This window comes from Ixodes scapularis, unplaced genomic scaffold (genome assembly GCF_016920785.2).
Source record: "Ixodes scapularis isolate PalLabHiFi unplaced genomic scaffold, ASM1692078v2 PGA_scaffold4__175_contigs__length_147842914, whole genome shotgun sequence".
In the NCBI taxonomy this organism is placed as follows: Eukaryota; Metazoa; Arthropoda; class Arachnida; order Ixodida; family Ixodidae; genus Ixodes; species Ixodes scapularis.
In genome coordinates, this window is record NW_024609879.1 from 41388108 (window position 1) to 41532286 (window position 144179).

Sequence of the window (144179 nt, forward strand, 5' to 3'; positions counted from 1 at the left end):
TACCGTGTAACCTAATAGAACAGACTTACGCTTTCACCCAGCTTAACTTGAAGACGTAGCTAACGCTAGCTACAACGTCGTCTCTATTTGTGTATGATGCTTTGGCGCCCCTAGTAGCAAATTAGTGAAGTAGGCGCAACGACGACAAAGTAACACATTGGGTTGGCATTTCCAGTATAAAGAAGGCTATGTTCACGCGCACCTCTCAATGTTAGGACCCAACACTGTCCTTCGGAAAAGCTTGCAAGCACTGCGGCATTCGTGGTTCATTCATCGAGAAGGCCAACACTTATATTGCGCTATGAAACCCTTGGAAATTTTTTTTTTATTCTTTGCATCCCTTCGCACAGCAGTAAGGTATTATGGCTCATGCAATATCACGCTAAAGACCCCAGGCTAACGGTCGTACTGCATTGGATCGCCCTTTGCCATCGCTTACGTCGTGGTGCAATAGTTAGTTACCGAGCCAATCGTGCTTCATATGGTGTAAAGGGACCATGTCGAAATGTCGAGATTTGACCGCAAATCACAGGGACATCAACCCGATACGAAGTACAGTTGTGCCGTCTTAAGCGTAAAAGAACCGGGATGTATGAATGGGCATAGCTACTTGCCTAGGAATTTAACGGAACGCGTTCAAACGCGACTGAGAAAATAGTCATGCCCACCGTTCACTCTGGAGCATGTGCAAGAACTTTGCCTAGATCCTGGCAGTAGATTTTACATTTCTACGTCAAAGCGAATCAATAAAAGCAAACACGTCAGTGAATCATTTCAATTAGGTGAACTTTTTTTTTTTCAACACAGATACGTGAACATTTATTTTAGGCCATATCGGGCCAAACACGAACAAAAAATGCTGCATATTGTGTTGTAGATACAGTCGAGGGGGCGGGCATCGGTGGATGAGTGGGCTAGCGCATTCTGCATCTGGCGTTCGGACCGCTCGGACGCGGAATGGCTGGCTCCCACGGAGCAGTGATAACGGCCAACTTGGGCCGCGGTTTATCTGTTCTTTCTTCGACGGACGATTATCGTGTTGTTCTTCCACCCCTGCCAGCAGGAATTTTTGCTGTGAACACCGTCTTTCTTCATTGCGACGTGACCGGTCGCCCTTACCGGGTAGACCACTTCAGAGCCGAACTGGAACGCCTTGGCGTGATGAAGGAGATAGCGGCGATTGGCGCCTACCAAATGAACCACCTGTGGATGCTGACACTTCACACCGCAAGAGCCAAACAGAGGTTAGTGGAAGCACGAGAACTATCTGTCAAAGAGAAGAAGTGCTTAGTGCTTGACCCGGACAACTCCGAAGTCCGGTTAAAAGCGCACTGGGTGCCATTCCACGCTCCGGACGAGGCTCTCTTCCGAGCTTTCGAGCGGTACGGGAAGGTTCAGGAGGTCACTCGCGAAACCTGGAGGACGAAAGGCTTTCAGAGTAAACAGTCGTCCACGAGGATGTTGCGCCTTAGCCTGAAGCAGGGCGTCACCACTGATAGCCTGCCTCACCAGCTCAAAGTCTGCGGTGGAGGTGTCCTGGTCATGGTTCCCGGACGCGCACCCCTGTGTTTGCGGTGCAAATCGAGAGGACACATCCAGAAGGATTGCAGGGCACCCTGGTGTCAGCAGTGCCGCAGGGTTGGGCATGCACCTGAAGACTGCGTGCGAACGTACGCCACCGTCACCTGGGATCGTTCAACGGATGATGTGCAAGACCTCGCGATGGACGAGGAGGAAGCAGAGGATACGGCACGGAGCGAATCTCAGCGACCACCGCCCGCTCCACCAACGAGCAAACAGGAGAATTCCGGAACGTCAAGTTCTGCTACCGGTCCCCCCGAGTCCAACGCTGAGCCAGAACCCAAAGCTCAAGAGACAGGCATCCTCAGTGAACCAGTTGGAACACCTGTCAAATTGACTGAACAAGCCGCAGAGACCTCCGACACCCCGCTGAGCAAGGAGCGTCAAGAAGAAACTGAGATCAACACCGACGACCCACCTCTGACTGACGACTTCCCAGCCTTGCAAACCCTCGACCCGTTCTCTCTCAGCCCTTCTCCGGACAGGCCACACAAGGTAGAACAAAAGTGGAAGGGTGGTTTGACCAAGAAAGGACGCTTCAACCCAATGCATCGTATCCCACCCGAAGACCGCCGGCGACAAGACCCAGCGTAGACAGTGACGCCGCCGAAAATCCGAGACGCCAAGAAGCATATACAAAGCGGTGATATTTTTTTTATTCATTTTTCCGCAGTTTATTTCCTCACATTACGCCCCTCAAAATGAAGCAACTTAAGATCGCCACGTTTAACTCAGTCAGTTTAATTTCTAGAATAAGAGAACAGTGGCTTCTAAGTTTGCTTTTGAAAGTAAACGTCGATATAATTTGTCTTCAGGAAAGCAAACTTTCTTCCGAGACACATGTGAATGACATGAATCTTTTTTTCGAAAGATATTATCATTCTTTTCACTCAAGGGCGGTCGGGCACAGCGGCGGCAGCGGAATATTGATAAGAAAAGACAGAGGATTTGTGATCTACCCTGAATGGGAAACAGATAGGAACGGCCGGGTTTGCTCGGTGGAAGTGATTAGGTATTAGGAGTCGGTTAAAATAATATCAGTACACGCCCCCTGCGACGCGGCCGACCGCAAGGCTTTCTTTACCAATCTCCGGAAGTATCTTGACAGTCCTGTAACGACGATTATGGCAGGAGATTTTAACTGTGTTTTAAACACGCAGGACTGCTCACGCAACTTGCAATCAGACTCCAGCCGGTCAGAACTTGATAAACTACTGCGAGACATTGACCTCGTGGATGCGATCGAAGCGTCTCAGGGATCACGTCCTAGCTACACTCATTGGCAAGGCTGCTGCCACGCCCGGCTAGATCGTATTTATATGTCGAGCGAACTCATCAGGGCAGTCACCGCGTACCAGGTGTCTCGGGTGGCCTTCTCTGACCACGCAATGGTTGCGCTGCGGGTAGGAAAGGCGAACAAAACCACAAGAAAACCATTCTGCTGGACCTCTTGGAAGCTTAATGAGAGTCTCCTCGACGACGAGGCCCTCTGTTCTCAGATAAAAAAACACTACATCGGAAGCAGCACAGAAAGGTGATGTTTATGCTGTAGCATGGGAAGAAATTAAAGAAAAGATTAAGCTACTCTGTTATGACCACAGCAAAGCAAAGGCCAGAAAGGCGCGTTAAACAAAGAATGCATTACTACAAGCCTTGCGAACTTTAATCTCCGAAGAAAACAAAACCCCGGGCGTTTTCACCGATGATATACGTGCCTGCAAGGCGCAATTGCTTGGTCTCATGGAGAGTAAATACAGAGGAGCAATGGTTCGCAGCAGGCTCAGAGCGTTAGAAAAAGAAGAAGACCCCTGTAAAATGTTTAAAACAAAGGAAAGAATGCGAGCTGAGCGCAACAGAATAGACTCCCTTCAGGCCGGTGACCAAGTTTTAACAGAACAGAAATATATCGAAGAGGAACTCGTGAGAGAGTTCCGAGAACTATCCACCAGCAAAGACGAAGGGATCAACAGGGCGCTAGATGAATGGGTAAATGCGCTCCCCAAAATTCCTATAAGTATTCAAAAACGCATGATCAAAACAATCACTAAATCTGAGATTGCTAAAGCAATAAAAAAACTACCACCACGGAAATCCCCTGGAGTAGATGGTTTAGGATCAGCGTTCTATAAAAAGTTCGCCGACGTTCTTGTTCCCGTATTATGTTCCGTCTGTGCTGACATTCTCCGGAGGGATCTACTACCACCCTCTATGCGACAGGCACTCACTGTGCTAATTCCGAAAAAAAGCACGAGCTCTAGTGTCTTAACATAAGATAGATTATGGCCTATCAGCCTTCTAACGACGGATTATAAGCTGCTGGCCAGGATACTGGCAAAACGATTGGAGATGGGCCTTAAGTTCGTAGTGGGCGACCATCAGACCTACGGGTTCAAGAAGAGATCTATTACCTCTAACGTTCACACGCTCCCGATTCTTTCAGAAAAGCTGAAGCAACCGGACTCTCCGCAGCAGTGCTGCAGATTGACCTCAGTAAAGCTTTCGACCGGGTATCGCATGCCTTTCTATTCAATCTGCTCGAAGCGTGTGGTGTTGGCAAAAGGATCGCGAAATATATTAAAGTATGCTACAAAGATATATCGACACGATTATTGGTTAATGGGAGCGCAAAAGAAAAAATCTTAGTTCAGGGCTCGGTCAGACAAGGCTACCCCCTCTCGCCTATACTGTTCTCGCTATATTTGGAGCCTGTCTGTAGAAGAATTATAAGCGACACCAGGATTCAGGGCGTCCTTCTTGCCAGGATTGCCACAAAGATGCTAGCATATGCCGATGATGTCACTGTTGTTGCCGCCACCAGATTAGAAATTGTTCTTGCGGTGCAGCACTTTGCTGATTTCTGCGAAGTATCCGGTGCCCAAATGAACCACGCTAAGTCTACAGGCGCATGGCTCGAAAACTAGGACGTGAAACCACAGCGCTTTATTAATATTGATTGGAGCTCTACTCTTACGAATTATCTTGGTGTCAGTTTGGACCCCTATTCGCTTAGTAGTGGTAAAGGGGGCATTCACCTCAACAGTTTGAAGGCAAAAGTGCAAGACTGGCGTGGTCGGAACCTTTCCATTCTAAATCGTGCCTTCGTATGCAACTCAGTATCTTTCTCCACAGTATGGTATGCAGCTCAACTTGTGCCATGTCACGCAAGCGAAATCCATAAAATGCGCAAGCTTCATTTGAAATTCCAGTTTTGAGCGGATGAGGCGCACTAGCATTTTTGTTAACCAAGCCAAAGGAGGGTTTGGTGTTGCAAACCTAGAAATTAAACTCAAAGTTCAGAGGTTTTTATTTTTCCGCGACCAGAGGAACTCTGTTATTGTGCAGTCGTTTGTTAAACTTGGCGGCCGGCTGTTAGCACCATGACTCGTTGTAACCCAGGAAGAAGCTACGTCAGCGACTGTACTGAGGTTTTATAAAAAAATCGCTGCTGCCATCGAATTTTTTGAAGCACGTTTTTGTCGGCAGTAGCTTGGTAAGGTGAAAAGAAAAACCCTGTATTGGGATACAGTCGACACGGTTTTCCACCGCCACTCTATCGCTCCTTTCTGGGAACTGATGTGGAATCCACGGTTTTCGAACGCCTCAGCAGCTACCCCGTTCGCAAAGCCGCAATCGACTTCTTTATTTCTTTTCACACCGAAGTGGTTCCAGTGAAGACGTGGCAGGAAAAGAAAGGCTTCTTTGTTCCGTGGAATTTGAACTGTGTGCTGTGTCCCACGCAGGAAACTCTACAGCATGTTTTTCTTTTTTGCCCGAACGCAGAGTTATTCTGGGCGGAACTACGCTGTAGATTGCAGGTTGAATTGTACATGGATTGGCGCAGCGCGAAGCTCCTTGAGTTTGGCGCAGGCCCTGACAGCAAATGTTTGGAGGTATTGGCACTGCTTGGACTGCACGCAATATGGAAGTCCCGCACAGATCACCTCCTGGTTCTCGAAGAAGGAAAGCCAGCATGGCGCCACTTTGAAGAAGGCTTCATGATTGCGAGTAGCCTCATTGCTGAGGTAGGAAACCCCGAAATAGCTGGATGGGCTGAATTGGAAGCGCGCCTTAAAATGCCCAAAACGTCGCGAAATCGGAGGAGATAAGTGCGGAACTTCGAAGCCACTGTATGAATGTGACTGGGTACACGAACCAGTGTTGTTTAAATGGCCACATCGTGCGCTGCCTTTGCCCAAGTGTATTTTAATCATGTAAGGAACCCTGGTTTTACATAAATAACAAAAAAGCCAAAAGGCAACAAAAAAAAAAGGCTGAGTGGGCTCGTGCATACCCGCTTAGAGCTCGTGGAGCCAAAGCTCGCGCTGCGGAACCCAGGATCCTGGGTTCAATCCCCACTCCTCCCCGTTTCGATATAGATGAGCATAGCATCGTACTAGCATGCCTTCGTGTATCACCACTGCGTGGTGCGCAATAAAGACCCCATGCCTGCGGTTTGCACTGGTGTGGATAAATTTCTTATCTACATCTTCGATACATGTCATCCGTTGATGTACACTAAGTTCTAGGCTGTATGAAGATACGTAAACCCCAATTTTTGTTTTCTCTCATGCATTCGACGCTTCACGTGAACATCTTACTTCGTCTGCAGTAGCAGGCACTTGCCGTGAGCATGTGTTTCTTTACCTGCTACACAAACCACTGAAGCAGCCGATGGAGCAGACGATGTCACAGGCGATTTAGCAGACAATGATGCTCATCCGCCTGCATAAGGGGCACGGTGGGCATGTACTTGTTACGTCCTTTAGAGGAAGAAACGCGCCGGCGTTATCTCCTACGTGGTATTGTAAGAACACAGAGAAAGGGAAAGGACAGATAGAATAAAAAATGATCAATTCCTAACTAATTCACTTTTAAAGAGGAGAAAAAGAAGCCTAAGAAATTAACCACAACGTGAAAGCAAAGGAGAAAATAAAAATTAAGAAGAACAAAAATATAACCTAGGCATGCTTGATTTGAGCTAGACATGAAAGGGAAGAAAAAGCAGTAGAAAAGATAATAAAAACAAAGAAAAGAACTATATATGCACTTTGTTGACTCCAAGCCGGACAAAATGACTCGCCGTTTGCGTTCGCTAAGAAGATCACTTCCTTTGCACTCGGCTTCAGAGAGGGATGGCTCATGCATTGCTGTCCCATTTTATTTATTTTAGAGGCCTCAAGATATATCGAATAGTCCCATTTTGACATTTCCCGAGTCTAGTTGTGTCACAAAAGGTAGATGTGCAGTGGCAGAATAGATAGTGAGTATAGGCAGGTGTTCTATGGTGGAGTGAAGAAAAAAAAATGTTCCGAAAGCTGGTTCTTGATGCATCTTTCAGCCTGTTATATATAGCAACCGCCGCAAGCTAGGGAGATGTTATAAACTACCCCTTCCATGCAGGAAACAAACTTGTTATTCTGTTTAATGAGGCGTGCGGATCTTGAACATTTGGCGAATACGGAGCAAACTTTTGCACGTATCTTACCTAACTTTTGGGGAGCAGATATCTCTATTGGGCATCATACGATGTTGGCTGCTTGTTTGAAATTGTGAGACAGTGTAAGCAGTTACGGGACTATCAATGGGCGCTTTTTTGTAAGTTTTTTTTTATGATGATATACCCTTTAACTTTCTTCACCAAGGACCCCATAACCTCTAAGAGCTGCCTGGTGTAAAGCAGATACCTCAAAGTGTTCAAACCGAGATTTACAACATTTCTTAACACCACGATTACAGGACTTCGCCGGGAATGAGCCAAGAATGAAGGTGGCAGTGCCCCTTTTGACAAGCTTGAAATAAGAGGATGCTTCAGACAGTAAGCCTTTCTTTGGCCGGAGAGAAAATGGCAGGTATAGGTGATTAGCTTGAGCTAATCCCCAGAGATAAAAAAATTGCAGGGTCTCATAAGTAGAGGGCGCAACCCTCGTGTGTGAGATGACCGCAGGAAAACCTGAGCCGCCACAGGGCGGTGTGGAATGTTTTTTTTTTTTTTTTTTAAATAAATTGCTGTCTGGTTCTGGGCACGAAGGTTTCTACATTGTGTCAAAAACTAAGCTCGCATTCTCTGTTTCCACTAGCACTGCGGTCACTACAGAGTAGCTCTTAAGCCACCTGCTGCTTTCCCGCATAGCCTACAGCCTCAACTGCGCCGTCTGCCTTCATGCTTCTCGCCGTTATGTCTAACGAAGTAGGTTTCGCCCTCACAGGAACCGTTTTCGTCCAAACTGCATTGTGCGCTCGTCCGTCGACCGTCTTTCGAACGCCGTGTTTCTGCTCGCCGCCGCCCTGCTCGCTGTCATGCCTAACGAGGAAGGAGACGGCGCCAAGCATTCATGGCCGGAACTTTCACTGGATCAAGCGGTCCGCTTCGACTTCGAGAACACTGATTACTGGCCGACGTGGCGGAGCCTTATCAAAGAATGTGCTTTTTCTTCCGGTCCTCGACAGGCGTCGGGAGAAAATCAGGTCCACACAATTCTGTATTGCATGGGCCGGAAGCTCGTCCTCTTCTTGCGACGTTCGGCCTGGGCGACGCTCGTAATGACTACAGGGTGGTCGTTGAGAGGTTTACGGCCCATTTCGTCCAACTTCTCAACGAGGTGCCGGAGTCGGCGCAGCTTCACGGGCGCGACCAGCATCCGGGCGAGACGGTGAAGAGCTACTATGCGGAACTCTGCAAGCTCTGCGAAAAATGCCACTACCTGTCACCCGAGATTGTGGGCCCCTCTTCGACGACCGCGTCATTGTAGGCTTACGTGAAGCTCGCTTTGCCGACGAGGTCTGCACCACCCCGAAGTTGACCCTCAAAGCTCGCAGGCTCGCAGGCTCGCAGCTCGCAGGCCACGACACACAGTCTCGACCGGCGAGCCTCGATGCTGCCAAGTCTCGGAAGCTACAAGCAGGACGCGTCAATCACTGCTCAGATTCGCGACAAGCGCAGCCCAAGCTCTAGCTTGTGCAAATACTGCAGCCGCGCTTCGCACCTCGTTGTGTAACCACTGCAAGAAAGAAGGTCATTTTGCAGTCGTCTGCTGTTCCCGGAAGAAATGATCGATCCAGGTGGCAGAGATGGGACTGTAGACAGTTCGCAACTCGGACCAAGGCAAGTTCGGGAAAGTCACTGTCAACGACTTCGCGGAAGTGTTCAAGGTTGACTTGAGAGGCGAAGTTTCAGCTGCCTCGACCACTTTCCCAAACTTGCAGAGGTCTCTCAATAAAGTGGACAAGATTCTCTTCGGGCCAGGGCAGCGGACACCCAATGTTCTCGGGTCCTTCATGGCCACTTGGCTGTGTGGAGGCAAGTCAAATCAGCAAATACAGTAGGTAGTAAAATCCCTCCCGTTCCTTTTTTTGGAGGCCTTCCAGCCATTCAGGGACTTAAAGTTGTCAAGTTCGAGAAAGTTCCATCCATTCAGGCACTTAAAGTTCCATCCATTCAGGCACTTAAAGTTGTCAAGTTCGCCTACAGAGTCTCATCGGAAGAAAACGACCTCCCTGACGTCAAAGTCTATTCCCAGACTCGTGACAGAGTGTTCAATAGCCTCGGATCTCTCACTCAAGAATATAAGACCCGCCTCCAGCCAGACGTTGTTCCATTTTTTCGTAGCGTGGCAAGGCGCCTCCCCATCCCGTTGCGAGAAGTCGCCCGCAATGAACTGCAGAAAATAGAACAAGAAGGTGTCATCCACGTCATCCGCCGACTTGACTCGTCAACGCCATCGTGCGCCGGTCTGGTGTTCGTCCCCAAAGCCACTGGGGGCCGAAGCATGTCAGTGGACATTACGAAGTTCGTTCGGGTGGTCCTGCGTAAACGCCACGTCGTTCACACGGTCGACCAGGACCTTGGTCTGCTGGGAGATGTAGCGGTGTTTTTCAAGTTGGACACTAAATCAGGCTTCTACAAGGAGGAACAATCGGAAGAGCTTACCACGTTTATCACACCTTTCGGACTCTACTCCTTCCGTCGCATGCCCTTCGTAAGGTCCACTGACACCTCGGCGCTGGAATTTTTCCAGAAGCAGATGTCCAGGATTTCGGAAGGCCTGGAAGGCACTGCGTGCCTGATAGACGACATACTCGTCTTCGGACGCACTCTCAAAGAGCACGACTCCCGCCTGCAGCAAGTCCTGATGCGACGATCCCGGGCAGGCATCACCTTGAGCGAGACGAAGTGCTGCCACCGCCAGAACGAAGTTTCCTTCTCGGGTATGCATCTTGCTGACCTAAGCAAGCTCCAAGCGATCAAGGATATGAGCGTGCCTTCTTGTCATGGCGAACCACCTCTGGCGCTTCCTTCTGCGTGCGTCGGACGTTGCAGCTCTCATCAGAGAGGGTCTCGGCAAGAATGCTGCGTGGAACTGGTTTCCCGAACAAAAAACAGCGTTTACCCAGCTGAAGCTGATGCTCGTCTCTGACCGCTCTATAGAGAAGTATCATCTGGAATACCCAACAGTCGTCTCAGCGGATGAAAGTTCGTTCGGGTGAGGGGGGTCCTCCTCCTAACTCAGCCTACCGGCGGCAGAAGAACCGGTTCTTTCAGGTCGCGGTTCCTTACACCGACTGAGCTATTATATAGCCAAAGGGAGAAGGAAGCTTTGGCAGGTGTATTGCAATTCAGCGGTTCGACGTGCTCCTCCGTGGGTTGTTCTTCGACGTTGAGACAGATCACCTGCCAGTGGTTTCACTGTTTGGTTTGGACTTGGAGGTGGTACCTTCACGTATCCAGCGCCTTCGACTGAAGGTGATTCGGTACCAGTTCATGATGTCGTACGTCCCTGGGAAGCTTCTTGCAACAACGGACTCCTTGCATCGCGTCCCACGGAACCTTCCGATCTGTCTCGTCCTCTAGACACGATCGAAGTGTTTGCTGCGAAAGTTCTCCAGAGGTCATCAGAAGCCGCGTCCCTACAGCTGGAGGACCTTCGAACTGCTCAAGCAAACGACGGGGATTGTCGCGCGCTAATCTCGATGTGCCGCAACGGGTTACCTCCGCAGTCGAGGTTACCGCTTCACCTGGCGAAGTATGCAAGTATGTTGGTCAAACTTTCAGTTTGTGATGGTTTACTGCTGAAAGGCTCTCGCATCCTGACACAAACAGCACAGCGTGCGACAGCTCTGGCTTTGTTTTATGAAGGTCACCAACGCTTTAACCGATGCAAAGTTCGGGCCCGGGAATCGGTATGGTGGCCACCAAGTATCAAGGCTGACATAGCAGCACTTCTGGCACAATGTTTACAGAGCACGTCGTTCCGAGACAATCCAGCGCACCAACTTCGGAGCACGCATCTTCAAAGTCTTTCGGCAAACTTTCTGGTCGCTGACTTGTTCCACCCGAACCGACAGACTTGCGTTCTCGTGGTTGACTATTATTTCAGTTACCTGGAAGTGGTCTCCCTCAACTCTGAAACGGATGGGCATGTGATCGAAATACTTAAGAGCATTTTCGCTCGTCACGGCATCCCATTTACTCTACGTTCAGACTACAGACCACCCTTCAGTCTCACGAGTTTGCTCGGTTCATGGCATCTGAGGGAATCGCACACCAGAGAAGCAGCCCCCCATCCTACATTTCAATCGGAAGGTGGATTGCAAGGTGCGCATAGTGAAGAACTTGCTACGCAAGGCGCATAATCTGAGCCTGGTTTTGCTTTACTTTTGGGATACCCCCGAACCCTCAGGTTTCAATCCGACACAATTGTTGATAGGGCGTCGACTCCGCACTCGACTTCCCAAGGAGGGGAGCTTGCTGGTGCCAAGTAGCAAACCGCAGGAGGAGGTGGCCACCAGGAAGGCGAAGCTCAAGCGTCGGCAAGCTACTGACTTTGATAGCAGCCATCAGGTTAGAAACGTTTTGCCACTCGTAGACGGTTCCCGCGTCTGGTTCCGTCCAGAACGCGTACAGGCTACTGTCCTCAGTGCAGCGCGAGGTCCCAGGTCGTACATGGTGGCAACTGATGAATGATCGATCTGGCAGCGCAACCGGAGAAACTTGGTGACAATTAGGAAAGGCCATGAAGACGTAACCGCAAGAGAAGAGGCGCAAGAGAAGAGGACCAACTAGCCCAACTCTCGACATTAACCCAATGACTGGCTTCTTCTGAAGAGACGACGGCACCTGCAGCGCAGGAATGGGCTTCACCTCAACAACCACCTGAACCTGCATCTCATGGATGGGCTCAACCTCAACAGCCACCTTCGCTGCAAGTCATAACATCGGGCGCAACGAACCCGACTCTGGTTCCGCTCCTGTACAAAGAACCAGGTGTCGCAGACGGGTGGTGTGTTCCTGGAGGTTGAACCTTTAGTGCGGTGCATTGTGTTTTTTCGGTGCAGCATATTCTCGGGGGGGGGGGGGGGGGGGAGGTTGGGGGTAGAGATGTAAAATTTCCGGAAATTTTGAAGGCCGGAAAAAAACGACGAAAAAAAGAAGTTTTTTTCCGGAAATTTTGGAAACATTCGAAAAATATTCTCAACAGCTATAATTCAGTAATGATTCGAAATATATCGACGGAGGTCAACAACCGCAAGATATTTCCGCCAGTTTAACGGTGAACTATTATATTATATCACCTCTTTTAACGTTTGCGACAACTTTTGTCAATTTAGCTGAGCTTTGACTACTCATCTGGCAACAACCGATAGCACATACGCAGTTCTTCGTTCCCGCCGGTGCCGTTCGCGCTCTCGACGGGCAGTCGGAGGAGCCATATCACTTTAGCTTTCCCAGCCCCTTAGTGAAAGTTCTGAGCATCTTACTCTGGTGTGGACACTTGCCGTGGACCGTGGAGTTGTCAAAACTGTGTGCTGTGCGCCGTGGAGAGGTCAGCCAGGGCAGCTATAACGCTTTAGCTTGAACAGCGCCGTTTCCGAAACCTCGCGCGCATCGTTCTCGCGAGAACGATGCGCGCGAGGTTTCGGAAACGGCGCTGTTCAAAGTCCATACCCGCGGGTATGGACTTTCGCCGTGGATTCGTGAAAACTGTGCGCCGTTCGCTATGGTGAGGCCGCGCTCCAACGTTTGGAGGAACTTTGACGTGCTAAACAGTGGTAAGGGGCCAGCGGTGTGCAGATTTTGTTGTGCCAAATGGGAATTTCCCAACGCAACTCGCTTGCGGCAGCACATCGAAAGGTGCTCGAAGTGCCCCCCGGACATCAGGTCTGCAGCATCGGACGACCCGACAAGATCAGAGTCTGGGGCATGTCGGTCCAGGAGCCCATCTGTGGAAGTTTTACGGTCAGAGCGTGCACCTGTGGAAAATGAAAGCACAAGCTCTCAAAATGAGGCCGACAGGTATGTCAAGCAGCGAACTTCTATAGAAGCGTTCGTTGACAGAATGACGCAAGGGTGTCAAAGCAAGCTTGATGAGGCGCTGGCTCGAGCGATATATGCCAGTGGAACGCCTTTATCAGTTACGGAAAACAGATACTGGCGAGAAGCGTTCAAGCTCCTCAGGCCCGCATTCGTGCCGCCTTCCAGGCATTCTTTAGGTGGACGACTCTTGGAGGCCGAGTATGCCCGAGTGATGACGCAGGTGGAAGAGAAAGTCAACGCCGCTCTGTGCGTCACTGTACTCACGGACAGCTGGACCAATGTACGGGGCGAGAGCATCTTGAACTTTGTGTTGGCTACACCGAAGCCTATTTTCTACAGCGCCGTGGAGACGGAAGATCACAGGCACGCAGGAGACTACATCGCGGGAGAGATTGTGAAGGTTGTGGAGAAAATTGGAACCGACAAGGTTTTCGCTCTTGTTACCGACAATGCAAGCAACCTGAAGGCCGCGTGGACAATCGTCAGTCTGCGCTACCCTAGCATCACTACTCTTGGATGCTGTACTCATGGACTAAACTTGTTGCTGTCGGACATGCTCAAACTGGTGACATTGCAAGAAGTTTGCAAGAGGTCCAAGACTGTAATCAAGTATGTCAGAAACTCTCACGTGGTTGCGGCTCACTTTGCTAAGAGGCAAGAAGAGTGCTATGCTGGAAACCAGACCACATTAAAACTGCCAGCTGAAACTCGCTGGGCGGGCATTTTGATGTCACTAGAAGGCTTACTGAAGAACAAAGAAGCTTTACAGAAAACTGTGATCGCTGCGGAGCTTCAAGTGAGCAGGGAATTAAGATCAACGATATTAGATGAAGACTACTTTTGGCGAGATGTGCAAAGCACCTTCCACGTGTTGCAGCCAGTTGCCCGTGCTATTTCCGAGGCTGAGTCAGACACTGCTGTCCTCTCAGACGTCCATGAGATCCTGTTCAAAGTAACAAGACAAGTCGAAGAGGCCCTTCCAAACTCTGCCTTGACAACGGGCGAAAAGGAAAGAGTAGCAGAAATCCTGCGTGAGCGACGCAACTTTATTTGCCGTCCAGCACATGCTGCCGCAAATTTGCTCGACCCGAAGTTCAAAGGGCGGTGCTTAAGTGACGAAGAGGTATGCCACGCAATGGACTACATCACAGAGACAGCAGAAAGGATGTGTCTCGATGTGGGAAAAGTGTTGTCAAATCTCGCCGAATACCGGGTCCAGTCAGGTGCTTGGTCGAGGAAGGCATTGGAGGACTCGGCGAAGCATGTTCCACCGTCCACGTGGTGGCAAGGGCTGTGTGCCTCTGAGCCCCTGGCACCAATTGCTTGTCGCCTTCTTCAAGTCCCGCCCTCCTCCGCTGCGTGCGAACGAAACTGGTCGAAGTTCAGCGGTGTCCACACCAAAAGTAGGAACCAACTCAAAGGACACAGAGTGCAGAAGTTGGTGTTTGTTCGCTCCAATCTCGAGCTCAGGAGCCCTGATCTGAAATACCACGACGGAGATGACTCAAGCGTGGAGTCAGAGTAGCCCTAACTAACACACTGCTTTGGAACATCCGTCTTAATTTACAAAATATATCTAGTCAACGCGTGCATATCTACCTCATCCAATGTTGGTTTTGAAGTTTGATCCTGTACTCTTTAATGCAGAACTAGTTGTACCCTTAGAAGAGAAAAGGGTCATGACAAAATACATCATGGTTGTTAAACTTCACTCCCCTTTGAATATGATTATTTAACGTGGCATTAAAACATGGCACTACCTTCATGATAGTACATAAATCAATTCATTTCTTCAATGGTTGACATATGCGACTATATTTCGCCACTCTGCTGTTATGTTATTTAAAGCTATGTTCATGCTGGTGCGGTAGTGGAGATCCGGCTGTAAATTAAGAGTCTCGTATATTAATTTATTGACCGAGAAAAACGCCATAGAGGACTTAGAAACACGGCTTCATCACATGCGTACACACTACCAACAAGCCTCGGACAGCACTGTCATTTCTCCTCCGTATAAGGCGTTCACACTGAACAGTAAAGCAACGGTCATTCGGGATGGTTGCTGCATAGTTTTTAGACAACGCAAACGGTGCAACGACGGGGCGAGGCGGCAGACAACCCGAGGTGATTGTGTTTCCTCACTTGCCCCGCCGTCGCGCTGTTTTGTTTTCTTAGGGGCTGAAAGATGAATTATGTTTAGTATAGCGTGATTAAGTTTCCGCCTGCTCTGCCGGCAAAACTCAATTCAGAGGAGCGTGATGGCCATTTTCCCTTTCGATGAGGTCAGCGATATCAATTATAACGTTCGTTGCAGAAATTTGCTTAATAGATTTGTTAATACTTCAAAAACTTGGGTTTCGGTTTTTTTCCCGAATACTATGTCGGGGAAAAAACCAGAAAAAACAGTTTCTTCCAAAATTTCCGGTTTTTTTCCGAGCCCTCGCATCACTAGTTGGGGGTAGTTGTAGAGGTCGCAACCCTCGTGTGTGAGATGGCCGCAGGGAATCCTGTGCCGCCGCTAGGTAGCTGGGTATGTTGCTTTTTTGGAAATAAATATTTATCTGGTTCTGGGAACGAAGGTCTCTACAGCCTACTAGAGCAGGGGCGGCGAGTAATGTTATAACCCAAATTTTAGAAAACAATGATAGGTGCGGGTCAGGTTTAAAAGTTACGTTCGAGCAAAGCAAGGACGGGACCTTGCAATTTATGGATCTCCCTTTGTCAGCCCAAGCCATTCACCTATGCTGGTTCCTTCCGCCCAGGTCAGAGAAAGGCACACTGACTTACACACTCTCATTCTTAGTTTGTCAAAAGGGAAATGGCCGTATCTATTCTAGGTTAAATGGTATGGCAGCACCTGAAAAAACATAAAAACACCCGGTACTGGTCCTGTACCTGCATAAAGTGTCCCACAATTTGAAAGTAGTAGCCAAGGTGAATGATTATAATGCAATTAAATGCAAATGCAATGATATTCAAATAGTGTTCTTTGCGCTTCATCAAAGATTTTCTAAGATATGTGCAAAGGTTGACTTAGTATTTGGTAATCGTTTCCGAACCACATGGCACAAAAAGTACAAGAAAGTGTTTTTTTCCTGCACAGAAGAGGCAGTTTATAGCACCCCCAAGCGTGCGGCGGTTGGTATATAGGACAGACTGAAAGATGCAACAACTGCCGTCTATGAGAACACTTTAATTGTCTTCATATTACAGTATGAGGGCACCTGCCCGCACACTGTCCCTCCAGGCAGTGCTCACCGACCTTTTGTGACACAACTATACTCGGAAAATATCACGATCGGACTACTTAAGAGACATTTGAGGCATTAAAAAAATAAAACAGCCATGTGTGAGCCATGCCTGTCGGACATTGAGTGCGAGGATGGTGGCTTTCTTAGTAAACGCCGACGGCGAGTCATTTTGGCCGGCCTGGAGTCAACAAAGTAAGTCATTAGCCATTTGTCTTCTTATTTCTACCTAATGTTTTTTTTTTGCCTTTCTCTTCTCGCTCAAGTTCACCATACCTAGAATATATTCTCTCTTTTTTTTCCGTTACTTTCACGTGGGTTAATTTCTGAATCTTCTTTTTTCTCATTTAAAAAACGAGTTGATGACCAGCGCTCTGTTGTTCCATTTGTTCTTTATCTTCTCCCGTGTTTGTTTTGTGTGCTGCTTTACTATGGTGGCTGGAAGGGAATGTGAGCTGGGCTGGAGCGAAGGGCTGCACAGAGTTCCGATGAAAATGACCCGCCTGCAGACTGCAGCGCCCTTGCAGTAACGAAAATGTTCATCGCAAAATCAGCGCTGCGGGTAACACGTGTGTTGAAAGAATTCACATAGCTTCTCTATAATATTGACTCATGTTTTTGTAACTATATGAATTGCACCCGATCAACCCGTTAAATGGGTCGTGAGCCTAAATCCAGCGATGAAAATTCTGCAAAAAATTGTTGGGACAATAGGGGCGCTGCAGCCAGCAGGCGAGTTAAGCGGGAATGAAACTTGTGAGAGAGCCTAAATTACTAAATTTCCAACTTATCGAAGGGGGTCACGTGGTGGATGGGCCGTGTTTGTTGTACGAGCTGCAAGGAGGTGACGAACGCGTTGGTCGTCTTCCGGTGTCTCAACATCTCCACCTTTCCTTGTCGCCACTCGAAAAGCAACGTCATGCTCACCTGCGACCAATCTTTCCCGGTGGCGTCCGCCATTAAATTGCAAAATCTGCCTATATTTGTATAGGGACCCTCTCTGCAACCTAAGGTCTCCAAATATTTTCATCGAGTGCCGGGCCCCTCTTTGTCATTGTGCGCACTCGGCGCCCGTCACTCTTTCCCTCGCAGCCACCATAGTTTTACCATGAAGATAAGCGTTTTTCTTTCCTGAAAAATTTTGCGAAATTTTTGTTTTCTTTTTTGCTTTCCAAACAATTACAAAGATGGCTGCCGGCGTCTACGTTAAGTAGATTCTGACACCGAGTAAACCAACTATTTTTTTCTCATATGAGTCTGACTAGTTTAGCGTTCATTCACGTTTCACAGCAAAATCACAACCGATGCTGTTTGCAGTAAACGAGTGCCGTATGTGAACGCCTTCGGAAGCACTGCGCGGGTGGTTGTTTCTGTAGCGGGAATGAGGTAGGCTAGTGCCACTAAATAAGCTACGCTTCGGAGCAACAACTCCTGACCGTATTGATGCTTAAAATCGCGGTTGCAAGTTACCTGAAGCTCTATCTGGAAATAACAGGAAACGCTTTTTGTCCTTTAAAGATGTTCAACCACTTCGCGACAGCGCAAGGAAAGATTACGTGAGCTTCCTAACACCAAATTTAATCCTGAGAAGTCGCAGTTTTGAATAATGACGATAAGCAGTTGCATCTGCTCTGCACAAGCACCAAAATGGCTGCCCCCACAACAGTGTCGAGGAACAGAGTGCCGATACTGTAAGAGCAGGTCATTTAGTGGCTCTACCGTAAACCTGTCAAAGCCACATGAACTATTTAGGTAGACCTGGCTAGATTTGTTCGTTTACGCTGTCTCATGCTGAACGAATGTGTCGGTTCTCGTAAGAGCGGACCCGCTACACTGAGAATTCTGCAATCGTCCTGATTCCGGCAGTAGTCTCAGCACTGCAAGGGTAACCTACGCAGGAAAGAATTCACGGGCCCATTAGCGGCGAGGTGTTTCGGTGGCTCCCTCGTACAGTGACTTTCCTGACGTCATTACCTTGCGAACAACAAGTTCCAAGGTGTTTGTATTAGCATGGCGGAAGCTTGAAATCGTAGCGTTCTTGAACAAACACTCTCAACACCGTCAAAATTGAAGTCCTCACGTTCCTCTTATTTCCGTCCATGAAAACAACTTTGCTGACGTCATAGTAAGCATTTGGCCAATCGTGGAAGGCCGACCACCGCGACGCTTTCGGTCGCGCACGACGCCAATAGACCCTTCCAAAAGTCAGTCTACTCATATTGTGCTGAGCAAAGCCCGACGTTCTAGTGGCGGCACTACTCAGCTTATCAACACCAGAAAAAGCGAACGTCTTCGAAAGCATAGAGCAGAAAGGGGAAAATATGTTTTTCCTTTTACTTCATTTCCGAAACACGAAAAGGAGGTAGTGAGCTACAGTGTTCTGGAGATGTAGTGGCAAGAGCGACGCCCGGTTTTATTGGGCCTCGTGAAGACGGCCAACGTAGATGCAGCGAGTGGCGCTGGAGTTCCGAGCCCTAGGAGAATTTGTGGAAGATGGCAGATGTGCGATGAGCGGAGAAGATGACGAAGCGTTGCGCTTGTACCGAACGTAACACTACAGTGTTGTAGCACCGTAGTACTTTTCTTTTTGTTGTTTTGATGGTGGGGCGTCTTCTGCGTTCCGTTCCAGTCTCGGTCATAAATGCAAGGAAAAAGGCGGAGACACACACTGCTTCGCGTCGTTTCCATACGCGCTTGGCCTTGCACCTTACACAAGGCTGGTCCCCGCATCAGCAACACGGTGACAAAAAACAATACACCAGTTTATTGTTCGTCTCACAATTAAAACGTTGAGAGATTTCTTGAGATCCATTTGTCTATTTTTCTTTGCTATAACAGTATCGCGTGGTTTCTTTCGCCACTATTTAGCCTACAGCACTAGTGATAGCGTTGCTGAACGACCTGTCGGTACTGGGTCCCCATCATGATCTCCATCAAAAACACGCTAATAATAAATGTAGAGGATAGACCACATTCTCAAGGCATTATTGCAAAGGAAAACCTACAATTGTTCACATTAGCAATCGTTCTGCGTCGCGAAAAGCTCCAGTCAAACCACAGTAGTACACGCCGAGCAGCGCCGACGACGAGGCTGACGGGGACACGCAGGGCACGTTCCTAGGACTCAGAACAACAGCCCCACGGTTGCGTCTACGCGCAAAATCTTCACGCAGCAGCCGCCGCTCTTGCCACTACAACTCTCTAGAACGCCGTGGCCGAGCATGATCACCGCCACTAGAGAGACAATATTGGAGCTCTCGGGGAGGCCACAAGGTGACTCTCTTCAAAAAGGTCTATTGGCTGGAAGAAATGAAGTGTTCCCCTCACATCAGGGTTCTCAAGTTAGGTTTCCGTCATTTCGCTTGGGAAGACCTGTACGTAGCTCTCAAGTTTTAGGCAGTGCACCTGGCTTGCTAAAGCGAATATCTTATGGTCGCGTTTAGTGTGTGTCATGACGACTATTCAACTTGCTCCCAAACACTATGCAAGAAAACAGTAAGAAGAGTACATATGAAGGGGCGACATATTTATGTATATTCATGTTCGTTTTTTTTTGTTTTCTTTTCGGACGATTTTTACAGTTTGCATTGGCAGGCACGGAAGACGCTTTTGTTAAACCTTGGCGCGTGTATATAGATCCCTAGAACGCTGTTTTATAGTTGCGTACTGAGAGCGTGTCATAGGGTTTAGGAAAGTCTCTTCACAAGTTCCCCAATTCCTACTGGTGTTCTTGTGAGGTGGAACAGCAGAGGGATGCAGGCGATGGCAGACACGCATGGACCGCATTCATGCCCAGGTTTTACGGGCGTTCCAGGTGGTAGGTTCTAGTAGAAGGTGACGCAGTACGCTACTGCGCGTCTGCCCACGCGACGAGCAAACCTTGTGAGACGGCAGGCTAGACGCACCGGACGTCGCGACAGGACATTAGAGTTGCGAACGTGTTCAGCCGAGAAGCCAAGCCAATCCAATAGTAATGGGTGGGGCCACCGTTTGTGCACATGGCCACCAGTGGGTGGGGAACTCCATCTGAATTGCGCCTAGCGTCGTAAGTATCAGTCTATTTTTTTCATGGCATTTCTTTAGTGTCCGTGTCTTGGAAACCATTAAAATATATTATATATATATATAGTTTTGTTAATTTCTTTTATTTTAGTATCCCTCTATGGGCTTTCCATACGTAGCGTGAGCTTATCCACAAAAGGAGAGGCGCTATCAAGCAGCTCCGGTGCAGCGTCAGACTTGGATACTGCGCAACGGAGGCACACAGCTGGGCACGCGGCGGCGCCAGTGCGTCTGCATCGGCTATGATGTCACTCCTCTGGATAGCGAAGACCGCCGAGGCGAGCGCGGTCTCGACGGAGCCCGCGGTGGCGGCGGAGCCCGCGGGCGGCGACGGCGGCTCCACCCCGCCAGCTGTGCGCCGTGTGACGTCACTGCTCCTCGAGCTCGCGCAGCACGGAGCACGGCCTATTATGCGAGCCACGCGAAACTGCTCAACCTCGGCCAGTGTAGCTCACGCTACAAAAGAAAGGGAACGTTTTGGTGTGCGTGTTCGTTTTCACCGAGGACATTAACCACTCAAACAGACTGACCCTTCTATCCTGAGAAAAGTGGCGCCATTCATTGTTGTGAAAATGCTCGAGACACGAGCCGCGCTCCACTTCTGGGAAGAACATGGCATCTGAAATCTAGCTCAGTGCTACACTTTGTCAGTGCTACGCTGTACCGCCATGATCTTCCCAAGAGCTGCCCGTTCACGTGCCTCGTGAATCAACATAAAGGGGCTTTAAAACAGTACAGCGTAATACGGCTTTTCTTCTCGCTTTCTCTCTCTCGTCTCCTCGCCTTTCTTCTTTTTGGGAGGCCGGGTACTGACAACACCAATGGAAGCCTTGATGAGCCAGAAGGCCGTGCGAGTAGAAACGGCCTGCTCTCCGTCATGAGCACGCTCCAACGTTTCGTGCAACAAGGCTAATGGAGGGTGATTTTCCCCTTTGTTAAAAGGCCCCAAAACAAACCGGAAGTGAAACATAAAAAAAAAATGAAAGCCGTTTACAACTTTTTGTAACGCGGAATTAGAGCGCAGATCTCGAGGAGGGAAGGGTACTCAGGGCCACATGTTCTTGGTGGGGGGGGGGGGGGGGGGGGGGGGGGGTCACGTGACTTCCAGAGAAATTTTTCCGCTATAGATTTAGCGGGGAAATTTTTCCTCTAGATCTAGCGGCGAAATTTTTCCGCTAGATTTAACAGGGAAATTTTCCCGCTTGATTTAACGGGGAAATTTACACATAATGCTCCGCGCGGTTACGCCGACGGCGACGCCGACGCTGCTCAAGCCGCACACGGGCGCCCAAGAGCTGAGCTTTAAAAACACCACTTCTGCCCAGCTAATGCCGTGCACAGCAAAAAGAATGTCCTGCTAGGACAGCCCTTGTGGTACACTTGTGTAACACATGCAGTCTGCCTTTCTTAGGCTAGTGCAGAAACTCAACGATTTAGAAGATTGCACACGAGAGCTTCCCGTGAGAGTCGCAGGTGGCTATCGCGGGCCGCAAACAAGGCGCTAATTGGCTCCAGACATTTCTACTTTGTGCTTCAGACGCTCTCTCGAAAGGTTTCGCCATAGTCATGGTAGTTGAAGTCATTTACGGGATGCAACATCTTTCAAATGAACGCATCGAGGCGTATGATTTGAAGTACGGCATGTCCTTGGTTGATGGCTGATTTCGCTGAACTGCGAAGCAATCAAGATGTCACGACCAGCTTTTTCGATCCATCTTGGCGTGGGCTCACTGATGCCCCCAGAATATACTTTCTATAATAAACCGCAAGGGGGGGGGGGGGGGGGCGGGTTTTCCTGCTAAACTATTCCTCGAGAATAAAAAGAGAACATGCCCCTTTGGTGTCACCTCTTATTTTTTTTAGCAATACGAATGTAAAACCTCTAAGAGATAAAAGCGGGCGCCCGTGTCTTTTTGCTGGAAACGAATAGATTTTGTAGAGAACGCAATCTTACACTTGTAATAAAATACTGTTGGTAGGTTGTTCAGGACTTTGGAAAGCTCGGTGGCGACGGAGAAATTCTGCACAAGCTACTTGTAGAGCGAGCTTCTCGAAATCCAAACTGGGTGAGCACATCCACTTTTGTCTGTATTGTTTCCCTAATTAACTTTAACTTTTTATTCTAACAGTTGAGCACTCTGATGACTGACAAAACGTTTTAGTTTTCAGAAATATCTCTTGCACATTTTTTGAAGTCTAGGCTTCCCATGTCGAGCACGTCACTGGCAATGTGTCTTCCGAAAAACAAATTTCCTTCGAAAGAAAATCAACTCAGGTATATTTCACCTTTTATTATAGCCTAATTTCTCCGCGGCATGCTTAATCCTCAAACTGATAGAATTGTGTATATGCTTTGCAGGCAGGCAGCCGCGCTCGCAGCAGGTGCACTGGATTTGAAGCTTTTAATTGAAAGGTGAGGTACTCCACTACAAGGCAGCTTTATATACCTTTATCTAGTGGAATTTGTGGAGATCGGGTTGCCCTCCCCCGCGCCGAACCTCCGGACCCCAATTTTCGGCAACTCGCACTCGATGCCTCCGACATGCGTCATGCTTCGGGGGACCGGCCATGGCCTCGCGCAGCACAAGGTCCGGCTGGACTACTCCCCTAAGCCGTCTGACGTCACGGGACTGGCTCCCCAGAAGAAAGGACCCAAGGCTTGAAAAGGGGAAGCCGGACAAAAGAAAGGCTCTCTTGGACGGCAGCGCTCTCGAACGGCGGGACACGAAGGATGGTGCAGCGGTGACAAGGAGACGAAGACGCTGGCGCGGGATTTGGCGGGAGACGGACGCAGGCGCGTGGAGTGCGGGCAGTACGTCGAGTGGCGGACTCGACAAACGGACCGGACAGCAACCCTGGACGACGACGTCCCCATGACGCGGTGTGGACGACCACCGCTGAGACTTGGAGAAGCTGCTGTGGCAGCGAACTCTCCCCCGGCCTCGCTGATGACCGTCCCCCGATCCCGAAACCCCCCCGAGGCAATAAGTGAGTGAATAAACCCTTTTGCCGAGAGCGAAGTATTGCTGTGCCATATTCATCCGGACACAGGGTCTGTGAGAATCGGAGTTAGAAGATGTCCGCATAAACTGGCGCGCAACGTGGGGCCTCATTTTTGATCAGGCAGGCATTCCGATTTTCTAACCTGTTTCCGGTTGAATTGGGGCACTGTTTCGCGCTCTTTTTGGGGGTCATCTTCGTTGCGGGAGCGCCGCGCGAAGTTTCGTTGCGGGCACGCCGCACTAAGGTCCTGACATTATCGCCTGCTTGAGGAGGAGGCGCGGACCTTGACCGTTGTCTTTAGGGATTAACCCTTTGTCCCAGCCAGTCAGGAATTTACTTATCTTCCGTTACGAGAAGCGACTTGAGTATTTGCTGTTCAGCGCACGGTTGGGTGCTGGCAGGTTGATCCTGCTATGCAAGAGCGCTATGTGCGTCGAAATTACCGCACCCCTCGAGGCATGTAGCGTCGGGCGTCACCCCACCTAAGCCTCCGGCCGTCCATGTCTGCTGGAAAAGATGCCGGCTCAACGTTTGAGGGATGTGACGCGCCTAACCGCCTTTGCTCGCGAGTCGATGTATTGTTTTGAACCGCTTGTTACCGATCGGACGCGTTAGAGAGGCATCGCTCCGGGTGGAGAACGCACCCATTGCGGGTGGCGGTTGCATGTACTGTGTTTGGAAATTATTGCCGCATTGCATTTTGTCCGGAAGGAGACTAGCGTCTCGGTTTGATCGAATGCTAGCTGCCAGTTGGCCTTGCTTGTGCTGTCGGCGCGGTTTTGAGCGTCGTTAGTTGACAGCGTTTTAAGGTACGGATGCGCTCTTGTGGTTCCGACCAAGATCGCTTTGAACGAGTACCTTGTGGCCAGAGACTACATTTAGGGGCTGAGCCCACTAAATCCGGCCGGGTACGCGATGTCCGGTGCGTGGACATCGGAATCCCGAAAACCACAGAGTTTCCGTTTTCACTTTATCAGTGGCTGTGCGTGTGTAATGAATGCTCCGTGGAGTCCAGTCTGACGCGGTGGGCATCACCCGTGCGTTTCTGGTTGTAGGGTCGTGAGGTTGATCCCGTTTAATTGTGCGCACAGTTGGTTCCGCATCCTCACACCGCCATATCGATGGTTAAGCCTCGCGGCGGGAGTTACTCTTTCATCTAGTTTGCTCCGCCTCCGGAGGAGCGGCGGCTAGCGCGCGCTTTGCGCTGCCGCCGTATACAGTACGGCTCTCGGCCGTGTTTGGGTTCGCCTTGGGACGCGAAGGCGTAGAGAGCGTAATTGGTCGTGCAGAGACCCGGATTAGACATAAATTATAAATTTAGGGGAGACAAGATAGCTAGGTGAGGAAAGAGCTGTTCTCGTGCAGTGAAGACCTGCACGAGGGGAGTGGCGGTCTTGCGATAATGTGACGAGTTGTTCATAGTTTTATCCTGTACAGATGCGCAGTTGGCCCGGGAAAACGTACGGTTCACGTCGGCGGGTGCGTGCCCGGGAAGCCTAGAAATTATGGCAGCGGCATGGCCGTCGGCAGCCTATGACTGTTTTGCGTTGGGTCAGCCCGTCGCTGTACAAACTGCTGCCTTAGCATGAATGGGTAGCGGGTGTTGGAATGCGGCGGTAAACGCGGTAGACACTTCGACGCTGCGGAAACTGTTTATGCAGAGCAAATATAGTTTATTAGCTCGTCCATCTCCAAGACTGGCCGGTTAGATTATTTGGCATTTCGGTATCGCGCTCGTTGCGCGGATGTTGAGAGGTGCGCGTGTGGGAGACTCTTATTGTTCGAACTCTGCCTGTCCTCACAGTCGCAAGAAGACTTTTCAGTCATGCAGCGTGTTGACTTGGCTGGGGGCGAGCTTTGTGCAAACCTACTGCGTTTGTATGTGGACACGTTGCTCGATTCGAGAACGTTGAAGAGTCGCGACACGCGTTGACGGCATACACTTATTGCTCGATCCCGGCCGGCCTTGACATCAGTTGGAAGACTTTTTAGGTATGCGGTGTCGGGGTTCGGCCGGGGGAGAACTCTAACGTGCGTCAATTCGCTTATCACGGTTGTCGAGCCCGTGCGGGGTTCGGTGCGGACCGCCTTTACGCTCTCGTCGCTCCTGTTGGGTGGTTACCTCCGAGCGGTGAAGCGGTAACGTCTGGTACATGCCCAGACGTTACGGCCAAAGCCGTGTAAATAGGCTTTCCAATGAGATCTGCTGTTCGCACGATCTAGGTACTGTTCCCTTTCTACTGGCGTAAGTGGCCGGTACCACGGAACAACGGCCTCTCAGTAAGGTGATTACACCTTCTGATGAAGGTGTGCTGCGTAGCTTGGCTGTAGCGATTTTGTAGCTCGGGTGTCGCGAACGCCGAGTGCATGGGTGCCTGTCTTGGGTAATTGCTACTGTTGCCAGCGTGTTCCTTATAAGTCGAACCTCGCGAACGGGACAGGATTTGTGGCCGTTTCTGTTTTACGGGAGGTTATTGTTAGTTCTTGAGGTTTTGTACGTTCTTCGCGAATGTGTTGGAGATTAATAATGTTGTCAGAGGTGTGCGGTTCTGAGGCTCTGGTAGATTGCTTACTCCTTTAAAAGAATGCGGTTGAGTTTGATAGGAGCAAATGTTGTATAGTGGGCGTATGTACGATTTGAGTATACAATGAATGCTCACGCTTTTTAGTTCAGGAATAGATTTCCTCTTAGGTACCTCTTGAACGTGTAGCGTGACGTTCTTGATAATTGCCTGCCTGTTGGTATTGAAATGAAGAGTTTTGTTTTTATTTTGTGGCATGTCCATAGATCGAAAGATTTTGGTTTCGTCGCGCTGTCTGTATAGCGTGCCGGTATTCGTTTTTGCGCGATTCCCTGTCTGTTACATTGGGGACGGAAGCGAACTTTAAGAGCCGGCGTGTTGTGTGTGCCTGAGCGCCCGTCCGTGTTGTGAGCTGTGGTGCTCCGGGCCAGTTCGTGGACCGTGCTCCGTCGATCACGAGCTTCCCAGTGAATGGACGTTCACCGCTGACCTGCTTGGTTTGATGCCATCATCATCATCGAGGGTGCTCGTCGTCATCAGTGACTATCAGCTGAACGAGTTCCCTGCCTGAGGTCCTGGGGACCACGGAACCCTGGGTCCCCCTGAGTCCGAGCCTTGAGGGGAGGGAGGTGTGAAGATCTGGCTGCCCTCCCCCGCGCCGAACCTCCGGACCCGAATTTCCGGCAACTCGCACTCGATGCCTATGACATGCGTCATGCCTCGGGGGACTGGCCATGGCCTCGCGCAGCACAAGGTCCGGCTGGACCACTCCCCTAAGCCGTCTGACGTCACGGGACTGGCTCCCCAGAAGAAAGGACCCAAGGCTTGAAAAGGGGAAGCCGGACAAAAGAAAGGCTCTCTTGGACGGCAGCGCTCTCGAACGGCGGGACCCGAAGGATGGTGCAGCGGTGACAAGGAGACGAAGACGCTGGCGCGGGATTTGGCGGGAGACGGACGCAGGTGCGAGGAAAGTGCGGGCACTTCGTCGAGTGGCGGACTCGACAAACGGACCGAACAGCGACCGTGGACGACGACGTCCCCGTGACGCGGTGGGGACGACCACCGCTGGGACTTGGAGAAGCTGCTGTGGCAGCGGACTTTCCCCCGGCCTCGCTGATAACCGTCCCCCGATCCCGAAACCCCCCAAGGCAATGAGTGAGTGAATAAACCCTTTTGCCGAGAGGGAAGTATTTCAGTGTCATATTTATCCGGAGACAGGGTCTGTGGGAATCGGAGTTAAAAGATGCCCGCAAATTATAATTATTTGTTGTTACTTAATAAATGTTGGCGCCATCTAGGAGGCGGTGCACAAATAATTCGAGTCAGCCAATGTCCCGTTACTTACTCTGGCCAGGCGTCGGACACAGTGGCGGCGTCAGCGTTAAGCAAGAACTCGGATCTAATCTCAGGCTTTGTGTCCAGGACGTGTGTGTTACCAATGTCGGTAGATGCGGTTTTGAAATTTTTTTATATGTGCAACATCTGATTCCTTCTAATTTATCATATTTCCACGCAGACAACATCTCCCGCCTGATGTCAGCGGAAAAGCTCCTTTGGACATGTCGCAATACCAGCGTATCTTCAGTGTTTACCGCACGCCTGCTATAGCCTGCGACCAACTGGATTTCAATACGCCCCTCGAGAAATCTGGAAAACACGTGGTAGCCATACACAATGGCCAGGTACGTGTGCGCTGAACTTCCATTGGGTGCAATCGATGTCAGGTAATGTGCCGTCTTAATCCTGCAATAAGCCACATATTTCTCTAGAGACCTACCAAGATGATCACTCTGCAAATTTCAAGATGCGCCGTCGGTGAAGGCGAATCTAGGAGTCCAATATATGTATCATCGCTTTAGAAAAAGGTTTTGGTGAAAGTTAAAAAGGATGTTCCTTCGGTTGAGATCCATAAGAAATTATATGCAACGTGCACAGAATAACCGAGGTGGCAGGATGGAACTTTCCAGAGGCACTAGATTAAGACAGCCACGTAGCACCAAATGTGACAGAGATGCGTGTAGCGAAGCGCACTGAAATATATTATTATAAACCTTTACAAGCAGCTGTGAGGGGCTTTAATATAGGTAACGAATCTCACACTAAAGAAAATAAAAACGAAGTAAATAATAACCCTGCTGTGTTCATTAAAAGTGACATATCATAATCATGAATGTCGTTTCACCGATATGCGAGATTCTGCAAAAGTTGGTGGTGATAAAAAACCCATGTTTTTTTTTTTGCCTAACGATCGCGTCGCCAAGGAGAGGTTAAGCGCTTAGATCTATTTCTGTCTCAGCTTTTCGAAATCGGTAACTTCGACGCACTAAGGAGTGAATCAATTCATCATAATGGACACCCATATCTCGCCTTATACATCCTGGCAAAGGAGAAGCAAACTGTTTTAGTTTGCTTCCCCTGTCACTTAATGGTTTCAGGAGATTTTGGATCAGATTATATTACGTATGTGTAACTGCTGCATGTTTGGTGTGTGAGAGCAAAGGACAGGAGAGAATCAGAGAAGACAAAGCCCTAGCTATAGTTTTTGCTGCCTTCAGCAGTTACACCTATGTAATCTAATCTGATCCAAAATATCCTAAAACCATCCAATCACAGGGTGAAGAAATTTCTTCCTTGGCATCCAGGGTTGCGTGTCAAGTGATAACAGCGTCACAACTTAGCGCAAAGCCGCGCTTACGTCAATATCTCAGGGGGCGGGGGAGATTTTGCTCGTGTCCCCGCCTTGGCGTGGGATCTATATGAAAATGGCGGTATTTTATTCGCGTGTCTGGCAACTCTATTCACCTTCCTCAGCGGGATACTGGTGGTGGCATAGGCATAGCGACACCCGTGGCTTGTGATGTTGCGTGTGTCGTCCGAGGCACCCGAAGGAGTTATTGATGTTCATCAATGTCCTGAAGCCGCTCTTCATACTATTGGTTGGGGCTCTACGTTCTTTTTTGTGGCATCCAGCCCTTCAAGAAGCATTTCTGTTCCTTTTTGTGTTGCGCTATATACTTCATGATATGTTGTACCAACTAGCTCACCAGATAATCCTGAAGTATCCAACAGCACTGATACCATAATTGCGTATCGCCGCCTCATGTACGCCTTCATTTTTACACTTTCGGCAACGCGCACCGAGTCGTTTTATCGAAAATGTCACCGCTAAAAGCGCTTGATAACACAGACACCCCCTCGGCTCCCCGTGGTTCGTGTGAATGCTGGAGTCCTGGAGGGAGTCCCGCTTCTTCCGCCGAGCAATGACGTCAGGCACATTCCTCCCTGCAAAGTATCCCCGTGTCAATGCTGCACTACAATTAGCGCCAGGGCGATCGGTGACGGAGTAATAACGAAACGATATTGGTGGCCGAGTCTGTTGGCGCATCGGAGGTCAAAGCACGGGGTACGAAGTTGAAGGCACGTGGTGCATAGATATCTCCTTCCGGTGGCATTTTTAATTTTCAGCGGACCGAAATCTCGGCAATTGAGTTCCAGATATGTGGTCGAGTGTCCTCCATAGCGACGCGCGAAAGACGTCTGTATTGATCCCAACCGTCCAGTGGTCGATGAGCGCTCCACGAATGTCGCTCATCAAGCAAATCGAAATGAATAGAGCAATTTTTCATAAGTTAGACGCCCGCAGGTTGACATTTCACCGATCGAGACATTTAGATGACTGCTTTGGTCATGCAAGCTGCAACATACTGCGACTCCCGAGAGAACATTTCTGCGTTCAAATCTATCGGCTCCTGAGAGCATCGGATCAAGAAACCCGATTCGGGTGCCACATCGTCGACTGAACTTGCCGCACGCTTGCATCAGTTACGCGCAATATCCAAATTGCGTAACATTGGATAACAGCCTCATGGCTCAGTATCGCATCGCGGAGGATTCTCTCTCGTAGGGTTGCAGTATCGCCTGGCGATTTCACCAGTTCACACCACGTCGGTGTAACCCTGCGCACGAGGGTTTGTCTGTTTGATGGCTATTTTGTAATCTCAGGAGTGTAACCATTCCTACAATGGTCCTGAAGAAGGACCAGTAGTATAAATAAATAAATAAAGAGAATACGGCGCAAGATAACCACAGAGACTGCACATGGAGACTTCACAACATAATAGCACCAGACTACGGAGACTGCTGCCCTTCTCCGGCCTTATTTTAACTATATAAAGAAGCTAATGTTCTTGCCAACTGTCTTAGACCAATTTAAGTTTGAATCCGGAGAAACCCAAGACGCTGTACTGGCTTACAGCTGAGATGGAAATTTGAAGTAAACCGAGGGCCGCGTTTCCTGTGCTAAATGTATCACACCCTAAGTGTACACCAGTTTAGTTGAGGAGTAAAACGAAATGAAATCCGGGATTTTTACCTCCATATAAAGATAAGCACCGCAGAATGCTAAAATTTCGTGTGAATGAGCGACTCTATAGGTGGTGATAAAATGAGCAAGCTAAAAAAAAAATAACGACAGAACGTTACATATATAAGAAAAACTATAGCCCAAAACGAAATCGGTTCTATCAACCAATGTCCACCCATGCCTAATAGTGGTCAAACAAATGAATGACAATGCGAGCGCAGTTGGTATTTATTTCAGTGAAACGATCTGGTCAGCGAGGAAGACGTTTAGTTTTATTTCTGCTCAGCTGTGTGATTCACTAAAATAGGTTGTACTGACGACCAGAATGCTATTTATATATTTTACTCCTAACAAATAAACCTCTGAGCAAAAACAAATCCTTACATCTGTTTTATTCTTCATCCGATCTACGACATGTTAGAAAAAAAACAAGAAAACTTTGCATCTTGTACTATTTGTCAGCGTTAATTTACACCGATTTGAAGAGTTTGGGTGAAGCATAGTTTACAAATGCGGGCCGTAAAAAAACAGTTTCAATTTCGCAATTCGATACAGATCCATGCAAACGAAAATAAGATACCATTAATTTCTCCTTGTCCTTTGCGCCTGGAAGTTGAGTGCGAGTTTTGTGCCACGCAGATCTTTACCTTCAACGCGTACGATGCCCAAGGAGTGCCCCACGACGAAAGCAGGATCCTCGCCCAGCTCATCCGAGTCGTGGAAATGTCTCCCGAGAAGGACGTCGGCGTGGGCATTCTGACGGCGGAAGACAGGAACGTCTGGGCGAAGGTGTACGCCAGTCTTGGCCAGAGTGAGTTTCAAGTCGAATCATGTACTTTACGAGGAAAATAAATCCTACTTCGCTCATGCATTGGACTGTGCGCTTAACGAACCAAATCTTCCGCGAGGAGTTTGGACGCTCGGCGTCCGAAAGATCGGAAGCGCATCGCATCAACTCCGCTCTCGCGCTTTCGAGCTTCGCCGAAAGAGGGGGCTGCCATCAGCGCCGAGACAGCAGAGATGGTTGTCTCCGCTATCTCGATGGGTTTCCAGGACCGATAGATCCGCCATCTCTCCCTATACAAAGATAATAAGCCAGAAACTGTGCGCGAGCGACCAGCAATTTCCACTACGCTAAAGAACTTTTCAATCATAAAACGCGTGCTTATGGGAGCGTTCGCCATATATGTATCGCACCGTCAAAACTGTTGATAATGGGAGACGATAAGTGGCTGACCACACGTGAACACCGCTATTGGCGACGTGCGCGATCGAAAGCGTCGCTGTGGTCGGCCGTGAACGGTTGGTCGAATCCTGACTATGACGTCAGCAAAGGAATTCTCATCGACGGAAATAAGGGGAATGTAAGAACTTCAATATTGACCATGTTGGCAATGTTGGCACCAGAGCGCTGTGATGTCAAGCTTCCACCATGATCATTATTGGCGACGTCCGCGACCGAAAGCGTCGCTGTGGTCGGCCTTCCACTAGGGTGCCTACATGTCTGTCTGTCTGAGTGTGAAGACATCCATTGTTGCCCTGAATGTGCCAGGGCATGATGCTCTCGCGCACTCGGTGCGTGACTTGGGCGGTAAAATGGCGCTTATCCATTAGTCAAAGCTACGCGTTCGAGCTGAGTGGCACCAGACTGTACGCGCTTCAAGATGCATAAAAAAACGATTGGGCGGAAAAATGGCTGAGATGTCACCACTCAAGCAAAAGCGCGCTTGTGTATGAAGGCACTCTACCTTCCACGATTGGCCCAAAAGCTGTCTATGACGTCGGAAAGGGTATACCATCGACGGAAATAAGAGGAATGAAAGAACTTTAATTTCGACGGTGTTGGCAGTGTTGCTTTGAGAGCGAAATGATTTCAGGCTTCCACCATGCTATTTACAAACACCATCGAACTTGTTTTTCGCAAGGTAATGACGTCACGAGAGGGAACCATACGAGAGCGCCACCAAAACGTCTCGCCGCTAATATGAGTGTCCACTCTAAACTCTCAAGAAAAAAGGGTGTCGAAAGGTGTATTCTTACATCCTTTGTCCCATATAATACACCCCCAAACTTCAATTCGACGTACAGTGCCCTACAGTCGAACAGAGGGCCCGGTAATTTTACGAGGGGCTTGATAGCCGTGTGGTACAACCTATTATCGAAAGGAAGAAGAAGCCAACTGGGCGTAAGACGTGTCTTTTCGATCGTCCGAAAGCCAGCCGGACCAGTGGCACAGACCATGCTTTCGATCGACATGGTGCTCAGGCTGCTCAGTTACAAGCTGGACCGCAGGCTGAAAGACTCCAAGGCACGCTTTCGTAAAGACCGCCGCTCGGCCAACACCGGCGCCAACCCCTGCAGCCCGCCCGCGGGGGTGATGGATTCCCTGCGTCGCCGGTAATTCGGCCGGCTACTATGCAGGTCGGACACGCGAGAAGCCGACTCCAGGTGTTCGAGACCGGCCTGCTAGAAGTAAGCAGCCAATGGCAGCACCGCGAAGACCACAACCGCGAAGAATGCTATTAGGCCTAATGCACATACCTAATCATAAGCAATCTCATCTTGTATATTACATCATCATATAATCCCCTTCATTAGACGCGGCACCGCGGGCCTCCTTGGTACGGGCTGTTGCCTTTCTGCGGTGCCGCGGCTCTCCTGAGCAAATGAAGATTATTATTATTATTATTATTATTATTATTAATATTATTATTATTATTAAAATAGGTAAAGTACGTATCAAAGACCACATAAAAAATACCGAGTTTTTACAGCAGGGTCAAAAAAACCCGGATTATTTTTTTCGTGTTCAGTAAAACATATATTTGCTATTTGAATAAGTTGTACCACACGGCTATAAAGCCCCTCGTAAAATTTCGAGCCGTCTGTTCGACTGTAGGGCACTGTACGTCGAATTGAAGTTTAGGGGTGTATTATATGGTACAAAGGGTGTAAGAATACACCTTTTCACACACTCTTTTCTTGAGAGTGTATGTGGGAGCCGGCCTTTAAGCTGTCGGCGCACAGGCCAGTAAATTTCGCGTATTAAGTTATTTTCACTATACTTCGTTTAAATTTAAATGTAGACAAAGCCGACGTTACGAGGTAAGGGCGTCGATCAAGCAGCGTAAGAAGCGCAAGTCGCTAGGCCTTTTCTGCTTATGATTGGTTCAGCAATGTGAGAACACGTACGTACAGTCGGGGACAAATGTCTCCAGAACACGCGAGCTGCGACAGAAACGCATTGCTCTGCCATCTGCCGGCCGGTCGCGTGGTTTCGAGATCACAGAAACGAGCACGCGTGTCCTACTCTCCCTGCCAGCATGTCCGTTTTCCCGCTCTTCTGCGCCGCGGCGGCTAACTCGGAATCGGGCGCGTGGTACCGCGTCGGAGAGAGTGCTTACTGACATGGCACCTATAAAGCAAGAAGTCACGGCAGGTCAAATGAGCGATAAGCTGAACTGGTTATAATGCAAGGTGCGCTGACACGGCAAATGCGGCGCAATGCCCCAGGCGGTATCTCGAGTTTCGCATTATGTAGCAGACGCTCGTCTGCCGCCAGCACTATCTCCGAGGCGACACAACGTGCCCGATTCCTAGTTAGGTGCCGTGCCACAGAAGAGCGGGAACACACACATCTTTGCAGGCAGAGTAGGACGCGCATGCGGTTTTGCAGGATCTACAAACCAGGCGACCCGCAGGCAGATAGCAGAGCAATGCTTTTCAGCCGCAGATCGCACGTCCTGGGGACTTTTGTCCCCGACTGTACAGAAGCAAGTGCATTTTGGAAGCTGTCTGATCGATCCCAATAGTTCGTCGCACCTGCTGCGTCGACACTTTAGGTGAAAAAAAATGTGGTGGAATAGGTTGTCGAATAGAATTTCAGCCCTTTTTTTGCAACGACGCTCTTTATGGCTGGGTTCCGTGGATTTTTCGTGCACGTCAAAAAAATCTCTATTTTCCCAGTTAAATGTAGCACAAAAATTTGCCCGTCTATATTAGCTGAAAAATATTCTCTGCAAAGTGTAGCGGGAAATTTTTTCCGCTAAAGTTAGCGCAAATATTTTCCCGTCAATCTCATTAAAACAACTTCCCAGGCAAGTTTAGTCGAAAAAGTTCACCGCAATATTTAGCGGAACAATTTCCCAGCTATGTTTCGCAGGGAAATTTTCCCGCTAAATATAGCGGGGAAATTACCGGGAAAAAGGACGAGGAGGGAAGCGCTCGCTTTCTAGTTGTCGTCGTTCATAGCGCTTGCGTGCTTAGTTTCCTTTCCTTCCCCTGGGTGGCGGTGCCGTCGCGCGTGCCTAGTTTCCTCCGGCTCCTCGGGGCGTCGATAGCCATGGACATGTGGGTGCGCACCTTCCTCATGAGGGCCAGCGATCTAGGCAATACATATGTTCGTAGCTTTGTTCAAAATTTTGCGTTACGCCTGCGTGGTGTGCTAAACAGATTCGCAGGTCATCCACCCTCATAGAGTAGATGGCTCAGAGTTGTTTTTATTCTTACGCAAGAGACCCTGTTTCGAAAGTCACTTTGCCATTTGTGAGAAGGTCGGAACCACTGCGCAATGGCAGGACAACTAATACCAGGGTACGTGCAAGTCATTGCGTAAGGCTGCAGACGTCGGAGGGTAGCAATGTTCGAGATCTTTACATCAAAGTAGTTGCCTGACCAGTGGATAGAGAGCTGTTACGCATTCGCTACCATTAGGTTGCTTCAACCTGATTGGTTTCGGATTCAAAGTGTACGCGTCTGTGTTGCTGCAATATGTCGTTTTTGATTAATTTTATGATAAAAATGTGTTCCTTTTAGGCTGGAAAAAATGCGAACATTGGTACCGGGCTAGATTTAGAACCACAAAGTTGTTTTGTACACACATCGCAGGTATTTTTTGGAACACGTTTGATGCATCAGGTTTTGTTTCTTGTTAATGCTGGGTTCGGCGAAGAGACCTTTGAACTGATTCACAGGGAGGACTAGCATCGTCTATAACCGTGTCTGATGACACTGGCTGGAAACAAATACAACCAGGAAAAATACTAGTGCATAATTGCTTAGTGATTAAGCAAGTCCATAACTTGATTAACAAATCTAAATCGTGAAGAACTCATGAACTTGAAAGTTTACTTATCACTGCCTGGATCCCGTAGACGTTACCTTTTTGAGAACTTCGCAAAGTAGAGAGTTTTCTATATTGACGCAAACAATATATAGTTACCTAAAAAAAATTTTCGGACACTTTCCGATAAAAAAAAAGTAATTGTAAAATATTTCCATCTTCGCCATAAACCAAGTAGGACATTTCATACATTATGTACCCCGCTAAGGTTCTATAGAACTGCATTGCAGAACATTGGTTTTAGGAAATAAACTATTTGTTATACGGACATGCGTATACTGCGTACTTAAAATATGCCATGAATGACAAGCCCGTCAAATTAAGGCTGAAATTTTGCTTTGCCCCAAGTAAAATTACAGGGCGTAAGAAAAAAGACCTCAGAACGCATGGCTCATATCGAACGCCAGGCGCCACTTCATGGATTTCTGTACATATATCTTCATTTTTTAAACAGATGCTCTTTTTGAATTTCGGTGCCGCCAGCCAGTAAAAGCAAACCTCTATTCGGCCTCGACAACGACGCGCACAAATGATTTTATGGAGGCGGCTTTTTCTCGGTGTGAACTTTTGCGGCTCCGAAGCACTCCCAAGTTGTCTGTGGCAGTGTTTTGTGTCGGAAGTTCTAACCTTTATATTTAAATAAATTTATTGTATTAAACTAGATTTTTCAGCATATTGTTAAAACACGAAATACTGCAGGCATTGGACGGAGGCCCTGTATTAGTATGTAGCGCGTTCGATGTCGTGGACGGAATAGATGGTGCGACCGACTCCGAGCTTAGGTGAACACGTTCTGTTTATTCTCTCGTGCCGCTGGGCTCGCATCGACGAGTAACGTCGTCGTCTTTTATATGCGGCTTGGTAGGCCGATTGACCGCCACAAGTATTTTTTTTTTTAATTTGTAAATAAACCAATCAAGGAAAGGTTTATATTGCAAAAACGATTACCAACGTCAACACATGAAGGCGTAATAATATGAACAAAGAAATTCCCTCATGCTTACGTACTATAATGCCAAGCCGCGAAAATGCGCGTTAAAATTTCGTCGGTTTTCTATTCCAGAAGCTCCCCCTTTAATTATATTGAGCGGTTTTTGATCTGTTATATATTTAAAAAAAAAAAAAGGAAATGCTTTCAGAAATAACACAGAGTGGCTCCCTATGCTGCTGGTTTTTGCATCATTCTTCGCGCTTTACTATGAATGTGCTGCCGCTTGCAGTAAGCAAGCCTGAGTTGTCGAAAGTAATCCTCCTGTGAAAGTGCTGTTTTCGAGTAATTTGTATGCTCAATGTTCATCAGTGGTGGCTTTTATTCCTGTGCGCCACGTAAGCTGACTGTAATAACTTAAAACTACGTGTAGATAATAATGTGATACAATTAAATAGTAAATATAAATACCCGACGAAACATTCCGAAGCAAGGCAAAAACGTGTGCTGAAAGGCCACTCGGATTCAACGTATCCGCCCACGCTCGTAGGGGAAAGCGGAGCGAGATGTTGAAGCAACCTGATGGCGGCCACATCACGCGACCCCAATATTAGAGCGCCCATGCGAGGATCGGCTATATGGTTTATAGTAAACGCCGAAGCATTTAAACAGTGTCAAAATTGTGACACCACATACTTCATAGATTTTTCTTTCTGCAAGCGTAATACTGCCCTTTATTCTAAGCAAGAGATTGAAGTCTGCACTGACATTGAGGGTTTCGTTCGTCATTTTGCAGAAATTCTGTAGCATCGAACAAAGGCACGCTTATGAAAGCGGTCCATCAAGTTTCCTAAATTCGAAAGAACAAAGTGCTTATAGGGACTACTGTATGTGATGTTACAATTTTGTGCAGGCGTATCGTTCCCAGTTTGGTGCAACAATGGCTAGCATGCTTCGTGGCATGGTGTGACAACGAAATATACCTCTTTTCTGTAGTCCTCTGCGCAAGGGCCTATTCGCGCTCCTAGCGTGTCGCCGTCATTGTGGTAGTGCCGCCGCGCTAGCCACGCCTTGGTACAAGTAGCATCAAAGTAGCCAAGGTAGTTTAAGTCGTGTTGTGATCGTGTTCATCGTGTTTATCTGCAGTTGACCGGGACTGTGTGTCTGACCTTTTTCTCTTTATAACGCCCAGCATCATTGGTGGCACAGCGAAATGTTTACAGAGTGATAGCTTGGTTAATTCAACGGCCTCAGAAAGACGCCATGCCATATACAGTGATACATGTCATGCTATAATACCTTTCTCTTGTTCCGCAGTTTGTTGCTCAAATTCAAGAGGGAAAGAAAACACTAATCGTTTATTTTACACACCCTTTCGCCCGATGTACTCGTTAATCAACCACAAAGAACTAAATAGCAGCTGTTCATCTGTTGATCAATGCCGCGGAGCGCAAGCACAGGACAACCACTTTCTTTCAGATGGCAACAACGTTTATTTAATGTAGAAAAATTGCACTCTGAACGAGATCCCAACTAAGATAAAGTGAAAAGGGGATGAAAAAGGACAGGACAAAACTGTGAGGCACCACACCGAAACCGAACCATCATCGTAGTTCTTCCCGTGCCTCGCGTTTTCTCCCTCCCCCTTTCCATCTCCCAATTTTCCTTCCCCCTTATTAAGCTATCTTAGTTGGGTTTTCGTTCAGGGTGCAATTTTGTCGCCCCCAAAAAAATGTTTTTCCTCAATGAAAGAACGTGGTTATCCTCTGATTTTCCTCTGCGTTTTATTTATTTTTTGTTGCTTTTAATTAAGCAACAAACTTGTTGCGAAAAGTGTATTTAATTGTATTTATGATTTCTCTAGGTCATTAAAAATGTATTTTTCAGCGTTTTTAGTGTGAAGCGAAGTATAAGGGCTCGTTTGTATGGCGTCCGCTTAAGGCCGGCGTATGGTAAGACTAACTATAAAGAAAAGAAACCTGTTAACGGAAACAGCGCGCTAGTATGAGAGTGCACCACAACTCGCGACTTAAAAACTTGAGACCGAAAAATAACGCAATGACTTTTTATTCGAAAAAAATAAATTGAAAATCGCAAAGCGGAACCCAGTACTACAATAAAGAATGGTTTCCGATCATTGGGACGCAGATTCTCTGAACGAAGCGTCTTTGGAAGCGATCAAGAGGGCTTCACTCGTGGTGTGCCTTGACGGCAGACTGGACGACGTGGATCCCTATGAGGTGGCCTGGCCCCGGCAGGTATACAAGGGCGGTCCGAACGCCGAATCTGCAGCCAATCGATGGTGGGACAAGCCGGTTCAGGTAAGCACCAAGACGGGTTGAATACTCTAGACACATACCCTCTAGCATAAGCCGCTACTGCGCTGGAATGCATGGGAACATTCATAGGCGCGAAGTACCATCCTGCACATAATAAGTTACAAAACGCGACCAATGTCTGTTGAATATTTCGAGCACCGCGCATGCGCTGAGGTGGAAGTGCGCCGTGCATGGGGTGGCCTCGGCCCTCCAGCTGGCGACCACGCCACCGTGTCGTAGTCTGTAAGAGGAGAGCGGCTGACGCCGAAGCACTTTCCAGTGTTAAAACCAGCTGTGTCCTCCGTAGTACCGACATGAGGCCTTTTTCGTTTGCCTTCCGTTAATCAACGAAACTCTTTGCCTTAAGCGCGTTTTCTGCGGCTTGGCCATTGAATATTTTTTTGTTTATTGTTGAGCCCTTTGCCGAAATATAAAGGCCGTTGTGGACCAATGCCAAGCAAAGATCCAAGTTATTTTTACATGTCTCGATAAGCAATAGAGGAAACAGTGTTTCGGAATGCATCACGAACTATCAGTTAACAATAGAGCGGTAGTAAATTAGGCAAGAAATCTAGAGATGTAATGTTCAAGTGCATACATAAATCGCTCTATCATAGTAACAAAATACATTCCCTAGTCGACCTGCGTACATATCGTCCTAAATTTGCTGCAGATTGGCTACGAAAACTTGGCACTTACTGTAGTCCCTGACAAGATAAAAATGGTAGGGGGGATCTTCAGTTGTCGAGCGTCCAGAGGGGGCCTGCTACCTTCGGCAACGCTTCGCTCCGGCATCTCGTGCACACCGTGATCGCGCGACATCAAAGCACGGCGGAAGTCAATGAAGACGTCCTGGAGGCCAGGCGTTGAGACTCGGATTGTCGTTCACACACTGTCGGCGACTAAAATACCAGACATCTTAGAAAAAAATAAAAACATGGCCAGGGCGATGCCTTATTACTGATCCCTTCTTCTGTCCTGCTGAGACTTTAAAGGGACCATGAAGGCAATTTAATTCTTTTCTAAAAAGAAGGTGTTTTCGGAAGCATTGGGGTCCTGGGATGCCACACAATTTTTTCTAGGACGTTGTGACTCTTATTTCTGTACCTGCAAATAAATTTGCGAAACCGAAACAAACATTCCGATTTCTTCCCTTTTTCGCCTCTGGAAAGAGAAGTGACGTCAGGGAGCACTGTCGGCATCGGTAGGATTTAGTGCACACTCAGTGTGGTTCCCGTGGTTCGCTTTAGTGCACGGCGGTCTGTGAAGGAAACCTGGAAGAAATGGACGACAACGCCGCGCTCGCAAACGAGTTTGAGCTCCCGTTCAGCGACCTCACGCCGACTGAATGGGAGATGCTGCTAAGGACGCAGAACTCTGGATTGGCGCTTTACAAGGGCGCCCTAGACCTAACACCAACTCCGCGGTCGCCGCCTCCAGAGCGACTCCCCTCCCCACTTTTACCCAGACTCCGGCTGACGTGAAGGTGCTGCTCAAAGTCTTCTGGTCGGAAATGCAACAAACAAATCCTGACACCGCTGACCACAACTCTACGCAAGACGACGGCGCGCAACCAAATGCTGCGCATTGCTGCATCGGTCGGCAGTTTATGCAAACTAACGTCGCCCGATCGACCACACGTTTTTAGCCGACCTTTAGCGCAACCTACTACTGCACATAAACGCGGCATGATTGGTGAGACACCAGTTCGCAAAGCGAACACGAGACGACGCACGAAACCAAAACCAAAAGTCCGCCGCCCCCGGCGCTCGTACCTTTTTCTTTTTTTGTCCATGGTTTCTCGATGCTTTTTACGCGCCCGAGGTAGCAGTGCGGGAGGCGTTCCACCAGTGACAAACGGAGGGATCGCTTCAGATTATGCTTTTATACACGGTATGAAACCTATGAATTCCCAACTACAACTTCAAAAGATTATCCAACGTTGAAATAAAAATTTTTCATCACATCTCACCACCGAATTCGAAACCAAGAGCGCGTCTATCGTTTGAACCAATCGCCAGACGAGGTGCCCGTTGTCGTCACGCTTCGGCGCACTTTAGTTCACTTTTCTGCCGCCGCCTCGGTGGGGTCTCAGACATCGTTCCCGGCGCTATTATTACCGCGCCTGTTTGCTCGATTGGTGCGGCACCCAAACTTCTGTTCGGGCTAGAACTTGGTCAACAGTATCTGAGACGTGCCTGCCATCCATTTCAATCATCGAATAAAACTTCGAAACTGCCTTCATGGTCCCTTTAAGCTTGAGGTGAACGCTGGAACATATTTTCTCATTACTTCTAGTTTTATATTCACATTCTTAATTGTTAATGCAACTCACAGTACATAGCGGCACCATGGTCTATGAAACAATCTTCAGAGAGTTTTTTTATTCGCCTCACGATCCAGGTGATTGTCGGGGAAGACGGAGGGTCTGCACTTCTCTACGATCACACAGCCTTCGACGGCTCTGCGATGGCTGGAGTCACGAATCACTGCTATCATTACGCGTGAGTTTGAATTCAGCTGAGAGCGAATGCTTCTTTCAAGATTCCTAAGGAGAGTGCAAGTGCCGTATGTTTCTTACTCATGGGTTTCAATGATGTCAGAACGCCGAGCTCTTATTGGTTGAATGAAAAAAAAATAGTGGGTAGACCTGAAGGCATCTAGCGCCGAGGGCTACCCACTATATTCTAATTCTAAGCCAACCAGCTATTGGCGTCGTTGTGACGTCACCGCTACCTCTGCACAAGAAGCGGACGACTTGCTCTCCGCATTCAATTCTTTGCCGTTATGATTACGCCTATTCGTAAATTATTGTTCCAGAAAGAAACTATTTAATAATTAGTTTGAGCATCCAGCCCACGGAATAACTACGCATATTCACCGAGAGTATCGGAATATTTGGAAACGGATGTTTCTAGGTACATACTCCTTTTCGCGCAAGTCCGACCTCAATCACCTCTCCGATTCGATGGAGTCAATCAATCAATGAGAGGCAAAAGTGCATCATCACGACGCTCGTCGTATTTCGACATGCATGCTGTCACCGGCTGAGCCAACCAAGCACATGGGAGGCGCCGTGACCCTGCATTTTTGGTTAGGAGGTTTGTACTTGCGTTTGTGTCTTCTCACTTTCCACTGCACTTGAATTTCAGATGAAAGGAAATATATGATTGTAAAAGTATATATTGGGTTCAACTATTGAATCTCGAAACTGATACGAAAACCGCCAAAAAGATTAAACCAATGACACTGCTGAAATATAGTCGTTTGACGTCAAATTCGGATGGCAAACCGTCGGCAAATTACTTTTGCCGAAAAAAGGGCAGTAGTGTTTGCCTGGTAAGCTTTCGGCAGGCGCACACCTTGCCGGTGGAAGTTGTCTGGCAAGCACCTGCAGCCTTCCGGAGGTTTTCACGCCCGAGCTCCAAACGGCCGGGCGAGCGGGCGCCAAACTGTGTTGCTACCCTTTAAATGGAAGTTGAGGTCAGTGAGAAAAGATGAGCGACAGAACTACATTGATCTGAGGTCACTTAAGCAGCCAATACTCGAGTCGATCCAAGCGGTTGGGAAAATACCACGGGGAAAATGGAGGATCCGAAAACGTGGGTGACGGGACGCCGGCGAATGATTCTGCGGTGTCTTGCGGGAAGGCGTCAAAGTAAACTGCCAACGTCCGGCGTTTCATGTTTGGGTACCAAAGGTCACGTGGTGTGCCGCCGGCGAGTTTCTGGCTGCCGGTGCCGCCGGCTCTGTCTCGCCGGTGTTCCCCGTTATAATTCTTCTTCTGAGGCTGTAGCCTCCGCTTAATAATGTAATCGCATTGCCAAATACCTTTTTTTGCCAATACGAGCTGAATGAACCAGTCAGACAACTTCCAAAGCGCACCATCCTGGTGTTCGCTTTTTATATGTGCGTGTTCTAACATCGCTAACACCAATCAGAAACAAAGAAGACGCACTGACGTGTGCTTTCCATACTGCTTGATTGGTCCAATTCGCTCGTAGCCTAGGCTGCGTCTATACTTAATCTGAAACGCTTTATAAGCGAGACATTTAACTGCACAAAAATTCAATTGCTTTGGCCCTGATAGCTTTATGTAGTTGGAACGGCTGAACGCGCACGCCATCGGTGTTTTTCTTTTTAAATCGCAAGATGAAGATGCCGCCATCTACTGTAGTGAAAACCCCTCAAGACAGCAGAGGCATCTGTTTCTGATGTCTAGGCCGATTCGGTGTAGCGGTGCGTCGGCGGCAGGCGTCCCATACGGCGCAACGCGACAGTATGACCAACTTGATGCTTGGGCGTTTCCTCGACACCGGCTCTCCCCGCCGCTTGGGAAAGAGTTTGCGCTGTAGGCGCGCTGTTTAATGTGAATGAGCAGATTAGATTGTATTAAGCTATTTGGTTGAACTTGATGGTCTCCTACTTTTCTCCACCTGTTGAGGTAAAGAGAAAAATAAAACTCTTTCTTTAGACAAACTGCGAGCCAATGTGGATATTACAAATTTCAAGAACAAAAAAAAAACGACCTTGGTAAATAACTAGCTAATATTTACTAGTCAACGTTTTAAATATAAAGATAAGCATACTATATCAATTAGAAACTTGCTAATCATCATCGAAAACCTTAAAATCGAATCATTAGGATATTAAAAAAAAAAAAAAAACTTTCGGTGTTAAAAAAAAATACACAAAAACGTCAACATTTGACTTGCTGAAATGTATGTTAGGGCTAGTTGATTGTTGATCATCTTAGTTTAAAACAGCGCGACAAGGACAAAGGAAAGGCAGACGACATCGCTGACAATTTTGAGGCGCGTTTTGTTTCCTTTTCTCTGTCCGCTGGCCGAGACTCTGAACACCTTTTCCTTATACTTCCCTCCATTCTACGGGGAGGCGAGGCGGTGGCTTCGCGACTCCGCCACCCCGGCCGAAGGACTGCAGGCACTACAATGCACGGCGATAATGAAACGAAATATAGAAACATTTCCATATTGAGTTTTTTTTTTGGAACGCTGTACAATGCTGCCCTTGTCTTTTATTTTTCTAAAATTAGTTGATTTTGTGTTATTTGATGATGTTCCTCATTGAAACCATTAGTTTGTGATCGCAAATTGAAACTTTGATTAGGAAATTTTAGTGAAATATTAAGCTACTTGGTATTTTTTCGATATATCTTTAAGTTGGCTTAAAATATTTTCCGGAAAACAATACTTTTTCTTTTGTGGGCTGTTGTGTCCAGAAGTAGACACACGGAACGACGAGGAAGAAGCGAGCTCGAGCGACCGACGTGAGCCAGCGAGCCAGCCGAACGCTGCCGTCTGCCGATACCGGAATCACCCTGATTGTAAATAGTTGTTCTATATGTACTAAAGGTTTATTCGTAACGGCTGCGAGTACTCCATGGTCTTAGAAACACAACAAAGTGGCGACGAGGAATCAACCTAGACCTGATCTACCAGGGCAAGAATCGACCGAACCAGGTACTGTGCATCATGGACGACCTATCGCGTTCGATTGGACCTTATGAGGAAGGAACAAGCTGGGACGAGTACGAGGAACGCCTTCAAGAGTATTTCGAGTTGCAAAAAGAAAACATCAAGACCAATCGGATGAAAGTTTCTGTTTTGATCACTGCCATCGGACAGAAAACTTACTCCAGACTTCGGGATCTTTCGTCTCCTGAGCAACCGAGCAAGAGGACTTATGAAGAGCTCGTACAACTCCTAAGTCGATTCTACTCGCCTAAGCGGTTAGTGATAGCCGAGCGCTTCAAATTTGGAAAGCGGGATCAAAGATCAGGTGAACCTTCAACCACGTATTTGGCAGAACTAAGACGGCTGGCGGAGACCTGTCAATTTGGAGACAAACTCGAGGAGCAACTGCGCGACCGATTTGTTTGTGGTCTCAATCACACGATGGCCCAGAAGCAGTGCCTGACAATTGAAAATCTGACTCTGACACGAGCTGTGGAATTAGTAGCGGGATTGGAAGCGGCTGAGGATCAAATGAAAATTCTCAAGGATGCGCGCGCCACCGCTGAAGACGAGGTGAAACAACTAGCAAGTACAAGCGCTGCCTGCTGGCGTTGTCTCAAAACCAACCACACTCCTCAAGATTGCCGCTACAAGGGCTACGACTGTGACGCATGTGGACAAAAGGGTCACCTGCGGAAAGCCTGCAAAAACAGCAGCGTGCAACAAAGAGGGAAAACGCCAAATCAGCGTGAAAAAGGCAAACGCAAGGGACCAGCCAAGAAAGGAAAAGGAGCGGTGCAACAGTTGAAAAAGGAAGAGAGAGCGGACGAATATTTAGTCCTGCGAACAAACGCGGAAATACTGACTGTACCACCCCTCAAGAAAAGCGTCTTTATTAATGAAGTGACTCTGGAGATGGAGGTGGACACCGGAGCTACGGAGACAGTGATTCCAAAGCGGCTGCAAGGAAAACTGAAGATTCGCACGCTGGAGCCTTTCAGGACCAAGCTTCGCACTTGCTCAGGACAAAGCTTGAACGTCTGTGGTACTGCGGATGTCCAGGTCACAAGCAATCAGAAGACCTGGACGCTGCCACTAGTCGTGATTAATGCAGAGGTGCCACCACTGTTGGGAAGAAATTGGATACAAGTCCTGGACGAGACATGGATGCCAGCACTCCAGGTGAATACTGTGAAAGATGCGCATTGCTTAGAAGGCATCCTGGCCGAGTGTCAAGAACTTTTCAAAGAGGAACTAGGGTGCTTCAAAGGAGTTGAAGTCAATCTGCAGCTGAAGCCAGACGCCCAACCAAAGTTCATGAAAAGCCGGAAAGTTCCCTATGCACTCCAGCATCTGATCGAAACACAGTTAGATGACATGGTAAAAAGAGACGTCATCGAGCCAATAAACTACAGTGAATGGGCAACGCCTACAGTCAACATTCCAAAAGGAGAAAAAGAGGTCCGGATCAGTGGCGACTACAAGCTCACGGTAAATCCACAACTTGAAGTGGACCAGTACACTCTGCCAACAGCCAGTGACTTGTTCACGACTTTGAACGGTGGGCAGTTCACTAAGTTGGATTTAAGACACGCCTACGAGCAACTGGTGTTGAATGAGAAGTCTCGCCAGTACGTCACCATACACACGCATAAGGGACTCTACAGATACAAGCGTCTACCTTATGGGATCGCCTCCGCCCCTGCTATCTTCCAGAAACAAATGGAGATACTATTGGGAGGGATTCCAGGTGTCTGCGTGTTCCTGGACGACGTTTTGGTAACCGCAGAGGACGATACAACGCACTTAGAGAGACTGCACGAAGTACTAACGCGCATGAAGGATCGAGGACTTCGGCTAGCGAAAAAGAAGTGCCTGTTCATGAAAGACAAGGTGGACTACCTGGGACATACAGTTAGCGGTTCTGGAATAAGCACAATGAGGAAAAAGGTCCAGGCTGTACAGGAAGCACCGGTTCCCAAGAATGTGAGCGAGCTACGATCGTTCTTGGGACTTGTAAACTACTACGGACGTTTCGTGCCCAAGTTGTCTACGATTCTAAAGCCGCTCACGCTTCTGCTGCATGAAGACATGCCGTGGAACTGGTCACCAGAGTGCGACAGGAGATTTCAGGAACTCAAGGGAATCTTGAGCAGAGCCCCAGTGTTGGCTCACTGTGATCCAGAGCTACCACTGATTTTGTCTTGCGACGCTTCCCCAGTAGGAGTTGGAGCCGTGTTAGCGCACGTGTATCCGGACAAGACAGAGCGTCCTATTGCTTATGCATCCAGGACACTTGCTCGAGCAGAGGAAAATTATGCTCAACTGGAGAAGGAAGCTCTAGCGATCGTCTTTGGAGTGAAGAGATTCCATGACTACATATATGGACGTAACTTCATCTTGGTAACCGACAACAAGCCGTTGGCAACCATCCTTGGACCCAAGAAAGGCATTCCAACAATAGCAGCTGCAAGATTGCAACGTTGGGCAATGCTTTTGTCAGCATACCAATATACAATGGTCTGCAAGAAATCAGAAGACAATCTCAACGCCGATGCCCTATCTCGCCTGCCAATTGATGGACAAGAAGAAAAGGTGAACGACTATGCCACAAGTTTTTACATGGGACAGCTAGACCTGTGTCCAGTAGACACGAAGACCCTGCAGGAGGCAGGAGAGAAAGACCAACTGTACACCAAGGCACTGAAATTCACTCAAACCGGATGGCCTGAGAACGTAAGTCCAGATATGGAAGTATACTTCAAGAGGAAGTTGGAACTTACGGTGGAGGAAGAATGCTTATTGTGGGGCCGAAGAGTTGTTATTCCAGAGGCATGCCGAGAAAGAGTACTGCACGAGCTTCATGCGGTACATGACGGCATTGTGCGCATGAAGAGTCTGGCAAGACTGCATGCTTGGTGGCCCAACATAGACAATGACATTGTCAGAACAGTCGAAGAGTGTTCTCTGTGTCAGAAGTTTCGGAACCAACCAGTTCAAGAGTATTTCCACTGGCCGACACCCGAACAACCCTGGGAAAGACTGCATATTGATTTTGCTGGCCCGTTCCTAGGGGAAAGGTTTCTAGTTGTCACCGACGCCTTTTCTAAGTGGCTAGAAGTGGAAATAATGTCGAGCACGATTGCGGAGAAAGTCGTGGAAGCTTTGCGGAAGTTGTTCGCACTGCATGGACTACCGCGAACTATTGTCTCGGACAATGGACCACCCTTTCATTCTGAGGTTTTCGAAGAATTTTTGAGGGGAAATGGAATCCAACACAAGTTTTGTGCTCCGTTTCATCCCGCAACGAATGGTGCAGCCGAACGAGCAGTACAAGTGCTCAAGCAAGGACTGCGGAAACAGACCGAAGGGTCATTACAAACGAAGCTTTCCCGAGTTCTGATGGCTTATCGTTGCACACCACACACATCCACTGGTTTCGCACCATCAGAACTGTTGTTCAAGCGGAGATTTAGAACGAGATTGGATCTACTTCACCCAGAGAAGTTATCGGAGTTTCAAGCTCGGAAAGAACCGAAAAGGAAGTTTGAAGAGGGAGACGGGGTTTTGGTGCGAGACTACCGAAAGGCAAAGAGAAGTTGGATTCCAGGCACGATTCTGAAGTGTCTTGGGAGAGCGCACTACAAGGTCAAGGTGCCCAACGGAGTTTGGAAACGACACGTCAACCAACTTCTTCGCCGACCAAGCCAAGTTGCAGGCACCGGGGAATCCGAGTCAGATACTCTGTTCAATCCCGAACCGGAGGAAAGTACATCAGCGGAACGTGGGAAACCAGATTTAAAAGCAACTGTCCCTTCTCCGGGTGCCCGAACAACGTCTGAAAGTGCGGAACGCCGATACCCCTCGAGAGCACGCAAGCCGGTGTCTCGGTACGGACTGTGATTAGTCTGAGGGAGTGTTGTGTCCAGAAGTAGACACACGGAACGACGAGGAAGAAGCGAGCTCGAGCGACCGACGTGAGCCAGCGAGCCAGCCGAACGCTGCCGTCTGCCGATACCGGAATCACCCTGATTGTAAATAGTTGTTCTATATGTACTAAAGGTTTATTCGTAACGGCTGCGAGTACTCCATGGTCTTAGAAACACAACATGGGCCATGCAATTTTTAAGCATTTATACAACCTTTCGTTAAAACACCTTGTATTTAGGTGAGGACCAGTGTTGTACCGAACGGATATTCCAGTGAAGCGTTTTTTTTAGGAAGAACGAAGGAACGCCACCGTTTCTTTTTGCAACGGTGGAACTGGAACAGAAACTCCTGACATATTTACTGGAACGGAAAAAGGAACGCAGTTCGCTTTTTCCGTCCAGTGGGATAATTTTTATTTTATTTCCGAGGAAAATTCTAAAAGTATAAAACCATCATCTTTCAGGTAGCGCAGGATCTTATTAACGTTTTGGTTAGTTATCTCGGGGCTTATTTTGTGTGGTCCTCGCTTTGTAACAGTAAAGTCCAGGAGAACAAGTGGACATCGATTTTTTTCTCAGTGTCCGAGACTGCAATACAAAAAGCAAAACTCAGATAGTTTCTTTGCTTCCACGAATCCCCTTCCACTCGGTAATCTAAGGCCGACTACAACCATCACTGAACTTCTACAAAGAGACCCACAATTACAACAAAAGAAAAGCTTACCACATATGGAACATACCCGTGTATCCCGAATGTTGTTCAATTAAGAAATGCACAAAAAGTAACCTTTCTTCCTTCTCCCCTTGTCCGCCACCTTGAAACTGAACAAGAAATCCAAACTTCAGGAAGAACTAAGATTGTTTAAAACTACCTTCCCAAAATCCCCACTACTTCTTCACTCTCGTTTGCGGACGACAACAATGAGAAGCAACTGTTGTTAAGTTCAGCAAGGGACTTCGATCGATTGAAACGTGTGAGCTTGATGCAAAACGCCCGTGCAATGTGTCGTAACATAACAAATGGCTCGTCTCAATCGCCTACCACAAACATGAATAGGGTTAACGATGAGGTAGATAAAAAAGACAACTTTCGTGGATCCAGCGAAATGTGGTAATCAACAAAATGCAAATGTGACGTATATGCAACGATACGTTCCATTTTTGTAACTGTAACAGGAAGAAGTTCCTTTTTCACATATGAAACTTATAACGGGAACACGTTTAAAAAATCAGAAGGAACGAGGAAAAATCTTTCGTTTCTTTTTTGGATTAACGTGTACAGCACTGGAGGACACCCAGCACACCGAACGCTGCAACGGGACCGACCAGATGTAGCCTTATCGGCGCGCGAGCTTATTTCAGCTTATTCCAACCGCGTCGCGACCGGCCAGATTGAGGAAGCACACATGTGTCTCGCTGCAATGACAGCTCTCCATATCCGCTTTTCGCTGGGCGCGCATGCTTTGACCTCGACGCAAGCTGGCATAAACACCGCGTTAGAGATATTGTCACGGTTGGTGACCAATAAACAAGAAATGAACAGGAAGAAATAAACGTTTAATGTGGCGAACTTGTGCCAAAATAAAAAGGTACAAATGATAATAACAGAGCGTCGCAGGCATCGAGGTCGGCGAAGCAGCAGAGGCGAACGCTGGGGCGAAAACTGACTCCGGCTTGCCACGCGGAGCCGCTTTTGTACACGCGTTGGATTCTGGAGCATTCGACGTAGAAGGTTCGACGCGTAGAACATTCTAAACTCGAATCAGCTAGGCGGTTCTCTAATTCACCAGAACATCCCATTACAGTGTCAACAAAATGCGTAGCCGCGGCCAGGAATCGAACCCTGGCCCTTCGCGTGGGAGGCAAAGGCGATAACCGTTAGGCTACGGCCGCGCTGCCTACTTGGCGCGCGGCAATATACCCGCTTCAAAGCGTTAATAAAGCTGCTTTTGCCGCTACTGAGGCACTCAAATAATGTCATTGATTAAGCTGCATATAAGCAACACGTATTGCACAAGTACCATGTTTTACATGGCGTGGAGCACTGAGAAAACATTGAAAAAGAGAACTTTATCTGGTGCTACGCCGCGGGCAGTGACGACATTTGTATATACGAGTATCCTACACTGTTCGGGGGCGGGACCAACAAGATGGCTAGGTTTCTGTGTTGTTGTTGGCCCCGCCGAACAGTGTAGGATACTGGTATATAGACGATTGCAAGCTGGGCGACTGGCCGCCGCCATGTCTCTGCTCGAGCAGGCACGCCCGTGCGATTACGAGCTTGCCAAAGCTACGTTCACCCGCGCGTTGCACGCGCTTGCACGCATGGGGCACCACTTGTGGCGCCATGCTTGCAATTGTCTATACAAATGTCGTCACTGCCCGCGGCGTAGCACCACATAAAGTTCTTTCCGTGCCTTGGTGGAAATTGACGCCCCAAGACGTCTCCTCCATATGAGGCTAATGGCAACCTGTCGTGGGTCCGGTTTCCCATGCTTCTCCGTGGGTGTAACGAATCTTTTTCAATGTTTTCTCAGTGCGCCACGCCATGTAAAACATGGTACTTGTGCAATAAGTGACGCCTATATGCAGCTCCCTCATTGACATTATTTGAGTGCCTCAACAGCGGCAAAAGCAGCTTTATTAACGTTTTGAAGCGGGTATATCTCTAACACGGTGTTTACGCTAGCTTGCGTCGAGGTCAAAGCATACGCGCCCAGCGAAAAGCGGATGTGCAGAGCTGTCATTGCAGCGAGACACATGTTTGCTTCCTCAATCTGGCCGGTGTGGGAATATACGATTGAATCGAATAGCACGCTTTGTTTTTAGCTTTGAAACTGGTAATGCGACGTACCCCCATTCAATGAAATGCTGGCCAAAGCGCTAATTGTTAGGGGGTTTTAAAACAAGGTACGCAATTATGACGGACGCTGGTGCTTAAGTTAGCACTTACTTTAACGTATGCTACGAAAGAAGGGTTTAGATTAGCGTTCTTCCACTGCGACGTGAAATCCCGAGCATCTCGCGCTTGTAACGCCACCAGGTTACGCTAACAATTTTTATTTCACGCACGAAGCGTCTCAATTTAAAACAAGTAAATGTTTTGTCTCAGAGTAACTTTTTAGGATAGTTTAACGATGAGAATGCGACGAGAATGGCCGACTGGTCGTGTCCGCTTGCGTCGCCTAGGCATGACAGGTATCGAGGTATCGTGTACTGACCTTCGTACATATACCCGACGCACGTTCCCCGAGAATTGTTCGCGGGTCGTGAGGAGCAAGTGGCCGGCGATCGCTGCCATTCTTGCTGGGTCCTCCGAGTCGGTCATGACGTGCACCTCCCGTAGAAATTCAATGTCGGCGTGTCTTAAAATCTGCAGTAGCGAGAATGCCGCCGACGCCGCGCTCACGACGGCTGCCAAAGGGGCCGAGGCCCTGGGAGCCGCCTTTTTCTGTCTGTGCGGGTCATGGCATTAGCAAATTTGGCGTGCATCACGAATGGCACTCGAAAGAGCGCAAAGACTCATTGAGTACGCACTCAATTTCCGAAAAAATAGCATACGCTAAAATAGCGCACGCAGAGCGCGAAACGCGGCTAGCGTTCGGCGCATGCGCAGTGGCGTAGACGGTATCGTTCGTCTACTCAAAGCTTTATAATAATATTATTAGTTTATTTCCATTACACCTGATGATGGAGCCAAGAAAAAAAGTCGTGCTACGGGACTTGACGGGTTCTCGGGCTCAGTACATTCTGCAGAAGCTTCGGAAATATCAATATCCAAACAAGATCGTCCATGTTCTCGATGATTACGAAAAAAAAAGAAACTAAAAAACATCACTGAGCACCGTATTAGTCGACACGCAAAAATCATCAGAAAACGTCATTTTAAACTGAGAAAAAAATAAAAGTGAAACCCTATTCCCCTATTGCCCTGTTCTAAAATATTCTATAATATAGGCTCTCAGAAAAACAAATCAAAAGAGTAGTGGCGATGTAGTGAATCTCCGTTCGTAACGCATCGCACGTACGAGTTTCATGATAAAATACACGTACGTCACTATATTCCTTGTCACATCAGGACGCTTATGTAGACCGCGTTTCCCCCTCCGCTAAGCCTTCCGGAACGAAGAAGCCGCTCCTGCGCCTGGGCTACAATGGCCTTGACTAAAGTACTCCACGTCACATTGTCTCCCACTGGAGGCACCGTCGGATGCAGGCATTCAAAGAGCGCCGAATGTATATCGTCAAGGTGCCTTCGTCTGGTTCGTATCACCGGCTAATCGAAACACGAAAAGTTAATGCGACGTGAATCGTTGCGGGTGCTGCGTTATGTATAGTGCGTGATTGTTTTAGTGCGTGAGAGAAAGAAGATCCACGAACAGGACGATCGCCCTGTCAATACATGTTTAGTATTGTTTAATTAGCTGCAGAGATTTCTTGCGCTGCCTAATCATATATACGCTAAATATTTTAACACCATCAATAATATTTTGGGCTTGTCCCGTAGCTAACACCCCTTATCCGTGTGGCAAAATACCGTAAGATGGTGGTGTAATTTTGAGCACATTTCGAAAAAGGTGGAGTGATCACACAGCCCAAGAACAAGGTGTTATAATGAAGCACCCGAACTATGAGGCATGCTTCTCTAACACTTTAAAGGGTGCGGCGTAATCAACTTATCACACACTCGAAAATTAAAACAAATTTTAAGGGTTTTAACGTGCCAAACCAAACGACCGTCACGCCCCGGCGGGGGACTGAAGAATAATTTCGTCCACCCGAGAACCTTTCGACGTACGAACGATAACTCAGTTGCGCCGCACCTTCTGTGCAATAAGGGTCCGTCAGATTGCGGGCATCTCGGCTATTCGAAACCGACACTTCGGGGTACGTAGGCCAGCGCTTTGCCTCTGAACCACCAAGGCGGCAAACTTGAAAATACTGTGCTAGTCTTTAGGCCACAAGTAGGGAACCGTGCAATAAAAAAAGGGAAAGGCATTTGGGCTACTTCAATTGAATAGGGTGTGATTGTTCTATGTACTACTTCTAAGGACCTATGGAAAACGACTAAAAATGAGCACAATCGAATCTGAACCACTACGATATTTTATTCCAGGAGTGCCGTTCATTACTCGGTTTTACAGCGAAGCTGTTTATGGTTAGGGTTCCGTGGAAGTTTCGTGTGCGTCAACAAAAACTCCTTTTTGACCGCTAAATTTATCAGGAAAAATTTTCTAGCTGAAATAAAAAATGTCCCAAGCAAATTTAGCGGGAAACTTTTTCAGCTATATTTGAGGAGGAATATTTTGAGCTAAATTTAGCGGGTAAAATTGACGTCACGTTACCTCAACACCATATCAATTTCCCGCCAAATTTAGAGTTGAAAATGACGTCACCATTTCATATGACGTCACCCAAATTTCCCCGCCGAGTTCAGCGGAAACATTTCCCCTCATAAATTAGCAGGAAAATTTAGCGGCACAGGAGAGGATGAGGGAACGGGTAGAGGTAGGAAGCTGACCGCCCTCTCTTTGTCGTCATTCCCAGCGCTTACGTACCTAGTTTACTTTACTTCCTCCAGGTGGCGGTCCTGCCGCACGTGTCTCGTTTCCTCCTGATCTTGGGAGCGGCGATTGGCCGCGACATGTGTATGCGTATCTTTCGTCACGGTGACCACCGATCAAGACAATAAATCTGTTCGTACATTTGCTGGAAATTCTGTGTCACGTCTTTGTCGTGTGCTAAACAGATTCGCTGGTCGTCCACCTTCACAGAGTGGAATATCGTTGTTTCCCAAATTGGTAACGCAGCGCTTCGCTCTTTTGACTAAGTTTGAGCAAAAAGACGAAAGCAATCGCTATAGAGAGAGTAGTTCATTATTATCGCGTACAAAATATCTTGTTCAACCTATAGATGTTCAAAAACTAGCCCGACTACAAGTTCTTCCCAAGATTTCCTCATGCGCGTTGTCTTCAAAAGAAAATACACGGGGACATGCACACAGACTGCAGTATGTCAGGCATTTTTTGCAATTCTTCCGCTGCAGCGGTTCCTTCTGCCACATCAAGTGACCTCGTTCAAGACTCTACACAAGTTCACCCGCTTCTGTTGCATCGCGATAATCTAACGTTCTTTTCTCACAATTAAATAGAAGTTTCCTCTAAGCTTCAGCAGAGTCCCCGAGAAGTCAAAAATGACTTACTGCATTGTTTTCTTTTTTTTGTGTTTTGTTTCCTCTGAACCTTGTGACTGCATTTATAACGCGCATACAAATGAACCAACGCGATCAAGCCACAAAAGGCAGGATTGGCTTACTTATCGAGCGGAAGCACATCTACGTCATTCCCTCCTCTAGTGGCAGATTGACACGGTGAAACCAAATCGCGATAGACGTCCGAGGAATGTGTACCACCTGACCAGCACGTCACCAATTTCTACTTCCTCATCCACGAACACGCCTACTGAAACAACCAAGCGCCTTTTCACTCGCAGAATTTTGACGGAAGATTGACTAAAAAAGCGTTTCGCCTGGCAACCCCTCAACGTTTTTCTTTTTTCTTTTTACAAGGGAAGCAAACATTTTGGGTCATGTTGATCTTCGCGAGTTTACTGGTGCGTTTTTACAAGTGAATCTTGGTTTAACGCGTGAAAGAAGCTGCAGGAACTTTGCTTGGCTCACGCGTCTCGTGTTCCTGTTTGATTTTACGACTCTCGAGCATTCGGCCAGATAAATAAATAAGAAATACATTTAACCAACTCAGTATGTACGATTAGAAAGCTGAGTAAGCTGAGATTTCAAAAACTTCTTCATATATATTTTAATGAATATTCATATATACATATATAGACATGTCGGTTGCCACTGTAGGTGAAGCACTCGCTATTTGATTGTCTATATCTGCACATATACTAAAAGTATGTAATTAACATAAATGCCGAATATTGCAGCCAGAAGGCAGGGAGCTTCGAAGCATCTAAGGACGGCGAGGAAGGTGCTCCTCAGAAGCTGGAATTCGTTCTTGGGCCTGATACCTTACACGACATAGAAAAAGCAAAATCGTCCCATGCAAGGTCAGTATACAAGCTGCAAGACCAATCGAATATCACAATGCGGAAAGCAATGTATATATAGACGGTCTAACTGTCGACGTGCCATAAATACTGCAGGAACACTTACTAAAATGTGACGAATAAAACGAAAACTATTTTAAATATACATTTGCTTTTTGAGCATTGTAACTTCATTTTCGCAACAACACAATAGGGGCATTAATACGGATTTTTTATATCTCAAACATCCTGAAGATCCCACAATTAATGCATACGGTGGCGACAATGTTCGTTACGCTGTAAAACAAAATTTAAACATCGGCTTCAGCGCACAGAAAGCTCTAACCTTCACCAAATGTGCAGCTGGATTTTGATTTTTTTTTACAATTTGAACTTCTTCATCTAGTGGTTCTCGGTTTCTAAAAAAAAATGAGACTAATCAACTTGACAGTCAAAGCAAGAAATTGTTGTTTGTTATTTCTCAATAACGGAAGCGAGCAGACGACGCCCTTTGTTGTCTGGTAGGTGCGGCTTTCAGGAGATGCCGCCGAAATTACATTGATAGTAAATTTGTGTCTGAGATCACGTCCGCCATTCACCGGGGAAGTGTTTTAGTGTCATTTCTAACAGAAAGAGAGTTACGGTCTTCGAACTTCTCAAGGTAAAATGCACTACCCAATTGCACATTTCCTGAAGTGATGACTTGTCTAAATACAGGCGCTAATTTTTTTCATCTGTCTTACAAGGCACGAAAAACTGGCCATCCTGTGGTATAGCTATATACGACTGGAGTACTACTTGTCGTAATTTATTGCATGCACACAGGAGTCTGCAAGTAGGTCGTAGATATACATGACGTTCACTGACATTACTTGTCGAGATACTAGGAAGGAAGGGCGCGAGCTTCCGCTGCATTAACGATGCACTTCTGGTCACCAGAAAAAAGGGTGTACTGATGTCACGTGCACGCCATGTATATGGCGAGGTCCAGAAAAGACCTAGTCAGGTTTCTGTCATTACGGAGTGAAATTTGATTTTTATATTTCTTATGCTGCCTCGTCCTGATTTCACCTCTCTACATTTGTCAGAGACGGGAGCCATATTGTTCTTCAACAGCAGTTCGTGTAAAATGCTACTTTAAAAGAAAGAGAGCATGAAGGGTAACTAGCTGAGGATACTGATTTAGGATGCTGTAATTAATAATAATGACGGTTAACACCACAGATATACTGGCGGTACTGAAAGGCTCTTCTATCAATTTTCCAACTATGGAAAAAAGTTCATCCAGTCGTGCAACATCAGTCCGGACGGCTACACGCAGATGGCCGTTCAACTGGCGGCCTTCAGGTAAGAAGACAATGCCTTGCGCGCGTAATGCAAAAACAGTGAGTGCGCAGGCGAGCTGGCGGAAGTTTATTATGATGTAGAATACCCGAGACTATTTAAAAACTGAAAAACTTGGTCGAAGAAAAAGGACAGGGGAAAAGAACGTCTCAGTTAAGACATTCTTTTCCCCTGTCATGTTTCTTCGACCACGTTTCCCAGCTTTTACCACGGACTCGGGTATTGAACATCATGCGCGTAATGCGTTGTGCTCTGAAATTTTGGCTACACATTGACGGCGTTCATTTTTTTTCCCCCATTTGGGGTGTTTTTTTTTCAATTTAGCGTTTTTCAAATAAATTATTTCTTTTTTTGTGTCGAGGTAATGATGTGTGTTTATCGATAATTCCGTTGAAGAACGGGAGCATAAGATTCCCTAACTTCTAGAGAACGGGCTTGGTATCCGAATATATCCCGCTACCGATAACATAAGAGAACACGTTAAGGGCTACCGTTGCGAAAAATAGGAACAGCCTCAGTTTGGGCTGCGTTCCGCCTTAACATTGAATAAAACAGTAGGTAGTCATTTCTTCCTGCGAAGTTTGGGAATCTACGATTCGTGTGCTAGTCCTTAATGTTCGCGTGCCCTTAATTTATTCTAATTTCGCAAATTGAAAAACTTGCGGACTTTAGGAGCAAGCAAAAATTCCGGTCTTTAAGAGTTTCTTTGCAGGCATCTGGAAATGGCGAAACTTAATCGCTGGGAATATGTCCTCTGTGACTGATCCGCGAAAATAGTGGCCGCTGAAATAATGGGTTTTACAATGTCTGTTTTCGGAAACACATCAAGGATATGGTTGGTTTCTTCGGAATCACACCCTTTATCTTGTTTCCTTTTCGTACGGCTAGCGGGACGTGTTCGGATCACGGGCATGTTCCCAAGTGATTGGGAAATCTCATGCTCGAGTTCCGCTTTTTTCAACATAATCCTTGATAAGCACCGATCCTTTTTTCTACGCCGAAAAATGAAACTAACGAACAATAAATCGAAATAAAAATAAATAATAACAAAAAAGTGCTTCATAACTAGAATGAAGTTGTACCCCGAAAATACGGCACCTTACCTATAGGTGCTGGCTTTCAAACCTTCGTTTGAATACAACCGGGCGCACTAAATCTATTTTTATGTCGTTTGTGACTGTTTACAACAGGCTTCGCTGCATCAAAATCGGTTGTAGTGCTATCACTGCGATGCCGCAGCCTCTCATCAAGAGGTGGCAGTTTTATTTGCTTTGTCACAAAACCTTGGACCTCTCGACATTTTATATACATTATATATGATGTTTTTGAATGATGAAAAAGTTACAAATGGGTGAATATAAAGTGGTATTTTACTCATTGTTAAAACATTTTGCATACATCGCTACATCACCAACCATCGGAAAACCAGAAAAAATGTGAAGCCCAAAGAGATGTTCAACATTCAGAATTCTCTACTCGTTGTGACGTTGGTGATTTTACGCCTTGGAGAGTTCCGGCCTTGTCTACGTGTTTCTTTCAGGTTAAGGAATAGTCCGGTGATATAAGAAACTTTCTACAGTTTTGCGCTGATCACGTATAAAGCTTCTAAATAATGTTAGATATGAGATTTATTTGATTAAGAAACGCCCCAATATTCGTTCAATGAATTATGGACATCAATATCAAACGTGACGCCAAATGTCACAACAAATGCATGGCTGGTCTTGTCGTGACGCCACATGAGGCATGGTAACGCCAGAGCCGGAGGCGTTAAATTGTTTTCGGCTTTGATTAACATGGTCAATCTTGCGTACAAAGATCGTCGTCGACGAATTCAGCTTTCATCGACACAGTAAATCTTGTATTTGTAGGAACAAAGGTATTTTACCGAGACCGTAATCAAGAGCTGTCATGGCTCCCTTTGAATGACGTTACGTCAGAGCCTTCCGCTGTTACCAAAGCAAACGCTGTGTGTTTTCCGAGTGCCATCTCAGCAGTTGTGTTCTGTTTAAAATTAAATTACTTGCACGGCGAAGAATTAAAAACTTGGATAACATGCGAATAATATTACCAAAAAACACTTTAACTTAATTGTTTTCTGAAAGACATCTTAACGGACAGTGCCTTTAATTCCAACCTACAACCCGACGATGTGTTTGCGTTTGTCTTGCAAGTAGCTTCAAATGCGCCAGTGCAGGAGTTCTGTATTTCGAGAGGTCCTTGGAAGGAAATGGCGGTAGGGCTCCCGGTAGTGGCACGTGTCATGCGTGTTTCCTCAACAATAGTTGGCGGTATTCTTAACAAACGCCTTTGTGAAGGCGCTTTAGTCCAGTTGTAGCCGACGCTACGAGCTGATTGGTTCAATTAGGCAGCGTCAAAGGCGGACCATCTTTGCGTTCGTCATGTTTCTGTACGCGTTCTATCGTCGCTGAACCATTGGTAGACAAAAAGAACTCAATGATTTGCGCTTTTCACTTCGCTTGATCGGTTCAGTTAGCTTGTAGCATGAGCTACATCTGGAGTTACGCTGAGGCAAAGGATAACTGGTGTTTGGCTGCGGCGTCACAAAAGAGCCGACGCCGTCGAGCGCGGTTGTGACGCGCGTTCAATGGGCCAATCAAGGCACCACGAGCTTCCCTCTATGTTTCGCGCCGTCTTAATCTAAAACGTTAAACCGGCCGGGGTATACGTCCTACTACGAGAAAAGTCCGCGTCGTTATGCCCGAATGATAGTCACACCATTACCTGATCAAGCACTTGCCGCTAAAGTTCAAAGCGGGCGAGCCTCAGAAATAAAACACAACGAAAAGCACACCAGCGCAGAAGCTTCGTCATTGCAGCCGGAGTTGGTGCCGCGCCTGCGCAGTGGGGTTGCGTTATGTCATCGCCAGAGCGCCGGATGAAAAAAGAAGACGTGTCGCGCTGCTTGCAGTAATGCGGTGCGTGTAGGAATGCATACGCAAGCAGTTTTAAGGGTCGTTCTGTAATATTTTGGCTAGGAGTTGGTCATTTCCTGAACCCCAGATACAAGTGAAGCCCGGACAAAAGCGTGCCCGTGAAGCTCGAAACCTGGAATCACATAAAAACGCTTTGGAGCCAGGCGCGCATCTCACCCATACCTTTTGATTCATTACGAAAGCTTATTTCCAGCACGTGACGACACATCGCCTTGAGTTTAGGTGCTATAAACGTGAGATGTTCTTTGCCTGGGTGTTTGGCATTTTGTGAAGCCCAGATGAAACGTGGCCGGGAGGCTCCACACTGATTGGTTGGCTGGTGGGAGAGGAGGAGTGAAGTGCTCGACGCTGATTGGTTATCGGGGAGGTCATCTGACCAGAGGGGTAGCTGAGGAGGGGTGAGGTAGGATAGGAGTCATAGGAGTAGCTAGATCACCTCTGCGCACTCTCGGAGAAGAGCTCGCAAGTATGGAAGGCGTTGGAAGATCGCCAAGTTTATCAGTTCCGATTAATGGTAGTATCGCTTCGTTCTAGGAAGAACTATTAGCCGAGCACATAATACGCGTTGATGAGGGCTGCCGTGTAGGTAGGAGTCCGGCGATCTCTAAACATCTCTAAACATTAGTGTCTCTAAACATTAGTGACGCTAGAACGTCTCCTGTATTCTACACATTCGCCTGGTATGCATTTTTTGGTGGTGGGGGTAAGTCAGTATCACATAGAAGAAAAGACCTGCGCATAACTTCATCGTTATTGGAGCCAGGTCACAAGCGTCGATCAAGCCGAAGCTCGATTTCTGTACTCCGCAAAGTGGCAGACGATGGATGCTGCGTCATTGAGAACCGTTAAATAGGATGCTACTGCACTGAACACCACTTATATCTGGAGAGCGAAAATGGGGCGTGGAAGAGGCTGATGTCTGGAGAACACCCTTTTTGTAGGAAGTTTGCTTAACTGCACCGATTTAGCGATCATTTAAAGTAATTTACACTTCTACCAATGCTTTTTACTTGTAAACATAGTGCTAGAACTTAAATATAATATGCACTCCCTCTTGAATATTACACTCAGATGGCTCATTTTCTCTAGCGTCAATTATTTTGGCGAGCCTTGGACAGAAGTTATGTTTCTGGCTCGCAAATTAGAAGAAGTTTCTGGTACATCGACATGATGCAAAACTAACGATGTGCCAACGTTTATACCCAATCTCGTTGCACGGACTCTTTTAGCTGCAATGTGTCGCGCAGTCCATAGAAAGCGGATGATTCTGGCTACCTTAAATGCCTCCGGGAATAAAACTCTTCGTGCCACATGCTATATACTGCACCCCACTCATTAAACATAATCATCACAATTGAACCGATTTGAAAATTAGTCTGCCGGTCTCGACGCTCTCAACTGAAAAAAGTATCTTGGTGCTCATCAGTATCACAATGTTCAGTGCTCAACAAAACGAAGTGGACCAGCTGAGTGCGTGGCCTCGCTAAAGTGACTGCGTATGCTCAGCTCTAGGAGCATTTGCAGGTACTCTAACGTATAGGCTACTATAAATAGTTACTTTACTCTAAAGTTCTCATATGGCCCGCCTTCAAGATCCTCCAAGTATCTCTGGTGTAACTGTGTACTCACGAGTCCACACGCTCAGGCTCCACTGGTTCATTTTGTTTCATTGAGCACTGTACTTTTTTCTTCTTCTTGTGTACACTTTAATTTATTACATATTTCAAACCTGACGTCACTCCCCTCTTTATTGCTTTGGGTATTTGCTGGTTTTTTTAGAGCGCAGCTCTTAGAGGCCCGTTTCCGGCTTGAGCGGCGTCGCCGTCGGCGTAACCGCGAGGTCACGTGAACCCCCCCCCCCCGAGTTCAGGTAACCCTCTGATGTCACGTGACCCCCTGAGGTCACGTGATCCGCCTGAGGCCACGTGACTCCCAAAGGTCGCGTGACCCCCTGAGGTTACGTGACCCCCTGATGTCACGTGACCCCCTCCTGAGGTCGCATGACCCCCCTGTGGTCACGTGACGCCATAAGGTCACGTGACCCCTGAGGTCACGTGACCCCCAGAGGCCCCATGACCCCTCTGAGGTCATGCGACCCCCGTGAAGTCACGTGACCCCTGAGGTCATGTGACCACCTGAGATCACGTGACCCCCTGAGGCCACGTGACCTCCCTGAGGCCACGTGAACCCCCGGAAATCACGTGACCCCTTGAGGTCACGTGACCGCCTGAGGTCACGTGCCCCCTGAGGAAACTTGACTCCCTAAGGTCACGTGACCCACCGAGGTCACGCGACCCCCTAAGGTCACGCGGGAGGGGGTCACGTGACCGCATGAGGTCACGTGACCCCCCTCCCCAGAGGTCACGTGACCCCCCTGACGTCACACGACCCCCCTGAGGTCACGTGACCTCAAGGTGTCACCTATCGCTTAGCACGCTTCCACCCTCCTCCTTAAGAGCTGCGCTCTAACCGGCGTTACAGGGAATTGTAAACGGCTTTCACTTTTTGTTTTTTATACATATTACATCCACTCTCGCTTGCAGTATCCCGTAAAAACGGTTAACTTATTTTGCACCAGAACGTCTAGTAATTTACTCGTTGTCCGCACAGCAGACTGAGTACTTGTTAATGCCAAACAGAATACAGAAAGGTTGACGCAGGCGTTTCTGAAAGTGATCGTACATATAAAGTTAAAAAATATGTAATCGCTGTTAACTTTATCTCAACTTTAAAAATTGTGTTGATTCACTTATGTGCTTATTTATCGTGTTCGTGTTCTGCAAAAAGGTGTGTGTGGGCCTTTCTGTTACCAGGTGTACTGGCACCCCGGTCATGGCGTATGGAGCGTCTTCGGCTCGCCAATTCCTTCACGGACGAGCTGATGTATTTCATTCCTCCTCGAAAGAAAGCCTATCATTCTGCAAGGTCTTTGATAACCCTTTATCAAGCAGGGAAGAGAAGGAGCAGAGTTTGAGAAAAGCCGTGGAAAGATGCAAGCAAGAAGCCGTTTTTGTAAGTTTGCGAGCGCTCTTTTGAGCGGATAGACAATTCTCAGTGGCAAAGAAACGTAAATTATATGTGATTGTTTGTTTAGAAATCTTTTGATGTAACACAGCGTGACATCTGCGGTGTCTGTAGAGTACTGCAATGGCCAACTTTGGTCAAACCATACATGCACCATTTGTTTAAAGTTTAAACGCGAGAAACTATTGAGTTTAAAAACATTGTAAAACTTGATGCAAAAATGTATTACCCATCCTTCTAATACTTTATCCAAGTAAAAACTGACGTGTGATAGAAGTGCAAACAGCGTAGAAGACAAAATACAAAACTCAGTTGATAGTGAACACTCCATGGCTGGTTCATTTTTATTGGTTTGTGTGTTTCAGTGTGAATTGTTCGTGTGCGCTGTAGATTATACTAAACAAAATACCCTTATCTCCAATTGTTTTGCACATAAACATTTGGCTGGTAATTTGATCCGTCTTTAGCTCTGTCGTCAATGTCATACCAACAGAGAGGTCAGGTGATTGAGGCGGGATTTAATTCAGGTAAATGCTGATTTCAGCGCTGAGCGAACAGTGGGCTTGAGTAACTGCAAGTAAATCAACTCAGCTGCGGATCTACTCACAGTCGTTGCTTCCACGCGCAGTACGACCATTTCCCCTAAAGGTTCGCCTCCCGTAAAGTTCTTTCATGCACCAACTCAGCCCCTCGCCGTCACGCGCCTGCTGTTGTTTTTCTGTCGGCCCTTCACATGCGAACACCCTTTATCTCATACGACTCTAGTCTTTACGCAATCTCTGTGACCACACGTTATGTGAGGAAACGCGGACTTCTATGTAAACATCGTGCTCGTGTATAGCCTCTCGCAAGCAATATATACCGGGAGAGTTTGATTCTTTGTTTTACGCAAAAATACTCCATAAACCAGACAAAGACATTATAACTGTAATAACAAAAACGGCTTGAAACATCAAAATAGCAATTTAATTACTTGTTTCGCCTCCTAAGCGGGAGGCATTTTCAGTGATGCAAAGAGAAAATGAGGGTTTCCCGGAAAGTTCGGCTATTTAGGTATCAAGTTTGTGTACCTATCCGGTAGGAGGCCACAGTTCTTTTTGACCAGAGATTTGTCACTTTCGCGTTCGTCGTTCGGGATGAACCAAGATTCCAGCAGCTTTGTCGGTCCCCACCTTTTATCCTTCGCCAAGGTCGATGCTTTTCCAAAGTCAAATTTGTGGCTTAAGGTCCATGCGTGGTTGAAGAGTTCAGATTTAAAGTGGGAGGCGTTCGTGGCCTTGGCGACGTCCCGTGCGTTTTTGTTTTAGTCTTGTTTTTTTTTTCGTCCCGCCTCTCCAATATTGAGAGCGTCACATTCCTTGCACTGGCCCTGGTAGATCACGCCACTTTCTGTCTCTGAATGGATAGTGTTTTTGGCGGCGAGATAATCTAGGAAATTGTTGTGTACTGTTTGTATATGGTACGTACCCCCAACGGCCTAAGCGCGCGTCCCAATGCCTCCGAAACCCCCTTAAAGGGATACTACAACGAAATTTCAGCGCTTATTTTTTGGTCCATATGTTTTCAAAGGAACAGAATCATATAAGACACGAATTAAACGATTAGCAAAGAGCACCTGGTGGTTGTCGCTAACGCCTCGTTGGTAATGCCAGTCTAGGAACCTTGGCAGATAGTGACGACACTTGTCTCGCCTCAGGTCACGACGAGAGAAGAGGGGAAGGATTAACTCCCCTATTTCTAAAAATCCCTTTTCTGTGACCCAGAAGTCTCTATTGTCCCTCTGGAAGATTATAGAGAATTAACCCGTCACTCAAAATTCGTACAAAAGCAGCCGCTTGGGTGACTGGAATATGACAAACATGACCTACGGAAACACGCCAAACTCCGAAATGGTGCACTTTTGATCTTGTTTAAATGGTCGCGTAAGTTTGTAGAGTTGCCAGCGTCTGGACTTAAGGTGAAAAGTAATATACAAACCGCGCGAGGGCTGGATAAAAGGAAACACTGCAAGAGAAAGGCAGCACATCAGCTGAGTGGCTCTGGAAGAACATCGTACCGGTGTGAGGTCGTGTATCACTACTGCGTGGTGCATGTGAAAGACTCAAGGCTAGCGGTTGTACCGCACCAGCTAAATTGATCATCTACAGATAAGGCATCAGACGCGCAATGAGGCAGACTAACTTCCGACTGTTTAAACATCCAAAGACCAATTTACCAAAGCCATGGGCGTAGCAACCGGGGGGGGGGGGGGGCAAGAGGGGCGCTTGCCCCCTCCCCCTCCCAGTTCTCAGAGTGGGAGGGGTGGGCAAGGCAAGGCACGTGTTTTGCCCTCCCTGAAGCAGCCGCGGCTGGGCAGGGCAAACACTGGTCGGCGACGCCCAAAGATTATCTAGGCAACCGCCCCAAGGCCCCGGGGGGGAGTCTTGTTTGTCCCCTTCCCCCCCCCCCCCCCCCCCCCCCCCACTTAAAAGCAAGTTGGTACGCCACTGACCAAAGCGCTCGCGCACTTCAGCGTTCGCCGTATTAGCGGAAATCTGGGGACAGATTTAAATAGAAGCTGAAACACTTCTTGAAAAAAAAAACGAGTTGGAGGTGAATTCTAACGTAGTTTTATCCCGTGAATCTGAATATCACGGACGTTTTGGCCGAAGATGTAACTAAATGCGAAAACACGACAAACTGCGACCAGTCGTGACGTCATACAAGGATCTCTGGGCCGCCAAGCACGTGTCGCTCGTGTGGGCAGCGCGTGCCATCGCGAGCTCGCCAGGTACATTCTCCCCTCACTTACACCACACTCTAAGACAAAATAGAGGAAAAAGGTAGCAACGGCGCGTCTTCCTCCCTCCTACTCACGCGCCCCCAATCGGACATGGGAAAAAAGGAGGAACGAAACGTTTTTCTCCTTCTCCAGGGCCGGTTTTCTCGAAGCGATGGTAAACCCATTTTGGTAAACCACGGTGCCTAGAAAGGAAAAAGTACCTAGGTACTGTAATAAGCGGCTGGATATAGAACACTAATTATATTTGATTGAGCAGTAAGTTGCGCCATCAATCGGTAAAACAAGCCAGTCATTTTTGTTTATCCTCTTTTTCTGCTGGTTGTTATCGATCTAGTATGCTATTATACGTCAAAATATAGTGATGTTGTACTTGCAGACCAATTTATTTGCTTCAGATGGTACGAAGATACTTTAGCTGCTATGCTAGAGTTTGTCGACGAATATTCGAAAATGTACGAAACATTTCCTTCAACATCTTTCGCCATAAACAACGCATAACTTTTCCGTGTGCCTTCCAGTCTGGCAACGCCGGTGTTGTATTCTCATTTTTGTTCCTTGCTACGCGCGTTTCTGCGTTTCCTGCTGATCTCAACTGTTTGCCTTCTCTTCCGTTTTCCCAACCGATCCACCGGTGACGAGAAGCTAAGCTTCTCGTCACCGGTGGATCTCGTCACCGTTGAATTGCTGGTCACCGTTCTCGTCAACGGCGACGAGAAGCTAAGCTTCTCGTTACCGTTGAATTGCTGGCCACCGGGGATATGTAGAAACCTCGATGCTGTCGGCATACTGTAGGCGCACTGCGAACAAAAAAACAGTACAATGTCTCAGAACGAAGACTTTATCAAGGATAATTCCCTTCCTCCGCAAAGTAATCGCTGCTCACGAGTCGGCATGCATAGTGTAACAAATTAAACGTGTTAGTATAAATACATACCAACACTCGTTCGCAAAACATTTTTTTTACTTACCATAAAAACACTTGCAAGGCTTATGTACCGTCATATGTCTTGGATTACGGACTGCTGAAGAGTGATGCATTCGCGGAATGCTGCCGTCGGTTAGTTTAGTAGTCCCTCTGAACTACCGCTTTGATTGATGTGCTAATAGGTTGATGGTGCGTCATTAATATAACAGCCGGATCGAAATTAATGTTCAACAGAACCAAGCAGAACTATTAGCCCTCATTAAGCGACGTCGCGGCCATTTTGCTTGTAGGTACTGCTCCTCCCTCGGCGCCCCTGCTCTCCCAATCACGTGACCTAGAATTCCCCCTTCTAGGGACAATAGTTAACTTTAAACCACTATTCGCGTTCGAGAAAACAAGCCCTTGTAGACGGATGAAAGCTTTCGCCGTCCAGACTCATCTTCTTTCGAATTCGTTTTTCGAGCAGGTCGCGCACGTTCTTTAATAAATGTTGTTGATTTGATTGAGCTTCAGTGGCAGCAAAGGCCACCTGTACTTCCGTCTTCTAGTCCAAAGGTGCAGAACATTTCGGTTGCATTGATATTTTTATCACTAGTTTTATTAAACGAGCAAACGAAGCCGCTAGAAACAGCGAAGTTCCGCATCAGTGCCAGCTGCCCTACATACAGTGGGCGAGCCGGCCGTCTCCGGATTGCGGAGATTGCGAAAGCCAAGCGGAACTACATACAATAACGGAACCAGGCGGAACTATGTCGGCGTTTTCGACGTTATAGGAATCACAGGAATCACAGAAGTGCTCCATTTATATCATTAGTTTGTTTTGTTTTCCCAATGAAATGAGTTTTTCCTTCTTCGTATGCTTCTGTTTGTGATAGGGTACCTTAGTGTTTATGTACGCTGCGCAACACCGTTAGCGGAAACAGTCAATCCTGTTTTTTTCAGCTTAAATTCGAGGGGCTCACATCAACCTATTGGTGTGTAATGAAGCGCTCGTTTGGGGCACTGTCACGGGTGTGCCACTAGGAGGAAAGACGAAGAAGTGAGGCAGTGGGCGCGAGCAGCAGAAGCGTTGGGATCCTTTCGAATCAGCTCGAGCATCCGGTCTCGGCGACGCACCGAGCAGGGGAACGAGGTCTCGGCGACGCACCGACCGAGGGAACGAGCTCTCGGCGACGCAACGAGCAAAGGAACGAGGTCTCGGCGACGCACCGACCCAGGGAACGAGCTCTCGTCGACGCACCGAGCAAGGGAACGAGGTCTCGGCGACGCACCGACCCAGAGAACGAGCTCTCGGGGACGCAGCAAGCAAGGGAACGAGGTCTCGGCGACGCACCGACCAAGGGAACGATCTCTCGGTGACGCTCCGAGCAAGGGAACGAGTTCTCGGCGACGCACCAGCCCAGGGAACGAGCTCTCGGCGACGCACCGAGCAAGGGAACGAGGTCTGACAAGCCGCCTCGGTGGCTCCGAGGCGAGAGCGCCGGCCTAGGGATCCCCAGGTGGGGGGTTCGAATTCCGACTGAGGTGCCCGCAATATGACGGAGGCTTATTGCGGAGAAGGTGCCGTGTAACCGAGCTTTCGTTTGCACGTCAAAAGGTCCCCATGTGGTCCAAATTAATCCTCAGTCCTCCGCTGGGGCGCGCCAGATGCCCGTCGTAGGTTTGGCACATAAATCTCCAATATTTGACTTTGAGGTCTCGGCGACGCACCGACACAGGGAACGAGGTCTCGGCGACGCACCGAGCAAGGTAACGAGGTCTCGGCGACGCACCGACCCAGGGAACGAGGTCTCGGCGACGCACCGAGCAAGTTAACGAGGTCTCGGCGACGCACCGACCCAGGCAACGAGCTCTCAGCGACGCACCGAGCAAGGGAACGAGGTCTCGGCGACGCACCAAGCCAAGGAACGAGATCTCGGCGACGCACAAAGCAAGCCTCGGCTACGCCTGGGACATCGCTCCGCAAGTCCGCATCCGAGCTCTGAGCACCCAGCCACCAACCATGAGCAAGTGTTCATGAGTGACACAACTGGGGACTTACCCAAGAGATTGGGACTTACTTATTCAGGGTTATACGAAGACGTTATTTCTTTTTCTAGGGCATAGACTGTAAGCGTCATAACGGTTGCCTGGCAATATTTCTATAGTCGGTTGCAAGCTAAGAAAAAACCGGAAATGCCTCTCAGAGGAAAATGTAATCCTACGCCGAGAAACGCCAGCCACTCGTTTTTATGACGTCACGATTCCGTGGACCAATCGCGATCCTTTTGAAAAAAAAAAAAAAAAGCTCAACATGGCTGCTGGCCTTAGCAACGCGACGCTCGTTTCTCGTCACAATTATTCTGCTTTTTGCACCGTGTTTTACGTGCCCGAGGTTACGCCACGAAATCTTAATGGTATCGGCTTGCGTTTGCAGCAGTTTTTGCGCGACAACGTGAGAATCCAGCGACGCTATCGCCAACGAAAATTTCGAAGCGGGCGCGAGGCTTAGCACTGCTGAGAGGCTTAGCACTGCTCGCTGGCCGCTGTTCAAAACTCGACCTCGCTTGTGCTTCTTGAAGAACCGCTTTGGTGTCGCCGCTAAGGCTGCGCCAGGCTGTTTCGTCCAAGAAGAATCAGGGGAATCGCTTTCCGATGTCACCTCAGAAGGATCCATGACGGAAGACAAAGAGAGCGGGGCGCGGTGGTGGTGTCGATGACTTGGGAGGGTGCCGATTTGTCAAAACCCGAAAAGTATAATTATTCTTGTTTTCTATTCATCCAAAAAAATAAAGGCACACATTTCGTGCGCAAAGCCCACAAAACTAAGTAAATCACTAAATATTTATCATTTGCAGGAACTATAAGTGGTTCGCTTTCCCTCAATCGAAGGCGCTGGAAGACGGTATGTTAGACAGTATCTTGGAAAGAAAATGAATTGGGAAGACGGTACATTGGACATGACTTTCTTTCTTTACTAAACAGCTACTTCGGTGACAAAAACGTATTCTAACTTATTTAAATGTCCTAAATGAATTAAATGAATATTGTAGCAGTTTAAGACAGGTTTCCTGGAGGAAGAAAAAGCAACGTTGCTAGCGAACTACTTTCTCGACGGCGGAGGCACTTCAGATGGGCGCAATGAGCTTGTGGGTGGAGCTAAAAGATTGTTCTCAGGTTGCATCCGACTATAGTTATCATTTTTCGTTCCTTTTTTCGTCTTTTCTAAATATATATTCCTTTATTCTCATCCTCCACTGACCTTCTTGCCTCTACTGCCTACGCGTGCCTCCCCGGCGTGACAGGCACTAATGTGGGCGACAAAACCTCACCGCTCTCAATCCAAGGCAGACTATGTCCAAGACATAGTCTGCAAATAAAAGCGATTTTATCGTGTTCGCATTAACAGTAGAGCGCAGTGTACGTATCTGGCTTGGGGGACGACTTCAAACCATTTTGCTTGCTAAACTTCTTTTCTTTTATTAATGTGTTTTTAAAAGTGCGTTTTTCGTCTCAAGCCCCTGAATAGTTTGTTTCACGTGTGCTATGGTGTTTTCTTGCAATGGAAGGCTACGCAACACAGGTTACTTTTACAATGCTAAAGTCAAGTGTAACACTGTAATTTGATTAGATTCAATATTCACCCGCAGATCTGACAAGTAAAATGGCAGTCGTTAGTAAATTTTGTTTTATTAAAATATTTCTAGATGCATTTCAGCCTCGTTAAACCAGTATTTCGCTCAGTATAAAACCTTGGATATGACTCACTGTTATCTGTTTTACGCATTCGAATATTGTGCAAAAAAAAAAAAAGCATGCTAGACAACTGGCATCATGCCCGTGGTCTTCCAGCGGACAAATTTTGCCGTCTACGCACATCACTGCCTGGTACTTCACGACGACCACGCTCTTGTGACTAGAAAAGTATGGCTTCTGATTCTTTGAAGGGCGGATTATGGGCGTGCTGTGCGGTCAACGAAGTTCCAACAGTTGTCCAGGAGTATTCCCTTGTCTTTGACGGCCTAGTACAAAAAAAGGCACACTTACATCACGGCTGTATTTAGACACTACCAAACATACCAGATGAGACTTGTTACTTATGTAAGATAGAGCGTATATTCATGGTAAGGTTGTTCAAAATGTGTACCGTGAATTAAAAAAAAAAGATTTAGTTCCTTAATTCCGCTAAGCTCTGAGGCCGCCAAACTGTGCATGCGGGGCCCGCTACGCCGGAATTCAAAACGAAACTTCTGAAAAACGTTCTAATCTACCGTTATTGCTTTGAAGTCCATCGCTGTGTTTACTAAATTTTGCATTGTTTATGCCTGTCTGGTTTTCACCAGACAAAAACTTGACGTAGAATATTCTTTCGACCGATTTTGGTAACTCTTTTCAAAACACCGCCGGGTAACATAATCGGCCGCCATATTTAGGGCATCGCTTTTAGTGCAAGACTGGTAACTAGAACCGAGTTCATATCCAGCGTTGACGCAGCATTCGTGTCTAATGCACTGGTCTAATGCACTTAGACTCGCATCTGCGATGAACAATGACGCAGCCATCTTGCTCCCTAGACGCTTGGAAAAAAAAAAGGCGGCCTCGAAGAATAGTGGCAGCATAACATGCACTTTTAGAAATGCTGTATTCAAGTCTCTATTATTTTCTAAATATACTAAGGAAATCCAAGGCAAACATTTCCGAAGGAAAGTTAAACAATTTAAAAATTTCACGCGAATATGACTAAAGGAAGTTGAGAGGAACGGTTTCTTTGGTGCGGCTTGCAATCGCTATGCTCGTAGACAACTTACAGTGGCATTTTCGACAGGAGGGCGCTCGCACAGGTACAATCGGTGTTGAGGCACGCGCTCCCCTACATATGACTGCATAGCCAAAGAAAGTCCACAAAAACGCGACAACTTTACCGACACCGTGCTGGTTGCACAGTGATACTTGTTCACTTCGTTGGATCATGTTCTACTGATCCCACCAAGCGTTCCACGCATGCGTGACGCCGCCATAACTGTAGTTTGTAGGAGGCAGACGACAGTTCACGCGATAGCTCATGCTGCCTCGTGGTTTGCTCGCGCAAACCTCCAGCTGGGTTGTCGCGCGTGCAGAAAGACTACAGCTCCCACGATGCATATTGGCAGCGGTGGCGTACTCAATCTAGCTGGGCCGGTTTGCTCATCTTGCGGCTGCGGACGCGGCCGCGGCCAGGAGGGATTTTTACGTCACGTGACCAGCTCCATGGGGACAAGGAAGTACCTAGCGTCCCTGCCTAATGGCGGAGAGATCCGCATCGCTTCAAGCACAAAATCCTAATTTCGCTCGCAGAAACTGATTGGAGGGACTTTCAACTGGAATCTAATTGACCGCCCCTTTATACTGTAGGAGCGGCAGGTAAAGTTACGGCCAGGGAGGGCAAATAGGAGCCAAAATAAAGAAAAAAACCACACGAGATAAAAGCGGTAGCGGTATTTTTATATACCTCCGCCGGCGCCGCGCCTGGCGCCTTTTGTTGTGGTCGAGAGGTTAAAGCGCCGGTAGTTGTCGTCGCGGCGTGGAAGTTCCGGGTTCAAATCGCGCTAGGGACTTCTTTTTTTTTTGTATTTTGCGCGTGTCTTACTTTTGAACTGTGATCCTTTTTTTGGAAATCATCCACTTGCACTACTGCGCCTTACACGCTTTTACTGTTAGTCCCACCTGTTCAATCGAAACACCGGGAAGAAGGAAAAAAAAGATCAACGCAAGTTAACGCGCTAATGCAATCATTTCGTAATGTTCATTAAAAGGAAACCAAGCTAACAGAATCAGTATGGCTTTCACACAAGCGGAGCCGAAACAAGCATCCTTTCCCCCGCGTTTACAATTTTATCTGTTTTCAAATAACGCTCTTGCTACGATTCCTTTCAATAACAAGAGACGCCTATTTAGGACTAATAAAAACTGCAGTTGTAGCAATTAAAAAAAAAATCAAAAAAAAAAAAAAAAAACTAGCAGCTCAGTGGGATACATTGATTGAGCGAAATCCTACAGGCAAGGCAGCAGGTCAAACGTCTGAGAAAGTAGTAAAACCAAAATAAAAGAGATCATACTTTTACTTGCATGGAATGAGATAAAAAGTATATTTATACTCTTTACATTTTGTTCTGGCAATCGTTTTGTAATATTAACACATTACTTGTTGCATTTTAGTTAAAATAGCAGACGATCACGACCAAATGCAAAAATGAATCAGGCGTCGACCATCGCAAACCCTCTCTCTCATGCAAAAACATAAACTGACTTTGGATCAAGAAATGGAATTAATTATAATTAATTCCATTTCTTGAGCCAAAGTCATTTTAGGTGTTTGCATTAGAGAGAGGGTTTGCGATGGTCGGTGCCTGATTCATTTTTGCATTTGGTCGTGATCGTCTGCTAGTCTAACTGAAATTCAACAAGTAATGTGTTAATATTACAAAACGATTGCCACAACAAAATGTAAAGAGTATAAATATACTTTTTATCTCATTCCATGCAAGTAAAAGTATGATCTCTTTTATTTTGGTTTTACTACTTTCTCAGACGTTTGACCTGCTGCCTTGCCTGTAGGATTTCGCTCAATCAATGTATCCCACTGAGCTGCTAGTCTTTTTTTTTTGCTTGTTTTTTGGATTTTTTTTTAATTGCTACAACTGCAGTTTTTATTAGTCCTAAATAGGCGTCTCTTGTTATTGAAAGGAATCGCAGCAAGAGCGTTATTTGAAAACAGATAAAATTGTAAACGCTGGGGAAAGGATGCTTGTTTCGGCTCCGCTTGTGTGAAAGGAAATACTGATGCTGTTAGCTTGGTTTCCTTTTAATGAACATTACGAAATGATTGCATTAGCCCGTTAACTTGCGTTGATCTTTTTTTCCTTCTTCCCGGTGTTTCGATTGAACAGGTGGGACTAACAGTAAAAGCGTGTAAGGCGCAGTAGTGCAAGTGGATGATTTCCAAAAAAGGATCACAGTTCAAAAGTAAAACACGCGCAAAATAAAAAAAAAAGAAGAAAAAAGAAGTCTTTAGCGCGATTTGAACCCGGAACTTTCACGCCGCGACGACAAGTACCGGCGCTTTAACCTCTCGACCACAACAGAAGGCGCGAGGCGCGGCGCCGGCGGAGGTATATAAAAATACCGCTACCGCTTTTATCTCGTGTGGTTTTTTCTTTATTTTGGCTCCTATTTGCCCTCCCTGGCCGTAACTTTACCTGCCGCTCCTACAGTAAAAAGGGGCGGTCAATTAGATTCCAGTTGAAAGTCCCTCCAATCAGTTTCTGCGAGCGAAATTAGGCTTTTGTGCTTGAAGCGATGCGGATCTCTCCGCCATTAGGCAGGGACACTAGGTACTTCCTTGTCCCCATGGAGCTGGTCACGTGACGTAAAAATCCCTCCTGGACGCGGCCGCGTCCGCAGCCGCAAGATGAGCAAACCGGCCCTGGTGAGATCGGTCTATTGAATAGGTTTCCTTTTCACGCGTGGGGCGTACGCTTTACTTCTTGATTTGATCTATTTCAGGCTGAAGTCACAATGAAAAACATCGACGCGTATTGAGTAAGATCAGCCATCTTGAGATATAAGCGATCACGCTATGGACGCTGAAAGCCGTCCGCTCTGCAACTTGTGAAGCGGAGAGCACGCTGACTCCGCAAACTATACGTTGCAACTCAGAGCGGGCCACGCAAGCGCGGTGGGGATGATGCTTCTTGCAGAGCGTAAAGTAGAGCATAGAGGGCTTATAAAAGTGGCCTACTAAACCTCACAGATTACAAACGCGCTCGTCGTGATATCTACTAACACGGCCCATGTACACCTTGTTTTTTTGTTGTTTTTTTTGTGCCGAAACAAATGTAAAGACTTAAATTGTTGGCACATCAAAAAGGGTAACTTTTTACCAGAGACAGCAGCTACGCTAGATACATTGGAAACAGGAAATTAAAAAAAAACAAAAAAACATGCAGGGTTTCACTTGCGAGCACAACTCGATCCAGTTTCGCGAGGGTCAACCACCTACGTTTCTTCATGTAAACCAGCAGGTGGCCGAGCCTCTTGTTAATGTGACCCACAGTGAGGCTCACAATCACGGCCGGCTTAATAGGGAGTATCCATTGGACGCCATATTTGTGGGCGCTGTTTAGAGCCCATGCTCAGAACGAACTCACATCAATAGGCTGCTAAGACCGGCACTCTTGATGGTGCGGAATGCACGCTGCAAAAGAACTGTGGACGCTCGCCTTTAGCACGCGCTCAGCATTCGCGCACACATCTATGGCCGCCAGTGAATACTTCCCATAGAGAGTATTCACTGGACGTCATATTTGTGTGTGCTGTTTAGAGCGCATGCTCGGAACGAGCTCACATCAATAGGCTGCTAAGACCGGCAATCCTGAGGGTGCGGAATGCACGTTACAAAAGAACTTTGGAAGCTCGCCATCAGCACGCGCTCAGCACTCGCGCACACAGCTATGGCCGCCAGTGAATACTTCCTTTAGGGGCGACCAGGTCACCCTAGGCAGCGCGAGCGCGCCGCATTTGCTTTTGCTTATTTAGTACTTTGCTAGTTCGCTGAACCGCCACCGCGGTTACTGGTGCTTTAGCTCACCACACTAGCAGACGCTTTCGCGTGTGTATCTACTATACTCCATTTCACTTTACGTTGTACCGCGGAAAAGGCTAGAAGCGCGAGGTCATAGCGTTGGGAGCTACTCTTAACGCACGAGAGCTTGTGCCGCCGAGATGTGCCCTAGAGCAAGGAGCTCGCGCTTGTAGCCTTCCGTACGGTACATCATAAGGTGAAACAGAGTATATCTATGTGTGTCGGCTCCCCGACCAGCGACGTTTTGACGATAATATGCTTTATTTTAAGGACTTTTTTCGTCGTTTTTGCGATTCTAGGTTGGGTAAAGAGCCACAAGCTGATCTAGATAGCATTCTTCTTAGGTCAAAAGATAACAAACTTCCCCTAAACTTAAACCGAACGCGTTACCATGCAGATCATTGCCTCGCGCCAACCTTCGACTTCTCCAACGCGTTTCCTGAGCTGAGTGGAGATCTCAAGATCAACGCATATCTACCTCCTAGGTGTCATCATCGACCAGCATTTCGATTTCCATCGTTACGTCAAAAACGTCGTGTCCGGGGAAAGGCGACTCCTTGGCTACGTCATTCGGTCCACAAGAAGACCCAGTGGCGATGTGCCCAGATTGCTGTTCACAGCACTGGTGTTGCCCATCCAGGAGCTTTGCTGCTCGGTGTGGGATTCGGCAACCAGGCAACTTGTTGCCTCCTTCGAGTTGGTGCAACGTCACGCCTCCTACCTTATTATGGCGCCAACTTGGCCCCCGAACAGCATCCTATCGAGCACTGCACCTCCTCCGTTCAGTAGGCAGGGACCGGCTTCAACATCGTCCTTAAGTAGCGACCACGCGGCTCGTAGCCACTTTTCTGCCACCGGACTCCTCGCTTACATCTGCCCCCTCCCTGCGGCGGCGCCCCTTTTTACCCGTACGCTTAGTCACTAGAACTCCTTCCCACCCTGTGCGATCCAACTTCGCAGACCCAGTTCACCACCAATCGACAGTGTCTCACTTCGAACATCCACCAAGAGTGTCACGGCCCACCGCCGGAGCATCTAACTCGATTTTTTTTTCGATCACGTGAGTGCGCTCCAGCATGCAGACTGGATGCACCATCCTGTACACTCGCACACCCTACTGATGCATAGCTCACAATACTAACCATTCTGCTCGAGAAAACTATGATATGGTGACTCATTTTACACTATTATATACACACAATGTGCTAACATTAGGGTCTACCTATTAAATGTGACAGAAATCATCCGAAACCAACGTTATTTCAACACGCTCCCATTGCCTTCCATAGCGGCCGCCACGATTTTTGTGGTGAGCTAGGGCGGCGCCAAGCAGAACACTCCGTCCCCCCAAGCTGTTCACGTGATATTTCTTGGCCTTCGCGCTCCCATAAGGAAACGCACCATGAGCAGGTCGCCCCTATAAAACCGGTCGTGGTCATAATACGGGAGAACACCGACGAGTTCCGTCCAAACGCTCATTCAAGTTCGAACATACGGTTGGAATAGGCTAGAGCCACTCTATGTGGCAGCGTAGCTGCCAGAGTAGCGTCACGCTTTTCCCTGTGCCGCCTCTCATCGTGATTGGTCAAACGCGGTACCATAGCAACGAGCTGAGCTGGCTCGGTTTCCTTAACAACTGAGTGAATACTCATCACGTGACTTCAAAAGAGCCGTGATGTCACCGGTAAGATGGCAGCGCCCAGAGCTGGTGGATACGAGTTTGTTCGGTGCGCGGTAGTCGTAATGTGCCGCTGCTTGCCGACGATTTCGGACTTCTTCGTGCTCTCTGACGCAGGTATAACGTGAAGATCTGAAAGAATCTGACTTTAAACCTTTTCTGTGCAAGATCGCTCTGGATATTAGCACCTGCGCGACAGCATGAGTCATATCGCCGTAGCGGTGCTCGGATTTCTGGATGTGTTCGAGGATCGATAAGACATTTTGCATGCAATTTTTGCATACTCCTAGCCTTGTTTGAACGTTGGAATGTCTGAGAATCAATGCAAAATTGTATGCGTCGCATGTTGGACCTTGGGGGAGTTGTTTCAGCCCCAGGTAACCGCGTAATCTCAATCTTCGAGCGAGGAAGCTCCTGCGACCTTTACGTTTTGCACTAATCAACGATCTGAAGATATAGCTTTTAGGGTAACATTTTTCGCATTTTTTAGCTTCCTTTGAATGTTGGAATTTCTGAGAATTGAAACGAAAGGTATACGTCGTGTGTAGGGCCTAGGGGAAGTTGTTTCAGCCCTGGGTCACCGAATAATCACAGCAACTTTAAGTGAGGAAGTGCATGCGACCTTTAATGTTTTGTACTAATCGACGATTTTACGAATCGACAGTTCTGAAGACTCTGATAAACGTCCTTTCGTTGCAATAGCTTGCATTTGATCGCAGTGTCTTTAGGTTTGTTTTTTTCAAGTGACAAGCTGGCATTTGCTCAAATGACGTATATGAAATGACCTGCTCTATAAGAATGCATCAACACATACTATTAAATTTATATGCTCAGAGGTGTGTTCGTGTTTGTAATTAACAAGTTACAGACAAATATTTTTTACGAGTGCAATATTTATTTTCAGCAGCTGGGCCCATTTTGCACTCATTAATGTCTTTGTGCTATGATGCTATAATCATGTGTGTATGGTTCTAAATATCCTCTTTGCAATGCCTACAAAAGCCAAAATGACGTCAACCGACCCCAGCTCACGCATTTGACACGAAAACTGCGTCACTCGGATGTATTCGCTCGTCAACAATAAATTCGTCGATGGATATTTGAATTCACGTTTGGGGCCAATGAGTGCACATGAGTGCACTTGCGAATGACAAGTTCTATGGTGTGCTTAAAAAGCACGGTGGAAGCTTGGGGTCATCGCACCGGTGTCCTAGCATGTCACGACCGCGGGATTCCACTGCTTGCTTTGGAGTTGAGGATTAAAGCTAGGGAAGAAGAAGTTAAAGAATCATTTCATGGCCCCTTTAGCACGGGTATGTGTGCTACATCAGATAAAAATATTGACGTTTTGCATGCCGGTAAACTTCCGGACGACCACTTGGCCTGTCGGCAAGAACACCTCATACCCGGCGTCCGTCTCTTTTGATGACGTTAACAATCCTCTGTAGACCACCGTGCTGTTATTCTTCGTTTAAACCTGTCGACTGTTCATCGCCCAAAATGAGGGTGATACCGTCGTCGCCGTCGCTCCTCGCCAGTCGGTGAGATAATCTCATCTTGAATGAATGATTGGGTCTTGAAGTATGGTGCTGAGCATACATTATCTTATTATGGGGCAGTCGAGCAGAAGTCATGTCCCAAGGCAATCGTCCTGTCATGGCCGGCATAATCGGATTTTGTTCCATAGGAGCGAAGTCCGAAAGTACAAGAACGGTACGTTTGTCCCACGAAGCGACCAGCGACCGCCATCCTGGCGGTGCGGAAAACTACTCGCCTTGTCCGTGCACGCTGCAAATCGTCTCATTTCACAGAAGAATAAAGGCCGGTTCAGACACTTGCGTTTGAGTGCGTTTGACTGCGTTGCGGCGAGAACCGTAAGCGAGTCACCGCCACATCTGTGCTTCGTACGAAGCGTGGAATCCAATTCAAGGAATCATCTTGGCACGCGATATTAGCAGCAGGGATCTCCTGGTTTCTCGCTGCCGCAACGCAGTCAAACGGAGTCAAACGCAACTGTCTGAACCAGGCTTCAGGCACCGCTCCTCCAGAGGCCCGTGCCGTACCCCCATGCAAAGCGTCTTTTAGGTCTTTTATCCACTTTTCAATACACGAATGGAGATATCAACTAGATAAAGGTTGCCACCCGGTGTCACTAGCAGTACGGTTACCATAGAAACCTCCCAGGCCCAAAATGGAGATCACTATAGGCGCTTCTGACGTCGTGCATCTAGATAATTTTGCGTCGTGTCGCTACTCTGGCAGCTACGCTGCCATATAGAGTGGCTCTAGAATAGGCCAGTCGACAAAAACCATGCGAAGCGTCTCGCCGGATCGGCAACACCCTGCGCCTATCTGACGGGTGCTGGGATTTGGAGGCCCGCTTGCAGAGCAGCCAGGTCCTTCTGGAAGCGGGATTGCCTTCAAAAGAATTTTTCTTCCACGTTGGCAATGTCCAGCACACAGTTCGGAAAGGAAGCTTCGGCGCTTCATAGCATGGGTGATGCAAATCATAAATTCGATGTCTCGCCAGCTTAATCTCGTTAGTAGAAGTCTCCTTCCTTGAAAACAGCGGGGATCCATCGTGCAGTTACCTTGCTAGCTTTGTGCAACACTGTAGTCAAACTTCGCACAAGGTTGTTCTCGTACTTAGCAAAAGGGTGTTCTTGCAATGCGCAAACTTCGTCCGTTTCATTAATTTTTCTACTTTGAATACGTAAATCCGCGTTGCTTTTAATTCGAGTGGAGCATAAGTAGCAGAAGCTACAAGAGCGAGTGCCGAACGTTTAGCGTCCTTGGCCAGCATCGCGCTCGTGCAGTGCGAGTACAGTGTAGAGCAACATGCTCGTGCTTATACGTTCGGCTTCACTCGAACACATGGTGGAACGATTATATTTATATTTTATAGCTTAATATTTTTCGAGTGTGTGCCTACGCTTTTGTGTTCATTACTCTCGCCTTCGTTTTTACCACCTCTGCAAACACGATCCTTTCACTCTCTTAGTGTTAACATTTGGTGTTTTTTTTTTTACTAGTACTGTAAACGTCCACTTGTGGGGCTACGCAAGTGAATTTTTTTTAACACTTTCGAAACGCTCTTGCGATAAAGAAAACCGGTCTACTAAAAGGCGTTTTTAGACCTCCGCTTTCCATTCCGGCGAAGGACACCGCGAGTGCGCAGTTTGGCATCCTGAGAGCGGAGCCGAAAATGGAAACGGTCCACTAAAACTCCCTAATAGCGGTTAATACTTTAAAAAAAAAAAAAAAAAAAAAAAAACGCTGATCGTGAATTTTATGGAACGAATCTCATGTTTGGTTGTGGTGTATCTTGTTCTCGAACCTGAGATGGGGCGTGAGCATTGGAGCTGCGATCGCATCTGCGTCGGCGCCGCCTCGATATCTTTGTTACCAGTGCCTTGACCACAATAATTTGGAAAATACGAAAATTTGCTTTTACATGTCGAAGAGGTAATTTTAAAACGTGTCAAATCACTTGCCATGGCGGGCGGTTCAGAATATTAACAATACCTGCTGACATTCCTGGTTCTCCGCATGTTACGGTTGGTTAATCTCCGGGCTTTCCACCGCTCCGAGAAAAAGGGTAAAATCTAGAGACCGGTGTGAAGAGAAAGAGAACATTTCGTGTCAGTGACCATTTGTAAATACTTCCTAAAAAGTATAAACTCTACACCACAGTTGCTTGCTTTACTTGAGAGGCCTAATTGTTTTCCGTTGTGTTTCCTACACAGGCAGCGGACGGCTTCGGCGTGCAGCGGATGATATATGGCTTGGTATTCATTAGCCTCGAAAACGGTATCCCCATTCACCCTTCCCTCAAAAACCAGGTTTTCTGGCGACCTGCTTTGGTAGCCAGCCAGGTATGCTATGGTTGTTTCAAAATGCGTTTTTGTCGTGTTTTTGTATCGCACCTATGTCATAAAAAAATAAAGGTTGGTACCGACCTTTATCTCCGAATTTTTCAGGGGTGTTTGAGCTAACTTGTTTTAAAACTTTAAAACAGATAACTGTTACTTGCCGAATTCTCGCAAAATTGTTCACAATCTTACACTGTTAGAAAAACTCCTGTCAAAATATGGGACACATACATGCTAACCTTGTTGCCACAACATGTACTGTATTACCGGACTACAGAACATGTTCCATACTTCTTTAGTACGGGACATGTTGTTGCTATATGGGCAGCCACAACAAGTTCCATACACCATCATCACGGAACAAGTACTGTATGCTACAGGAAATGTACCATCGTGGCACACAGCAGCACATGTTCTGTTGCAAGCCATGCCAGAACATGTACCATTTTTACGAAGTACATTACATGTTCCAATGCGTCCAAAACGACACAGGTTACATTTCTTGTACGTACGGAAAAAGTGCAGTCTTGTTTGTGATAGTACTCGCCCCATTTTATGTTACTGCCGCTATTCATGAGTACATCCGGGCTTTGTATGTCACATGCCAAGCTCCTCCTTAAAAAAGTTGATATGCGACATGCAAAACAAGGATGTCCTGGCAGTTTGCAGACGCAACTTGATGCACGTCTTTGCAACATAAAATTACCTGCAATGCGCAAATGTTCCCCAAACTTGTATGTATGGAAAATTTGAACTGTCGTATCTAATGCGAGCACTATCCTGAAAACAGAACAATGAATCTGTGACATATATACTCAATAGAACAGCCAGGAATGCCATGAGAAAGTGTTCACATGCTGCGTCAAGTTTAGAGAGCATTGTACATGTAGTGACGGGGATAAAGGCAGATAAACATTTGTAAAAAAAAATCGTTATCAAACTAAGTTCACGCTTGGTCCTTTTGGTTCCAAACCATAGCAACGGACCCATTGCAAAGAAGACTGAACAGTTTGCTGCTTCAAAAATATTTACATTTATTTTTCTTTTAAATGACTAGAGCAGATACACAATAAAAAAAACAGTTCATGCCGCAAATATTTTGGGGGGCAGCTCACCCATAAAAAAAAATATCAAAGTGAGCAGTCTCCTCAAAAAATGTGAATAAAAATTATGCTAATATGCTACATCTCGAAAAGAACCATCTTGGCCTATACAACAAATTGTAATATTAACAATAGAAAAGAAAGATTAATCTAAACAAGCACGAAGTTTCTTTCCACTTCTTTTGGAACTTCGAGAACTCTTGGAGGGCTCCCTGCGCCTTCAGATGCACCAGAGCAACTTTTCTTGACGACTGCCGGGACCCCTCCTGCGGGTTCATTGCCACAAGTCGCCTGAAAAAAAAGATAACATAAATAATGGGTGGGATTTCTTAGAGGAGGATGTATAACAGAAGCTAAGGAGTTCCTGGCTCCTTCTTTAACTTCTCTATCGGTTAGTAATCCAATCTGGACAAATTCTAAACCTCGTCTATAGTATACTTTCAATCCGAGACACGCCCTTAATTTGGACAGTCCGTGCAGACACCATGAGCCTCCAAGTCTGATCCTTGCATCAAGACGAATTCTGATTGTACACAAAAAAAAAAAAAAAAAAAAAACGATTCAGCTTACTGGCATCAGTTCTCAGTAATAACTGGACACATTTCGGATCTTGTGTCAGCACACAACGCTAAAACATTCTACAACCCGAGACGGAGGCTACAAAGAAGGACGAACACATCCGTCTCAATTGAAACGTATGTCTTCGAAGCCTCCTCCTCGGTTTGTAGAATGTCATATTAACCAGCTCGCCTGTCTAGTAAAGTTGTACCCAACGATAGTTCGGTTAAAAAAAGGAATTCACAGTACCAGTAAATGTAATATTACAAAAAAACATGCCTGGAGTGCTTAAGCAGAATATTCTGGTTATTATTAGAGGGAGGTTATCATTTGAGCCCGTTCTCGTTTCGCCCTTCTCACTTGGCCCTTCTCAAAACAACCATTCTCAAAAAGATCTCTCTTGGACCAGGCGCATTTGGTCCTTTCCCGTTTCGTCCTTCGCATTTCAACCCTCCTCATTTGAGTCCGTTCTCGTTTCGCCCTTTTCACCTGGCCCTTTTCAAAACAGCCATTCTCAAAAATATCTCGCTTTGACCCGTCGCACTTGACTCATTCAATACGAAAATCGTTTTTTTTTTTTTTTTTGGGGGGGGGGTTATATTAATAAGTACATTGATATATTTTGTGCGTGCGTGTGTGTGTGTGCCACGCTACAGGCATACTCTCTCTGCCAAGGATTTTAGCAGTGCGTCGAGATCGTCGTGAAAAGCTACTAGCTGACAATAAAACAGACCAACTATTTATCACAGCCACATCATATTCCGAAATGTCACGTTTTTTGGGGTCTCTCGACCTGGGACAATGCCACCACTTCTATATTGCAGTGTTTCTCAAATGGGGGTCGCGAAGGCATCTATAGGGGTCCGCGAAGCCATGTCTTATCAGTCAAGCACGACAATATTAGTTGTCTTTCTTCACGTCGTTAAGAAACGTTCCAATTTTTGGGTGAGTACTCTCGTGCGTTTGTCAATGAGATAAGTCTACTTCACACTAGCAATTAGTTATATTCATTTATTAAATCATTATCATGATAGCCTATACCTTTCTATTCCCCTCACTCCGAGCGGGGTCCTCCATCATCTCCGCCTTTCTACAAGGGGTCCGCGAAACATCAATGGTTGAGAACCACTGCTAATATGTATGCGATTTCTGTTCAAACAAAGTTTCCAAAATAAATGTTCATCGCTTTTTTTTTTTTGTTTGCTTAGAGGAAGGGAAGGACGCGTCATTGTACGATTCTCAGTGCGCACCTCTACACATAACATATACCTAATGGTATGTTGGGGGCCCAAGCAAGGTAAGGCTCATCAACAAAGCCGCGAAGGCATAACAACGTTAGAAGCATGCCGAAGTAATGCCATTCGGTCGTAGAGCGAACGGGCAAAATGAGAATGGGTCCAGTTGCGAAAAACACGATTCGGATTTTATGAGAACGTTCAAACGAGAAGGACCAAATGAGAATAGGACGAAATGTGCAAGGTTCAAATGCGAATGGGACGTTTTGAGATACACCCATTATTAGAATGCTGAACATTCATGTCTTTTGGTTCATATTACTTATTCTAACTGATAAGCATAGCCCGGTCACAGGTATATTCGTGTGCCCCTGCAGCACAAGGGCTCATGTATTTGAAGCCGATCGATACTAAGGCGGATTAAAATATAGTTGCATGCTCCGTAGGATGCACAAGTTCTAGTATTGGTTCTATATGACAATGTATCTGAATACCAGATTCATCCTGATTCTTTCATTATATTGCAACATAATAATATGACTTACAGAGAAACAATCCTCCCAAGCAGGTCACGCAGTTACTGCAGCACATCCAATTAATATGAGCAACGAATATTTTCAAGCGAATTGTGAATAAGGGTGTCTAGAAAGCAGCACGTTAACATCAGGCCTTTGCCTTTCTTAGTTCGAAGTTTCAATAAAAACATGGTACAACATGTTCCAGGTTGCTGTTGAACGTGCCAAACAAACACAAATGCTAACGCGAATATGCTGCTCTACAAAACATATTTCTTTCCGAATTGCTGCCGAAAGTTAGACACTTTGTTTAATGTAATTGACAATGCCTCAGCGAAAGTGTGACCAAGCTGAATGAAACCCTTAATATCTACATGGGAATACTGCAATACGTTTGAGGAATCGTTATGCGCCTGCTACACCGAGCGTTTTTTTTTTTTTTTCGTTTTTTTTCTTACAGATTTGTTTAAAAAAAAAACCATGAAAGCTACACTTATCCGATTTGTGCGAGTGAGTTATACGCCCAGGGGGCATTTGGGGGTGGTTAGTCTTCGCGATAAGTCGGATAATTAATTAAAATTCGTTAATTAACTTTTTAATTACTGAAAATAGACATATGGTTCCAATTAGAAATTTGCTGAGCGTCGTCCAAAACCCCTAAATCAGTAATTTTTAGAAAGACTTTGAGCGCGTGAAAAGAGCAACAGTGCGCTGAAGCTACTAGAGGAGCAGGTACAAGGCTGGGGCTAAATAAGAGACAGAAAAATCGCACAGGCGCCTTAACGCGACAGCTAGCTTTGTATGTGCTCCACGAGTTGTACCTTAAATGCACTACTACGCTTCTCACGCGCTGAAAGTCTTTCTAAAAATGACTGATTTAGTGGTTTTCGATAACGCTCAGCAAGTTTCTAATTGGAACCATATGTCTATTTTCACTAATTAAAAAGTTATTTAACAAATTTTAATTAATTAGCCGACTAATCGCAAAGATTAGACACCCACATAATGTCCCCATTGGCGTATAACTCACTTGCAGAAACCGAATAAGTGTAGCTTTCATGGCTTTCTTTAAACAAATCTGTAAGAATAAAAAAAAAAACGCCCTGTATATGTACAGTACTCACCAAAGGAACACGCTACTGTATTACCTCTGGAGATTACATCAATCCATGACGTAGCGCACAAAATTGTTGCATTAAGCAACATGTTATAGTTGTCGTTTGGCCACCGACAAGTTAGCACTTTTATAAGGTAATGAACAGTTGGTGTGTTCCTATAAGTTTCGGAAACATTGCACATTGCCAAATGAAAACAGAATTTGACCTTTTTTGACTTGTACCATATTATATAATGTAAACGAAATATGTTTCGAGGGCTCAATATTTCCCGATTGAGGTCAAAGTTGAAGTTTTGGAATAATTTGCGGGTTCTAATTTTCCCGATGCGGTGGGATCTCAATATAGTTTCCAATGTGTTTACATTTTACCAGAACTGTTCGCGGGACCTTTTTTTTTCAAATTGTAGGCGATTTGCGAAAATTAGGTTCTTGCGAAAAATAAGTCGATTACAGTCTTCGAAATTTCTAATTTTGAGCCAAATCGGCTTTGCCGGAAATACATTGAAGAGCACACCATCATTCAAAAGTATGCCAAACTGCTTAGGATGTTGGCAAGGACACGATAACAGATTAGCGACATAATTTATTGCTAACGGCGTATTATGTCATTAATGCTGTCAAAAAGTATTTAGCAGTTATTGCTGCTTCCCAGACAAAAAAATCGCCTATTTATTTCTTCATGAAATGCAATATCCACTAGACAATTCTACCACCTGAAGGAATTAGAACTGTCCATACGATACATTTTTCCAAAGCAAATTCACAGCGCACAATTTCATAACTGAAAGGCACATCTATAGTTACCTCTAAACGAACTTCAACGCTGCTAGCAGCTCAGCAGGGTACTTTAGGTATGTGGCGTATATCAGCTCCATGGCAGAGAGGAAGCTGACTCCTTCGAAGCACCTGGTGCCATCCAGTGGCAGTCGAAGATGCTTATGCCTGAAAAAAAGTCGATTTTTTTAGTCATAAAGGAACGCTGAACCGAACGTTTATGATTTTAACTGTGTTTGAGAGCATTAATACCTAGGACTTCGGGAGTTATATTGTTTTCAAACATGGCACATCTTTTCAGTTTTTATCTGGGGAGGAGATTCTCAGTTTCTTCCGGTTAACATATATATCCATGAGTTTTATCGCTTTATTCCGGTGATATATACAGTATTTTCCTTTAAATCACAAGGAGAAATCGCACTCCGTTGAGGTGAATGAACTTGATAAGCGATAAAAACAAGTCAAATCCCATCCTCAAAAAAAAAAGAAAAAAAAGTGAACTTGACATTTAAAACCCATTACAATTCACGAGCATGCTCCTGAATGTGTGAGGCTGCCTGCATAATGCGCGACTCTGGTCGCATATTCACGAGCAAGCTCGTGAATTGCGAGGTTGGTTAGGTCATGATGGGGCGAAAATATTTGTTTGAGGGGCTCTGCAGTATTTTTATTGGCAGAGCGAAGCTCTGCCACTATGGCCAGGATTCGGGTCGTCCAATCAAAGAACATCAACGCGCGTCGTGCGTACAGCCACTTCTGGTTGAGCTGCACGACGTCGTGCATGTAGCATTACTCTACATAAAAAGGGTGTCCTCAGGCCATAAGCGGGAGTTCACTCTGAGCATGCGCAGCGTTCAGAGAGCTCCGATGTGGCGTCCAGTGAATACCACCTATTACAATAAAGGTTTCAACTCGACCGGGGTAATTTCGAAGTAAATTCGTTTATCAGAAGCTCAAGTTATTTAGGAAATATCAGTCCTGAAAAAATGGCATTAATTTAGTACGCAAAACGCCCGGAGCATCCGCGGCACGCACACGAGTATTACCACGACGATGATTGATAACTGGCTCAGCGCGGATAAGCAGAAAGGCACTGTGTCAAGTGAAACACAGGAGCAAATTTGTTGAATGTGTCGAAGGTGTGGTATACAAAATACCACTGTCGTGTGGAAGATCCTACGTCGGGCAGACTGGGAGATGCCTTAACGACAGACTAAGAGAGCACAACCATGCATGCGGACAACTGCAAGCACCTGGCAACCTTGCAGCGCATTGTTCAAAATGCAACTGCAAAGCTCCCCTTGACACTACTTCCATCTTGGCCAGATCAAAGGACAGAACAAAGAGTGAAATAATCGAGGCTTTTCACATGGCCTCGGGTAGACACGGAGCGTGCGTCAGTGAGCCATCACTAGCTTTGCGACAAGAAGAAATAGATCTACTCAATAAGATACCAAACTTGTCGGAGCCAACATCAGGCCCCAGGTAAATGCTACAAAAAACACACCATCCAGTTCGCATATCAAAGAGGCAGCTACAGCAAACACCATCAAGTTCAGAAGCCAACAAATTCAAGACATCAACCATTCGTTTTCTTAGCCGCAATTTTGGAAATACGGGTCGGGGGAAAAAGAAGAGAAAGAAATTAAACAGTTGTTAGTCTGCGCCAATTCACGCATGTTTTTGTCTGTCCTTCTGCATTAACTTCACTTCTCCAGTTTTTTTCCGCGTAACTACGCAGCGCAGCATACCATCAATACTAAGTAGGGTCGGGCAGTATGCCGCCCCAAATCAGGAACTATAAAAGGCCTAGCTTTATGCAGCTGGGAAGACGAGACGCTACACGCTGGGCATCCCGAACTTGGAATATACGACACCCTTAGAGATAGTAAAATAACACTGCGTTAGGAACAACTTAAACGTATACGTACCTTGGAAAACAAAGCCGTCTACGCACCGCTGAACGCCTCTGACGACGCGATAACAACGTCGAACTCGCCTTCCGAACGGGCAGCAGCACTCCGCAGCTCACGGGCCCACGCCGGCCGGCAGCGGTTTGCGCATTTTCGGGTGAGAGATGTCTTCCTGCGCGCGGCGTAACACGGCTCACGGGCACTGTACTTCCGCGGTCTGATAGAGTTCCATAAAAATTGCTGAATATCCGGCACTTTTGGGCGCGTTCAATTCGCTTATACCAGTTGAACCGACTATAAACTGTAGTCTTGTAAAGCTTTTCTATTTATACGGATAAGCTCATACTTATTGCCTAAATAGCACATTTCAATGCATATGGTACAATTCCCGTTTTTGAAAGCAAACAGCACATTGTATGCATTTCCAGAAAACGGGACATGTTCTATTCGATTTTTCCACGTAGATTGATAGAATTTTCTAACAGTGTATTGAGCAAGTTAAGATATATTTTGTGATGTGCCGAATCCGCATATTAACGCAGACTAATTACGAAAAATTTTCAATAATAATGTGTGCGCAGACTCTTCTATAAAATCGTTGTAGAGAGTGCTGCGAGACATGTCGTTAGGTCGTTCCCATAGAAATAACTTTGTGTGTGTCTAGTTATATCGAGGTTTAAATCTTTAAACCCCCTTTTTATAGAGCGCGCGTCGCACGCAGCCGGGCTGTCTGTACGGCATGTTTTCCACCTAAAACAGAGCCACACTAGGCGTGACCATTTTGCTGGTATATCAAGCTTTTACTGTACAACTCAGTGGAGAAAACAAGGAAACATGTTTATTCAGATGATTAAGTGATTCGTTGAAGTCTATATATCACTAGTCCCTCATGGATTCTTCCTCGCACGAAAGATCTTGAAGTATTTCATCGTCGGTCGCTCAGACATCGCGCAACCAGCGCACACTTTTAGTGATTCGAACTCAGAACTGCTGTCGGAGACACTTCCGTCGTCGAGAGGAGGCTCCGAAAACTCACGATCCTCACCAGAAGTCTCGTCATCATCGTTGCCGAAGAGGACATTCAAAAATGCATCGTCGAAAAGGCCACACCTAACACTGTGCACTGCCATCGTCTCCAAGCAGGCAGCGATCGAGCGGGAAAGAGGACACTCAAAATAACAAGCTCAAACACAGCGAACCGAACGACCCTTGCAATCTCTTGGCAATGTATCTAACTACACTACCTCAAGTCTGCATAGCGCGCCATCCATGAATGGCTCTTCAAAACAGAAGTTCATGGAGACCGGCGAATCGCCGGCTTTGGCAATATGATCCTATACAGTACGCCCGGTGATTCGCCGGCTTTGGTCGCGAATGGGTTAAAAAAATGGCTCAACATAAAAAAAGAGCCAGCTGACTACAGGCGTTATTATTGCAGTACGCTGGCGGGTAGTGGCCTGCGATTTTGTTTTCTTCATATCGCTCTGGAAATGTTTTAGCTTTTTGAAAGCTTAAAAAAAGAATACACGGAAAAGTTACCTAATGTGGGAATTTATACATGATATGCGTTTCGGGGACGGGATATGCCTGACGTCAGTGATCGACTAAACGGGCGAGACTCCCTCTTTGTCTCCAGCATTTACACTACCGGCGGGGAGCCCAGGGGGATATCAGTGTTATCAGACGCATTTAGGGGTCGCAATCTCGCAAACAGGACTCGGTGAGTGCTGTCTAAAGTAAAAAAAAAAATAACGAAAAAAGACGGAGGCGGTACGCGATAGCGGCAGCAGCGCTCTTAGATGAAGGAGACGACGAAATACTCCCTGCTAAAAGAAAGGTGCCTCTTGAATCGGTGGATGCAACACAGTGGACGTGGGATGAAAAGCAAGTTGTATGAGGTGGGGTTTGAGGTCGGAATTGGGTGGGTATCGAAGACTCCTTGGGGCGCAAGAGCGCAAGCCACAACAAGTTAGTGAATCACAATGACACCGCCGGCATCTCACTGCGCTACATCTGCAAAGTTCCCAGACACGCGAACAAAACACCGCCACTTGCGAATAGATGCCACGCCAAGGCGGAGTGCGTTTGTGCAGCTGGAGCAAAATGCTCCCCACCTTTCTTGGATATCTACTTGAGTGTCAAAGCGCAAAAGCTTCACGTTTAATTCTCACGTAATGCGCATCCCGGGGAACAAAGGGAGGGATTTCTCCCCCGTGTGAATACCCTTTATGAAACGGCACGATGTGATCTCTCTCAACACGGTCTCCCACTTTTGTACCACAGTGCTTGCGCACAAATTAATATTTAATAATGTTTGATAAATAATTCGAGTTAATTATCCAGTGTGACACACCGGAAAAGATATCCCGACATGTCAGTAGGACTGTGAACAATAGTGTGACGCGCGCCGGGTGCATCAGATTTCTCTAAGTCCTGCTACAATTTAACAGAAAAAAAATTAATTTGTACAGATGTAACATGATACCAATTTCCCTGTTCAATATAGCCGGTCACTGAATTGGAGTATAGTTCACGTGCCAGCAGCGTTCCAGGTAAATGTAAAGGGGAAACGGAAATGGGGCTTAGCTATCAGGCCGTCAATTTCCCCAATAATCTTTAGCCGGAAAACTGGATCAATACATTTACCCCCTAAAATTTGCGGGGAAATTTATTTGGTGACTAGGGTACGTGAAGTCAATTTCCTTACTTAATTTCGCGGAGAAGCACTTCCGAAGAATGTTTTTTTCACACATGGGCATTCTTCGAACACGTCTGCCGAAGTGTTTGTGTAATTGATGTGAAATGGCCCTTATAATACAATACAGACTGTCTTATGTAGAATGTTCCAATAGTTTGACTTCGGCATTATGAGCACTATTTGTGTAGTGTGCTTTCGTCAAAGGGTAACTTAGATATCTGCGCCATTTTGTTCACTCCGCGCATCTCATTTTAATCTCACCAGGCATCCAAAGCTGGGCAAGAATAATCGTAGTGCGTACGCCACAAATTGCTAGGGATGCACAGAACAGAGTTTGTACAAGCGCGTACCCTGACAACGTGCAACTCACTCAAAAGTGAATGTTTTTCTCTTTAAAAAAACCTACACACAAGTTAGGCCGAACGCTACTTGCTATTGTATCATTTATGTACATTTCTTTATTTGTACGCGTCTATATTTAATTAACTGCAATGGAGTAGCCGGAACTGCACTGCCGGTGACCGCAGTCACAAAACGAACAAAAAAACGTGAATTTAATAAACAAGACAAATATTTCGATTACGTCATACATTACACCTAAAACGCCTGTCCAGTCTTTGCAGAATAAAAAAAAAACATTGAAAATCTTGTGAAATATAATGCTTTTATCGGCTGTTTTTTCACAGTGAATTATCAGAAATATATTTAGCGATTATAAAATAAATAAATGTCGTCCTCATTTTATGACGGAGAAATTATATGCCGCATTTGTCCAGAAATTATCGGTTCAGCAAAAAAAAAGAAAAAGAAATAGCTCCGAAGATATCATTTTGTGACTACGTTCAAAGGGCTTCTCCGTTTTTCGACCTTGCCTTACAACACGTTTAGATTTATCATATGCTAGACAGTGGTGCCCAAACTGCGGGTCGCAAGCCGCACGCGGCACTGCGCCGGTTTAAGGGCGGCTCGCAGTTCTCTAGTGAGCGTGTCCCCTTCCCCTCCTGTGTCCCCGAAAAAAAATATTCTGGAATAGATAAAATAACTCAGTCTTGGCAATCTTGTACTTCACTAAGAACATACAGCTGGATTACTTTTTGACAGGGTACTGTAACCCTATTTTTTTTTCTTTTCTTTTTTTTTTTCTTCGGAGAATTTCAAACCGCATACGCCTAACGGGCATCAGGGACAGTGGCTCGCTAGCAAACCGCGCATAAATATAAATTTTGATTAGCGGTTGGAAAAATGTACGTATTGCCTTGTGTTACTTGTCTTAATTGACAATTATACTTGCTCCTTTTCAAAAGACTGTTAACTCCATATCGTTTCTTGTTATAAACACCCTTCTTTTGGTTTTAATGCGAAAGAATTAACTGTCCCTTGGAGCGTAGCCGGCGGCCTCTGTAACCGCGAAAAACGCGAGGAGCTCGAGGGCGTCGGTAAGGACGATGCTTCGGTAAACACGCCTCAGTAATTCACCCAAGCTAGGCTTTATCCGACCCACAGATTTGCTTACGCATGTCGGGTAAGCAAATCTGGGATATCCTTGTGCCCGCTCGCCTCCTCCCCCCCCCCCCCCCTCCCCCCGTAAATTCAGGTGGTGTGAGGTATGTACTTGAAAGCACGCCAGAGTGACGAAATGTGCTTGTCAACTTTACAAGCTTTTACGGTTATGCATTCGGGAATTAGTTTGGTAGATCGTGAACTGGCAGTTTTTGAGAACACGTGACCCTACAAGCCTGACGGTTGTTTCCACTTTTCGCCAAGGTGAATCTTCAATGCGACGGTACTAGTTTGGAGGATCCTGGTTTTCCTGATACCTACATGGTCATGTACAACATCCGACCAGAATCTGTCACTTTCGGCCTGAGCTGCAACAAATCTTGCCCCGAGAAGAACATCACCAAGTTCAAGGATGCTCTTGAGCAAGCCCTTACGGATCTCAGAGTGTGCGTTGACAGATCTTAAGAGGTACATTGCGCAACGAATGACCTATTTCGCTTCTTATTTCTTTTTCCGGGGGAGTTAGGGAGCACCGCGGAGAACATAGGATTGTAAGCACAAAAATAAAAAAAGGCAAACCAAAAGTGGTCAGCGGAAATAAAGCAAGGAGAACATGCGATTTGGAACAGAAGTTTTGTTTGTCCGTGTTTCTTTTTAAAATAGTGTAGTAGCACCCTACTTCGTGTTGGCGGGTTCTGAGACATTCCCTTTCGTGTGGTCACTACAGCACGCATATACCATGTATGGGGAAAAGAACACGACCGAATCGATTGGTGCTCGGGCTCCGACTGCCCGCACGTTTTAAATTTGCGCGTGACCCGCGTCATGGAGCTCGTGACCCGAGCTTCGTGCTGCGGCCATTGTTGCGGGCTCCTACAGGGCTCCCCCATTGGTAGCGTGGATCGTAGGAGAAGAAAAACTAATAGATCCCATGCTGGCAAAAACAAAAAAGGAAGAAAAATAATGAGTAGATTCGGTTCCGACATTAAAGTACAAGAAAAGCTATATGGAGTTATGTGGCCCATGAGACACGCTTTCTTGTGGGAGGGGTCTTGTTCGCTCGCAGAGACAGTAGGTGTTCTGAGGATGGAGACTGGTCCTTAAATTCTTGAAATGCAGGCTTGAGTCTGTCCATCGCTATGGTTTCTGTATGTCCGTTGACGTCTAGAGTCATGGTTTTCTCGGTGCGTTTGAGCACCTTGAAAGGTCCATCATAGGGCGGAGTCAGTCTTTTCTTGCTGCCTTCTTTGCGGATGAAAACATGTGGGCATGTTTGGATCTCCTGGCTGACGAAAACTTTCTGAGAATCAGGATATCGAGGTAGTGTCGGTTGAAGCTCTCCGATGAGCTCTCGCAGGTTGTCCAAGTACGTTTGGGATGGAACAATTTGGGAATTTGTGTTGCTGTTGAAACATTCACCAGGAAGTCTAAGTGTCGAGCCATAGACGAGTTCCGCTGCGGTGCATCCGAGGTCTAGTTTGAGCGCGGATCGAACGCCGAGGAGGACGAATGGTAGGTGATCGACCCAGTTGAGTCGCCCGTCTCGTGCCGTAATTGCTGCCTTGACTTGTCGGTGCAGTCTTTTTACCATGCCGTTTGCCGAGGGGTGGTAGGCGGTAGTATGCACATGGTGAACTCCTAGGAGCTGGGCTAGAGCGGCAAAAAGCGAGCACTGGAACTGCCGTCCCCGGTCCGTAGTGACGGTGGATGGACAGCCAATGCGGGCGATCCAAACCTCCACAAACGTCCTGGCGACCGTCTCGGCAGTGATGTCGGGTAGGGGAATAGCTTCGGGCAACCTGGTATAGGGGTCAACGCAAGTTAAGATGTAAGTAAATCCCCGGCATGGAAGCAGTGGACCCACAATGTCAAGATGCACATGGTCGAACAGTGCAGAAGGAGAGCGGAACGGTACCAATGGAGTCACCGTGTGCCGGCTCACCTTAGAGTGCTGACATTGCAGACATGTTCGTGCCCAGCGACGTACATCCGCGTTGATGGTAGGCCAGATGTAGCGAGCTCTTATCAGGCGCTGTGTGGCTCGGATGCCTGGGTGACTGATGTTGTGGAGGTGGTCGAAAACGTTCCGACGAAGAGCTAGCGGAACAAGAGGTCGAGGACTGCTGGTAGAGATGTCGCAGAGGATGGTCCCGTTAGAATGAGGGAGAGGAACTTCCCTGAGTACCAAGGACTTCAGCATGTCAGGATGAGCATGCAACTCCGGATCATCTCGTCGTGCGACAGCAATGCTCTCAAAATCGACAGCTCCACGACTTGCCCAGACAGCGTCGACATGGGAGAGCGCGTCCGCCGCTGAGTTGCCTTTGCCTTTTACGTGGCGGAGATCAACCGTGAACTCGGAAATGAAAGCAAGTTGTCGTATCTCTCGGGAGCAGTAGGCGGTGTGGTTGCCATGGAACGCATACGTTAGAGGCTTATGGTCCGTCAGGATATGAAACTCGTGACCCTCAAGGATATACCTGAAATGTTTGACAGCCAGGAACGCTGCAAGAACATTATGCTGTACACTCTTAGAAAAAAGGGTATGGATAGTCCTCCCTTAGGGGAGGAACGGTCTTGTAACCTATGATCCTTTAGAAAGGGAGAAACTTTCGTCCCTGAAGCAGGGAAGCGAAGTTCCTCCGTCGCTTGGATATCAATATGGAGGCCCCGAATCGAGCAAATCGAGCCCAATAAGGCTTGACGAGGACGCTACGTCTATTGTACAAAACGCGAGGAACAGCAAATAAAAGCGTAACACGAGCTTTCCACGAAATGTGTTTATTTCCGAAGCCAGATTCCCCCCACAGATACAGACACTTGCCGTTTCGAGACCATGCAGTCTTCTCGTCGTCAGCACTGCGATGTTAAACGGAGACAACCGATACCCAGTTACTTCGCGCACTTTGCGTCTTACCTTTGGTGTTCCTCGAGTCACAATTCCTTCGTCAACCGCCTTATTAGGCATCATGGAGAAGGGCAAACTCAATCCGCGGAACAAAAAGCCGCACTCGAATGAACAAACTTGAAGCCTCTGTCTATCGCGTAGCGTGAAAGAAGGTTAAATCGCTAGCCACCAGATGGCGGGGTCAAGCAGAGTAATTGCAAGTAGCTAGGCTAGGTGGCGCTAGGCACCGCCCAATTCATGCTCTACAAAAAATAACATGATTTTCTCAGGCCACTGCTGCGCCTTGGGGATCCTTTATACTATACACACATTACGGATAGTACAAGCATCAGGTGAACGTACAGTCGGGGACAAAAGTCCCCAGGACGCGCGAGCTGCGAGTGAAACTGCTTGCAATTCTATCTGCCGGCGGGTCGCCTGGTTTCGAGACCACACAAAAGCGCATGCGCGTCCTACTGTGAGTGCGAGCATGTGTGTTTTTCCGCTTTTCTGCGGCGCGGCGCCTGACTGCGAATCGGGCGCGTGGTACCGCCTCGGAGATAGCGCTTGCGGCTGATGAGCGCCGGCTACACATTTCGAAACTGGAGATACCGCCTCCGGCATTGCGCCGCATTTCGCCGTGTCAGCGCATCTTGCTTTATGACCCGCTGAGCTTATGGCTCAGTTGAGCAGCCGTGACTCCTTGCTTCCTATATTTGGTTCCAGCTTTGGTCCGAGCGTGGCCGCTGTTATGAGCCGAAGGTCCATTCAAAGAGCGCAAAAAGAGCAACGTTATGGCGTTCTCCGCTCTTGATAGGACGAGCCGGCGGAGGAGCAGCGTGCACTGAAAGACGACGAACACCTCTGATCCTATCAACTGCGAAGAGCACGCCGTGACGGTGCGCCTTTTTCGCCGTTAGATTGGCCCTTCGGCTCATAACATCGGCCGCGCTCGGAACGAAGCTGAAACAAAGTATAATTATCCGACGTTCTAGAACTGTGTTGTCAGTGAACGCTTGCGTTTGACAATGATAGGCACGCCCTTCGAAGCAGCATTTTGTTTTTGTTGTCCAATTGCAGTGCCCCTTTAAAGAGAAGCTGAAGAGGTTCATGAAAAATGCGAGTTAGAGGTGAATTTTAGAGTATTTTCACACTCTGCATTTGATTATCACGTTGATTTTCCCTGAAGATGTAACTAAAAGGGAGAAAGAACGAAAATTCTTCCAACCGGTCGTCCCGTCACGGAAGGATCTTTCAGCTGCGAAGCGCGTGTCGGTCGTGTGGGCAACACGTGCTGTTTTAAGCTTGCTATGGATATTTTCCCGCACTGACAACGATAGTGACCATAGACTTATTATGGTGTACACTAGAAGTTCAACTGGCGCCAGTGTGCTGCTGAAAATTGAAGCGGAGAGCAACCCGTCAGAAATTGAGTTATGGCAATGCATTTCGATGTGAAAAAGTGGGGGCCTTTTTTCCCAGCGCTTAGCTATAAGAGCAAATATTACGAATAATTCTTGCGTATTTGTAGGTAGACAGGAACATTTCTTAGTCACGCAATCACATTAATTGGTTAGTTACGGCGTTTCTTCTTTAACTCGTGGCAACCAAACCGGTGCTAAAACTGCTTCTTAGGTGTATTTATTTGCACTGCCGGACACCGTTAGCGGGAACACGGCATCGGCGCTTTGTAGCATGGGAATATACGTGCCAAACGAACGAAGGACATGTGGAAAACCAAGAGAGACGGCTAAAAACTACGGAGTAACACTTGATCACTACGTCCGTGAGCATGCAGACGATCAAAATGAAGTGAAACCCACGCAATTTAGTGCAGTTTAGAATAAATAAGTACTGCTTATTCTTTCTGCTCCTTAATATGTGCAAAAACCCGACATTGACCGCAAGCTTCCAGGGCTGAAACGACGGCAGCTGATTGACCTCCTCGCAGAAAACAGCGACTGCTTTTCGACGTCGTTGTAGGTGCGCCAAACCGCCCCGCCGTTGCGAAGCATAACATCGCTACCGAGGACGACGCGCTCACTGTGCACTGCTCGCCGTACAGAGTCTCCGTAGAAGAAAAGGAGGTCATTCAAGAGCAAGTGCAGAAAGTGCTCAACGACCACATTATTCAGCCTTTAAGCAGTTCGTTGGCCTCTCCAGTCGTGCTTGTTAAAAAAACAAGGACGGAACGCTTAGGTTCTGCGTAGACTACCGACAGCTGAACGCGGTAACGAAGAAAGACGTCTATCCATACCCCCGCATCGATGACACGCGAAACCGGCTGCGCCACTCTCGATAGTTTTCATCGATGGATCTGAAGTGCTGTTACTGGCAGATCGAAGTCGACGAACGGGACAGGCAGTAGACAGCTTTTGTCACTCCGGATGGACTGCACGAACTCAAGGTGATGCCATTCGGACGATGCACGGCGCCGGCAACGTTCCAGCGTGTGATGGTAACCGTACTGGCAGGATTGAAGTGGCAGAGCTGTCTCGTCTACCTTGACGGCGTCGTTGTGTTTTCAAATGACTTCGACAAGCATTTGCGACGATTCCGAGCTGTTCTCCAGGCCATACAGACCGCTGGATCACCCTTAAGCAGTCCAAGTGCCGGTTCACCTATGACGAACTGAAGTTCCTAGGCCACGTGGTTAGTAACGACGGCGTCCGCACAGACCCCGAGAAGACTCAGGCCGTTGCGGCATTTCCAGCGCCTTCAGACACGAAGGCCGTACGAAGATTGCTCGGACTTTGTGCCTACTATCGACGCTTCACTCGAAATTTCACAAGGATTTCCGCACCGCCCACAAAACTCACGAAGGACACCGAGAAGTTCGAAAATGCCCAAGAACAGCAGCACGCATTCGACGAGCTGAAGCAACGACTCCAGACTTCTCCTATTCTTAAACACTTCGATCACGATGCGGAAACTGAGGTTCAAACGGACGCAAGTAACGAAGGACTTGGCGTTGTACTGGTTGAAGTGCAAGAAGGCAACGAGCGAGTCATCGCCTACGCAAGTTGGACACTGTCGGAAGCGGAGAGAAATGATTCCACGACTGAAAAGGAATGTCTTTGGTTCGTCTGGTCAATCACAAAGATTCGCCCGTACTTATACGGGAGTCCTTTCCACGTTGTCACGGTCCACCACTCGCTCTGCGGGTTGGCGAACCTAAAGGGCCCTTTCAGGACGTCTCGCTCGATGGAGCCTCCAACTGCAGCTGTTCAACATGACTGTGATCTAAAAGTCAGGCCGCAAGCACAACGACGCCGATTGCCTGTCAAGAGCCCCTGTTGAGACACCTCGCGGTAGCTGCGACGACGAGGACGACGAGTGCTTCCTATGCGCGGTGAACAGAGACGATATGGCGCAACGTCAAAGAGACGATCCTGAGTTGCGCGCGCTAATCGAGCACCTCGAAGGACGAGGGGGTACTATTCTCCGGGTCTTATTGAGAGCCCTGCCGACCTTCGTCCTCCGACAAGGTGTACTTTACGAGGAGGACTTCGGAGACAACAGCTCGCCATGGCTGCTGATGATCCCTGCCGACCTTAGAGAGGAGATCTCCTAAGCCTGCCACGACGACCCAACAGCTGGGCACCTTGGCTACAGCAGGCCGCTCGCCATTATTTGGGAAAAATACTACTGGCCAAGGCTACCGAAGACGGTTCACCTTTACACTCGATCATTCCACGAGTGCCAGCGACGCAAGAAAATGCCGACGAAGCCGTCAGGGCTTCTGCATCCGATTGCTCCTCCGTTCACGCCGTTTTAGCAGATTGGAATGAATTTACTTGTCCCTTTTCCGCCGTCAACATCGGGAAACCTATGGATTATCGTCGCCATATATTATCACGCGATACGGCGGAACGCAAACCCATCAGGAACTGCTGTTGAAGTCGCCATGTTTTCCATTGAGTCTATTGTCCTCCGGCACGGTGCCTCAAGTCCTCATTACAAACCGTGGATCATCGTTCATGGCTCAGCTGGCACAAGAAATTCTTCGTCTCAGTAGCACCCACCACGGTCTAGCCACTGCATACCATCAACAGACGAATGGAATAACGGAGCGACCAAACAAAACTATCGTCGGCATGACCTTCATGTATGTCGATGTAGAGCACAAGAGTTTGTACGAGGTGTTACCCTTCGTCACGTTTGCTTACAACACGGCGGTGCAAGAGTCCACATGAGTAACCCCGTTTCAGCTAGTGCGTGGTAGAAAACTAACGACCATGCTCGACGCGATGCTACCTCACGAACCAGCTGACGATGAGATCTCCGACGCCCAGGTGGTTGCTCAACGAGCCGAAGAAGTCCGTCAGCTCGCCCGACTCCGAATTCAAGATCAGCAACCAGTGGACGCTACCCGGTACAACCTTCGCCGGATCGAAGTTCGCTTCGATCCCGGCGACCATGTGTGGGTGTGGGCACCGATTCGCCGCTGTGGTCTCAGCGAGAAACTCCTGAAGCTCTACTTTGGACCCTACAAAGTGCTTCGTCGGCTTGGGGATTTGAACTGCGAGGTGATGTCCGACGGAACAAGAACATCATCACACCACCCACCACGACCTGAAGTCGTTCACGTCGTGCGCCCGAAGCCGTACTACACTATTAGAAAAAGCTTATGGATAGTCCTCCCTTAGGAGAGGAAGGGTCTTGTAATTTATGTTCCTTTAGAAACGGGGAAACTTTCGTCCCTGAAGCAGGGGAGCAAAGTTCCTCCGTCGCCTGCATCTCAGTATGGCGGCCCCGAATCAAGCGAATCGAGCCCAATAAGGCTTGACGAGGACGCTACGTCTCTTGTACGGGACGAGAGGAGCAGCAAATGAAAGCGTAACTCGAGCTTTCCGCGAACTGTGTTTATTTCCGATGCCAGATTCCCCCCACAGGTACAGAAACTTGCGTTTGGAAAGCAGTTACTCAGTCTTCTCGTCGACAGCACTGCGATGTTAAACGGAGTCAACCGATACCCAGTTACTTCGCACACTTTGCGTCTTACCTTTGGTGTTCCTCGGGTCACAATAGACCGATGTCAGGAAGCGAACTGCGCAGGCGCGCTCATTCCGGATGTGGTGCCACCGCCATGCTACTTGTAGTCATCCCTTCCCGGCTTCCCGGCTAGATACGGCTGCCCGTACGTACATCATCATAGATTATTATTTGGCATGCCCCGGTATCACCTTGATTCTCTTGCATGATTTTACTTCATAAGATTGTGTTGTTTGTGATGCCTTACTTTCCTCAGCAATTGCAGAAAAGCAGTATCAGTCATCTTATCGCTTTAGAATCGCATTGTCGTCTGCTTCGTCGTCGTCTGCTTCTTCGTTGTCGCGAACGCGTGAGTCCACTGCCGTTCACGGGGTAATCCCACTGCGGCCGCGGAAAACCAAAACAAAAAAACAACGGCGCCACTACTCGAGCATTCCGACTCCTCGGACGTCTCAATTACCTTTTTAACAAGTGAACATCTAGTGCAATAGCAAAGAACAAGGAAATTCAAGGGACCATCGGCTTGGTGTAGCACTACGGAACAGCCTCAAATGTGATGAAAAACTGAGCTTGGTGGTGCTCAGTCTTGTGCATAACCTTTAGTCAGCCATCAACTAAGAGGAGCTAAATATACTTTCTGTTTCGATCAGCGATAGTTTTCTAAATGTTGTTTCATTCTGGTTGACAGCCTGTGCGACAGAGTACAGATGAACAGCGGGAGAAGCCTGCACACAAAGAACTGATCTACAGAAAGGCCACGCCTGACGCGCCGTAATAATTAACGTCTATCAAAAAGAAGCAACCATGCCAGATACCTGAAAGCTTGGGGTGGAGATGATTTTTCGTGCACAGTTTCTATTCAGTTTTATTTTGTTTGCGCAAGATCCGAACGCTAACAGTCGCCCGACGGGGGAAGCTTTTTCTGCGGTCTCGACTGGTGCTAATGCAGAATGGATGCGTAACACCAGCCCACTAGACCACCACCAAATGAATAACGTTCGTTTTTTGCATTTTGGTCGGTAAGTACGTGTTGCACTTCTAAATTGCATTATGCAATCTTTTCACGTTTGTATGAAAGAAAAAAAAAATGAAGGCTGCTTCCGAAAAGATTGTTTTATATCAAGTGGTGCAAATCGGGAATCGCTGCTCTTTTTTAGTGATTTTCCTGATCTTTTGAAGCACAGTTGTGGTTGAAACATGTCGTCGCAATAACAGTTATAACCACCAAAATACACCGAGCAAGAAGTGCATTAAAAACGGCCTCCGCAAAGCAGTGCGGAGATCCTATTCAAGATAGACCAACGAATAAACCGCTACGGAGCGAATGGTCAGAGAGATTCCAGCTTACGGGACACTTCGGCACGCTCTATATATGTCTCGTGCCCTGTAATCTTACACATTTTAGCTGACGTGCAATATACTGGATATAAATTATGAAGCGAATCGCGAAACAAATCGTAGACGCTATTTTTCCTGCCGCTTCTTTCTTGCGGGAAGACGTAATATCCGAAGCCTTTTTGCCTGGTGCTGTTATTATAGCTCTGTGGCATACAACATGTGAAGCCACGGATTGAAAATCATGAGTAAACACCTGGCTAAAAGTCTCGTGCTAACCCGAAAACTTCCAAACTCCGGGCGTGCAATGCGCATCGACGTGGCCGAAAAACTGGGGAGAACTACGGGTACCAGAATGCACCGCGGCAGCGGTGGCGTCGCACAACTCCTGGTGAGATCGGTCTATTCCTTCGTCAACCGCACATCACGGAGAAGGGCAAACTCAATCCGCGAAACCAAAAGCGGCTCTCGAAAGAGCAAACTCGAAGCCGCTGTTTATCGCGTAACGTGAAAGAAGGTTACATCGCTAGCCACCAGATGGCGAGGTCAAGCAGAGTAATTGTTAGGTGGCTATAGGTACCGCCCAATTCATGTTCTACAAAAAATAATTTGATTTCCTCAGGCCACAATTGCCCTTAGGGATCCTCTACGATACACACATTACGCTTATACAAGCATCAGGTGAACATACATTGAGCACATACAAGGCACACACAAATATCACTACAACGGAACACCACATTAACCTGAACACTACACCCGTGCTCTGCGTTTCCGTCTTTTATACTGGTTGTTTTGAACGGACGGAATTTCTCGGTGACTGAGTAAGCAATAAAACATATTCCCAGCATGTGGATTTTTTTCCAGCAATGTCATACCTCTGAGAGTATTTTGAATGTCTCAGGGGATGAATTTCTTATTAAACAGGAAACGCTCGATCATGCCGTAATTATTTGAAAGCCAATAAATCAAGCCGCTCCAATGCTGTTCGAAGCCAAGAGTTTGTTTTTCCGCACGGCACGTCGTAGCCAGTATTTCTATTGTTTCGTTTGTTTTTCTATTTGTGCTGTTCGCGCAAAGCTGCAATTGCCGTCTTGAATTAATCTCTGTAGAGCGGATATTCACTCAGATGGAATTGATGCTCCACGGGCTGAGGAATCGCTTTTCGATCAACTTGAATGCAGTCAAAGCCTCGACTTGCGGCAGGTGTTAAGTGTACGAAGTTACGCCATGGTGAGCCCGAAAACTTCTAGCGCTCATCCCAGCGCGCCACTTGGAAGGCAGTTTCTCCAGGCACCGTAGTATATTTAAACAGCAATATAAACGGTAGCTTGTTTTCGATTTTACGTACTATTGTTTTTTAATGCTAAAATTCTACACTGTAAATATAGTACTTTCCGTCACGATTTCGTACTGTTGTCCTTGCCCCAGAGCGCAATCGCCCTCGGGACGAGACATCCGACAGTCACATTGGCCACTGATCGATTGCCCGTAACCCCTCAAGTGGTCTTAAACTTTTTAATGTAAAGCGAAATGTCGACCTGCGACACCCCGCCCCCTCCGATCACGGCCCGACCAGCAGCGTCAATGCCCGACACTTTGCGCCATCTCATCTTGTTCTTACACCACTGACACGCGAACACACGGTCACATCGGCGATAATTCGTCTTCTGTTCCCAACGTACAACACTGCCATCACGATGTCGCAGCTATGTTGCTGACACGCACAAATACAGAAACACGTTGAACGCCGGTTGCACTCGGCATCGGAAAACAGAATCGAACTCAGCACGGAAGGCACCCAGGCAGCCGGCAGAAATACCTGCCTGTCTTGGACGCAGTTCCTGTGGCTTCCATAACGTCGAAAACGTCGACACAGTTCCGCGTGGTTTCGCTACTGTAGTTGCGTGCCAACGTTCCGTGCCGCGTGAGTCCCGGAATCCGGAGTCGGACATCCTACCCAGTGTACATGGCGCTGCTGGCACTGCTCCGGAACTTCACTGTTTCTAGCGGCTTCGTTTGCTCGTTTGATAAAATTAGTGATAAAAACGTCAATGCAACCGAAATATTCTGCACGTTTAGGCTAGAAGACGGATTACAGGCGGCCTTCGCTGCCGCTGAAGCTCAATCAACTCAACATCTATTTATTAAACAACGTGCGCGACCTGCTCGAAAAACGAAACCGAAAGAAGATGAGTCGGGAGGGCGAAAGCTTTCTCCCGTCTGCCTGGAGAAGGAGAAAAACATTTCGTTGCTCCCCTTTTCTTGTGTCCGTTTGGTGGCGCGTCAGTAGAAGGGAGGAACACGCGCCGTTGCTACTTTTTTCCTCCATTTTTTCTAAGAGTGTACGCTCGTTAGGACTGTGCACCTTATGTGTTCCAAAGGACTCTTTATTTTGCCGTTCTTTTTATATTTTATGTTTTGTTTTGTGCTGCATCGGGGTGATGCACATTTTAAAGGGGGCAGTGATGCCGGGCGCGCAGCTGACCGAGTAGGCAGCGCGGCTGTGGCCTAACGGTTATCGTGTTTGCCTCGCACGCGAACAGTCAGGATTGGATTCCTGGGAGCGACATTTTTTATTTATTCTTGCAATTTCGTGTTCTGGCCAATCCGAGAATTCTGTTGCTTGCTCGAGGTCCAAATGTTCTCCCCGCCGAACCTTCTACGCCAGTTGTTTCAGAGTCCCATGCGCGTACATAAGGGACTCCGCGTGCCGAGGCGGAGTCAGTTTTCGCCCCAGCGTTCGATCCTGCGGTCACGTCGACTACGACGCCCGCGACGCTCTGCCTTTCTTCTGTTCCCATTACATTTTGGGGCACAAGTTTGCCCCGTTAAACGTTTCAGTTTCCCCAGTTATTCTTTGTTTCTCCTTGTCATTCGTGACAATATCAAAATGGGACAAAACTTTAAACGAGCGTGAATAATAATAATAATATCTTTATTGCACGAAGAAATATATATAATTTCAGACAGGTCCGCAAAAGCACGAGAGTGCTTGTAGGCGTGACCTGCAACCAGCAGAGAGGGGGGATGTGGTGCATAAAACGGGAAAGGGGTTTAACGGCTATGCGAAACCGTGCAGCGGGCTCGTAGTTTTGCCCACGGTTCACACATTTCACCGACAATGGCAGGCATGTGCTGTCCGTTTGGTCGTGATGTTGTGCGCAGTGTCTAGATGTTTCGGGCATGTTTATGACCAAACCCAAAGCAATTAAAGCAATGAATTCGTCGGGTCTTCAACGGAGACACCGGGTGGCGCACATGCCCTAGCAGAACGTAGGGTGGGAGTCGGTTACCACGGAACGTTACTTTTACAGAGCTGGTGTTTCCGAGCCGTCGTACACTGCCAATCTCTGCATCCGCCCTCAAGTTTGAAGTGATATTTTCAATAGAAAGTTCCTTGTCGACGCTATGAATCAGTCCGACAACTGTTGGTCCAGCCAAGCGAGAATAGGAGAGTACAGGGATGCCGAAAAGTGTTATCATGTTCTGTAACTTCTTGGCATCTTCTCCATTCAGCGCATCAACTGCAATGAGGTTTAGTCAATGGTTAACCCGAACCTCGCGATCGCATTTGGGGAATTCGCAGAAAGACCGAACCCGCTTTCCGTAATTTGTGTATACCCAAGGGAGGGCGAACCGCTCTATTTTTCTCAAAACCTTTTGTTTTTTTACCGGTTTCTTAAACATATTATTATAATATTTCTTAACTAGTATTTCATAGATATATAATCTTTCAGTTGACAAAAGCTGTTGCGTACGCATTTTTGACGCAGTTCTTAACTCATCTAATTTGGTTCCATGTGCTAAATTTCTGCAAATATTATTCAAAATATTATTTAATTTACTTTTTCTAGAGTTCAAACAAGGACCATGAAACGTGACAGCATACCGAAGCACCGACTCTCCCAGAGCTTGAAAAACCCTCATTCTCAAAGTCAGGTTGGTTACACCTTGCAAACGATATAAAAATGCAGATACTGCGCGAAGTCGATTCGCAAGATACTCAATATGACTATTCCAAGAAAGATGTTCATAATATTGTAAAATTTTAGAGCACATCATCAACTCTAATCTAGTTAGTTTCTTAGATTCTAATTCTTTTTTGTTCACCCTCACAACATAGTTTCCGGAAATCCCTGTCATGCGAAACACAACTTTTAACTTTCACTAATGATCTCTTTTCCATCCTTGACCGTGGATCTCAGGTTGACTGCATCTTTCTCGACTTTTGCAAAGCCTTTGATAAAGTATCTCACCAGCTACTGTTTCTTAAGCTTGACAAACTTAATATTGATCCTAAAGTCGTGTCCTGGATTTAATGTTTCCTAACCAATCGATCACAGTTTGTTACTACTAATGAGGCAAACTCTTGTCTCAGTGCCGTCACCTCTGGTGTTCCCCAGGGGTCCGTTTTGGGACCCCTTCTGTTTTTTTTTTTATATTTATGACTTACCAATGTGTGTATCATCCAGTATTAGCTTATTCGCAGATGATTGTGTAATATATCGTGAAATTACTAACGAATCCGACGCGGCATTTCTTGAAGCAGGTTTATGCGCGGTATCGGGATGGTGCAACTTATGGCAAATGACTCTGAATACTAGCAAATGTAAAACTATGAGGGTGTCTCGTCGTAACGCATCACCATCACCATACTCAATATGTAATATTCAGCTGGCATCTGTAACCTCTTTCAAGTATCTCGGTGTTCACGTCACTTCTAACCTATCATGGAAAACTCATTCTGATTATATAATTGCTAACGCAAATTCAATGCTAGGTTATTTAAAAAGCAACTTTTCCTTAACCCCTATGTCCCTAAAACTTTTCTTGTATAAGACTTTAATACGTTCAAAGTTGGGTCATGCCGCAGCAATCTGTGATCCAAGTCACTCTTATAACAAACATCGAAGCCCTGCAAAATCGCGCCGCACGATTCATAGTATGCAACTATCATCGCACCGCAAGTGTCTCATCTATGAAAACAACCCTAGCCTTGCCTCTTCTTTCGTCACGTCGTAAAATATCTCGTCTATGCCTCTTCCATAAAATCTATCATTCCAACGCTTCACTGAAAAACAAACTATTCATTAGCCGCCCCTTCATTTCTTTCCGCATTGGTCACAAACTTAAAGTTTGCATACCTCATTGCGAAACTTCTGCTACATCAACTCTTTCATCCCTAGCACGTCATCTCAATGGAACCACCTTCCCGCATCATTAGTAACTATTCCATCAATAGATTTATTTAGAAAAGCTCTAACTACTCAATTTTGCTAGGATTATGCCGTAGAAAAATTTTTAACCAAGTTGCCTTGTTTGAATTTTATGCAGTGCCGATATTTTATGTCCACCCCTCTGTAATGCCCCCGGGCCCTGAGGGTATTGAAATAAATAAATAAATAAATAAATATATATATATATATATTATCGAAAATACATATTCAGACATGTACATCTCTCGTAGTCGGATCGATGTAGAAGCAGCGGTATACTAAACGTTATTGTTTCATGAGGATTACGGAAAGACATAGGTTTGGTTTTATCTATGTTAACACAGATACGATTCTTTATGAATTTATGAACCATGCCCTTAGCTCGTCGATATCGGCCTGAAGGGACGACAGAGCTTTCGATTCATTGTTTCCCGCGAGTATAAGATCGGTGTCATCGGCGTATTGGAAAACGCGTGAAAGGAAGTTCAATTTGTCTATTTTATTCACAAATATGTTAAAAATAAAAGGACCCAAAATAGATCCTTGAGGCTTCAGAAGGAAGTATCAGTAAATTACTTTTAAACTCACCAATCGTTACTAATTGACTCCGCTCTGAAATGTAGCTGTTTATAAAGTTTTTATATGGGCCTCTAAAGCCCATGTGCTCTAGTTTGCATATGAGTAACCTGGGATTAATTGAATAGAACGCGTTTTTCAAATCTAGAAATAAAGAAAGGACGAAATTATTTTTATCAGTATCATAATCAATGTGGTCAGACAAATCTTCCAGCAGTGCAATTGCTCCTCTATTTTGTCGAAACCCGTACTGTTAATGACATAGTAAAGAATGCTTATAACAAAAGAAGGTCATGGACCAAAATACAAACTTTTTCACAATTAGCGATAGTAAGGACAAAATAGAAATATCTCGTTTCTACTTCCTTTCTTAAAAACAGGCCTCACCACAGCAATTTTAAAAACATTCAGAATCTTTCCATCAGAAAAAGATGAATTACCTATTCTCAACAATAGATGTTTTAGTTTTTCGAGATTGACTACAACAATTCCTTAAACGAATTCTGTCATGCCCAGGTGATTTGGCCACCCATATACTATTGATTACTTCTTATAACTCTTCTGGCATCTGTGGCAAGTAGGTGGAATTTCGACACCTTTCTCCACATGGGGGGAAAACATTAGAGGAACCAAGTCCCTTGTATTGCAGATCGGTTGCAGTTTGTATGAACGAGGCATTGAACCTATTGCACAAAAACTCTGCATCGCAGTCTCCGAATGCCTTTAATACCATTTGATCAATATTTCCTTTAACTTTTCCTCCTATTAATTTGTGAACAATATCTCAAGATATTTTGGGGATTACTCTGATGAGAGCGCAAACGGGCAATGTAATGTCTTTTGTTAGCTAATGTAATTTTTGCAGGGACCCTATTACGGAGGCTCCTAAATTATTCTTTTATTCGCTTTTTCCAGGGTTGGCTTTACATCTGTGTCACGGTTTGTCCTTTTCATTGCACAGCTCCATTATTTCTGGAGTGATCCATACATTCTCACATTATCTAAGTTGTAGCTTAATTTTTCTTTCACACGTACTCTAAATATTCGCAAACCATTTGTTCATTCTTTAGTAGGCTGTAATATACTCTAAAGTGAGTAGACTATCCCAATCGTATTCATTATTTAATTTATCAGCTTTTTTCTTGTAAATAATCAACTTACAGAGACTATCAGGTTTGCTATTCAGGACGTCCCCATACACAACAAGCGCTACAAAATAGTGATCGGCCACTTTTAGTTTAATTACACCAGAAAATAATTTTAGTTCGCTTAGCCTTACAATAATATGGTCAATACATGTGCTTGTAATTCTGTTTCCGAGTCGCTCTTCCCTCGTAAAGTTTGATATCAAGTTATCTAGTCCAAAACCCGATAACAGGTTAAGGTAATCCGCAACTTCGTGCATGGACCAATTCAGTACATCATTGATAAAGTCACCCAAAACTATCCCTTACAAAAAAGTGTATATGTGGCCGGATCTGAAGATTTCAGTTATAGACATATAAAAAATTTGCCACTAATTACCTGATATAGTATATCTGCCAGATATAGCTTCATAACGACAGATCTAGTCTGATATCCTTGGCCAGGAATGGAAATCCCAGATCTGGCTAGGCATATAAAAAGACACAAGCCTGAAAAATCAGCACTTTATATCTTTATATTGTCTACAATTCTCCCATATGCCCCGGCCCGAACTCGAGGAATTATAGGAACGGTGATCCTTCAGCTCCCTAGTGACCACCAATTTTGACCAATTCCATGGTTACACAGTTTCGAGTGTAATCCGTAGTCACCCTGAACAAGCGTCCCATGGGGCTCAAGGACCTGTCATGTTGCCGCGCCCGCACCTGCCAAGTAGGCAGAGCGGCCGTGGCCTGACGGTTATCGTGTTTGCTTTCCACGCGATGAGCCAGGGTTCGATTTCTAGGAGAGAAATGTCTTTTATTTATTCTTTCTACTTGTCATTCTCGCAAGTTCGAGAACTTTCTCTTTTCACCCAGTTAAGAATGTTCTACGCCCCGAACGTTCTAGTCCGGATGTTCCAGAAACCCGCGACGGCACAAAAGGCGCTCCGCGTGGCGAGCCGGGACCAGTTTCGCCCCAGCGCTCGACTCTGCTGTCTCGTCGACTTCGACGCTCGCGACGCTTTGTTATTATTGTCTATTTCCTTTTTGTTTTGGGCACAAGTTCGCCATATTAAGCGTTTATTTATTCCTGTTGATTTATTGTTATTCTGGTCACCACCCGTGACATTCTACATTTCTCTCCCAGGAATCGAACCCTGGCTTATCGCGCGGGAAGCAAACACGATAACCATTAGGCCACGGCCGTGCTGCCTACTTGGCAGGTGCGCGAGCGGCAATATCACTTTTAGAATTTCTCGTCAATTTCAGCGTTAAAGGTGCTGTGCATGCGATTCAGTTTTCGACCTGGCCTGAGCCGCAGAAATCTCTTACAACATTATCATTCTCGTGATTGTTGTTTTAGCAGGAATTACTTAAAAGCCGAGAAATCACAACGAAAACCGGAATTTAGCTCGGATTGAGCGGAGCTGTTTATAGCATTTTTAGCGTTTCTCATTTAATATCAGCGCCTTTGAAGATGTACGAAGATGATAACAATGTAAGAGATATGTCTGCACCTCTTCCAGGTTGAAGTTTCGACAGAATGCACAGTACTGACATTGGCGAGAAATTTTAAAAAGTGATATGACAGATGCTTCTGTTCTATAAGAACTTGTTCAGAGTGGCTCTGAGTTACAGTCAAAAGTCTGTAACCGTAAATTGGTCGAAATGCAATCACTGGGCATCTGAAGAAACACCGTCCCCATGATTCCTCGAGTACGGGCGAGGCGCTTGGGGTTTCGGAAAATTGTCTATTCGGGCGTAATGTTAACACTTCGAAATAATTAAGCTACATTGAAATCCTCGTGAAAATTATCACAAATGATCCCAGACTTAAGCTTGCCAAAGTTGAAGTTTGGGATTATTTGTGCTAATATTCAGTTCACGAACATTGAGCCATTCACAATTTGCTAACAAAGCACTTTTTTAATCTTTTTTTTAATTTGTTTTTATATTGAGAACCGGCCGCCAGGTAAAGCTGTATATAGGTTAAATAACGAAATATATACCTCAAATAAGTCTGTATATATGCTAGATAAGTCTGTATATACGCTAGATTTGGCTGTATATATTCCAGATAAGGCATTAAATTCGCCAGATAAGGCTGTATATACGCAATATAAGTCTTAATATACTCGAAATAAGGCTGTATATAGGCCGTATATATTCATATAATGTTGGATATGACCAGATATGGGCCACATATATGAAATTCCCATAAGGGATCAGTTGCCTATTGTCAAACGTATTGAGAAGCTGCGTCGTTTCATCAAAAAATAACGGAAGATTAGAGCTAGGTGGCCTCTGAACAGAGCAGATAGTAGACGACGTAAACTGATTAAAGATTTTAATGACCGACACTTCAGCGTGACAACAAGATATTCTTACTTTCTCGGAAAACCAGCCAGACTTAATAAACAGAAGTATTCCACCACCCCCTTGCCCTTCTCTTAACAATGAAAAAGAATGAAAACCTTTCAACGTAAACGAAGTGCTAGTTTCTCCGTCAGCATTTATTTCCGTTAAAATTAAAACATCGATACAAGCAACTCGATCGTTCAGGTAAATAAGTAAATCATCCATTTTTTAGTATGCTACTTATATTCCTATGTAGTAAATTAAGTTTAATTCTACCTTTAGTGCAGACATGTAGCTCATTTTTAAGGTTTGCTTCCCATTATAGGAACGACTGAAATGTAGCAGACATTTAAAAAAAAAAGTTCAAGAGATCTTCCTCGTTATTGACACAAATAGCGGGCTTCTGCTCGCTATGATGAACACAATTTTTTTTCCCTTTGTGCACCGGACATATTTATAATATGTTTCCTTTTCGCGCTGCTTTGCGCTCCAAAACAGTTGTCTGAGAGACTTGGTCAGGTTCTCATTAATGAAAATACGTTCCTGCCTATGTACCACACGTTTAGTAATCCAAGCGTGTCTTACAGCGCTTTCCTTAAACCTAAATATGATAGGTGGGATGTTTCCTTCTGGGGGGCCCAGTCTATGAACCGCTTCGGTGTCATCAACAGTTGGCACGGGCAGTTGTAACTTAGTGGCAAGCCACTGTATCACATTAAGCAGGTTTTCCTTTATTTTTTGTTGGACACCATGAATTTCCACATTATTCCTTCTGAAGTATTCCTCAACGCTATCTACGGTTGCCTTCACATCCATAGACGCCTCGATACCTTCCACAGTCTTTTCTTGTCCAGTCAGTTTTTCTATCACTGCGTCATGCTTAACAGACTGCACGGCAATCGACTTTTCCATTGCATCCATTCTGTTAAAGACCTCGGTGAGTATTGTACTCATACTCGTAAGCTGCGTCATCACTGTCGCGAGCTCCGATTGATCGCCGTTCTTCTTTGACTGGCTGGATTCATTCGAATCTTTATCAGCTGAAGCTTGTCTAGTGAAATGTATCTTGCATGTAGCACATTGTCACGCTTTTATCTGCTCGCCTAAGAATTCTTCAAATTTAGTCTTTGTAACCCCGGCACATTTTCCGAGATGGGTACCAATGGGCACAGGCAGAATAACTAATCCCTTGAGCGGCTGGTGACAACGTTTCGACACATGCAATACATTCTCGTTTGTTATCAACATCAGTCATATCGATTCTGAAACAATGAAAAACTGCAAAAGCGAGGGGCAGTCCAGCAGAGCGTGAGACACAAGCTCACAAGGAAAAGGAAAAAACAACAACAACAAAGACAGTCTCTTATTTGCAAAGGCAGTAGAAACAGGCGTTAGCGTGTGTGATACACCCTGCTGGACTGCAGCCCGCAGACTGGAGAGGACGTCTTATGAAGCCTCGCTCGGTGCCGAAATAGGACCCACGTGGTTTTATCCGCCGATGTCGTTGACGTACAGTTTTTTTAAGGTTGTCAAGTTCAGTTTTGAAGAAACGTCGAAGTGAACAGCGTAATTGCACACCCACCGTTGGCAGCTGATCTTGTCGCACCGTCTTGTCGGGTAAAGATACGGTACTTTGCCACTGGACAGTAGAATTACGCCTGCAGACACGCAGATCTCCGGTGCAGTGGCTTCGCTGAACATTGGCAGCTGATCTTGTCGCACCGCCTTGTCGTGTTAAGAAACAGGACTTAGTTACTGGAAAATACCTATGACGCCTGTATGCGCGCAGATCCTCAGCGCAGTGGCTACGATGGGCTGCAAAGGCAGTAGAAACAAGCGAAAGCGTGCGGGATACAGCCTGCTGGGCTGCCGAGTAGGTACTGTGCCTTAACAAAGAAAAAAAAAAACAACGAAGGGTCCCGCAGTGGAGTGTATGTAGAAAGTTTTCGATTTTCATTTCAAGGCTTCTTTTTAATGTAGTAAGTGTTAGACGAGTGCCATGTTCGCTATGCAATGAGCAAGGTGGGCGGAAATCAGATAAACAGATAATCGTAAAGAAAAGATTGCTAATTTTCTAAAATGTATGTAATAACTTTTTAATTTTTGGCATTAGGGGATATGTGGCAAGTGCAGTATCAACGGCAATCACCATTATAGACCATACAAGTTAGGATATTGTTTCAACATGTAATAGGTTTTGAGATATTAACTGATAATTTTTTTTTGTGTTCCAGGTTGGTTTTAAAACGGCGCGCAAAAGGCAGCTAGCCCTGCCCACTATGAACTTTCGAAGAGTGACTCCGTCTTTTCAATCATGTCGTCATCATCTCGACAGCGTGTCCTTGGTGGGTTTGCCGACGACACAAGTGGCGACGTGACTCAAATGCCTACTTCACTTTTCCAGGGTCATTGTTGGGTAGGACTTACGGCGCCCTTCCTGCGCGCAATTTTTGAACCTGCTGAAGAAAAACGAGAAATGATAATTTCGTATCTGAAATAAAACTATTGCAATTTCTGTAACTATTCTATCTTGTCTGGCCTCTAATAGTAGCTGCCATAACTACTGCGTTTTCGACATGTCCACTTAAACCGAAAAATGAAACCAAAACAATAAAAACATCTGAGTTAATTAGCCAACTTACCATAACGGTTATCCTCTGATCTCATATTCGGCGAGCGTGACAATACACTGTGAAGAAGCCACTCGTCTAACTTCCACCCCCTTTTTAGACAAAAATCTGTTTGAATTATAATCATTACTCTGGATAAATACAGGGTGTTTCTTAAGCTTAACAGTTTTGTTTTTTAAAAGCCGTGAAAGCTATACTTATGTAATTTGGACAGGTAAGTTATACGGCGAGGGGGCACAGTATAGGGCTAATCGTAACAATCAGTCGGATAATTAAGCAAAATTTTTAATTTAATATGTTGTTTAACACAAATCGACGAATCGTTCCAATGAGAAACTTGTTTAGCCTCATCGATAACAAATAAGGATTGGTTGCACCAACGTCGCTTACCTTAACTTAAAGCGGCTGTTTTGTAAGTCAGCTTAACGTCCTAAACCTAACTCGAGTAAGCAGAGGTTTAAATTCCGGTTGCACTAACAATAACTCGGTTTAGACGCGCCCCTAGTATTACGCTGGATTTGCGTACGGGACGCGGGTACAGACAAAGGTAATGAGGGTACTGTTAGATGAACGAATACAGCAGTAAGCGGAGAGGAATCACGTGATGTAAACAACATTTTTGACGTGCCAGTCGACGCCAGCGGTTGCGTTTCGCTGTGTTTGTTCTGTGAGTGACGAATGAAACATCCCCAAATTCAATAATATTTGCGCTGACCTTTCAAAAATGGAAGTCAGTGCTTTCAATCAACACCCAATATCTTTGCTTATGTGGTTGTGTGATTAATATCGGATGAGAGAATATTATTTTGATAATGACAGTATTTTTAGTGCTCAAATTTTGAGTTAAAGGAGCCATCGTGGGCCATAAATACCACCAAACGGGAGAGGGACGCTCTACTTGGTACATCCCGGTAGACGGCATAAACATCACCGAGAATGAGTAGGCAGGTGGGATGACTACGAAAACCAAGAATCATATCTGATACCGACGAAGTTCAAAACAGTGACAAGGTCGCCACGACAGCGGCAAGAGTGCCCGGAAAACATCGAATAGAAGGCGTCAAGAGATCAGGTCGCCAGATTGGGTCTTTTCGTCGACCGTGGCGGTTGCTCTCAGTAGGGTGACGGAACAGCTCTGTACTACCGCTGATCAACTGCTGCAGCCCGAAAAAGACTGAATTTCACACTGCGCTGTTCGAAGGTAATTGTGCACTCTCGACTACTACATTTTTTTTTGAAAAATACTCACTACTGACTGATTCCTAGTTCGGCTTCAGGAAACGTAAATCTACGGAAACTGCGTTATTGGTGCAGAAGGAAATAATATGAGAAAATTTTGAAAAAAAAAACAAAACAAAAAAACTTCTAACTTGGGGTATATTTATAGATTTAAGCAAAGCTTTCGATAGAATAAATCACCAAATTCTTCTACATAAACCTGAACGTTATGGCATCCGAGGTATCCCATTATCGCTCATAACGTCTGTCACAGAATTCGACTATTTTTTTAATATTTTTTTTCAAAGTTTTCGCGAGGGAACGCATCCGGTCGTGGGACGCTTTCTTGCCCCGCGCGTTGAGCGGCAGGGTTCGGGCACCGTCCGTTTTTTGTTTTATGACCCCCTGGCCCCCCTCGTCCCGAGGACGTTTCTCGCGAGGTTTTTAGTTGGTAGCGATGGGCCCCTCGGCTTCTCGGAATGTTGGAAATGGTTTCCAGATATCCGAGTGGGGGAACGCTTTATGGTTCGCTGGGGTAGGCTCGGCTTGCCAGTGTGACTTGTGTTTTTTTTCTATATGTATTTTGTTGTTGCCACTGCAGAGAATCAATTATTTTTTGGGCAAGGGGGAGTGGTGTCTGCCGCTGGAATTTGGGAAAGTGAGGACCTCGGCTTGATTCCGAGCCGAGTCAAGGCAGTGTATGCGAAGACTGGACCGGTGGGTGGACGCGACGCGAAAGTTGGGAGCGACAGCGGGTGCGGAGGAAGGAAGAACACGGGAAGAGCTTGGAGCGGCTCTGCAGGCCCCCCAAGTGTGTGTGCTCGTGGGTGAGTGTGGTGCCGAGGAGCATTTCACGGAGCATCCAAGCACGCACAGACTTCCCCGTTTCGACCAGCGCCGCAACGGGCCCGCGTCACCCACACCACTCTCCGGACCCAGGTTCGCTCACTCACTTTAGTAGAATTGTATAGCATTTAGAGTCATTATTGTGTTCTACATTTTTTTGGTTCGTTTGTTCTTGTGTACTGTCCAGTCTGGACAAAGCCTTTAAACCGCTGCTCTGCCGGTTATTATTTTTTGTTTTGTTTTGTGAGTAGCGCCTTTCGCGATAAGAAAAGCGGTGTGATCTTTGTTTTTTTTACTTGAATTTCACTATGTGTATAAGCGCCGCGCGCGAGAAGGGCAGAGCTAGCGTGTGATTATTATTTTTGTTTGCGTTTGGTGTATGCGTTCAGTCTTGAACGAGATTCAAGTAAATCCTTCGTTACTTTTAACGCAACGTCTCCGTCTCGTTCCTCGCCCCTCACAGTGAGTCCGTCCACCAGGGCGTGGACCTATCGTCCGGTCAGCGGTCCTAACAAAATTATAAATTTTGTTTGCATGGGGATCATTTGGATCTTTTATTGTTAATTTTCCGAACCTGTGACAACGTCTTATTTACAATATCGATCCCAATATGTTCGAATTAGAAATTATGTATGTACTATGTACTACTGAACGAATTTACTTTGGGGTTCCTCGGGGTAGTATTCTAAGGCCTCTATTGTTTCTCGTATACGTGAATGATATAGTAAGCATCGAAAATACCGCTAAATTTATTATGCACGCCGACGATGCTAGCCTATATTTTTCTAGTTTCAAAGAAGACCTACTTACCTCCATAGCAAACATTTTCCTTGGTAAATTAAAAAACAAATTGGATAAATATTACTCTCTCATTCGTAATACCACTGAAACTAAGGTTGTCCTATTTCAATGCCCGGGATCGTATGTTCAAATATCACGTGATTTGTATTTCGGGTCATGCACAATAGAATGTGTTGATACCGTTAAGACTCTCGGTGTTATATTTTCTAGTCATATGTCGTGGAATATTCACGTAACATACATTCATAAAAACTTTCTAAAGTTGTTGGAATTATGAATAAAGACAGGCATATACTCCCCGTAAACATCAAAAGGTTACTTTACAATTCCCTTTTTCATTCTGTAATCTGCTATTCCCATTTAGTGTGGGGAACAACTACTAAGAGCATTTTAGACAAATTGCGTCTTTTACAGAAAAAGACTGTTAGAATAATTGAAAACGTACGTGCCTCGTGATTATCACTCTCTTCCTCTTTTTTAATAACATAAGATCATTGATATATATATATATATATATATATATATATATATATATATATATATATATATATATATATATATATATATATATATTATGCATTCCTCTAGATTGATTTTAAATTACCAGCAATGTGTAAGAAAAAATATTAACATAATCTTAGATCTTGATAAACTAGAAAAAAAACGAGTCCATTCACGCATCGCGTCGTCCAGAGCTGGTCGCCGGTCGCGCTTGTCGGGAGAGAGCGGAGGAGTTTAGTTATGGCCTTGCTCGACTCGATCGGAGATGTAGAAGGGTCGAGCAATGTGCGCAGCAAGCTCTCTTCGAGCCTAGAGGGTCCCCTGCAGCTGGTCACAGAGTGCGTTCCAAATAAATTGGGTGAGCTCTTCGGCGTATTCCTCGGCTTCCAGTGTGAGGTGAGCGACACGCACGCGGAGTTTGCAATTGTGTTTTGTCTCTCTCCACCTGCTCGTAAGAGCGCGGCGTGCCTCCCAGAGATGGAGAAGGTGGGGATCGATTATGAGCGCCTTGTCGCTCGCGTAGACTTTCTTGGTTGCCCGTTCGACGTCTGCCTGTAGCCGTTGGAGCCTCTGATTGAGCGCGTCGCCGTTGCTGATCGGGTGGTTCACGGGTGGTGTGGTCGTGCGGATCTGACAGAACGCGTCCAAGTTCACCAACCGTTGCGGCCGGCCCCGCTTGCGGCTGAGAGCGACGGGTACCAGGGTCTCGAGAATAAAGCGGTTCGACCCCAGGTTCTCCCCGAGGTTTGTCCAGGCGCACTCTTCGTGCGTTCGAGCGAGCGTGAGGTCCGGGCAGGTGTCGCGGCTGACACTGTTGCCTATCCGAGTCGGTTGGTCGGGCTCGTTTAGGAGAGTCAGCCGGTGGACATCGATGGCGTCCATCAGCCGTCTCCCCCTTATTGTGGCCTTGGCGTATCGGAGCGCGGGGCGCGTTATATTGAAGTCGCCTACCAACACTAGGCCATCGGTCCTCCCGCGGGTGGCGTGTATCGCGTCCCGGAAGGGGCCGTCGAGCACGTCTCGCGGTCGGCACGGAGGGCTACATACGTTTAGTAAAAAGAGTCCCCTATCGTCTCTCCACTGCGGCAGGAGTTCTAGGAAGACATGCGGCACTGAGCTACTGAGTGTGTGTTCAATTACCAGAATATGCTTTGCTACGAGTGCGCTAACGCGAGGTTTGTCCTCCACGTCCGTCAGTTCCTGATTGAATGCAACGTATCCCGACAGAGTAGACACGCAATCCACTTCCTGCAGTGCCACGGCGTCTGGTTTATGTTCGTGTGTGGCAATGAACGATATGAGGCTGCCGGGCCTGCGGCGGTACCCCCGGCAGTTCCATTGCCACACTCGCGTTGCATTTGCATTGTTTATGATTCGTAATTGCGAGGAGCTACGGCTGAGTGAACTATCCATCGTGTTGATTGGAAGTTTTGGTTGGTTGCAGTGCGGGGTCCCGTTGAAGGTGTGATTGGATTGTTGTTGCTTGTGTGGGATGGAGTGCGGGAGACTCGAATCGCGAAGGTTTGTGTTTTGTTGATTATTGCCCGTCTTTATGGGGGTGTTGGTTTTGGGGCGTGTTGACTTGCGTGGTGGGAGACGAGGCGGGGTGGGTTCAAGGGCTGGACGCAGGTACGGGTGCACTCGTCTAGTCTCGAGGTGGTCGCGCTCGGTGTGTGTGTCGATTTGTAGGAGGGTTTTTTCTCTGGTTGAGGGAATTGCGTCGGGGACCGCTAATGGCGGCCAAGACCAGTTGGGGAAGTTGCTGCACAATTCGTTGCATTATTTGCTGTTGTACTTCTCTTATCTCCTGCCTTAGATCCTGCCGTACCTCTCTTATGAGAGCATGTAGCTCGTCGCGTGGTTGTTTTTGTAGCGTTTGGGCCTAGCTTTTCTATGAACTGCTTGGCCTCAGCTCTAAGTTCTCGTCGGAAGCGTTCAAAATCTTCCTTGATGTCCTCTTTGATTTCGGTCCTGAATTCTTGCAGGATTGGGCGTTTCGCTGTTGGGTGTTCGCGGGGGTGTTTTGTTTGGACCCTTCGGTTGCTCGTGTGTCGGTTGCGTGAACGGTTCTTCGAATTAGCGGAGGAGGTTGGCGGTGTTTTTGCTCCGCGGCGGTAGTGTCAATGTGTTGCAAGGAAGAGAGGCATGCGGGACAGGGGGAATGAGAAGGGTTAGGAGGCGCCCTTGTGTCCAGGCTCCGGGTGTTGATCTCTGGTTTGTTCTGCTGGTCCGGCCGTCGTTGCTGTTCACGCTGTCTCTGTTGGCTCCGTGATCCGGTCGAGGACTGGGTTTTGGCCTTGTTAACATTGTCGCTTGGGTTGCGTCTGCGGTCGTTTCTTTCTGGGGTAGCGTTCCTTTGGGTGTGGCTCGGCTGTCCCGGGGGTGGACCTGAGCTGCTGCGATCATATTTCTTCTCCTTCAGGTAAGTGGGGATGGTGGAGTCGGGGTTCACGTGGTTGTAGCTTGGTAGTTCCGGCCAGTGGTGGCTCGCCAAGGCATTGTATGATAGTGGTGAGCGCGGCGACGGCGGAGTTCCTTGTTGTTCTTTCTCCCGCAGATACCGCGCGACGTGTTCCTTGTTGTAGGGGGCCCTTTGGCGGGCTGGGCAGCGAGGATCCATTGGCGGGTGTTCACCTCCGCAGTTAACGCAGTGGGCGGTGCATTCATGATCTTCCATGGCTCCGCCGGGCGCGCCGCACGTAGTGCAGAGGCTCTTTTCTGATTGTGGGAAGACATCGGTGCGGTGTCCTAGGCCTAGGCACACGCCGCACACTTGCTGCCTCGGCTGGTACGGTCGGCAGGGGCATTCCCCACCCGATGGATGCACGAAGCGTGCTACCTTGATGCCTTCGAAGGTGATGACAGCGGTGTTGGTTTGTCTCATCATCCGGGCATAGAGGATGTTGATCCCGGTGGCGCGTAGGTTTTCAGTCAGTTCCTCGGCCGTAGGCCGTGTTTCGACATCAGAGATGACGTCCCTACACGAGTTGTCGGGGACTGCCACGTACGCCGTAACTTCGTACTGCTTGGTGCCAAGAGTGAGTGCTGAGATCTTCTGTACACGGGTAGAGGATTCCATGTTGGGGGTACTCACGACGACCAGATTCTGATCGCGGCGGATCCTTTTGGTGGCTCCGGCTATCTCGGTGGCGGACAGTTGGGCCATCGCGATGATGGCTTGCGTGATCTTATCTGTTGTCCAGGCACTAAAATTGAGTCCGTCTTTGGCCGTATGACCACTTTGTAGTCAACTGGGAGCGGTGGCAGCCTCTTCTGGGGCAGGGCCTGCGTTTGCGTCCATCGGCTTCTGTTTTCTTCGTTATAAAAAAAAAAAAAAACCGGAGCCACTTGTTTCCTGACGGGTATCCCCGGTTGGCTTCATGTTGCCGGTCGGGCGATTCCCAGTTGCCGTCATCTTGTCGGCTACGGTGTGGTTGTTAATCTCAGCTGCTGGTGCGTTTTCTCTCTCTAGTTGGAGTTGCCGCTTTCGGGCTCGTCGGCTGACCACATCCGTCCAGGAAAATTGATATTTTCCCTCCTGTTGATGTCGAGGGTCATCGCTTTTGGGAGGTGTGGTGCCGTCGCTCAGGCCGAGGCCTTCACCGGGATAGGTCGCGCCTGGTTCTTCGGTTTCATCATCATCACCAGTGTGCAGGCGCCGGGGTTTCGTGGTAGCGCTCTCCATTCGGTTTGGAAGTCCCGTCTACAGGAAGGGGCGTGCTGCTCGTAGAAAGAGATTCGAGCGAGCCGATCTCTCGGCGGACGGGCGGCGGCGGGCCAACAAAGCGAGGCGGTGTTTATACCAGGGTCACGTTCTCCTCCGGGGTTTGAAGAGCCCGGAGAAGTCGACCGCTCTCGTCGGCGCCTGCAACGCGTCTTACGACTGAGAAGTGCAAACATTTTCTAGAGTTTGAGCGGTTGATAGCCACAACCTACCAGTCTTTTTCGGTTGTCTATGTGGATATAAGAAATATAAGGAAATCTTGGGAACTTTTTAAACTTTTCGTGGGAAACGTTTTGCCTCGCATTGACGCGTTTGTTTCGACAAAATCAAATGTCCCAGAAGCAATCGGGGATCTTTTTCGGTTGAGTGGTTATGATTATTTTTGGTATTACCGTCAGTTGTCGTTGGGAGGATAGAGATTTCTTGTATTGGAGCCAGAGTTGAGCGTTTATTACCATATCGCCGGCTTGCCTCCATGAAATTAGTAGTCTGCTCCTCACGTGACTGAATCCGGCGAATAGCAGTGCCGCGCGTTCGAGGCGGGCGGTGCGCTCAAAAGTGGGTCAACGTACGCCGGGGCGCGCGTAACGTCTACTTTCCTGCACGACACTTGATCCGGCTCCTCACGTGATCGGATCTGGGCGAGTAGCCGCGCGGCGGTACGTGAAAAACAGACACGCCACTCTTGCTCCCGTGGAGAGCCTAAACAGGAAGTCTTGGAGGATGTATCGTTGTTTTTGTTAAGAATGACTGGATCGTAACGAGATTGGAAAAAGCGTTTAATTATGCGGAATTTATTTGTTTCAAAATTGAGAATCTTCTCACTCTCCGGGCCTTTTGGCTTGCTATAGACCTCCTTCTAAAAGTGTAAGGCCATATATTCAGAAGCTCACTGCGACAATTTCTGAAAGTTCAAGTCGGGGACTATTTTACTTGGTTGGGGATATCAACATAGTCGTGTTGAAAGACAGTAAATCTGAGGTATATGACTACCTAATACTCTAGCCAGCGTTGGCTTAGACACTACTATTAGTTTTTAAACAAACGGGGAAGTGCTATCTGCGAAGCTGGTGTCCTCCGGTATTGAGCAAATCTTCGTCAGAAATGAGATGAGTAGATAAGTAGTGACTTTGGTAGTAATTTCCCAAAGGTCAGCTGATCATTATTCCGTAGGTTGTGAAATGAATCTGGCACGTTCTGAGGACAAGAGTGTTAATAATAAACTGACGGTTTACAACATTGACAGAAAGATTTTGGATATTCTGTTTTCATCCTTTGATTGGAGTTCGTTTTATGAATCCTCCCATATTCTGATGTTTATCATACATTTTTGGATGCACATAACTCCTGGAAGATTAAGGTACAACGCACAGTTACAAATAAAAAGAGAAGACCCGACAAGTCTGGTTAAAACACATATTTTGAGAGTTATACGGAAGAAGGAAAATTTATGGGTACGTAGCAGGCGAGCAGCGAAAATAAGCAAATACCGCTCATTTTGGTGTAGTTAGAAACAGAGTAGACGCCCTCGTGCGCTCTGCAAAGTGAGATCGTGGCCAGCTTTCTGGGACATGCCGGCCTAGTTCCTGACTTTCACGCCACGTGGCGTATCAACCTTGAACGGACTCTGAAACGGCGGTGCGTCGGTCCACCGCTATCTTAACCTCCTCTCTTATAGCTCGTTCCCCCTCACACCCTTTCATCTTTTTACCCAGCGACCGCATTTTGGAAGAAAACGCTTCATCACGCGTCACAGGCGTAGAAGCCTATCGGTCGGAGAAAAGCGAGGTTTGGGGGGAAGTGTTACGTACTATTGTAGAGTCAGTGCTGTATTCACCTCAGCTGGTACTATACGCGAACCCACACTAGATTATTCTAGCGAAGAAGTGTCGGACGCTTGACCACGTGACAACGCGCCCACCAATCGCGGCACGAGGGCGCGTTGTCTCGTGGTGCTTACATATTTCGCGTGCGTTTTTTTTAGGCCGGAAAAAATTAAGCAAGCAAAACCTACCTAGGAACCCTAAGCATCATGCTTCAAACACCTCAGTCGTGTGTCTCAAGGTCGTCCACAAGTTGCAAATATATTTCGTATCGCCTTATGCGCGAGCGAAGTCAAAGCTAGAAGTGCGAGCCCAGCGCTCTAAGTGTTCCTGTTTCGCACGTGTGCCTGTGGATTGCAAGCATTATTCAAGGCAGCCTGCTTGTACTTGTACCTTTGGCTTCGCTCGCAGATAACGTGAAACGAAGTATAGATGTTTTTTGAAATTATCCAAGCCCAATGAGCATGCTACAGTGTAATTTGACGCGACGTGCACCAGTGCGTTTTGACGTGCACACAGTGATGGACGCGCGGGCAACGTGCCACTTGCTTAAAACTTTTGGTTTCAAAATTACCGCTCCAGACGGCAGCATGCAGAACGCGTGTACCTACAAACACAACATGCTTTTTGATGATTGGGTAATTTTTCGAAATGTCTGTTAACTCCTTGACCTTTCAATCAATATTAGAAAAATAGCTTACTTGTGTTCAGCATCACGGTTGATATTATATTGCTGAACCCATTTGATATGTTCTCCCGCTGTAACGACGAACTTGAGAATAGAAGTCCGTCCTTGACGCATGATTAAAATCAGTGCTTCTGGCAAGATGCTCACAAGAAATATCCATCGTCAACTGCAAACTAAGAATTCACTTTAGTGCCCCTTTAATCTGTGTTGGCGCTGGCTGTAAGTAACACTATTCAAAATGGTTTTTAAGATAATTCGCCAATTCTATTTGTTTTACTAGTGGAACTTCCACGCACATGATTTAAAACACCATTTTGAATATATTGGGAAATTGGACGAAGAGGGTTGTCAAGACGCACAGAACATCGTGGAATGGATGTCGAGAGTGTCAAACTGCCCTTTATATGATGTATAAGCATGTCGGTGCACAGTGTAAAATTTGAATTGTTCAGTGGAAAAACTGAACGCCTGGCGGTGCGATTTGCAATGAGGGTCTATCATGCGAACAAGGCTACGAATCGTTATTCGCACCTCAGACCAGGTACAAGACTGGCACGCCACTCGAGAAAGCCCAGCACAGCGTAAGAAGACTAGTTCACAAACACACGCCCCGTTGGGGCCTAGGACCTTGCTAGTTTGCAGATAACTCATTCCACCAAAACACAAAACTAATCTTTATCTTTTTCTTTTTAAAGCATGTAGAATGTCGCGTTCTGCTTAAGGTTGCACGGCAATGACGCAAAAAAGAGAAACTTGGAGGACGCTTAAGCTTCACCTTTAAGAGTGGAACGCGATTGCGTTATCGGGCCCCGTTCGCATCGCCTTCTAATTCGCTTCTCATGCTCTTGAGTCACACAACGACCTAGTTCTCATGACACAACACTCTTCATTCCCAAGCCGTGCAAGCTGCGCCTTACGTGGCGTAGTGAGTAGCGTGCTGGCGCGCAACCGAAAGGACGTGGGTTCAAATCCCGCCTAAAATTCTTCAAATTTTTCTTCGTAGAAAACGAATTACTTCATAAAGTGAAATCATTTGAGACATGCGGCGATCTTTAATTCGCATTACATGTAATCTTTTTATCACTTTCATTCCACGCGTGACGCCACTTTTCACGTGAGCGTTGTGGGTTGTTTGAAATTTCCACGCGAGGTCATGTGGCTGTGACGTCATCACCCTGTCGACCAATCCCGGGCTTTCGCGTCAGGCCACTGACGTCAGCTTTTCTGCGACACGAGCTCATTAACGCTATCGCGTTAAAACACACTGGGAGTTGATTCTATTCACATGAAGACGCGCCGAAAGGCGACAAGGCAATATTCCGCGGCAAGCAAGTGTTCTTTTAAGCCGTCGCAGCCCTTTTGCAATAAAGCAAAACAAACTGAGTAAGGGCATACATTTATCATATCCCCGCACGGTGGTGCCGGGTATCAGTTTGTTCACTCCGCTGGTTGCGTGATAGGAAAACAACACCCAGTCGTCAGTTGATTGGGAGCGCGCATAAATGTCTATGACATTTTACCTACACTCGGGTTCACCCCTAAGCTGACAATGCGATGTAAACTACATGCTCATCGGACGAATCAATCGACTGCCTGTTATCGCTTCAACCAGAGTGTGATCACGTGTGGCAAGAACGACAGGTGACTGGTCCAGCAAGTACGTAGCTTCCACCACACTGTCAGCTTAGAAGTGTTGGCGAGGAAAAACCATTAAATGTGCCTTGAAACATCAGGACCGGCTTGCTCCAACCAGCGTCTGAGATGAGACCGTTTGAAGGAAAGAAAGCTTACCAAACATGGGGCGCGTGAGCATTTGAGACGCGACTTCACGCGCCACTCCGCTCATGCGCTAGCGTTGGCAGTGCTTTTTTTCAGACACTCTCATCTCAGACAATGGTTCGAGCTAGGGTGCCTTAGTTCGAGCAAGCCGGCCCTCTTTTAAGGAACCTTATTCTTTTGTGTTTACATGCCAAACCAACGCAGAGCATCTATACTTCGTTTCACCTTCAGTCCGAGCGCAGTGGACGCTACGATCCATCCCAGCCAATCCAGCGCCGGGAGAGTATCACGTGACCTTGTGGTTGGGCGGAGCGACACGCGGAGCTCGAGATCACGCGATACTCCCCCGGCGCTGGATTGGCTGGGACGGCGCGTAGCATCCACTGCGCTCGAACTGAAGGTGAAACTAAGTATAGCACACCCCAGCGAAGGATTGATGATTTATTCAGAAAACCTAGGGGTAATTTGACGTGCAACCAAAATGTCGCGGAGACAAGATCGAACAGCCACGCTGCTTCATGCGTGGGGGCAACAAACAAAAAATGCTTGTTTATTATTGGTCCGAGAAGCCGAAGGCGATTATTCACGATGCGCGAAGCGTAGGAAATAAATTTGTGTCCAAGTTCTTGCGTGACCAAAATAGGGGTTGGAGCGACAAGCTCGAGCCCACACAGTGGAATGTGGTTTTAATTTTTTTGTTGTGTGTATTGCAACCATTGTTCTTATCCTGCGTGAAATTGAAAAGGACAATCGTGGTGACGCAACAGTCGCCATGGAAAACGAGGGACGTCTCTACAAGCAAGCCGATCTCCACGAACCAAGGCAAAGACCAGAGAAAGGAGCGCCAATACAGTAGCGAGGATCACATAAAGAAGCTTCATCAAGTAAAAGATGACACTGACGTCCCTTAAACGGACGCGGACACAAACGAGCCTGAACGTGCATCCCTTGAGAGTCGGGACCATCCTACCCGCAGTCAAACGAGGAGACGAGAAACACACAAGGCGAGCATCCCCAAGACGGCAAAGCGGCTAGCTATATTACAGGTGGCCAGGGAAGCCACAAACAGTCACCAGCGACCCAAATCACTCATGTGCACCGATTCGCTAGAAGCCTTCTGAAAATGCACTCTTTTCTATTGGCAGGGCGGCGTCACACTTCAAATTCGAAGCTTCGTGAAATAACCGAGTCGTCATAGACTGGATCTCGGGTGACGAAGGCAATCCGGGAAACAAAAGGTTGAACAACACCGCGATTGCGCAGCAGTACGGATGTACCCACTCACTCGCGGTTCCTCGAATTGCGAGAAGATATGCCCGGCATAGCGCGGTCTCAGACAAGGCCTAGAGAGATGATCTGTTAGCTTGCAAACTCAGGCTAATCTCCCTCCTCCCACCAGATTCTCACCCAATTTCACCGGGCTGGAGCCGGTGGGAACAGGTGATTATCAGGCGGCATCAGACCAAGGCGGCTATCACCCATAATCACTCCTTTCTGGCAGACAAGGTTTTGCAGACCTACGGACCCAGACGACCTATGAATCGCCCCCAACATTGAACACTGTAGGGCCCTGGCGATATGTTCGCACTTCGTAAGGGACTGGGCCGGGGTCTCGCGATATCGCGAAGCGTGGCATAAGCTCTCCCGAAGAGGAAAAGAGGCCCACATCATACGAAGCATGGGCCCTCCCGAATATGGGAAACTCTCTTAGAAAACACATAGTGGAATCTATTATAGTTTCACCGTCTATGAGGGCTGGCGAAGCATACGTGGCTACCTTTTTACCTTCCCCTTCCTTCCCTTTCACCCCAGATGGCGTTAACCAAGAAAAGATGACATGGATCGTTTTCTGAGAAGCGATACATACATATTGTACTACTGCAGGGAAACAGTAAATGCATTTTGTACTACGACTTATCTCAAAACAAACACAGATGGACAACAAACTCGAGAAAGCGCCCCATTTAGGTCGTTCTACTTTCCATTAGATCTTATGTATTCCATCCAGCGTACTATGCTTCATGCACGACTGTATTCATTCTTGCTTAATCTGTGCCTGGATTACTGCCAGCATGAAAGTACATGTAAAAATTCTATGTCTGTCTTTTTAGGTGTTGCTACTCGGCAAATTTTAATATTGTACCACAAATACTGGGATCGCGGGCGACAACACAACGTAAAAGAATATACATATTTATGTTAATACGTTGAGCAAACATATATAACCTCGAAAAACAAGTCTCGAAAAAAGGGGGCATGGCTAACCAATCTTCATTTGACATGTAACTACTGGAAGTAGCTATTTTTATGGAATAGAAGATCAATACAGAGTTGTAAATTAGGCTTTTATTCATTAAAATTCAAGATATTTCACTATATAAATATCAAAGCAGTAGTAAAGTAACTACGCTGTAATCGCGAGCAATATAATGAAACTAAGCAAGTAACATTTTAGACAAAACCCCGAGATTGGGGAAAAAATTGAGGGACGATTAAAACACAGCGAGTACGTGGGTTTAAAGGCGCCTATCGTGTCTAAACAGAAAAAAACTCACAGCCGCAATAAGATTATGTCTATGCGAACGGCATTCCAGCGGCTGATCTATTTTTTGCAGCCAGCTCTCCACCCGGATTCCCTACTATGACTCAGTCAACGACAATTTCAACGCTAATTGGGGAGGCATTAATCAAAATGCTAGTTAAATAGTTAAACCGATGGAGGTTGTCTCTATTGTGGAGTGTATTGACTGCGAATGCACCAGCGTAATTTATGGATTAGGCATTTTCTCAAACATGACACAAACAAAAAAAAACAAAAAAAAAACGTCGGAATTGTCAATTTCTGTCAATGGGAATACAAACTGCTCGAACTCTTCGTTCTAAGGAAGGTAATATTTTTAGCATAGCTCATGGGCACAAACTGGTTATGCCATCATACCGCTTCATAAAAATTCACTGAAGTCCGGATCCTGTACCGCGACCTTGTCTCCGAACGCACAAGCATTGAAGACCCGATTGTATTAGCCGCGATCGCTCCAGCCTTTTGTGCCGAAAAGCTGCCAGCGTAATCTAAACTCATCGTCGATAACAACGCCGACTCAGCAAAGATTGGTCAAGAGGGAAGCGACAAGAAATTAAAGGCCATCAAAAATATCGCGCATGCGCTATCAGTTCCATAATTCAGCTGTTATATAACTGTACTCCGTCTCACTAAACCCGCGCAATACAGCCAAACTAACAGCCGTCGTAAGCGAATCAGAAGATCGAACATCGTCTACTTTCTGCTCATGTGAGCGGACACCACCAACGAGGATTCATGCGCCGCAGAGTGATAGTGCAGAGTGCCGTTTGATTTTCTGGTTGGCATACGAGGCTGTAGCTTTGGCGTCACTGCACGGTTTTAGTGATACAGAGTATACACCTTTCCATCGCTTATCACCCGGGCGAAAAATGCCGAGTCACTGGGCTGTGGACGCAGGCGCAGCGTACGATATTTCGCAAAGGGAGCTATTGCGCGTGCTCAGAAGGCGTTCCACAGCCCAGCAAAGAAAAATGGCAGCTCGCAGACGGCGTTTATTGGAAAGGTCTATAGATAGCGCGTCGAGCAAACACCACCTAGGCTCTAATCAAAGCCTGTTAACTGTCCCCTCTTTGTTAATGGAAGTCACTACACTCCGACGTTATCAACTTAGCGACTGAGCCCGACCCTGACGTCCGCGCAGTGACTGAGCACGAGTCTCAACCTAGCCATGCACAACGCTGAGCAGTCCTGTTCAATCTGTGCGTTAGCCCGGTTGTAGTATGATGGTGTCAAAATTCAAATGTGCAAGCCCTGGTGTTTCCATGGGCGTAGCATCCATTAAGGCTGCGGTCCCACCGCGGCCATCTTGAAAGGCAAGAGAACAGTTTTTAATTTATTAAAAGCAACGTATAAACAATGAATCAAAAGTTGCTACGCATACATCTTTCCACTGTTCTTGGGCATTTGAGGAAGCAATGTAATAGTCATAGCTAGATTATTTAATTCGATAATTAGCGACAAATTATTGCTACGGAGTTCAAAGTTTCCTCCTCTAATATTAACGTTAGGAGGGCGATAATTTTACATCGTGTAGTCAACGCAACAGTGAAGAAACTACGCGCCATGTTGGCCAGCTCCGCTAAAGATTAATACAGCAACTTTGCTCCGTCTTATGGATTTTTGAGTTAAGGCTCCAGAGCACTGAACACCCCAAGATTCTGAAGTACAGTTATTTGTATGTACTGTTTACAGTTACGTAGACCGAGCGTCTCATATCTTGGCTATGTGTGTTTACCGCAGAACACGGCGTAAGTTACGTCAGCTTTGATCTTGGCATATGATGATTTACTGATATTTGATCCAACATTTGCAATTGTTCACGTCAGCAATTTAGTGTCATGCTACTATGCAGAGAGTAGTATGCACGCGGCATGAAAACCTCTTTTGTCAAGTTTGTAAATATGTGAATATATTAAACTTCAAGCTTTTAGTGAGCCTATCTTTGAAATTAATTCTTTGAAGGCGTCGAAACTTTGAACTTACGTTTGTTTGTCAAAACCCTATTCCTTAATTTGTCAATTTGTATATTTGATGTACAGCTAGGTACAGTGGTAGGTAATCAATCAGTGTAATCACAAACTGCGGTGCATCGACGGCCTCTAATAAAGGTGAAATATTTTGAAATTTGTTTGTCTTGCATATATTTGATACGGGCGGTTGTTTGTGTCACTTATTATTCTTGCAACCAGGTCGCATACGTGATTACATGCATCCTTAACTTTAAACACACTGAAGGTTTTTAACACCGAATGTGGTTTAGGGCTGGTTCACATGAAAAATCTAACGCTAGCATGTAATGGAAAATTGTAACGCAGGATTGTAACGTTTGACCGTTACACAGCTCAGAGTCAAATAAAAATACATGAATAATAAATTGAAAATAAGTAGAGGTTATTAGAGTCCCACCCAAACGGGATTCGAACCCAGGATCAAGATATCGCTAGCCAAGCACTTTACTAACTGAGCTATTGGCACAGCCATCGGCGGTCACTGCGCCAGACGTTTCAATAGATGCACGATATAGGACGTCATGTGTATAGGGTCTATTCACGTGCTGAGTCATCGCGCAAAAACATGGCCACCAAACGATAAAGCTAGCAGTGAGTTTGAGAAAAATAAAAACGGCAAAGCAAACCCGCCAATCGGGTAACCGCTTTTGCCTTCGGCGGCCATGCTTGTGTGTAGTGACTGGATATTAAAAGACAGTCTGACGTCATATGAATACACTCTATACGTTAAAGCGTTGAATCAAGCCGCATGTCGCCTGATATCACGTTATCACCATATTGCCGCGAAGGACAAACGATGAAACGGCGAAGGTCACGTTTAAACTGAAAGTTTAATGGGGCGAACTTGTGCCAACCAAAACGAAAGAAATAACGGTCGTCGGAACAGCAGTACGCGGTTACGCGGCGGCGAGTTGCGGCATCAGAGCGAGCGAGAGCAAGACTGGCTCGACGAGGTCACGGGCGGCTCCTTATCAAGCGTGACAACGCCATCTCGAACATTCGGCGCGGAAGCTTGGAGCGTCGGGCGTGTGGGGTGAGAATGAGTTGGAACTTTCCAGAACCAGGAAAGGGAACGAAATGATAGACGCTACGCCCGGAGAAAGAGCCTATTCACATGACGTCAGACCGCCTTTTAATGTCGAGTCACTACACACGAGCATGGCCGCCGAAGGCCATAGCGGTTTGCCGATAGGCGAGTTTGCTTTGCCTTCTTTTATTTTTCACCAAGCTCACGAATAAAAGTTCCGCTTTATCGCAGGGCGGCAATGTTTGTGGGTGATGACTCAGCAAGTGAATAGACCCTATAGACGCGAATCTTCTAGAACCGAGTAACCGAGCGCGCGGCAATATAAGGCAAAACCAACTGCAGTGCTCCGACCTTTCAGCCTATATAAAGAGCAGGTGGAGTCCAATACGTTGCACTGCTGGGGCTCCTACGAGGCAGACGAATGCCGAATGTATGTGGAAGTAGAGCAGACGGAAGAAGCTTGAGAGGGAACAGCAGGAGGCGGGCCTCCGCCAGTTCCAGCACCACAAACCAACGCGGAACGTGCGCGAACATGCCGAGAGCGAAAGAAAAAAATTGCGAAGTCTTGGTCATGCTGACAGAGCTAAACGGCATAAAATGTGCGCGCACAAAGATTAGCAAAGCTTGACATTTTATTGGTGTATGCAGTCGCAGTGAAACATCGGACCTCCCACACTAGATAATAATACTACACTTTAAAAGCATAAAGTACCAAATAAAGCTTAACATCCCACCACGCAATACTTAACGCCAACAACGCAAAGCATGACGTCCTACCACGCAAAGCTTACACAACAATGGACGCAGAAATATTGGTTCGAGAGTACATGGCTAGAAGACGAGCGTCCCCTGGCCGCAGGCATGTCCACTGCGTCTTTTAATGTCGAGTCACTACACACAATCATGACCGCTGAAGGCAAAAGCAGTTATCCTATTGGCGAGTTTGCTTTGCCTTCTTTTATTTTTTACAGAGCTCTCGAATAAAAGCGTTGCTTTATCGTGTGGCGGCCATGTTTGTGGGCAGTGACTCAGCAAGTGAATAGACTATCGTGTCGAAGTGAACTAGATCAAGCTCCCTCTAAACCACTTTTGTTTATCTTCACGATTATCTTTCGCCCTGAGGTAAATACAAAGAAGCCTTCGTCCCTCTCCTCTCAGCCAGCACGAAGAGAAAAAGGGCGACAGATCCATTTACTCTCGAACCTGTATTTCTGCGTCCATTGACACATCATATGTCAATCTTCGCCAATCTTTGCGCACGAACATTCTGTGCCCTTCAGTTTTGTCACCATGACCAAGACTTTGCAAATTTTTCCACAGGTTCCCAGCTGAGCCGTAGCTTGACAAAACACTCAGCGGTTTGATCATTTCCATAAACGTAGGCAACTTCAGTGCCACGTACCTCAGCAACCAAGACGTATCTCGCAGAGTTCCCCGGGAATCATATTGAACAGTTACCAGGGTACATGTTTTAAGAATTTTCAGACGTCTGAGGCGTTCTCAGTAGGTTCCCAGTGGAGGCGCACTTCGCCAAACATACGCGGTTCACTGCTTCGGGGAGAGATCTTGTCAAAGGAGCCGACTTCAGCGCTACGTACTATCGGGGAAAAATGAAATGCGAACAGAGGAGCGCGTGGCTCGCGGTACAGGCTGCGCCGCCTAGAAGTGAGCCTAGGAGCGAGGGTGCGTGGCCTACTTCGATGTGTTCACGCCGCTCGATTGGCACTCCCCCAGCTTCGGCAGCGCGCCTCTCAGTGAGCTGAAAGCTGTCACCGCTATCTTTGCCTGCTCGGCGAGTGCGGCGAGCTTCTTTGCACCGCACGCGCTGAGCCAGCAAAGATAGCGGTGATAGCTTTCAGCGCACTAAGAGGCGCACTGCTGAAGCTCGGGGAGCGCATAGGGAGTGGCGTGAACACGTCGGAGTAGGCCACGCACCCTCGCTCCTAGGCTCACTTCCAGGCGGCGCAGCCTGTACCGCGAGCCACGCGCTCCTCTGTTTGCATTTCATTTTTCCCCGATAGTATCTCGGCAACCAAGACGTATCTCCCAAAGTTTCCCGGGAATCATATTGAACAGTTACCAGGGTACATGTTTTAAGAATTTTCAGACGTCTGAGACGTTCTCTGTAGGTTCCCAGCGGAGGCGCACTTCGCCAAACATACGCGGTTCACTGCTTCGGGGAGAGATCTTGTCAAAGGAGCCGACTTCAGCGCTACGTATCTCGGCAACCAAGACGTATCTCCCAAAGTTCCCCGGGAATCATATTGAACGGTTACCAGGGTACATGTTTTAAGAATTTTCAGACGTCTGAGGCGTTCTCTGTAGGTGCCCAGCGGAGGCGCACTTCGCCAAAAAATGCGCGGTTTACTGCTTCGGGGACAGATCTTGTCAAAGGAACCGACTTCAGCGCTACGTATCTCGGCAACCAAAACGTATCTCCCAAAGTTAGCCGGGAATCATATTGAACAGTTACCAGGGTACATGTTTTAAGAATTTTCGGACGTCTGAGGCGTTCTCTGTAGGTTCCCAGCGGAGGCGCACTTCGCCAAAAATACGCGGTTGACTGCTTCGGGGAGAGATCTTGTCAAAGGAGCCTACTTCAGCGCTACGTATCTCGGCACCCAAGACGTATCTCCCAAAGTTCCCAGGGAATCATATTGAACTGTTACCAGGCTACATGTTTTAAGACTATTCAGACGTCTGAGGCGTTCTCTGTAGGTTCCCAGCGGAGGCGCTCTTCGCCAAAAAATGCGCGGTTCACTGCTTCGGGGAGAGATCTTGTCGAAGGAGCCTACTTCAGCGCTACGTATCTCGGCAACCAAGACGTATCTACCAAAGTTCCCAGGGAATCATACTGAACTGTTACCAGGGTATATGTTTAAGAATTTGCAGACGTCTGAGGCGTTCTCTTTAGGTTCCCAGCGGAGGCGCACTTCGCCAAAAATACGCGGTTCACTGCTTCGGGGAGAGATCTTGTCAAAGGAGCCTACTTCAGCGCTACGTAGCTCGGCAACCAAGACGTATCTCCCAAAGTTCCCAGGGAATCATATTGAACTGTTACCAGGGTACATGTTTTAAGAATTTTCAGACGTCTGAGGCGTTCTCTGTAGGTTCCCAGCGGAGGCGCACTTCGCCAAAAAGTGCGCCTTTGCTGACGAGTGTAAAGTAGTCTTTCCCGTAGCACTCCTCTTCTTGTTGGAAAGATGCCTTCACGCGGCGGAAGCTACAGGTGTAATTAATTATCTCGCTGGGAACCTGGGATAATTAGTATACATGACAACTGCTTGAATATTTCGATAGCATAAATCTTCTAGAATATATACCTGCAGGAACTTATTGAAATATTGAGGGGTTGCTTTATTAACTCACTGAACGTGAAAAATATAGCGAGATTTCAATGGCAGTCTATGGGGAAAATCACTCTTATTTCCTGGGAACATTACAATGAACAGATGTTTTTTTAAAACATTTCCCCGATGCACGGCAGGATTGAAAAAGGACGATAGCATTCGTGCTTACCTGCCATTCCTCCCCTAAATACCGGCTTAACCAGCGGCGTTTTCAGATCTGCAGGTATGACACCGGACAATAAAAACTATTTATCATGCATAGTAGGACCTCTTTGATAGCGTCAAAGTTTCGACACAAATCGCCAACACGGATGATTTCAAATCCAGGCACCTTGTTTCTTTTTATACCAAACACAATAGAGCGCAATGCGCGAAGGTCAAGAGACGGGAAAAATGCAGAGGCCGACACTCTGAAATCACCACTCAAGTTGGCTGACACATCACCATGGTCTCTTGCAGTACCTGACGAAGTCGAAAAAAACTTCCTGAAATCATTTACGGCTGATTGCAAATCCATTCCAAAGTGCCTCCGCAAAGTGTCGATGACTGGCTGTTTCGATGCGCGTCCTCTGAACTTGTTAATAAGGTCCCATGTTTCTCGCGTATTCGATCGAGTTTCAAAAAACGTTTTTTTTTTTTTTTAAATAACGTCGTTTTGCAGACCTGATAAGCGCGTTTACTCTGTTCCTTGCACATGTAAATTCTGCCCTTAAACTTGTGTTATTTGGTGCACGTCGGGAACGCACCCATAACGCTTCCTTGGATTTAATGGCTACCATAATGTCAGTATTAAAATAACGCTTGTATAACCTGTGCCTGGAAGTGACCTCATTTTTTTAATCAGTGTAAAATGACTGCCAAGTTTCAACAAATGCGGGGTACAGACTAGATGGCGCAACAAACTGCAAAAACTAAGCCCAGACAAACGCAGCGACCAACGCATAAAATTTTACCGTATCTGTAATTGTTACGCGCGCAGGTTCTGTACTTTTTTCCTTTTGCTTTCCTGTTGGATGTGCTAGGTGACCGCCAATAAAGTAGCCGTCGGAGAGCTTTTCTGTAATCACTGCAGATTTCACCAAGATGTCAGGAGCCCTGATAGTAATGTGATCAATGCAAGACACCACCAGTCTCCCAGACAGAAATTCTACCCTTGTGGGGAGGTTAATAGTGCTTTCAATCCCATATTCGGCCAAAAGCGTTAAGTAATCACAAACTATGGGTTTACTGGATTTGAGGGTATCAATGTTAAAATCTCCAAATGGGCAGAGTTGCCCTTCTGAGCGTAGTTGCCTAAGCAGGACTTCGAGTTCTGCGAGAAAAAGTGAACTATTTTCCGAAGGGGGGCCTGTACGCTGCATACAGAAATAACGAAAACTCTGAGCCTAAAATTTTGACAGCGATCGATTCTGCATTTTGGAGAGACACACATGGATCCGACCTTAACCATCTATCCCCGATATATAACGCAATTCCACCCCCTCTACTATTATGACGCGTGTAAAAAATTTTCTTCATAGCCATTTAAAATAAATTGAGTACAATGCGAAGAGGAGATACCAATTTCGGTAAGAACGAAGATATCTGTTGGCGGATTCAAGTTGTTAACCGAGATTTGAAACTCGTTCAAACGCTTGCGCAGGCTTCTAATATTTACACGAATGAGTGTAACTGAGCTACCAGAAAAAGATCCCAATATTTGATGAAACAAGATGCATTCAGGAATCGAAAGACATTCTGTCATGCCTACACGAGCTTAGCGAGGTCCCTAACTGTATTTATGCGTATGACGGGGGACTCCTCTTCTTTCTTTGCGAAAATCTTCGCGTTTTTAAGCCAAACAATTCCGAAAATGCTTTTTTGCCCCTGGTTCGTGTCAACCAAAAAAGTTTGCTATTCGCTTGTGTCAGATTTTCATCCAAAAATAACTTGAGATCATTATCCGTTTGGCATGGGTTTTCCAGCCTGCCGCGCGCAGCCATCCAGGCGTCCCTCAGGCTGACTGAGGCGAAGCTGATCAAAACTATGGGGCTCCGTCACGCTTTTTCGGCAGGCGGTGAATTGTAAGAATGTCAGTCGATTGTAACGTTGGGAGGTCAATCTTTCGAGAAAGATTCCTCATGACCTCTGGCAGGTTCTCTTCGAGGACAGAAGGGAGATCGTGCAATTCCATGTTAGAACGTCGTCTGTATTGTTGCAAGTCATTAAGCTCCTCTTTGAATCTTGAAATCTCCCGAGGTTGATCCTCTGTCACCATCTTGATCGCAGAGACCTCATGCTGCAGATCTTTAACGGAAGCATTGCTCGCGTTCGCGAGAGCCAGCACTGTATCATACTTCGATTTAAATGAGTCGACAGACGCTTGGAGGTCGCAAACCCTAGTGCGCAATTCATCGACCGCCAGCTTCAGGTCTAATAGCTGGTCTACCTTCGCAGGAAGAGGCAGAAGGCTGTCGAGACTAGTTTTCAACCTGAGAAGCTGACCTAGAGCAGCGTTGATGGAGGCCAGCTGACCAGCAACAGTAGAGTCTGCAGCTTGCTCCCGCTCCTTCAACTCAGTACGACCGAGGAAGTCCATTAAAACGTTACTAGCGACACAAGAGCCCGAGCAAAGCTCGCCCGTACGGCAGGTAGGACATCTCCAGTTCTCCCTTCGAGAAGCCCATTCCCGCAAACGTGCTATCCGCAACCCCTGAGCATTGCTTTCCGAGGTTATATACATTTTGGCAAGACAGGCAGGTCAAGAACCTTCCATCTTGCGGGACTGGGTGGTTACACTTAAAGCAATCCATAGGGCACAGCACAGCGAAGGGTAGTTATACAACCGCCAAGAAAAAGCACTAATGAACGGCAGTCGATAACAAACACTGTGCAGTCGGCGGCATGAAATATCTAACTCTGTAACCCAGTGATGACCTTTAGTCTCACCTGTGAAGATTGCAGTGGTGAGGACAGAACAAAGTTTCGCCGCCGACTGCGATGAGCGTAGCGCTGGCTGGCCCTTTTATGGCAGCGATGATCTGGTAGGGTAACCCGGCGACGTCTGGTAGTGATTCCCCTCAGAAGATAACCACAGCATCACGACCGTGAATGGGCAGGGACGTGCGGCAGGAACGAGATGATTCAGTACGTGACGAACGTAGAATTCGACAGGCTTGCCTTGGTAATCTTGTGTGCTCTCGATGTTGGTCCCTGTGCCGCTTGTTGTCTGTGAAGATTGGAGTGGTGATTACAGAACAAAGTTTCGCCGCCGATTGCTTAATAAGAATAATGATAATAATCAATCAATCAACCGATCAATCAATCAATCAATGTTTATTAATGTGTACAGGAACAACCAATCGGTCTTTGTGCTGGCACACTAAAAAATGAGAGAAAGCACACACATACAAACACGCACACACGAGTGCAGAAGGAGAACGTAGTTCACCAGTCTGAGAATAAAAATATTAACAAGTATGAAAGACACTCAAATCAACAAGGAAATCAAAAGCACAAAGCAGAGACATCACCAGGTGTGAGAGCAAAAACATAATACTACATCAACGCTTCAACCGATCCGCCCTTTTCCTGCAAGAGGAAGATTCGAACAGCATTTCTGAACTTGCTCCCGCATGAGTTAAAAATATCAATTGTGGCAGAGTAGCGATTATAACACTCAACAGATCTTTGGATCGGGTTTAAGTGGCTAAAATATTGAGCTATATAAAAAGATGATTGTAGGCGTGTAGGCACACGTGGAACTCTGAGGCTCACTTCGGACAGAAGGCTGGGAGAGTCAACCGAGCCGTGCAGGGTCTTAAACAAAAACCACAAATCTGCGTTCACCCGACGCTGCTGCAGGCTCAACAAGTTGACAAGTTGCGATTTGATAATAATAATAATAATCCTGAATAATAATAAATAATAATAATAATATTAATAATATCCAATCAATATTTATTATACAGTGCCTAGGGACAACCCTCAGTCTTGGTGCTGATACACTGGTGAATAAAAAAAAAGAAAAAAAAAACGTTATACACATCTCTGCAGAAAATAAGATACATTTTTAAGCATAATACTAGCCAGTGCACAAGTAATTAGTAGAATGAAATAAAAAAAAGTGAAAGTCGTTTACAACTGCCTGTAACATCGAATTAGAGCGCAGCTCTCGAGGTGGTGGAGGGAAGGGTACTTGGGGGGGGGGGGCTGAAGTGACCTGGGGGGTCGCGTGACTTTGGGGGGTCACGTGGCGATGCCGATGATGTTATCAGTGACGTCACTGATGACGTCATCAGTGACGATGACGATGCGGACTCCGATGACGTCATCAGCGATGAGGACAATAACGATCCGGATGTCGGTGACGTCATCAGTGACGTACGTCATACGTGATGATGACGATGCGGATGCCGGTGAGGTCATCAGTGACGTCACTGATGACGTCATCAGTGATAATGACGATGCAGATGCCGGTGACGTCATCAGTGACGATGACGTCATCGAGGAGGTCACGTGACCTCGGGGGTCACGTGACTTTGGGTGTCACGTGACCTTGGGGGTCACGTTACCCTGGGGAGGGGTCACGTGACCTTGGGATGACCTTGGGGTGACCTTGGTTACGCCGACGCCGACGCCGCTCAAGCCGGGAACGGGCCCCTAAGAGCTGGGCTCCAAAACGAGGCAGTAACAGTACACACGGAACACAAGACCGTAGGATATCAAGTGCACCACCAGAAAGCACGCCATGGAGATGAAGAAATTCAAACATAACAGAGCAATTTACCAATGCTCATCCTGCACGGGCAAGTTTTAAATAGACAGGACAAACGTCCTGTAGCAAGGGTAAAAAATATCAAGTTTTTCCGAGTAATGATTCAAACACTGTGCCAATCTTGCAATTGGGTTTACCGGACTAAACGTTCTAGAAACAGAAAGATGACAGAAGACGAGTAGGCACACGTGGGACCTTAAGGCACAGTTCAGATAACAGGCTCGGATAACTGATGAGTCCATGCAGCGTTTTAAACAGAAATAGCAAGTCCGCGTTCTCCCGACGCCTGTGTAAGCTAAGCAAACCAACACGCTCTAACGCAGACTCATATGTTAAACAGTGAACATCCCTTTTTATGTCGCGATGTTTAATGATAGAAACAAACATTTTTTGCGCACGTTCGATCTACAAGGAGTGACATTTAGAAATTCCATTCCACATTCCAAACAACTGAGGGATATTCTAACTGCGACCTGGATAGCGAACAGTATCACGTGATAAAAGCCGTCGGGTTTTTGAACCCTTTGGTTAAGCGAGAGGCAACACCCAACATTCGCAATGACGAGTTAACCAGCCTACCAACGTGATCAGAGAAACGCCACCCAGAATCAACCATGACTCTGAGATATTTCATTACACTTACTCGAGACAAAGTCTCTTTTTGACTATTATATGTGAAAGAGGTATTGTGAGTTTTCCGAGAGAGCGTCATGACCTTGGTTTTGGACGGGTTCAACAAAATGTCGCTATCAGAGCACCATCGGTAGAAAGAACATACATCTTCCTGGAGCTTAGCACAATCATGTTCAGTAACTATTTCTAGATAATTTTTTTTTATGTTATCAGCCTATTGCAGGAATGAAGAATTTAAAACAGCAAAAGAGACGTCATCTACGAAAATTTCGAACAGAAGGGGTCCTAAAACAGATCCCTGAGGAACGCCAGAGCGAGTTCTGTACAACGAAGAGTTCATGTTGTTGACCCGGGCATAAGCCTCTCTCTCTGACAAGTAGCTTTTTAACCAGTCATGCACTGAAGCACATACTCCATAGGAGGAAAGTTTGGATAGAAGAATATTTTGATTGACTACGGTCAAAAGCCTTACTTAAGTCAAAATAGACAACGCCTAACTTACCTCTGTTACATATCACGCGAGATGCGGCAGACATAAAGCTAACAAGATTAGTAGATGTTGATCTGCCGCTCATGAAACCATGCTGATTGGGAATCGCTAAGCTTCGAAATTTGAGAGACAGGAATTGATGGTCGACCATTTCAAAGAGCTTAGAAAATGGAGAAAAGAGAAATAGGTCTATTGTTACAAATATCAACTTTTTTCCCCGACTTTAAGACTGGAACAACAGTAGCGACTTTCCACGTTTCAGAAAAGGTTCCCAACCTTAACGAGTTGTTAAATATAGAGCACAGTGCTAACGTTAATAGGTCGTGATACGTTTTGAGAGTTCTTCCCGCACGGCTTTACGGACGATCTCTCGAATGTTCTCGACACCGCTGGTATCAGGAGGGAAGCAGCGATGGTTGGAGCAGCAGGCGCGCCGGCGATTTTGTGGTAGTGGCTTTCTCGGGCTGTCAGGGCGCGCTCAATATTCGTGGCTTCGGTTACAAAACCATTGACAGTCGTTGGGGGACTGCTTACCAATCCGGTGAAAATTTCACCCTTCACGCCACGCATGAGAGCGCGAAGTTTCTTCTCCTCGGTGGCCTCCGGATCAGCCCAGGCACTAAGACGCCGGACATCTCGACAAAGCTTATCACGCTTTCGTTGGGGTCCTGCACCCTTGTTTGAAGAAGGTCCTCCGCTCGCTGCGGACGGTTGTAGTTGACAAACGTCCGCTTCAGTTCGGCGGCGCATGGCTCCCACGAAACAAAGGAGGCTTCGTGGCTCTGAAACCGTTTTTCTCGCGGTACCTTCAACCGCGATGTAGAGGTTCTGGAGGCGGTGCTCATTCGTCCATCCGTTGTGGCGGGCTACATGTTCATAATGATGCAGCCAGTCCTCCACGTCTTCCTGAGCTTCACCGTGAAAGGGCGTCGGAGTGCGGGGAGTGACGGGCAGGATGACAACGGGTGGGTAGTCATGGTCGCCGCTCGCTTCTTTGATTTCTGCGGCTGGGGTCCAAGTTCCGGGGTTAGGCCTTGGTTACGGCGATTTGACCGGGCCTTGGATTGGTCTTCCGTGAAGGGTAGCCTCTCGGGGCTGAGCACGTCACTTGGCCAGCGTGTTTTCGGAGGGTTACGGTCCACGGGCATAGAATGCAATTACCCGGACCTCCACCAAAATGTCACGAAGGAACAGCCAGGGAAACAAACAATAACAGGGGGAAACTGAAGCGTCTAATAGGGCTGAATTGTGCCCAAAAAAGTAAGAATGAAACCGAAGATAACAGGAGGGCGTCGCGGGCGTCGAAGTCGGTGTAACAGCAGAGTCGAACGCTGGGGCGAGACCTGACTCAGAGTAGCCATGCGGAACCCCTTATCTGCACGCGTTGGTTTCTAGAAGAGTCGGCTTAGAAGGTTCGGCGACGAGAACATTCGCACCTCGAACAAGCAACAGGATTGTCGAATGCACTAGAACACTAAATTGCCAGGATAAACAAAAGACGCGTCGCTCCCAGGAATCAAACCAGGGCTCTTCGCGTGGGAGGCAGGCATGATAACCGTTGGGCCACGGACTCGCTGCCTACTGCGCGCGCGGTAATATGAGTCACTGGAACAAGTTTGGTCGACGGGAACACAGGTATATGAAAGGACAGCGATTCCATGAAATTCTAACAAAACACTTTGAAGTGGTTGCTTGGGTTCCTATATAAAAACCGTTTTATTTTTTTTCCATTCAACCTTGTTGCTCCAGTTAGTTTGCAATACTTCTCCGTTACCTGAGGTGCTCTTTCAACACTCGCCTTATTTGAACAGAACAACGCTACATCATCTGCACATGCTAGTACCTTCACCCCTGCGAAGCAAAGATAATCGCCACGAATTGTATTTTTATTGATGACACTACGGCATATAAGTTCAAGCTACAAGGCAAAGAGCAGTTGTTAAAGTGGAAAACCTTGTCTTACCAACGGTTTTATAAGGACAGGTTAGAATGTGAGTATTTACAAATTTGCCGTATGGTGCTTATCTTGTACGATAGCTAAATGCGCCCTATTGAAAAATATTTTTTACCGGAATGTAATTTCCAGTGAAAGTCTATGTTACTGGATTATGGGACTGTTTTCACTTCCAGTAAAGCCGTAGTTTACCGGATGTCGCCGGATTCTTTACTGGAATGTCACCGGCTGTATACCAGAATGTCACCGGATTTTTTCAGGAAGTTGATTCCACTAAAAATCAATTTTACATTTTACTGGGTTATGGGACTCTTTTCACTTCTAGTAAAGCCAGAATTTACCAGAAGATCGCCAGATTGACCGCAATTTGCCGTGTTTTTTTTTTCTTATTTTTTTGGACGTCAACGGACGGCGTTCAGGAGGAGGCCTGTGATCCGTGGTTGGTTATGTTTACCAGATGCTGGACGATTCGGTAACAAATAAAGTGGTTAGTTCATTTACACTTGAAGGTTCTATGCCTTTATTTAACACGGTCGATACCAGTGAAACAATTTGCTCAGCTGTATACAAAAGCAATCAGACCAAATAGGAACAACCAAGTTCTTTGCCGCAAAAGATATCTTTCAAGGTACTCACAATGCCGCTGGGTAAATTCCTCTACGCACGGTAGTTCAACTAATAAAACCGCGCAGGTGCACTACATGGACACACACAGGTATGCTGTCAGCAGCACGTTTAGCGAAAACCACGGACGCGCGGAGCGAACAACCGCCGCCTTTGAGAAATCCCGGGCACACTCACGATGTCGTCCCTGATGTCGTCGCCGCGGGTGCACCAGGCGTCAGTAGCACGCTTAGCGAAAACCACGATCGCGCGGAACGAACATCCGCCGCCGTTGAGAAATCCCGGGAAAACTCATGATGTCGTCCCTGATGCCGTCGCCGCGGGTGCACCAGGCGTCATGTAGCACGCTTAGCGAAAACCACAATTGCGCGGGACGAACATCCGCCGCCGTTGAGAAATCCCGGGCACACCCACGATGTTGTCCCTGATGCCGTCGCCGCGTGAGCACCAGGCGTTATACATTCTCTCATCCTACGATGGACTAAAGGCCAAAGCCACGGGTCGCCAGGTCCAATCACGTTCCACGCTACACTATGACATGCCTAGCATTGATTAGGAGTGGACGAATAATGCTCCAAACCCAGAAACGCCCCATCATTTCTATAGCTTCGACACTGCAAACAGCCTTTTTTTTGCAATGTAAAATTGTTTAGTCACTCAGTGCTATTTCGATTTGAACCACTGTCCGCCAATCCCAATCAGTGATCCGAGACGCGGGCACTGATACGTGCATCAAAGCGCAATACGCAATTTCTAAGTGGATCGTGATTGGATCTGGTGGTCCTTAGCTTTTGCTTTAGTCCATCGTAGGGTGAGACGAAGTATAGTAGCACGCTTAGCGAAAACCACGAACGTGCGAAACGAACATCCGCCGACGTTGAGAAATCTTAGGCACCGTCTCTTTCGCTCGCTGGATGATTCTGAAGACGGACGGACAAAGAGGCGTAAGAAACAGGTCACTGAAAAATATAATCTTTTTATCCGCACACCCAGCCCCTGCTTTAGAAGATACACGTCGCACACATGAAACGAGAAGCTGAGACTGAGCGTTCGCTCCTGGCCGGCCGCTCCTCGTTGACGAACAAAAAAAACACTTTTCTTAAAAAAAAAAAAAAAAAGTCAGCAAAACGACCCTCCTGCCATTTCCCCACGAACCCAATGCGAGAGAGAGAGGGTGCGTGGGGACTCGTCCTTGGTGCGAGGCACCACAATTACACGCCCAGTCCCCGGCTCGTCTCGGCTTCCCCCTCCCCTCGCGTCGGCTTCAAGTGAAGGTCGGTAAACAGGGAAGGAGTCACCCGTTTCGGGTAGCATTTCTAGGAAAACCGGGTCGTCTGCATGGCATACGAAAAGGGCTGCCGGTGACATTCCAGTGAAATCTGTTTGCCGGAAAATAATCTACCAAGGACTGGTAAACTGGTTTGGGATGAAAGCGGCTGAAAGTGCCCTCCTTTTTGGATCGTCAAAACAGTTCACTGCATGCACTTCTTGAGGATTGCAACGTCGTCCCGAGCTGAAACTCGCACTAACGAGAATGCCGCTCGAGTGGTCTCGTACCTGCTCTGGCCCAGACTTTTGCCTGTCGCAAATATGAAGTTGCCGGTGATCGCTGCCCAGCTTTTTGGATCGTCAATACAGTTCGCTGCACGCACTTCTTGCAGAATTGCAACGTCGTTTCGAGCTAAAACACGCACTCACGAGAATGCCGCTGCATTGGCGGCCACCATTACAAATACAGTCCCCCTGCTCGTCTTGGCTTCCTTGGCTTCCTTGACTTTAGCCGTTCGCCTTGCGTCGGCTTCTAGTAATGTTCGGTGTCCGGCAAACGAAGGAGGCTTCCGGTACGATTCCAGCGGCGAGTAATCGAAAGTGGCTCAGGTACAACTTCCAGCGAAAGTGGCTACGCTGGTTTCTGGTGAAAATGAGTGGAAATTAACCCGTTTCCACGGAATCTAACTGGAAGTTTTTGCCGGATTTTGACCGTAAGTGGCTCCGGTAAAAGGTCCAGCGAAATCTGATTACTGGAAGTGGCAGCCGGTAATATTTCCACCAAAAAACTGGTAAACTACGCTGGTTTCTGGTGAAAATGAGTGGAAATTAACCCGTCTCCACCAAATGTTACTGGAAGTGTTCGCCGGATTTTTCAATAGTGGCCTTTTATTATCGTGGTTTCTATGTTTGCGTGAAAAAGCCGCCTGAATAAAAAGGAGTGCCTAACTCTATCAAATGCTTTGTGCAAGTATAGGTGGACTATAGCAACTTTATTTGGTTCATGGGATACCAAAGACATTACGAACCTTGCAACATGTATGTTCGTTTGAATATTTCTTTCACGTATACCGCAAGATTGATGAGACACTATTAAATTGTCTATTATGAGATGTAAGCTTTCATTTAAAAGTTTTATGAAGATTTTATAGTCTACATTGCAACGAGATATAGGCGTCTAAGCCTCGCTTTTTCAAACCGAACGTTCCTTGGGATTTGGGTATAAACACTGTATGACTATCGTAAAAGGTTGGGGGTGGTGTTTGGTGTGCATAAGTGGCTCCAAATACACCAAGGAGGAATGGACTCAGCAGGTGTGAGAATTTCTTATAGAACTCAGCGCCCAGTCCATCAGAGACTGGAGTCTTATCTGTCGGTAAAGCTTTCATCGCAGCTTCTGTTTCTTCCCAGGTCAGAGGACCTTCAACACTCACTTTCTTTTTGTCTGTTAAAAATTGCACGCATTCTCTAA

At 46.8% G+C, this 144179-nt stretch overlaps 1 protein-coding gene and 1 long non-coding RNA gene across 2 annotated transcripts; both read left to right on the top strand.

The window, feature by feature from the left end:
• Positions 1 to 22430: 22430 nt before the first annotated feature.
• Positions 22431 to 62182, top strand: LOC121047347 (carnitine O-acetyltransferase; the record flags this gene model as incomplete). Its single annotated transcript, XM_042293553.1, has 9 exons — positions 22431 to 22477; positions 22562 to 22615; positions 27244 to 27409; positions 30730 to 30901; positions 38289 to 38461; positions 40862 to 40962; positions 54813 to 54935; positions 56139 to 56261; positions 62029 to 62182. Coding segments are annotated over exons 1-9 (1113 nt in total), but the record flags the coding sequence as incomplete, so codon positions are not given.
• A 12-nt stretch (positions 62183 to 62194) lies between these two features.
• LOC121048303 lies at positions 62195 to 91938 on the top strand. Its single transcript, XR_006078197.1, has 3 exons — positions 62195 to 62227; positions 79970 to 80098; positions 91773 to 91938. It is a non-coding gene; the product is annotated as an uncharacterized LOC121048303 (long non-coding RNA).
• The last annotated feature ends 52241 nt before the right edge of the window (positions 91939 to 144179 follow it).